This window comes from Peromyscus maniculatus, chromosome 11 (assembly GCF_049852395.1).
Source record: "Peromyscus maniculatus bairdii isolate BWxNUB_F1_BW_parent chromosome 11, HU_Pman_BW_mat_3.1, whole genome shotgun sequence".
Classification (NCBI taxonomy): Eukaryota; Metazoa; Chordata; class Mammalia; order Rodentia; family Cricetidae; genus Peromyscus; species Peromyscus maniculatus.
This window is the reverse complement of record NC_134862.1, coordinates 40,013,371-40,157,549: the sequence shown is the minus strand read 5'-3', so window position 1 is coordinate 40,157,549 and position 144,179 is coordinate 40,013,371. Positions and strand designations below refer to the sequence as shown.

The 144,179-nt window shown below is 41.8% G+C and overlaps 1 protein-coding gene and 1 long non-coding RNA gene across 21 annotated transcripts; one reads left to right on the top strand and one right to left on the bottom strand.

Annotated features, from left to right (window-relative positions):
• Positions 1-33,857: 33,857 nt before the first annotated feature.
• Positions 33,858-91,810, bottom strand: LOC121821232 (uncharacterized). 2 transcript variants are annotated; one of them, XR_006061926.2, is made up of 3 exons: positions 91,696-91,810; positions 90,436-90,561; positions 33,858-33,955 (listed from the first exon to the last, which is right to left on the bottom strand). It is a non-coding gene; the product is annotated as an uncharacterized LOC121821232 (long non-coding RNA). The 2 variants fall into 2 exon arrangements; XR_013043227.1 differs by lacking the exons at positions 33,858-33,955; positions 91,696-91,810 and adding exons at positions 71,089-71,221; positions 72,452-72,517 and having other exon boundaries at positions 90,436-90,536.
• On the top strand, positions 91,547-123,438 carry Cd55 (CD55 molecule (Cromer blood group)). Of its 19 annotated transcripts, none has more exons than XM_076547316.1 (10): positions 91,547-91,821; positions 92,415-92,600; positions 94,565-94,756; positions 98,529-98,628; positions 99,982-100,067; positions 104,010-104,198; positions 107,045-107,098; positions 108,392-108,472; positions 109,162-109,182; positions 120,062-121,430. In XM_076547316.1, the coding sequence occupies exons 1-10, from the start codon at positions 91,704-91,706 to the stop codon at positions 120,127-120,129; spliced, it is 1,095 nt and encodes a 364-aa protein (XP_076403431.1). In that variant the 5' UTR covers positions 91,547-91,703; the 3' UTR covers positions 120,130-121,430. The 19 variants fall into 19 exon arrangements, with proteins under 19 accessions (XP_076403431.1, XP_076403425.1, XP_076403430.1 ...); XM_076547310.1 differs by lacking the exon at positions 120,062-121,430 and adding an exon at positions 122,546-122,746 and having other exon boundaries at positions 91,622-91,821; positions 107,045-107,182; XM_076547315.1 differs by having other exon boundaries at positions 91,622-91,821; positions 107,045-107,131.
• The last annotated feature ends 20,741 nt before the right edge of the window (positions 123,439-144,179 follow it).

Genomic DNA, 144,179 nt, shown 5'->3' with positions numbered 1-144,179 from the left:
ACCACCAGAGATAAATTCATAGTCATATTCAGAAAACTTCCCTACTAGTATAGTAGCTTGTAATATTCCAGATTTCTAGTACGAAGTATAGACCTCCAGTATAAAGGTTAAAAGTCAAAATATAATATAATATACAAAATTATACAAAATATAATTGTAACTACATAAGTTATGATAGAAAGGACAATATTGGACCAGTGACAGGGTTCAACAGATAAAGGCTCTTGCTGCCTACTCTGACATTCTGAGTTTGATCCCTGGGATCTATATGGTGGAAGGAGAGAACCTATTCCTTCAAGTTGTCATTTGACACTACACACACACACACACACACACACACACACACACACACACACACACACCATACCCACCCTTCTACAAGAGTAAAAAACAAAGCCTTTTATTTAAAAAAAGGAATATAAAATATAGACTGATATAAACTGTAGAGACATAAATATAAATTGTGGAGATACGTAAATAGTATAAAATATGTATACACAGTTAGAAGGAGGTACTACATTCACATAATTTATTTTAAGGTGTGCTGAATTTTAAGGCGGCAAGACTATGAAATAGAGATTCAGCTGTATATGGTAAAGCTATACCTAGAAGGATCAAGGAATCCTTCTGGAGGAAAAGTCAAATATCAAGGAATATTTGATGTTATTCAGCTTTTAATATATCAGCTGTTTCCTGCTATCAATTTCTTGTGCACTCATATACTCCTAGGCCATAATGGCAAACAGAATAAGCTTCTCAGACCTACAACTGACCTGAACTAGGCAACACCCCTACAGAGACAACACTGTCTCCTAGGCCTGGGAGACAAGTGGATGTGTAGATGCATAGCTTTGTTTCTTGTGCAAATGAAGGTCCTTCTCCTCACAGGCCAAATGCCATTCCAGAGCAACCAACTCAGAACAAAAGAGTTTTCTGCATACCAGGTGGAGGGTTGAGGCAGAATTCCTAGCTCTGATCAGAGTGGCAGGGCCGCAGAAGAAAGAACAAGGCAGAGTCTTTGCAGATGGGAGGTGGATTGGGTCAGGTCAGGAGAGTAGGAAAGGAAGGAACAAGCATGGATGGAGGAACTGAAGATGAAGATGAGATTGATAGCAGAAGAGTTTAGTTAGGGCTATGAGAGGACAGGAAGAGAAAGGACAGAGAGGAGCTGAATGTAAGAACAGAACTGAAGCAGTCTATAGCGAGAACTCAGGAAGAGAAGGGACAGAGAGGAGCTGAATTTAGGAATAGTATTAAAGCTGTGTAGATAGAATTTTGCTGCGGGCCGCAGGAATATCATAAGAACTCAGCTGGTTATGGCAAAGTCACTACCTGGAGGAATCAGAAAATTCCTCCAGAGGAAGCCAAATCCCAAGGGGTTTTTGGTGTTACTCGGCTTGTTATATATCAGCTGTCTTCTGTTATGAAAATCATGTGTGCCTTCATAGTTTTCCCAATTGACTTTTCCCTAAGAAGGGCTAACAGTGTAGACTGATCACTCTCTGGACATACACATCCCAGGTATTTGGAGAACAGGAAAGGCTTTCTCTGGAATCAGATTATCTCCCTTAGCCACTTTCAAGGACTACAGGAAACACCACCCAGGTGGGCGCCCATTGTTAGTCCCAGTTGGACTAACAATGATAACAGCCCACATGCAAGTCTCCTGACTTATGGTAAATTCCACAAGGAGACACCGCCTAGGAGAGGTGGACATTAAGTAATAGCTTTACACAATTTAGCTTGGACCCTCCCTTTATATACCGAGACTTCCAGGGCACGGGAGGAGAAGAGAGAAGAGAATGGAAGAACTAGATGGGTAAGAACTTGAGAGGAACGAACTGAGATGGGGAAGAACTAGATTGAAGGACTAGAAGAGAGGACAAGAGGAACGAGATGGAAGATGAGGAAGAGCCAGATGGGGAAGAACAAGATGAGGAAGAGCCAGATGAGAGAGAAGGAGACGGGAGAGGAGCTGATAGGAGAAAGAACTAGATAGATGAGAACCTAGAAGGGACAGAACTAGATGAAGGAATCAACATAGAACATAGAGGGAATCGCAGACAAGTGTAGAGAGAAATCAGGCTAAAGATGACCTAAATATGAGAGCAGAATATAAGCTTGTAACTGTCACAGAATAATAAAGTATATGGACTAAGGAGTTTAGTGTACATAGATTCATTTCTTCTCATCAAAGGTTAATTACCAGCTGGTTGTAGATTCTTCCCGGACCCTGGGAGGGGACTATCGAGGGGCTGGACTCCCATAGTCCCCGATACCTGGCGCCCGAACCCCAACCCTGCGTCACGCCCTCCAGCCCATGAGACAGAAAATTCTGCTACACTGCCTGTCTCACAGAGCCTGAGACAGCCTGCGCTTCCTGGGTTTCCACTGCATTCCAGGCCTCGAGACCCCCAGCTTCGCCCCCATATCCGCAGGAAGTAACCATGAGAGATTTCTACAGCCCCCTTTGTCACATACCCTGTTTTCTGAACTGAACTCTCCAGCCGAGGGGCTGGACTGCCCTTAAAAAATGCTCTATTATTAATTGTATAAGTTCTGCCCATGATCCTGAAATGTATGTACTATCAGATATTCTCCTCATGTACTTACGACAATTGTTCTGTATGTAAGTCTTGCCATGTATACCCTGACACAGGTTATTACTGTTTTCTCATAGCTAGTGGTTTAACATTGCATGGATTACAAATTTAAACTAGGTAAGCTTCAGCTGCAGCCTTAGTCCCACAGGTGCCCATGACTCAGGTAACTTGTTAACTATGCCTCCTTAAAATACAGGTTAGCCAAATTAATACCACTAACCAAAGATTAATAGGTAGAGTTAATGTTCCAAACTAACCATTTCTTTTTGATAAGTCACAATCATAGTATTCAGACACTTTAGACCATATTATGCCATACTAGCTAAGGATAGATTTTTATGATTAATCATCTGCTCCCTTTTGGAGACAGAGATATTCTAACTATATACAGCTATACCTATTAGATGGTTACACTAATCCTCAGCCTGCCATCTATATAGAGTATTGATTATAAATATATAATATAGGTACAATATTGATTAAATATCAATGTTAATTAATCATTACTTATCATTTTTTCAGAAATCTCCAAACTTAAGTTTATCTACATATTCACTGTCCTAGAAAAAAATTTTTTTTAACTAAATGAAAAAAGGGGAACTGCTGCGGGCCTCAGGAATATCATAAGAACTCAGCTGGTTATGGCAAAGTCACTACCTGGAGGAATCAGGGAATTCCTCCAGAGGAAGCCAAATGTTTCGTGTACATAGATTCATTTCTTCCCATTAAAGATTAATTATCAGCTGGTTGTAGATTCTTCCCAGACCCTGGGAGAGGACTATCGAGGGGCTGGACCCCCATAGTCCCCGATAGAATTTAACTCAGAAAAATAAAGTAAATAGACGAAAGAACCCGGTGTACTTAGATTCTTTTCCCTCAGGTTACCCTGCCCACCACTCCCTTACCCACATTCTACTTTCTGTGCTATCAATAAAAGACCAAAGCCCTTTACCAGTGACAGATTCACAAAACAGCATTAGGCAGGCAAGATTCAGACTCACACAGCAGACAGACAGGCCTAGAACTGTGAACTACAGACTCAGGGCGAGAAGTAGAGAATTCAGTCTTGGGCAAGGAAGTGCTTGGTTTCCTTCCCACCACATTCTGGCGCCTCCGAGCTTTTCTCTAATATGTTTAACCCACACAGTTGTCAATTTGGAAACTCTTTTGAGGACATTTCGATTTCTATTGTGCTCTTTTGGTGCCTGTCTTACAGGGACGGTAGAAGTCTGTCTGTCTTTGTGCCTTCCCTGAACCAGTAAGGTTCTGTTGAGCATTTAACAGTTGAGATCTCTGCTGTGGATTTGTGTAACCATGGAAAACATTGTATTATCTTGGTGGCCCTAGAGGTAGAATTCCAGCTGATGAGGCTTTTGTGAGCTTATCTAAGTTCATCTAGCAGTTCACCTTGAATTAATGTTATTGTGTTTATGTCTTGTTGTATTTAAGCAGCATGAAGTAAAACTTAGTCTCCACTTAGTGCCCAGAAAATAACTCATTAACTAACCTCTCAACACTCATTTTTGAATTTTAAAAAATTTACTCTGTGATAAAATTACTATTGTTAGCACACAAACTTTGAGTGTGTGTGTGTGTGCATGTTTTGAAGATGGTTTTTGGACTTCATCATTATGTAGGAGCTGTTGCCTCTGTCCACTTTTTCTAAAGAAAAAGAAACACAGGTAACATAAGGCTTTACAGAAGTTAGGCCTAACTACAATGGCAAATAACAGAAATGTTATTTTTTAGCATTTTTTTTCTGGTAGAATGGTTTGGGTTTGGCCCTTTCAAGTGTCAATTTTGGAAACTAATCCCAAGAAATTTTTTTTTTTACAATATTTATAAATGACATATGAGTCCCTAAATCAAGTATTGCAGAGAGATAATGCATACCTGAAATATTTTACTGGAAGTGCAGTTTATTTACTTAAAACAACATACATTTGATTCATAAGATGAAAGGATTTTTTTAAGTTAAAACATTTGTATTGACTTCATAGATTTTGATAAGGAGTTTTTTTCTAAAATAGATCCTAGCAAGAAATTAAATTTATATTTTTAAAAGCTAAAGGCAACAGAAAACAAGGACACAAAAATACTTTTGTTGATCAAAATATCTCTGAACAGTGAGCATTATAATATTTTTTGTTGGAATATTATTATGAGTTTGTTTTTCAGGAATATTCTCAATGTGTATACAAGTGATGAACTAAGAGTTTTTTAAGTTTTGATAAATATGAAATGATGGGTGTATATGCTTATTAAAGGTCATTATGTTAAATTTCTTTCTCATAAGGTGAACAATTTCACAGGTAATGCAATCTCTGTGAAAAGTGTTGTTCAGGATCCGGGTTACCTTAGTCTGTATGAATGAAAATTCCTGGACAGAAGACTCACCTGCTTGAGAATTTTGTACAGGCTAACTAGAGTTTCAATTCACATGGAAAAACTGAAATGTTGCAAGTCTTTGTCCTAATTACAAATTATCTTGGGACATCCTGGACTCTTGAATAGTCACTGTTCTCTGCTAGTGACCTAAGGTTCTTGTGACTGTCACAGGAACACTTGGGGAAGCATTAACAGACCCCTACTGTCCACTACTCCAAAGCCAAGAATGCCCTTGGGTTGCATCTGAGGCCTACAGCATTAGTCTCCCTGCTTTGCCATAACCCACCGATCTGATGCGCCACCAATGAATTTGAAAACTGCATTGAATTATGATTTTTCCTTTCTCTATTACTATAAATACTCCCTGAAATTGGCACTCTTTTGGGACATGGTATTTGGGGAAACCTCTGTATTCCTGGGATGTAGTCACTCATATTTGGCTCTAGAGTAACCCTTCTCTTTTTACCTTTGAGATGGGAGCTGTGTTTTTACATGGATAACTATATATAATGGGGAAAGAACTGTGCTGTTATACCTTACCAAACAAGAAAGATGAAGAATATCTTGTATTTAAAGGGAGATTAAATTGTTAGAGATGCTTTTGTTAAACATCCAGACTTTTCTAAATTGCTTTTCGTTAGCAAAAAGCAGTTTAGAAAAGTCTGTAAATTTTAAATATTTACTGTAGGAATTAGATACTTGTGCATGGTTTAGAAGGTTTTGTTTCAATGTATCTGTATATTATATATACTATATATACTTATATATAGCATATACAATCATTTTATATAATATCTATGTATTATGTATTATACAATATCTGTGTATTATATAGATGTTATATATCAAATATACATACCTAGACATACATGTTTGACAGTTTTGATATGGGGCAGTTTGTCATTTGGATAATAACATTGTCAATCAACAATTCATTATTAGTAGACAACACATTTTGTTATAAAGTTATAAAATTGGATATTTTAATGTGACTGGGCAGGAGAGTGCAGAGGTTCCTCCATTCTTATATTCTTGCTGAGGCCATTTCTGAGCTTGACTAGAATCTGCTCTCCTTGATGGAGAATTCCATGGAAAGTTATCCAACTCCATTCCGGGAACCCAAGGTCAAGATGTCCCAGCTAGCTTATCTTAGCTTTGTTCAACTTCCTGCTTGTGCAGAACTTCCCCCTCCAGCTAACTGCTTATCTTAGCTTCTGTTATACTGCTTGTTTCCAAGAAGACACCCCCCTCCCCATTGACCTGCACCTCCACGCAGCTGTCAAGCAAGGTGCCAGGATGTGTGTTTTTTGCCTTCAAACACCTTGTGCTCTGGACACTTGGGGCTACACTTAGGTCCCCGAATACCTAAGTGTAGTCCCAGCCAGCTGGAATAGAAACTTTTACTTGGCTCTAAACTGTGTTTGAGTGATCTTCTCTGGTGGACTCCCTGTAACATTATTGCATTTATACTTTTTCATGTGTCTATATGTGTGTGGACATGTGCATGCTATGGCCATGCATGTGGAGGTCAGAGGCCAGTTTGCAGGAGTCTGTTTTCTCCTTCCACTATGTAAGTCCCAGGGATCAAACTCAGGTCATCAGACTTGGAAGCAGATACCTTTACCAGTTGAGCTATCTCACTATCCCCAAACTGGGTATTTTAGTATTGAATTTCATATGTATGTGCCTTGTGGAATTACCAAGTTGTTATGTCTTACTGAGACAATCGTTTATATCTTATGCTGAACTTCTCAGGCTTTGGGCTTCTTAGAAACTATCTTACCTAAGTAAAATGAAACTTTATTTAAGTGTCTGTCTATGCTAGAGTCTTTTAGATGACCACTTTATGAGCAATTATTTTAAGGGAAGTTTAATATATTTAATTTCCTGTCTATCTATGTATAGCTACATCTGAAATTTATGTATAAGTTTGCAAAGGTAAATTCACATAAGTTTAATACATGCAAAGTGACCAGTAAGTAATCTCAGTTATATAAAATGTACTATGGCCACTGAAATTCTTTTGACAGTTCTACTATTTTTAATTAGGACTATTCAGATTGAAAGAAAAGATAGCCCTACTATTTGGGAAGTCTTGCTGTTTGAGACACTGGCCCACATGTATTTGCCTCAATTAAATAAATATTACTGTATACAACAAATGCATTTGTACATTACAAAGTAGTCTGCCCATGGTCACTTGCACTATTTTTAAATTTGTAGGAGGTCGACAATGTTAGTTTTTGTCAGTACTATTAATCTATTACCCTACTGGCATCAAGATTCTATATTTCCCTTCAAAAGTCGAAGCTAAATTAATATGTGAAGCATTTCTGTGTCATTCATCTGCATAATGGTGCTAATTAGTGCCAGCTCCTCAATTCACTAAATGCATTTGTGTTTCCTTCATATTGCATAAACCCTGTCAGATGCAAAACTTAGGAGAAAGCTTTACCAAGCTGGTGTCTTCCAAACAAGAACTGCTATAAGCACTAACTGTTCTCTGTGTTCCTAATTGTACGACAGCCAGTCTCATTAGGCAAAGGTAATTAGACCTACCTAACACTGTGAACTCCCAGCAGGGCCTCCTAATAATTAAAAAAAATGCACTAGACATTGTTCACCAAACAAGCATATCTGTAAACAAATACTATTTTTAAACTAATTTTATTTAAATATTTGCTCTTGTTGGCTGTGTTTTTGCCAAGCTTTATAGTTGTTGCCTGTTGAGACTCCTTTATTTCTCTTAGCTACTTAAAATTCATCCCAAAGGATTTCATCAACACCAACTCCTTCACATCTCTGACTTACACATCGCTGTACTGCAGAATCTAGTCAGACCCACAAGGACAGATTGCGTGGTGGTGATGAGGGATAGGCAAGACAGAACAACCAGATGGCTGATCAGTGATGTCTTTGGAGAATGTTATTCAGAGACAAGGAGGGAAATGATCAAAATCAAAAAGCAGTCACACTCGGGATGGTAAGGCTTGCTTATAATGCCATTACTTGGGAGTTCAAAGCAGGAGAATTATGAGTTTGAGGCTAACCTAGGCTTTATAGTGAGACCTCATCTTAACAACAGATTGGAGTCACTTATGCTACTCATTTCAAAAGTAATGAAAGCTAAGGCATTATAGAGACATGGTTCTTATGCACAGTTACCAGACACTCACCTGGCTCTACTTGTATTCTGGTTATAATATTTATTTCAGTCACAAGATTATTTTCAGAAAATTCCACACCAAATTTCTCAAGAATGAGATCTGAAACGGTGTTAATAATTATAACTGTTTGGCTATAATATTCTAAGATATTCTAAACAAAGACACATATGCCCTTCCTCTTGGCTATCAGACTATTGAAACAATGGTCTTTAAGAAATTCAAATGTCATTCTGTAAAACTAAAACTTTATGAAACAGCTTCCACGTTGGAACATGGAGCTGGGGTAACCTAAGTGTGTTTTCCTGTGCTATGGTCACTCAAAATGACTCTAGAATAAACTTTCTCTGTTCCCTTAAAGATGAGGGTTCTAGATTTTGCATGAGCAACTTTGAGGGATTAGACTCCCAGGAGCTGAATAAGTCCACTGTACTTGGGGCCCATTCACCAGTAAGCTATTTGGTTTTTCTTGGGACTGTAACAGAGACTACTTCCTGTTTTCCAGGATTGAGTCCCTCCTGCTTGCTCTTAGGAACTGGGCTTCCCCTTATTCCTTCATGTCAGGAAGAAACATCCTCGGCCCCTTAGCTAGACTGACCCTTCAAATATCTTCCAGTGCGTGCGATTTCAATGCCCCTTTCTGAGAAAGAAATAGCCACTTGCTACTTCCTTTTTGTGTGCCTCCCGAGAGCTAATAAAATGATGACGAGGCTGGTGAACGAGCTTCCACACTGCTGATGAGGGCAGTGCCCTAGGGAATGTTGAAATGTCAGACAGGAAGGGATATGGCCGGGCCCCTGGTTGGCATTATATTCTGAGTCACAGATTGACCTGCATATACTGCTGTCTCTGCATTGTCTGAGAGGGATTAATTTCTTTCTAGTAGGCCATGGTGTTTAGTGTGTGTGGAAGGTTTCAGCAGTCCGCTATACACCCTAAGTGTATACATCCCATTATATACTAAATATCTTTTTATTGGTAGCTCTTGGTTGCTGTCCAGTTTCTTCAGAAGATTCTCCAGTATTCATTATGCTTATTTATTTACTTGAATTTCTATGTCATTTTTAAAAAAGTTTAAATTAATGATTTAATTTAATGTGTAAGGGTGTGTCTTAGTTAGGGTTTCTATTGCTGCAATGAAACACCATGATCAAAAAGCAAGTTGGGGAGGAAAGGGTTTATTTGGCTTACACTTCCACATCATAGTCCATCACTGGAAGAAGTCAGAACAGGAACTCAAGCAGGGCAGGAACCTGGAGGCAGGAGCTGATACAGAAGCCATGGATGTGTGTTGATTACTGGCTTGCCCCTCATGGCTTGCTCAGCCTGCTTTCTTATAGAACCCAGGACCACCAGCCTAGAGATGGCACCACCCACCCACCATGGGCTGGGCCCTCCCTCATTGATCAGTAATTGAGAAAATTGCCTTACAGCTGGATCTCATGGAGGCATTTTCTCAACTGAGGCTCCTTCCTCTCTGATGACTCTAGCTTGTGTCAAGTTGACCCACAAAACCAGCCAGGAAAGGGTCTTTTGCCTCAGTGTATGTCTGTGCACCATGTGTGTGACTAGTGTCTCTGGATGAGGGCTCGAGGCTTCCAGTCTGAGGAAACAGGGTCAGCTGAGGAACTGGCAAGGTGAGGTGGTTGTGGCTTGTTCTGCTTCTCTGATCTTCTAGCATTCACCCCCAATAACTGGCCTCAGGTTTGATTTTATTAATAAGAACTTTTAAGATTCCTGCTACATCTGGTGTCCAACGTTTGTGATACAAATTCACAAAAAGGCTGCTTGCCTGTGGCCTTGCAGGCCCCAGCTCAAACCTGAGCTACCCTCAGCCGACTGTGGTGGCGCACGCCGGTTGGATTTTCTAAAGGAGGCAGAGGCAGGAAGATCCCGAGTTTGAGGCTGGCCTAGGAGTCTTGTTAAGAAGAAGCTTCGGCCGAGGCCCAGGCACAAAGGGTGGCAGTGGGACCATGGAGGCAGCGGCTGCTCCGAGTTGCTGGTTGCTGGCTCCTTCTTATCATGTTGGTGACTTGGGTGATGCTGCTACCTGGGACAAAGGGTTTATCGCTGCTTGTTCAAAGAACAATTGCCAGGACCTTCGTGTTACAAGAAAGCATTGGCAAAGTTCAGTTTGGAAATATTTGGCAAGACATATGGTGGGGAGAAATTGCTGTGAAGATTTTCCTTCTAGGGAAGAATGGTCATGGTTCTGAGAGACAGGCATTTATGAAACTGTGATTGCTCCAAACCACAGAGGAGGCACCCAAAAAAAAAAAAAAAAAAAAAAAAAAAAAAAAAAAAAGTCTTCAGAGGTCTTCAGAAAACCATGACCATACTTAACAGTGACTTTGAAATCTTCAAAAACGGTGACAGGATCCCACAATGATGATTCCACATTGATGATTCCACATGGACTACAGTAAAGCCATTAACACTACAGAAAGATTGACTTTGTACTACAAACTGCTCAGGACAATTTTGAGGTAACTAGCTGAGATGATCCAGCCTGACAGACTACTTGAACAAGGACTTGTGACAAGTTCTACACTTTCTCATTATGCAGAGACTGGACAAATGATAGAGCTAAATCTATCAGGACTTGACAATTAACCAAAAAAATTTTTTTTCAGGATCCCCTAAAGATGTCTTCACCCCCAGAAAGCAGAAAGTAATTTTAAGAAAACGATGCCCACATTTCCAAGAGGTGGGGTGGGAGGTTTTGGTTGCTTAATGAGTTATGGATATTGTCATTGTTTATGATGGTTGGTTATGAGTTGTTAATTGTTAATGGTCAGGAAAAAAGCTGAACAAGGAGATTAACTTCAGAGTTTTTGTTTGAAAAAAAGAAAAAGAAAAAAGAGACAAGAGATATGAGGTAGATCATTGACTCTACTCTGAGAAAAAAGATAAAGAAATAATAAGATAAATGGGTAGATAATTGAATCTACTCTAAAAACAAAAAGGGGAAAATATTAAAATAACAAAAGGTAGATTATTGAATCTATTATGAAGAGAAAAGAGAGAGAATATGAATATGATAAGATAAAAAGGTCAATTTTTGAATCTACTTTTAAAATGGAACTACTTGTTTTACATAGGATAAGTAATGAAAATTTTTTGTCTGAGTTGATCAAATGTTACTGGACTGAACATTGTTATATATTAATGAAGTTTTTCATCTGAACCTGTCAAATGTTAATGGACTAGACATTACTAATGTAATTCTTGACTGTATATATTGTATATAGTTATTGGATATAGTTTTTCTTGTATTAGTTATAAGCTTTTTTAATTTTAGACAAAAAGGGGAAATGTGGTGGTATTGTGTTCCCCGAAATATTGTGCACTCTAATAAACTTATCTGGGGTCAGAGACAGAACAGTCACAATATTAAACATAGAGGATAGGCAGTGGTAGCACACGCCTTTAATCCTAGCATTCCAGAGGCAGAAATCCCTCTGGATCTCTGTGAGTTCAAGGCCACATTGAAAACAGCCAGGCATGGTGACACACGCCTTTAATCCCAAGAAGTGAGCCTTTATTCCCAGGGAGTGATGGCAAAAACAGAAAGATATATAAGGCATGAAGACCAGAAACTAGAAGCATTTGACTGGTTAAGCTTTTAGGCTTTTGAGCAACAGTTCAGCTGAGACCCATTCTGGATGAGGACACAGAGGCTTCCAGTCAGTGGAGGAACTGGCAAGGTGAGGTGGCTGTGGCTTGTTCTGCTTCTCTGGTCTTCCAGCGTTCACCCCAATACCTGGCCTCAGGTTTGATTTTATTAATAAGAACTTTTCAGATTCATACTACAAGTGTCCTCTGACACAGTAAAGGGCATCTGGTCCCTTGGAACTGCAGGTACAGATGGTTGTGGGTGCTAGAAATCAAATCTGGGTCCTCTGGAAGAACAGCCAGTGCTCTTACCTTCTGAGCCATCTCTCCACCCCTGTTTCTGTATTCTTATTTAAACAAAGTGTTGTGGCATATTTGTATAATTCCTGAATTCAGGAGTGTGAGGTTTGGAAGGTCACGAGTTTGAGGCTACATAGCAAATCTATTATATCCATTCTTTTCTACTTAGACTTGCTTTGAGGCCTAGAATGTGGTCTGTTTTAAGGATGAAAATAATGTGAATTCCTTTTGTATTGGATAGAGTGTTCTCTGTACATCTTTTTAAGTTTGATTTTGGGGATAGTTTGTATCTGGGATTTCTTTGTTGTACTTAGATAACCCATTTAGAGTTTGGATAATCCATGTAGTGTTAAGAGGTGGGTACCAAAGTTACCAATTATTATTTTATCAGGATGGATCAATGGGTTGCCCAGTAGGATGTACATTTACTTATGTACTTGGTGGAATATTTTGTATACATCTATTCAATTAATTTGCTTGGTGGCATGTAAAATTTTAGAGTTTTTTGCTAGATAATTTTGAGTTTGAATGACTTGTCTAAAGATGAGAGTGAGGTATTTAAATCTCTTACTTTTGTGTTTGTTTTATGAAATTGGGAGCCACAATATTTGGTAGATGTCTTACTTACTGTTTTACTGCTGTGAAGAGAGACCACAACCAAGGCAACTCTTACAAAAGGAAGCATGAACTGGGGACTTGCCTACAGTTTCAGGGGGTTGGTCCATGATCATCATGGTGGGGAACATGATGATGTGGTGATATTTTATTTGTGCACCCCAATAAAATTTATCTGGGGATCAGAGAACAGAGCCAGCCACCAAATTAGACATAGAAGTAAGGCATCATGGCACACGCCTTTATTCCCATCCCTCTGGGAGGCAGAGATCCATCTGGATCTCTGTGAGTTCAAGGCCACACTGGAAACAGAGCCAGGCATGGTAACACACACCTTTAATCCCAGCACTAGAGGGGAAGAAAGATGGCAGGGCACAGAAAGTTATATAAGGCACAAGTAAACAGGATGTCTTGCTCTGGAGGCTGAGGAGTTGGTAAGGTGAGGTTGGCTGGATTTGTTGTTTCTCTGATCTTCCAGCTTTCACCCTAATATCTGGCTCTGTTTTTTTTTTTTTATAAGACCGTTTAGCAATTCGTATTACATGATGATATGGAGGCAGGTGCTAGAGCAGTAGCTGAGAGCTAATAACTGATCTATAGGCAGAGAGAGAGACTAGACTTGGCATCAGCTTTGTGAAATCTCAGAGGCCACCTCCAGTGGCACACTTTCTCCAACAAGGCCATGCCTTCTAATCCTTCTTCTTCTTCTTTTTTTTTTTTTGTATTGATTCTTTGTGGATTTCACATCATGCATCCTGATCCCATTCATCTCCCCATCCCTTTGCATCTGCCCTCTGCCCTTGCAACCTCCCCCAAAATAAAATAAAATAAAGCTTGAAAGAAAAAAAAAAATCTCACTGTGGAAGCTGTGGTGTGACACAGTGAGTCACACAGTATACATACCCTTTAGTTCATACATCTTTACTTGCAAGTGTTCATTGCAATGAGTTGGTCTGAGGCCTCTGGTTTCTGCTACATTATCGATGCAGGACCCCCATTGGGACTCCTCTTGGATATCCTGTTGTTGCCCTGTGTCATGGAGATCCTGCAGCTTTGGATCTGTAGGATGGGCCCCTTCATAGGCTCCAACAGTTCACAGATGGGGTAGATGTTGGGGTGGGCCAACTCACAGCCCTGGGTCTGGGCCTGGGTGGCAGCTGGGTTGGTCAACCCGCCAGCCCTCCCTCATCCTCACCACCAGGGTGAGCTCTCCAGCACTCCCACCCCCAGCTAACTCAACCAATGCCGCAGGCAGCAAGGGGCAGGGCCAATTATCCTGCTCTCAGGACCTTGGGGTGGCTCACCCACATCCACACTACCAGGTCCAGCTCCACTGTGTTGCTTGGGCGAGGTGCAGGTCCTGCTCTCCCAAGTGCTGCAGCTGGTGAGGGCAGGACCAGCTCTCCTATTCGTATACCCCTGAGACCAGCTCTCCCACCTGCTGCAGATGGCAAGGGGTGAGGGGTAAAGGGCAAGGGGTAAGGGGGGCATCTCTCCCTCATGCACACCAGTGCATGGCAGATGAGGGGAGGGGCCCCATGCCCCATGCTCGCATTCTTGGCCCGGCTCACCAGTGCCCCTATCAACAGGTCAGCTCTACTACTGTGCTGCTCAGGCAAGGTACAGGGTCTGCTCTCCTAAATGCCCTGCACCTTGCCTAGGCAACAGAGTAGAGTTGACCCCACGGGGGCTCAGGCGAGCTGGCCCTGAGGGCATGAGAGCTGGCGAGCTGGCCTTGACCCCCTTCATCTGCCATATGTGAGTCATGGCATGGGTGAGGGACAGATGCCCTTTCCCCTCCACCCCTCCACCTACAGCAGGAAGGAGAGCTGGCCCTGTCCCTCACCAGCTGAAGCACCCTGGAGAGCAGGCCCTTCTAATCCTATCAAAGAGCTCCACCCCTTGGTGACTAAGGACACAAATATATGAGCCTATGGGGGCCATTCTTATTCAGACCACCAAAGCAGACATGTTAGTTGTGTCTCATGCTCTTTTTATGTTCGTGTGTATGTGCACCATCCTATGTGTGTGGGCAAACTTGAGTACATGCATGTGTGTGAATGTGTGTGTGTGTGTGTGTGTGTGTGTGTGTGTATCTGAGAGTGATGATAGGATTGTACCTCAGTTGCTCTTCCATCTTATTCTTTGAGGCTGGATCTCTCAATCAAATCTAGATCACATCAAAACTGGCTATCTCACCAGCCAGCTTACTCTAGGGGTCCCCCATCTCCTCCTTCCCAGACTGGAATTGCAGTCAGCCTTCCAGGCCCATCCAGGATTTCTATAGGAGCTGAGGATCTCTGGTCCTCTTACTGAAGGTGCAAGTCCCTTAACAGGTGAGCCACCCCCCCAGCCCAGGTTCACATAGATTTAAGAGTTTATATTTTTCTTGATTCACATTCAGTGACCTTCATTACCTCTTCTGGATTTATTTTCAAGTCTGCTTTATGAGGTCCCGGACTAGCTATGACAACTTATTTTCATTGTTTATTCACTAGGTGGTTGGACTTCCATCCTTAGACTCTCGGTCTGTATGTGTTCTTGCCAATGACTGGTGGACCTTGGAGACAATAGATGGCCGGATCTTATATCCAGTCTAGGCCCACGTAGTTGCTGAGTTGAGGACATTTTCACTTAAGGTTGTGACTGGGAGAGGTGTGCTGCTCTATGTATGTCATTCTCCACCCTCCTCCCACAAAGACAGGGTCTCTCTGTGTAGCCCTGGCTGTCCTGGAACTCACTCTGTAGACCGGGCTGGCCTCGAACTCAGAGATCCACCTGCCTCTGCCTCCTGAGTGCTGGGATTAATGGCATGGACCACCACAGCCTGGCTCCTTTTTTCTCTTTATCAGCATTAGCCATTTGCTGTTCATTATGGTGGGCATTATGAATTCTTATCAGTCCTCCTATTCTATTCTATTCTATTCTATTCTATTCTATTCTATTCTATTCTATTCTATTCTATTCTATTCTATTCTATTCTATTCTATTCTATTCTATTTCTATTTCTATTCTATTCCTTTAAATGAATGTATTCATTCCTACGAGACTTGTCCTTCCTCTGTGTATAGTGTTCCTTAAAGTATCTTCCAAGTCCTTGACTCGTGGTGATGAGCTACCAGTTCTGCTAAGTTATAAATATCCCAGTGATCTCATTGATTTTCCAAGATAACTTCTCTGAACATAGCAATTGTGGTTGGCTGTTACTTACAAGGCTTTCCATTATTATCCCGAGTTTTCTCGTCAGGGGCCGGAAGTTATTCTGAGGCACAGGTGAGTCAGCAGTTTTCTCTTAGAATTTTCAGAGCTGCCTCTCTTCCAGGTTTCCTGGTATTCTTTCTTCAGCTTGTTCTCGCTGATGCCTTCCACGGTTTGAAATCCGATCCATCCCCTTGCCCAGTGTCCAAGCCTAGCTTCCTGTTTTCCTGCAGCCCTGGCTTCTTCCCTGCATTTCTCCTCTGACTGCATTTCCTCGCTGACTTTGTAAGTCACGCTGCTGGTCTCTTTTCCAACTTCCCTTCTGGGCTGCTGGCTTTCCAGTGAGGTCCTGGGTTGAACTCACAGGCTTGCTTTCCATCGTGGGGGACTCTGAGAATTTATACTGGTGAACCTTTGAAGAACTTGGCATTTTATGTATTTCGATAGCTTTCAACTGAAGTTGTTGAAGAGACGGTTTTGGGGGAGAGTCACATTGCCTTGTGTTTTCATGGTTTTTTTTTTTGTTGTTGTTTAATTTTCTATGGATCCCTTCTGTTTTTTGGGGGGATCTTCTTGTGAGGAGCCTATTTTTTTATTTTTATTTATTCTTAAGCATCTACTATTTATTCTTTGACAATTTCATTCATACATACAATGTACCTTGATCATATCTACCTCCAACTCGCCCTCCCATCCTCCCAGACACCCCCAACACATCCCTCTCCTACCTTCATGTCTTCTCTTCCTTTGGAAATGTTCGTATTTTTGTAACTCACTGATTCCCATTAATATTGTCTGTTGGCACAGCACCTGATCTTTTTGGCTTGATCTTGTGCAGGTCATGAGTAAACCATGTCATATCCAGAAGGAGGCATTCATAGCCTTCTTTCCATCCACTGGCTCTTACATCCTTCCTGCCACCCTCCCATGATATTACCGGAACCATGGTGGGGTAGGTGTAGGTGCCTCAGCGGTATGGATACTCAGCAGTCACTCATTCTCATGGCCAGTTATGAGTCTCTGCACGAACTGCTTCCCAGTGCAGAAAAGAGCATCTCTGATCTCAAGGCTGCAAGCAGAACAAATCGAAAGGTGTTAAGTAAATTCTAGAAGGCAGTTTTACAATGTGTGGCCTCCACATGCACCTGTACCCATTACACACATACCCAGCCACATACACATGATTGAAAATAAATCTAAAAATCTTACTTAGGATAAGTGTGGAAATAGGAACTCAATAAAATGAGGGAAGAGGGAAGGGAAAAGCAAAGAAAAAAAAGAAAGATTAGATGAAACACAAGGAAAAAGAATAATGTTTTAGAAAGAAAGAGAAAGCAGAAAAGTTAAAAATATTTTTAAAGAAAAGAAAGACAAAAGCAATATTTCAATAATGAGATTGTTTTAATGCAAAATTTGATAAGTATAAGAAGGAGAATAAAAAACACAAGCCAAACATCCCCCAAAACAGAAAGGTAGGTTCAAAACTCTACGAAAAGTATAGCAGAAAGAATAAAAATGGGAACAGGGCACAAAATGGTTGCCCAACGATGAAAAGATGCGTAAACAAAATTAAATGGGCGCACAGTTACTTACGTACATTAAAGTCAAATTACTACTTAAAAAGCCGAAACATGGGCGTCTTTAAAAAGAAGAAAAGGGAATAGTCTGAAGTGTCGGAGAGACAGACACTTTGTGGCGTCTGTTGTGCCGTATGGCGGGGGTAGCTTAGTGGAACTCAAGAAATTTCCACGGTTTACGCTGGTGCCAAGTCTGTATCAGACTTGTCCTGTGACTGGAGGGAGCGACGCTACATTGGCCTCCATCCTTTGTGTTCTGGCGTCCTCTGCTGGCCACAATTAGCTTTGCAGTCTGCGGCACAATTTCCTTCCATCCCTTCTGTTCTCAGGCAGAGAGCCGGTCTGTTTCACGTGACCACAGGTGACCACACCAGTTAAACGCGACCCCTTAAACACAGCTTTTTACAAAACCTGGTAGAGCTTTCCGGAAGACCTGCAGAGTGTTCTCCACTATGCTAAAGAGTGAGATGAAGCACTGTCAGCTAGTCCGTGAATGAGGAAGCTCATCACCTCTCTCTTTGTCCTCCTACAGAATGGAGCGCAAGTGAGCCCAAAAGAGTTGTGTTCTGTAGCATGCTGAGCCACATGCCAAGGGTGAGGCAAGCGAGGCACTTACGTGGGCAGCAAACCTAGGAAGGAAAGTAAACATCCCCAATGACCACGAAAAAGAGAATTTTAGTGCACTTTTTCATGTATTGTCTTTTGACAATTTCATAGGTACATGCTCAGTTTCCATCCCTCACCACACCCTTCTCCCCACCACTGAAACCCTTCTTCCTTGGAGCAAGCTCCCTCCTACTTTGATATCTCTTTAAAAACCGCATGCATTCAATTATGTTTATTTGCACAAGCATGGGGCGGGGTGGTGGGGGTGGGGGGTGGAAAGGGGGGTGGGGGGAGGGTTGTTTACTGGAATGTGGGCAGCTTATCAGTGGTTACACACTAAAGAAAGTGACTTCCTTTCCCTGAGCACTCATTAACTGCCCCTCACCCCCGGGTGAGGACTGATCAGCCTTGCCCCATGTGTGATGAAATGGAGACAGTCCCATTCTTGGATGGGCCTTGCGCGGACGTCCATAGTTCAGAGGGTTGGTGAGTACAGGGCTGTGTGTCCAGAAGACACCATTCCTCAGCACTCCTTCCCAGCCTCTGGCCAGTACATTCTTTCTGCCCCTCTTCTATGATGTTCTCTGAGGCTTGAAGGTCATGATATAGATGTCCTTCTGAGGGCCAAGCATGCCACCATGCTTTGCTTGCTTCACTATGACCAGTTGGGTCTCTGCATTAACCTCAACCCATGAAAACCTTTGGTTGTGGATGTTGTGGAATATTATTTTAAGATGTGTTAAATTTGTTTATGCCGTGGAACATTTGTTTAACGATGCAAAGAAGTGTTGCATTCTTTTATGTTGCATTTGTTTAACTCTGTGAAGCTGTGATACTGTGCCTGTTTAAAACACCTGATTGGTCTAATGAACAGCCAGTAGCAAAGCAGGAGAAGGGATAGGCAGGGCTGGCAGACAGAGAGAATAAATAGAAGGAGAAATCCAGGGAGAGGATTGAGAAAAAGAAGGAGAGGATGACATCAGGGGCCAACCACTCAGCTACACAGCAAGCCACAGAGTAAGAAGTAAAGAAAGGTACAGAAATAGAAAGATATAAGCCCAGAGGCAACAGATAGTCAGGATAATTCAAGAAAAGCTGGTTAGAAACAAGCCAAGCTAAGGCTGGGCATTCATAAAAAAGAATAAGCCTCAGTGTGATTTATTTGGGAGCTGGGTGGCGGGCCCCCCAAAGAGTGAAGAGCTAAAACAAATAAACAAACAAACAACAACACATAACAACTATACATGGAGACTGAGAGCAGACTAACCTGTGAGTGTCAATGAGAAGTATTTAGACAGCAGTTTGATCCTACACCCTTGAGCAGAACAATGGCAGGAGGTTCTTCCTTGGGGCCTATGACCACAGCCTGCTCACCAGGTTCAAGGTACAGGCATGGGTTTCCTGCTGTGGAGCAGGCTTCAAATCTAATGAGTGAGTGAATGAATGAATGAATGAATGAATGAATAGTCTTTGTTACTCTGGTGATTCTCATGCCATTTTTGACTGGTGGGCGTATCAGGAGCCAGGTAAGAATGTTGAGGACTTTTCTCCCCCAGCAGCTTCCACAGTACCTTCTAACACCACGAAAGCTAGCCAGCAAAGAGGGAATTTCCACCTCAGATTCAGCTTGATTTCTCTACATCCTACAACTCACACATCCTGCAAGCTCACTGTTTGGGGCAGTAGGTCTTACGATCCGGTTATCCTGGGCAACCAAGGCTACTGGCAGTAGCCTGTAATGTCGGGAGCCTCTGGGGCCTCACTGGCCAACAGTTTGTAGGAAGGTACCTCACACTTGGTACTGGGATTTTCATCTAATAACCCTTGGCTTCTTGGGGGAGCAAAGTCCACCTATGTTGGGTACTTCCACTCCATTTTTTAAAAGTCTAATTTAAATAGACTCACAAAATAGTAGGGCCTTTTCATACATCCCTGGTATTGGTTAATCCCCCCCCCCCATCTTCTTTCTCTCATCCACATCTCACAATACCCAGCTCCTCCTCATCCACCTTCCTATCATATGTCTTCTGCTATGACCTTGTCAGAGTCTCTGTAAACACCCGGCCAGGCAAGTGAATGATCTGCATGGGGCAAGAAGGAAATGTGGTTCAACGTTACTTAGTTAGCTGGTGTGGGTTCAAACTTCTGACACCAGGCAGTCTATTTTAGCCATATTTAAGCACTGCACAACTTGGACAAAAAGTTCCCTCGTGATAATCAGCTCAGTCCTGTGTGTACAACAAAGCTTGAGACACGTTTACAATGAAACTCTTTACAAAGTACAGATGGCCTCTTCCAACAAGATGGGTTCTGTTGACTCAGAAACTGCTCAAGATCTGAGTGTAGAGAGAATGGCTGAGGTAAACATAACAGCCTCGGGAGTCAAGACTGGCCTGGCCTACAGGTAACAGAAGTGACAAGTCTCACGAGAATGGGTTGTGTTGACTTGAGAAGCAGTGCTCAGGTTCTAGGGAGGGAGAGCCTGGGATAAGCAAACACAGTTGTCTGGGGGATTCTGGGGAAGCCTGGCCCTACAGACAGTGAGAACACCCGGTGGTAAACTACATCCATTCCCAGCATTCCAGGTGGAAGACAGGTAAATATCTCCGTCCTTTGAAGAGATAAGCCTATGTATTTAACCTTCCTGGTTTCTCTAGTGCTTCTCTGTGTGCACAAGGACCTCATACCCTCTACTACCCTCCCTTACGGTGGCTTCCTCACCTCATCTAATGGCCCCTTTCTGTCTTCCTGGCCTTGATAGGTACTTTGGTTCAAAAATAAAAAACAAAAAAAAAAAAAGTGGCCTTAGAATTCAAAGCTAAGGTCAGCATATTAAACAGGATGTCTGACATTTGTCTAACTGGGCCCAAGTCACCTCATTCAGAATAACTTCTGCCACTTCCTCCCATTGACCATTGACCTGTATATTTCATAACTTTGTTTTACTCTAGAGCTGAATAAAATTCTATCATGTGGATGTATGGACTTTTCATTATTCATTCATCAGTTAATGACACTGTGGTGATTCCATTTCCTAGCTATTGTGAATAGGGCATCAGTGAGCATGGATGTGTAAGTATCTCTAGAGTAAGACATAGTATGGGGGTATATGCCCAGGAATGGAATACCTGGGTCAGAGAGTAGACCCATTTTTAGCTTTCTGAGTCAGTGAAACAAACACTGACTGGTTTATACCCCTGCCAACAGTGAATAAGGGCTTCACATTGCCAGATCCTTGCTGGCATCTGCTATATTTAATAATAGTCATTCTCTCTAGGGCAGATGTAATCTCAAAGTAGTTTGAATTTTTCCTGATTAAACATTTGCATTTTTTCTTCTAAGAACTCTGTTCAGTCCTGCAGCTCATTTTAGAATTGGGTTGTTTCCATGATTAATTTTTTTAGTTCTTTGCATCTTCTAAATATTAATCTTCTGTCAGATGTAAAGTTAGCCAAGATTTTCTCCCATTCAGTCCAGGAGTAATTGGTATCCTGTCCAGAAATTCCTTATCTATGCCTATGCCTATATATTGAAAGACACTCCATATTTTTTCCCCAAGCAGGTTCAGAGTCTCACATCTTAGGTTGAGGGTTCTCGATCCATTTGGAGTTGGTTCTTGTACAGTCTGAGAGAAAAGAACACACTTTCATTGCTTTACAAGGGGACACCCAGTTTCCCTAGGACTGTTTTTTCACAATGCTACCTTTCCTCCCATGAGTATTTATGGTGTTTTGGACAAAAATAAGGTGGCTGTAGTTGTGTGGACTTATATCTAGATTATATAGTCTATGCATTCATTTATGTTTCCTTTTAGCCAATACCATCCTGTTTTTATTACCATAACTCTGTTGTGTAACTTGAATCAGTTATGGTGGCATTGCCTTTATTCAGGATTGCTTTAGGTATCTGGGTCTTTTTTATTGCCATAAAAATTTTAGGATTCTATTTCTGTGAAGAATAGCACTGGGTTTTTGATTGATGCTGCACTAAATCCATGAATTGTTTTTGGTATGGTGGCCATTTTCATAATAATCCACTAACCCATGAACATGGGAGGTCTTTCCAATTTCTAGTATCTTCTTCAATTCCTCTCTTCAGTGTCTTAAAGCTTTCATTGTCAAGAGTTCCTTCTGTGGAAGATTTACTCCAAGGTATTTTTGTGAGTCTATTGTGAGTGGAGCTGTTTCTCTGATTTCTTCTCCAGCATGTTTGGAATTACTCTGTGGGAAGGCTATTTGTTCTTGGATTTGATATACAGGAGAGCTACCTGCTTCTCTGCATTACTATTGCATGCTGCCACATTGCTAAAAGTCATGATTGGGTCTATAACTTTTCTGGTGGAGTTTGAAGGTCTTTTCTGTGCATTCTGTTGTCTTCAAGTAAGGATTATTGGATTTCTTTCTTTCCTATCTGTATCCTCTTTATCTCCCCCTTTTGTCTTGTGGTTCTAGCTAAGACTTCATGCACTATATTGAATAGTGAGAGTAGGTGTTCTTGTCTTGTTATTGTTCTTGATCTTGGTGACAATAGTAAGAACTTTACTCCATTTAGCATGAGGTCAGCTTCAGATTCATCACATAAAGCCTTGTATTAAAAAAAAAACAGTAAACAGGCATTGCTATTCTGCTATCTGACAAAAATATACTTCAAGCCAAAACTAATCAGAAGAGTTGAAGAAAGACCTTTCATTCTGATGAAGTGAACAATTTGCAAAAAAGAGCATTACAATTCTTAACACATATATATCCAAAACCTTTTGTAAAGTCTAAATTTTGAAAGTGCTAGATGAGAAGTCAGGGAGTGCGCTACAACATACAGGTAGGGCAAGGGCTTTATATAGAGAACTCTGGTTGCTCAGGAACTAAAGCCAACAATTGGCAAGTGGGACCTCATAAAACTAAGAAATCTCCTGTTCAGAAAAGCAAATAGTCGCTTGAGAGAAATAATCTACCTAATCAGAGAAACTCTTTGCCAGATATACATCTGATTGAGGATGAACATCTAGAATACGCAAAGATCTCAAAAAAGTCAAAATGTCAAGAAAACAAAAACAATCCAGGAAAAAAATTGTCTACAGATCTTAACAAAGAATTCCCCAAAGAAGAAATAAAATGGCCAATTAAAAAGTTATAAAGTGTTCAATCTCATTAGTCATCAGGTAAAGACAAATTAAAACTACTTTGAGATGCTATCTCACCCTGGTTGGAGTAGTTACTATCAAGAAATCAGATGACAACAAATTCTGGCAAAGATGTGAGGACGAAGCGTCATTGTTGGTGAGAGTGAAAACTGGTCCAGCCACTGTGAATATCAGTATGGCATCTCCTCAAAAATTTAGAAGTAGATTACTATGAGTCAGCTATTCCATTGTAGAGCATATACCCAAAAGACCCTTTATTCCACTAGACAGATGAGATACATAAATATTGCCCATCCACACTCATTGCTGTTCTCTTCACAGCAAATAGCAAGTGGAATCAGTGCAGATGTCCATCAACAGATAAATGGGTAATGAAAATGTGGTACATACACAGAATAGAATTTTATTCAACAGTAAAAGAATTAAATTAGAGATGTCAGTACAAAAAACATAGCTCTCACCTTAAAGAGAATAAAAGAGAGTTTATTCTGGAGCCATTTTTAAGTGACCATGGCTCAGGAACACAGACTTAGGTTACCCCAAATTCCATGTTCCAATGTGGAAGCAGATTCATGAAGTTTTATAGTTTTACAGAACAAAGAAAGTCATACATCAAGGCAAGTTTAAAATACATCAGTGGGCATATCAGAGAGGTGGTTACAGTAAGATGAGGGAAGCTTTCCTGTGGGGTTCAGATGTCATCTGATGACATTCTTAGATAGGGATGGTAGAAGCTAGTGATCTAAGTTAAAATATTCCAAAGGCTTTTATCTATTAATCATGGAATGGTAGTTCTGATACAGAGGTGGGCAACTAATGGCTTTTCCAAGGGACGAAAACTAGCTGAAAATTAGGTAATTAGCATTTGAGCCTGTAACACTCCAATCTTTCTACAGTTCTGGGATTCTAATAAATCAGTCTAAGCAGACACAGCTTCTTTCCAGGAAGTTTTGTTTGCACAGATGGATTGAATTATAAAAACTTGTATTCAGTGAGATAATGCAGGCACTCAAAATCAATATACAGTGTTCTCTATCAAGAGTGGATCCTAGCTTTGAATCCCTGACTTTGTGTTCAACTTAGAGTACCTACAGAAGCCAGGAAACTAGAAATAAGTCAGTGTGAGGAATGGGGTACAGTGAAACATGGGTAATGTGTAAGTAGAGATGGAGAATATTGTGAGTTAAAGGTTTAAGGAGGCAGGGGATGAGAATAAAGAAGATGGGGTAGGCTGTTCAAAATGAAGGGGACATTATGGAAACCTGATATCTTGTAACCAAAATTAAAACCATAATTTATGTTTTAAAAGTTGGAAGGGAGATACCTGGAACAGATGGGGAAACCTGCCCGCAGAAGACACAGGTTATTAACTAAAAACCCCAGTAGCGAGGATGGGATAGCTGTTTAATTAGTTGTTGATCATGAATGCTACAGAGGTATCTTCTGTATTTTATTTGGTTGCTTCTCAGAACTAGATGGTAAGACTCTATCTCTGAGGACACCACACACATTGGGTGCACGATTTAGGGAACTCAAGCTGGAACTGAGGTTGAAATGTCGTCTCTGACAGCTAGCTTTCAAGGTCAAGGGAGGTCTATGCAGAAGGATGGGTAAGAAAAGGCATCAATTGTCTTAGCCAGCTGTGAATCCCTCAATCTATGAAACTAACCTACCAAGCAAGATACACTTGCTTGTGCGATAGTGACATTTCTTCAAGAGTTTAATCAATTGCATTCTGAATGGATCTAGGACCTGCTTCATAGGAGGGAGTACATTCCTGGTCCAGTAAACGTTGTGAAAAATGAACAGAAAAACACAGACAAAAACCAAAAACCCAAACCATAGTGGGGAAGATCATAGGTTGTAGGGGAGCAACTGAATACTGTTATTTAGCTAAATTGGCATAGCACCATGCCACCTTCTGTGGTGATAATTTATTTGTACTTTAATAAATAAAGCTTGCCTGGAGATCAGAGGAAAAAGCCAGCCACAACACAGAAGTCATGCAATGTTAGCACATGCCTTTAACCCTATTACTTGGCAGGCGGGATCTCTGTGTGATCAAGTCCACACTGGAAACAGAGCCAGGTGGGGTGGCACACACCTTAAATTACAAAACTAGTTAACCATGGAGGTCTGTACAGACAGACAGGAAGTAACAGAGCTGGGCAGGAAGAGGAAGTGATATAGCTGAAGCTGGAGAGAGCAAATCAGATGGCAGAACAGCAAGGCATATAGGCGTGGGTAGACAGGAAGTCGTGGCATTTGGAAGCTGTAGTTGGTGAGGTAAGGTTGGCTGGTGGCTCTCTCTATTTCCCTGATCTCTCTATTTACCCCTATATTTGGCTCCATGTTTTTTATTTAATAAATTTATTTAGAAATCCATCTACAGCCTTCTAAGTATTTATGTTTGTAATCTTAACTAAACGCTACCCTCAGATATAATCAGAGAAACCCCTCTTTTCAGAGAATGCAGAGATTCAAGGCTACACAAGGTACTCAGACTAACAGATGGATAAGTACTCAGCCCTAAACAAGATATTTATATCATTTACTCTAAGGCTCAGGGAACACTGCAAAAAAAAAAAAAAAATAGGGTGGACAGAATGTAAGGTCTAGAAGATAATGAGAAGAGCTGTAGAATGTCATCTCTGGAGCAGAACACAGCCTTTGCAGTCATGGACTCACAATCACTGTGGATGTCTGTACTAGGTCTGCACAAGGATGGGCCCATCAGCAGTCAGGTACGGATAGAACAGGACCTTGGGGGCCCTGCCCCTCACTGCTAAACTATTTGATATTAATAAATTCAGCAAGCAGGGCAATCATTGCCTTCATTTGAATACTCTCTGATGACTCTACCATGCTCCATAAGAGAGTTTGTAATCCAATAGTCACAAAAATGATTAAGGCAAATGGGTCACAGAACAAACCCAATAGCTGTGAATCTGAGAAAGGGAGTGGAAGGGATGGGAGTTTGACAGGAATGGAGGAGGGGAATATGAGAGGCAGAAGAATAATCAGAATACATTATAGGAAACTGTCAAATACAAAGTGAATACAAATGAGAAAATTTCATCATTTATTTATTTGTATGTATGTATGTATGTATGTATGTATGGGGGATTATGTGAGTGCAATGCATATGCATGTATATAGGTGGAGGGTATGGGAGTACGATGTGTGTGTGTGTGTGTGTGTGTGTGTGTGTGTGTGTGTGTGTGTGTGTGTAGGGAGGTATGGGGGGTAAGAAGGTAGTTCAGCTCAACATGACTAAGTACCTGGAGTTTGTTCAAACTTAGGGAGTCTGACCCCGAGTAGTTTATTTTAGGTATATTTAAGTGTAGCACAATTTGGCGAAAGCTCTCCTGGTGATAATTAACTCAATCCTGTGTGCACAATAAAACACAAAATAAGCTAAATAAAGATCTGATGTGACTACATCGAAACTTTATAAAGTACATATGACTCTTTTCATAAAGATGGGTTCTGTAGGTTAACTGAGAAAAACAAACCTTTTGATGAAGGTCTAGGGGAGCATCCTGTATGGTCTCAGCCACACAGTGCAAAGGTCACCAGGCTAGTAACTACATCTGCTCCCAGCCTTCTGGCTGGTTAACAGGTTATACGTCCCTTTCTTTGAAAGGATGATCCTGTGCATTTAACATTCTAGGTTCCCCTAGTGTTTCTCTGTGAGCACAAGGACTTCCATGCCTCCTACACAGATACTGCCTTTGTTATGTTGAAATACATTCATTTAATCCCTAGTCTCTTCAAGGATTTTATCAAGAAGAGATACTGGATTTTGTCAAAAGCCTTTTGTACATCTGTTAAGATTATCACATGGTTTCTAACCTTGAGCCTATCTATGAACTGAACTATATTTATTGAATTCCATGTATTGCACCATATCTACAGCCCTGTAATAAAACCAACTTGATCAGAAAGAATGGTCTCTTTGATGTGTTCTAGAACTCAGTTTACAATTGAGAATTTTCACATCTATGTTCATCAGAAAGACTGACTGATACATTTATTTTATTGTTGTATTTGTATCTGATTTTGGTGTCTTCTGAACTTTAAGATTCCTCTTTAAGTTTCTGCAAAAATTGCACTGGAATTTCAGTGGCGATTGTGTTAAATGACAGATTGTTTTTAATAGGCTACTGCTGTTACATGGGTGTATAACTGTAAACCTCAGAGACTTAGAGAGGATTTGGAAGATTTTGACTGGAGAACTAGATGGATAATGAGATGGAAGATGAGGAAGAGCTAGATGAGGAAGAATGAGATGGGTAAGAACAAGATGAGAAAGACCAAGATGGGGCAGAACTAAGATGAGAGAATTAAGATAGAACTTAGAGGGGACAGCAGATAAAGGTAGCGAGAAATCAGACAAGAAAGGAGCTAGGCTTGAGTACAGAACTGTAGCTGTGTAGATAGAATCTTATCCCAGAGGAATAAAGTAGACGGACTAAGAGCTCGGTGTACTTAGATTCTTTTCTGAAAAATAATTCTCACCATTTGTAGCTTCTCTTCTGGGTCCCTGAGAAGAATATTATTAAGGTAAATCCTTAATAATATTTAAGAATTTGGTAAAAATTATAGGTATTTTTACCTATGATTATAGGTATAATTAAAGAAACAATCCTTTGCATTTAAGTGATATAACACAAGAGAAGTTTCGTGTGTGTGTGTGTGTGTGTGTGTGTGTGTGTGTGTGTGTGTGTGTGTATTCTAAAATGGTTCTTACTGGTCATCTGTCCTTGAAGTTTGAAGACTTAAGGTCCTGTTTTTGTTTTTCCATATTTTCAGCATGTGACTTTCAATGTCTCTATATTTGTCTGCACCAAAATGTTGTGGGGTAGCCACCAAAGAAGACTGTTTGGACATGGGTTTCAGCCAATAGGAAGTCTTTATTAACCAGCTGGTGACTACAATGGATGTTTGGGATCCCAGTGTAGCCCCAAGCCTTTCTCAGGGTGAGCTCTTAAGCATAAAAGCTATGTTCTATGTTGACATACTTCAGTTTAGCAAGGACAGTTAGCCAGAAGTGGAACTACAGAAGTTAAAAGCAAGGTTAGTACATTTGGAGACTTTCCTAGAATTATGGACTTTGATGGACTAGGCCTTTGTTTTAGTTTTGGCCAGTGGTGTTGTTTACGTGTTGAGCTTTACAGCCTGAATGGTACTTTCATCATGGAGTCAGTTGTGCTGAAGTCTCAAAACCAGAAGAGGAAGAGAGTTAGCCCTCTTTCCTTAGAGATGCACCCACCACTCATCTTCATGTTCTCTTGCATCTGAAGCTGCTGATATCTGTTCTAAATGCCTCCTTGGGATGAGGACAGCGGACATTTAGTGGGTGGCTAGCTGTCTCTGTCACATACCAACATGAGTTGGATTTTCATGGCTCTGGTTTTTGTTTTTTGTTTTTTCTTAAAAGTATTGAATCCAAGGATTCATGAAGACCACAGAGATACAATACCACATTAGGCCATGCAGGGCAGAGATGGCAGATGACCAGCAGTACTGCTTGCTTCACATCTCCTCATGGGGAATATCAAAGGCACCCAAATTTAGCATATCCCCTGTTTTACCTCTTCTGTCTGCCATGCCCAGCCCTAAGCTGCCAACTCTCTCTTCTCCCTCCCTCCCACATTAGTCAAGAGCACCATCCATCAATCCTGGGACTTGCTCTTGACTTGTTTTGTCTCTTTTTTTCCCCCTGAATTTAATGCATTTGCAAACATTAGTTTCACTTCCAAAGTATATTTATTTGGAGTGTTCCTACTTGTATCTTTTCTGCCATTTCTCCAGCCTAAGCTCCCATCAATCATGATATCAATTATGATCAATAATACTTAGTATACCCCCCTGCTACCTTCACGTTGGCAGTAGTGGAGGAGACACAACCAGATCCTACCAGATGTTGCCTGAGTAGTTGAGCCTCTCAACAGGTTATAACGGGGAGCTCACCAGAGATGGGCACTCAGACACAGTGTAGAGCTAATTGGAAGCTCTTATTCCAGCTGCAGTCGGGGACCTAGGTGTGGCCCTGAATGTCCAGAACACTGGGTTTTTAAGGGCAGAGACCTAGTCCAGGCATCTTGCTCAGCAGCTGCAAGGGAGAGAGGGAGCTTTGCAGAGTGAGCAGTTTGAAGCAAGCAGTTTTAACAGAAGCTGAGATAAGAGGCGAGCTGAAGGAGGTTCCGCACAAACAGGCAGTTTTGACAAAGGCTAAGATAAGTTAGCTGGGACAGCCTGACCTTTGGCATCTAGGTAGAGTTGGGTAGTTTTCCATGGGATTTTCCATCAAGGAGATCAGATTTTAGTTAAACCTAGGGACAGCCTCAGCAAGAATACAAGATGGAGGAACCTCTGCCTTGTCCCATCCCCCGTCCCCCATCTCCCCCCGACCCTGTCCCCAGCCCATTACCAGGTAAAGATGAGATCTTGGCTTTAACACAGAATAGGATTTCAGGATAAGTCAGTCTGAAATGGGCCTGGGGTTATTAAATATTGATAAGGCAGGGCTTGTCATGCTTTAGATTTCCTGGAGGTGGAGGGTGGAAAGAGCAACATCTTAGCAATAGCTGTTAGTTATACACGTGATTTTGTTGCTTTTGAAGTCATAATGCTCAAATATATTTTGCAACCAGGTTCAAATATTAAACAAAGTTTAAAATTTAAGTAAAAATACACCAGGGGGTGACTTGCTTGATTTTCTTATCTTAAGGAACTTTGTTTTGTAAATGAAACTTTAAGGTACTTTATGAGGTGTGTGGTTCAGATGTAGTCATGAGAGGGTGCCCTGATAAGGTTAAGCTCAAAGGTCACATACCTTCTGGCCCAACACAAGCGCATTTGTTGTTTTTAACCATGTTTGAAATACCTCCGAAAATAGACGTCATCTCTGTGTAGACACGCTTCACTGATTTTGACAGCTGTATTGAGGTCCTTGACTCTCAACCACCAGGAAGTGGAAACCCAATACAGAGGTGAAAAGCCCTTTTGTCTTTCTCTTGCCTACTTAGTTTTCTCTGTCTTTCTATCCCACCACACAGAGCAAGAGAGTTCCCTAAAATTTTATCACATTAATCTGTTGCTTAAAATTCCTAATGAGGTTTTATTGAAACTAGAATGAATTCCGAACACCGCAACATGTGCTGTCAGGATCCGTAGGTTTGCAGTCCTATCTAACCCTTGACCTTTATCCAGGGTCCTTATCCTGCCACCCCGAGTTTTCACGTCCTGGAGTACTTCAAGCACTTTCTTCTTATAGGTCCTACCCACACCCTTTTCTTCGCCTGTTCGGTAGTCATTTTCATTTTTATCAGTCCCTACCCATTCTCTCACACATTAGCTTAATGGCCACATATCTACGGGGTACTTTCCTGACCCTCCCAGGCTAACGTGGGTCCCCCATGACTCTCTCTTAGCGCGTTTCATAGGCCTTCTTCATTTGTAACAATGCATTTTATAATTTTATATTTATTTGTGCAGTACCTATTTATCATTTTCTTCATTAGACTGTAAATTTCACGGAGGCAGAAATCATGCTTTTTCCCTCAAGTCTCGTGCCAGCACTTAGTTTGAAAACTGGTACCTTGTGAGTGCTTAAAACATTACTATTCAAAGGATGAATGGATGTGCAGATTACAAGAATCTACTGGAAAGCCTGGAGCTAGGCTTAAATTCTGAATTGTGTAATGATGGAAAAAGAATTGAGTTTGAAAACTTGTAGTTTTCTCCAGTAGAATGACACTGGGATGTCAGCCACTCCAGGACAGGCCTCATGTTCAGTAGTAGTTGACCAATGTTTAATTGGATTCTATAGTTTTTGTGTACTTTTATCTGTTTGCAGTTTGGTAGGTGTGTGTGTGTGTGTGTGTGTGTGTGTGTGTGTGTGTGTGTGTGTGTGTGTGTGTTTGGAAGGGGTTATTTTTTTCTTGGTTTTGTTATAATATTGGGATTTTGTTTGCTTTTTTGATAAAGAACTTAAAGTTTGGTGGGTAGAAAGGGGGAGACAATCTGGAAAGTCTTGGGTGAGGGGAAGAATATGAACAAAATACATTTAAATTTAAAAATTGTTTTAAATAATAGAAAAAAAAAAAGAAATCTTGATTCCAGTATCAGTGATCCTGCCACTGTCACAAGTAGGTTCAGTGTTTGTGGGGAAATGGTACAGGTGTGGTAAAGGGATTTTACCAGATGGATATGGGAATGGCGTTTCAGGGTTTGGAGAGATTATGGTCATGTGGGCTTGCTGGCTGACAATGCAGATCAGACAACTTCCAGCTAAACTGGAGTAAAAGACATCATTGGAGAGTTCAGTATAGTCAACTAAATTAGTCTTGACACACAGGAGCATTTTAAAGTGTTATTCCATGAAATGAAAGATGGTTTCAGGAAAGAAAAGATCACCCATAAACGTCACAGGATCACGATTTATAGTCCAAAGAAAAAAATGTAGGACCTAAGGTAGGAAGGACAAAGGAGTTTGGTTAAAAGAAATTCTCCAAGTCTCTCTTCTATGTAAAATAGGTAGGAGTGGGTAGAGAGGCGGGGGTCTCTGCAGCTGTCCCACAGGGAAGTGGATTGTGAAGAGGTGAGAAAGAAAACTTGGTTCAGATTGACTTTGTCAACTTGATTCAAGACTTCTAGAGAGTCTTCATGCCAGGTGGTTTATTGTAGGCATAGTTAAACACAGGAGAATTTGGAAAGGGTTTCTAGGCAACAATCATTCCAAATCCAGGTGCACAATAAAGCTTAATGTGTGACTACTTAGACACTCCTTTACGAAGTATATGTAACCATGAAGGTGGCTAAAAGGGCTAGACTCTACTGTGGTCTCTGACTGAGACAGCCTATCAGTCAGCAGACCATAAAATACATGTGACATCTCTCTAAAGGTTGAGTTCTATTAACTGGGGACTAAAGATAATAGTCTAGAGAGGGAACAGTCTGGGATAATCATTCTGGGGAATTAGGGCGAGGTCTGTCCCTAAGCAAAAAGGTCACCAGGTCGTTAACATCCTCCTCCCTCAACTTTCTAGAAGGAATGCAGGAATTTGATTTTATCTCCTCCATTGTGGAGGCAACCCTGTGTGTTTAACATTCCTTGTTTTCTTAGTGATTCTCTGTGAGTACAATGATCTCATGACCCCTACAAGAGAGGACTGTAAAAGGGAAGCCACCTAGACATGAAGCATCAAAATAGCTGGGCTTTTGTCTATGTGTAGGCATAAAGGCTGTTAGAAGAAATGAAGGCTGCTTTTTGACAAGGCTGGTCTGGGTCTAGACACACCAGCAAACCAAGGCAGCCATCCCCTGGTATTATTTTGAAGGGAAATCAGTTTTGGTTCATTGGACTTATTACTGGAGTTTTTAGAGCCCAAGCCTGGGCCCTGACAGTCCTAACAAGATGACCGAGCACTGATTCTGGATATGCCAATTAAACAGTGATAGCAAAATAGAGAAAATGTGGCCACCCTGGGAAGAGGAACAAATGGGAGAGATCCAGTAACTCCCAAGTCCAACCTCAGGACTAAACCTAAGCCATGAGGCTTAGGTTTAAACAGAGGGAACATGCTATGCAAAAGCAGTTCTGGTCCAGGAGTCTCCTGTCCATCCTCCTCCTCCCAGCTTCAGTCTTTTCTGCAGGAAGGTCTGACAAGTGGTCCACACTGGTGAAACCTCCTCTTGGGAGACAAGTTCCTCCTCTGTCTGTCACCACACTCCAGCCTTTCTACTCCCTCAGCATGGGGTTTCTGGGGAGATGTTGATTCTTGTGGTCCCTTGTCTCAGTGGTTTGGTAGGCAAAAGGAGAGACCAAGTTTCTCTCTTCAGAATTTTTGTTGCTACCAGAGTTGTTACGGTTTTATTTGTGTAGTAGGGGTAGACAGCAAAGATGGATGAAACTGGAGTCCCCAGCAGAACCCTGGGCACAGGAGACAGAGAATAGACAGCGAGAACAGATCCTGGAAGTAAAGAGGGTTTCGGGTTGGGGGCAGGAGAGGCACGCTCATAGATTGACTCATGCAGGTAAAGCCAGTCCCAAATGAACACCCCTGCTATTGATAAGATTTGCAAACGCTCAGCAAGATGTGTTTTAAATTTGTTTACTTTTGTTTTTGAGACACTGTTGGCTCATGTTAAATATAACAAGTAGATAACAGCAGCTATCTGTCTACAATGGAAAGCTGACACAACTCCCTTTAATGGAGTTTATTGAAATGAGAGGGCCTCAAGGCCATGATGGGGCCTCAAAGGGGAGAGAGAACATTAGACAGGAATAATTCAATATAAGTATGATGAGGCCTTAAAGGGAAGGAGAGGCTTCCCTTTAAAGACTAGAAAGGCGCTTCCCTAAGGATGTGACTGGGGAGAAAAAATTTGGGGGGGGGGGAGGGAGGGGAGGAACAGTATGGGGAAGGGCTAGAAGAGCCTCTTTTGAGAGCATCCTTCATCTCTGGACCAAATTCCCCAGGAATCTTCCCAAGGAGTCACAAATTAGCCCCCAGAACAAAGGGAAGGTCTGCTTTTTTTTTTTTTAATGAATTTTTAGGGGTGGTGTCTTCATTAGGGTTTCTATTGCTGTGAAGAGACACCATGAACTCTTATACAGGAAAACATTTAATTGGGGTGACTTACAGTTCAGAGGTTTAGTCCATTATCATCACGGCAGAACATGGTGGCATTCAGATAGGCATGGTGCTACAGAAGGAGTTGAGAGTCCTACATCTTGATCTGCAGGCAACAGGAAGTGAACCGAATTAGGCATAGCTTGAGCATAGGAGACCTCAAAGCCCACCCACACAGTGACACACTTCCTCCGACAAGGGCACACCTACTTCAAGAAGGCCCCGTCTCCTAAAAGTGCCACTCACTCCCTGTGAGCTTATGAAGGGCCATTACTGTTAGTTTTCTGTCTGCGTTGTGTTCTTACCCCTACAAGGAAACGTCACGAAACACGACAGAATCCGCTTATAGAGTTTATTAGAAACAAAGGACAGAGAGTGTGCAGGCCTGTGGAAGAGACACGTGCATGGAGAAGAGAGTGGGGAATATCGCGCCGGACTTTTAAAACCCGCTGGGGGCGTGGCCAGGTCACGTCACTACTCTACGCGTGTGCGTAGATCACATGGTCATGTTGTGCGCTTACATAACCATGCAATGCCACGGGCTCTGATCACGGAGACCCCTTGGCCTGGAACTTGCTAGGCGGAGATATCCGGGCCCATCAGGTATCCTAGCTACAGGACGCTCTTGATGCGGAAATGGCTAGGCGGAAGTGTCCGCCTTGTAAATGCAACCGCGTTGTGAACCCTTCAATTACATTCAAACTACCATAGGTGATACAGACTTTTAGGGGTGGTAGGAAGTTTCACACCACATGATTTAGATAAGTATAACATACATGGCAGGGAGCTTGGAGAGCCAGGTACCATAAAAGGAGAGATGTCAAATCACAGCACAGATTGCTTCTTCACTGTCTGTCCCAGAGAGAGCTGCAGGGAGGTGTGGCCTGGTTCAGGCTGTGGGATTAGGCCTGAAGTGTTTTAACAGCCTGTAATTCACTGTGTAGTCCACACTACCCTCAAACTTTCAGCAATCCTCCTGTCTTAGCTTCTCAGTGCTGAAATTTTAGGTGTAAGCTACCCAGCAAAGAGTGTTTTTGTTTGTTTGTTTGGTTGGTTGGTTGTTATTGTTACTATTTTTTGAGGCAGAGTTTCACTAAATAGCCTTGGCTGGCCTGGAGCTTACTACGTAGATCAGACTGATGTTGAATTCACAGAGATCCACTTGCTTTTCTCTCCCTGGTGCTGGGGATTAGAGGCGTGGGCCACCATGCCCAGCCTAAGGATATTTTTTTTTTCTTTTTTTAAGAACTGTTTCTTCAGTGAATAACAATCCTTTGTCTTGTTTGACTTTCCCAGGAGTTCATGTACTCTCTACATAGTCAGCACATCAGAAGACCACATCCTGCCTTTTCTGTAGGTCAACAGAGTGAGGACCATGTTGTGTGTTTTTTCTCAGGATTCAGAAGCCACAGTAGGAAGTAGAGTCTTTCATCTAGCTCATTTAATGCGATTTTTTTCCCTTTAAAAAAATATGTCTCTGAGTAATGTCAGAAGTGACATCCATAAATTCTCACCAACATGACTGCCTAAACAATTGCTGAAAAAGAATGACACTAAGTGACACACCAAAGTGGGGGTGGGAAAAGCCTATGTGGCCTCGATCCTATGCCAAGAACTACAGACAACTAAGAAATGCTGAGTGCAGGAGAAATAGTCTTTTCCAGGGAAGAGCACAATTGGTTATTCAATACCAAATGGTCAACTGTGAAAACATACATACAAGTAACATTGTACAGACTGAGAAGATTATATTTAGGAATATGTATGTATGTACACATACAAATATGCATGTAATAACAACTAATGAAAAAGAGGCCATGCTGTGGGATGTTTTTGTATGCTATGAATCTATGTTGCACTGATTGGTTGATAAATAAAATGCTGATTGGCCAGTAGCCAGGCAGGAAGTATAGGTGGGATAAATAAACAAGGAGAATTCTGAGAAGAAGGCTGAGTCAGGAGACACACCAGCCCACCGTCCAGAGAGCAGCATGCAATGGCACACAGGTAAAGCCACGGAATACGTGGCAACATATAGACGAACAGAAATGGGCTGAGTGTTAAGTGTAAGAGCTAGACAGTGGTAGGCCTGAGCTAATGGCTGAGTAGTTTTAATTAATATAAGCCTCTGTGTGTTTACTTGGGTCTGAGCATCTGTGAACTGGGTGGGACATAGGAAAACTTCAGCTACAAATGGTGCCCAACATGGGGCAAGAGTTTCCACCTAAAACCTGAGAAAGATTTAAAAAAAAAAAAGATTCTAAAACGGAGCTAAAAACAGCTTCCTAGTTGTCTCTCTTAGGCCAGCTGAAGCCTGTGGGCTTGAGGACACAGGAAAACTTCAGCTGCAAGGCCATGGATCTGAAACAGAGCAAGGAGGGGTACATGGGAGAATTTGAGGGGAGAAAGGGAAAGGAGAAATGATGTAATTGTAATCTCAAAAATTAAAGAAAAATGTTTCTAATTGAAATAGAATTATAGCTCTTCCTGGATACCTTCCCTTAAGTTCCTCCCATGCCCCACCCAAAGATGATAGTTTATTTGATTACATGTGTTACATACATAGATGTGTGTGTTTAAACAAAACCTGCTGTGTACATTTTTTGAGTTGTTTGTATGTAGATGGTTTAAAGGCTGACTACTCAGGGAATGTCAAGGAAGAGAAGGCAGAAAGACAGTAAGAATGAGATACGAGAATACCAGGAAGCCACAAGACTCGTGTGAGACAGTCTCTTACCGAAATGGCTGCACAAACAAGACCAAAACAATGGCAATATCAATGGATACCTCAATGTAGAAAAGGGAAATTTCCTCAGGGTCCCACCCCTAGACAAAGAACTACAGGCAACTATTTCATGGGATTTGCAAAGAAGAGCAAGCTCTCTCACATAATTCAACATGTTCCTCTTCCTTCTAGCTAGCTTCTTGACACTTGCTATGAATTAAAATACCAAAAATACCATTCAAGGTGCCCAAATTATCCAGTCCTTTATTTTGGTAACTTCAACTTAGCCAGCTTCTCCTGACTGCTTAGGTCCTTTTGCCAAGGCTCCTGCGACTCTATTAAGCAAATTCAAAGTTCTGTATAGATTTGAGTCATGTGATTTCATGAGGCAGAGAAAAGGGGAAAGCTTGGAGATCATTTGCAAGCAAACCAGCAGGAATCATCGCACACCAAAAGTTATTCTACTCATCTTGGTTTCTGTCCTGTGGTTGTGGCAAGATACTTGGATAAAAGGTACTCGAGGGAAAAAAAGGGTTATTTTAACTCACAGTCCATCATGATGGGAAAGTCAAACATCCAGTCCCATCACATCAACAACTAGGAGATGGGAATGAATGCAGGCTGCAGTTCAGCATGCTGTCTCCACCTTACAGTCTAAGATCCTCTGTTCAAGGGACCGTCCCACTCACAGCTGAGGGTGGTCTTCTCCCATCAGTAATATAATGATGACAATCATACACAGGTGTGTCCAGAGGCCTATTTCCCAGAAAATTACAGATTCAGTCAAGTTGACAACACTAGTCATCTCAAGAGCATGTTTTATTAATTTAATCCCTTTTATGTCTTTAAAAATAATTTTCACCTGTATTTATTTATTGGTGAGGGGCACGTATGTGCCATGGCATATGTGTAGAGGTCAGAGGACAAATCGATTTGTAACAGACATGCAGACCTTAGTAGGCCCCCAGACCTTAGCACAACTGACTCCATGATGGAAGTACTACTCAGGCTGTAAGTTGGCACATGGACAGCACTGTAGGGGTGGTGGTCTGTGCTTTACCCTGAAGCACCACCCCTGGCAGAAAGCAGGTAACTGCTAGGTTCCCTTCCTCCCCCGCTCTGAGGGGGGCATGGCCTAGGTGGACCCCTTAAGACCTGGAATGCGTATGTGCTCGCTCTCTTGGCTACCTTGAGGTCTTGGATGCTGGATGCTGGTGCTGCAGACGAAGGTGGAGTTCTCTGGAGAACCGCATTGGACCACGCCCCACCCCTCCTGGCTCCTGTGACCAACTCCCTTATGCATATTGTGAGTTAACCCGGAATACATCCCTTTTGACTATCAGACAGACTCAGTGGAACTGACACTTTACAGCACCACCTGCCAAAATGAAAACAAAGACCTAATCCATCAAAGTCCAGAGTTCTGGGAAAGTCTCTAAATGGACTAACCTCGGCTCTGGCTAACTGTTCATGTTAACTGAAGCATGTCAACAAAGGATGTGGTTTTTGTGCTTAAAAGGTCACCCTGAGAAAGGCTTGGTGCTACCCTGGGACCCTGAACACCCAGTGTAGTCACTGGCCGGCGAATAAAGACTTTTAGTTGGCTTACCGCATGTCCGAGTCGTCTCTTTCTCTCAGTGTCCAACTGCTGTGACATGGACAGGCTAAGGACTGCGAGCATATTCCTGGGACTGTCTTTTCCTTCACTGTTTTTCATTTTTTTTTGATGCCTTGCTATTCAATCATGTTTCAATTTTTAATGAGCTTTTTCTTCAAAGTATGTGACAAAGCTGAATGTCGTAAACAGTGATCTGTATCCAGGTGTGTTGTGTATGTGTGTGTGTGTGTGTGTGTGTGTGTGTGTCTGTGTGTGTGTGTCTGTGTCTGTGTGTGTGCGCACAGGCAGGGATTTACAGCTGTGTTTTCCTGCAAACATATGTTCTTAGGAAGAACACTCAGCTGTTTGTGCTCACACTGGAGAGTCTCTTGCGGGTGAGGTGGGTAGAGATGGATCATGAGTAATACTTATTTTCTGCTTAAAGTTTTTTAAAATATTAATTCTTTAAGAATTTCTTATAATGTATCTTGATCAAATTCACCCCCCCTTCCCAGATCTAACCTGATTGCCCATCCTCCAGATGGTATCTTTTCTTCTTTCTCCCCGCCCCCTTTTTTTAGAAGAGTTTATCTTGCCTTGGTCCTCCTGCTCTTAAAATCCTTTCCCCCTCTTCCATGATGTTCCTGGGGAGCCTTCCTGGGGGTTGCGTTTTTCCTGTATTTTGTTGTTGCTGTTGTGTTTTTTATGCCCTGTATCTGCAGATTACAGGGATTTAACATCATGTTGCAGGCGATCAGTTACAATGAGCGGCTCCTAATCCAGGCAGCTGACTGACAGCTCTCTTTGGGGGGGATTAGTGGGAGAATTAACTCTGACTGCAGGTGCTTGCTTCCCATCTGGACTGAGGAACATGATGCGGACTGGTGAGTTATGAAGTTGAGGAAACGGGTCCGAGGGGATGTCTAAGGAGGGAACACAGATGCTCCCCGACTCACACAATCACTAGGAAGTGGCTGACATCCCTGACATGGGAGACTCAGTATTTATTCCAGAGTTGGATCCATCACAGGCAGATCAAGACCAGCCAGTCAAAATGCAGGAAGAATCCATCAAGGTCACCAGGTATCCAAGTGACCTCAGTGGGAATGGCTAGTCCAATAGGCTTCCCTTCCTCCTGGTACTCCTGAAGGAGGGCAGGAAAAATGGGGGTCTCTAAAGGGCTGATCTCTCTCCTTGTCGTTGCTCATGAAGCCAGGAAAGAAAAAGGAAAATCTCGAGCGGGTGACTGAGTCTAGAGGGCAACCACTGACGTTTCCAGGTTCATGCTCCTTTCACAATGACTTGCACGAAGGCACACAGATCATGACAAGAACAGAGATCGTTTACTGATGGCCACAGGAACCTGGAGGTGTTCCATGTGTTCCATGCCTCCCCTGTGGCCTGGCTCCAAGAAGGGAAGAGGCAGAGAGAAGGGGGCTGAAGTGAGGTGGCCAGTGACCTTTTACGAGTCATTACAGTCTTTCCCCTTCTGTGACCTTTCATCTTTCATATCAAACTCCAGAATTTCCTGTTTTCCTGCCTCACCAAAGCTTTTTACTTTTTATTTCTTTTTAACTTACAGATGGATAGCTACTTATCTTCAACGAAGGCTTCCCTCCACTGTTTCCTTACTCACTGTGATCACTTTGATGCACAGACCTTAAAAAAAAAAGCCTCATACTTTTCTGGTCTGAAATAACCTTCAGAGGGAGCCCCCACCTCCCCCCTGTCCCCACACACACTTCAAGCAAGAATCCTGGGAAAAAGTTGAGTCTTCAAAGGCTGACTGACTGATTTAAATGTCAGAACTGTGGAGAGGTTGGAATGTTGCAGGTCCAGAGTCTACTTACACTTTATCTTGGGCCATCTGCAGCCCCCTAAATAACCATCCCATGCCTACCTCTGTGACTGACCTAACATCCTGTGACTAACAGATAAGAAACCTTTTGGAATGTATTATTAAGAAAACCATAGTTTCCGCCTACCAAAAGGCTAAGAGGCGTCACATAGCTCCTGAGGCCTACAGCTCAGATTTCCTTGATTCGCTGTAACTACCTTCTTAACGTTTCCACCAATGTATTCTTAAAAACACCTTGATTTATGACTTCTTTTTGTTCTGTTATTATAAAAACAATGAAATTGCTAGTTACTGGAACATGGAATTTGGGGTAAACAGAATTTGAGTTCCCAGGCCATGGTCCCCGGCATTTAGCTCCAGAATAAATTATTTCTTATTCCCTTTGGTGTGCAAGCCATGTTTTTGCACCAAGAATGCCATTTTACAATGAGATTTGTTTCAGAAAAGGGTAAATGCTCGAAGGTGCCTTATGCACAGGCCTTATTTGTTTTAGAGATTACCCAGACTTAAGCAAGGACTGCTTTACCCACCCAGAATTCACACTTCCCTCACACCAGAGGTTCCCAGGTGGCTAAAGACCCAGAAAGCAGGCAAGGGAGTCTCTTCCTCACTCTGAGGGCCCAGGGCTCATCCAGAACCTGTCTTCCCTCCTGAAAATCTCCTCCCCTCCTGCTCTTAATGAGAGACAGGGATTGACCAGACAAAGAAAGACACTTGGATGGACACCCCCCTTTTCCTTTTAAGATCAGAGACATATAAAAGCTGATCTTGGAGAAGTGTTCAGAAGCCACCGTCAAATTCACTGAGGGCTTTGGGGACTCAGTCCTTTTCGATAGCCTTGAGGGATGTAATGTGACCCCTAAACTAGACTCTGACTCCCAGGGGAAAGACTGTGGCTTTACAAGTTGCTGAAAGACAAAAGGACCAGACACACATGAGCAAAACTGAACAACACCACAATGGGTGAGGTAACAAACACAAGCAGAAAACCAGCCCCCTGGGGAGAAAACGTGCTTCTGAGGTGAGCAAGAGTAGGAAATAGTTTAGTGATGTTGATACAGAAACACAGCCCTCAACTCAAAAAGGAGAAGAGATCATTTATTCTGGAGCCAAATATGAGTGACCATGGACCAGGGACATAGGATAAGGTTACCCCAAATGGATCCCATGTTCCAATATGGAAGCATTTTCATGAAGTTTTTTTATCGTAACAGCCAAGGAAGTCATCAGTGAAGACACTTTTCAAATATGCTGGTGGGAACATCAGGGAGGGGTGGAGGAAACAGAAATGTCATCTATGGGTCTCCATGTTTGTGGTGACTCAGCCTTTTGGTGGGTAGAAAGTCTAGTTTTGTTGACACATTCTAAAAGATTTTATCTGTTGGTCACAGGGCATTAGGTCTGACAGAGGTAGGCAAGGAATGGCTACCTATTAGGGGGCTAAAGACGGCCCAAGATCATTGTAATTAGGCTCTGGGCTTTATGAAATATAAAATAATAATAATAAAATAAGTCTCACGATATTTACAATTCTTTCAGGAGTCTGATTTAATTCAACATGTGGATTGTGGTAAGGGTCCTCCTAGAACAAGGGAAAGACAAGAGGCCTAATCCAGCACTAGTGTGTGCATGCTCACCCTCACCACATTCGTGGGTGCTCAATGCCATAGCAACCCGAACCCATTCCTATAGCTTCTTAATATCATAGACCTGTAGCCTGAGACTACACATGGAGATAGATGTTTCCATACGAGGGGGACCAAGGGGCTGCAATGTATATAAGCAGAAGCCCTACTGTGCTTGGGGCTCAGCCTTTGGATGCCAATCTGCTGAGCCAGTTCCAGCACAAATAAAGCTGCTCCCTGGCAGGAAGCCTGGGTGTCCTGTTTCTCTGTTTAAGAGTCCTTTACAGAGGACCTGCTCTTTTCTCCCTCACATGATGCTTGACTCAAAGGTCAACTTTTCTTATTTTAGCAACTCGCTAAGACAGGCTAGAAGGTATCAAGACACAAAATGCAGTTTTGCCCACAGGAAGTTTGTGGGAGCCTGTTCTTGGGTTCCTCGTGGCTTTACCCAGCAGGTCCGAATAGAGGATGATCAGGACCACGGGCCTGAGTGCAGGTGTCTGAGATGGTCTGCACTTGGCTGTGCTGGGGGAGGAGGTCTTTTGCTCCACCCCTTGGCGTCTCTATAAAAACCCTGGGCCAGAGAGAGTCGGGGCCCGTTGGAATAGGTTCCAGGCCCTCTCGAGGCTATCCTTTATTTTCTATCTGTTTATCTCCGCAAGATTCTCCGCTATAAATCCTTCTATCTAATATTTCCTGCTGATTGCACTCAAGAAAACTCTGGGGAACTGTGGGGGTGGTGGGTAAACGCCCCACAGAGGTTAAATACCCATGTTACAGGGTGACTCCTCCAGGATTGCTCATATAGCTTGTGAGACCAAACAGGGGAACTATACCTTGCAGGTTAAGGGTTCAGTTAAGAATATGTTCCTGTTTGTCTTATGTTAAGCCCTTGCAAGTTAAAGTTCCTGTTTGTGATAAAGAAGTTTTTGTTTGTCCTGTGCAGGTAAAGGTTTCTGTTTGTAGTTAAAGAATAAACTCCTGTTTGTCCTGTGTTAAGCCCTTGCAAGTTAGTTTCTATTTGTAAATTAAGATTAAATTCCTGCTCCTTAGATCTGATGTAAACTGCAAACGTGTTTTTCAACCCACACTAAACTTGCGACCCCATTCACATGATGCACAGCCTGACCCTTGTTCCTTCCCTTTCATTGTCTTTTTCCAACAGTGTAGAGCAGCCAACTCTCTCACCCTGGGACACTTGATCTCTCCTACAAAAGGGACTTCAAGAGGCCAGCAGGGGCTGCTCTCTAAAATTTCGACATAGGGAGAGGCAGCCAGACCGGCCAGTCCCAGGTGCACCCCAGAATAAAGCTTGCTTTAGCTGGACAATTGTGGATTTGGCTTTTCTTTCCGCAATTCTCAGGTTTAACAATCTGAATGGTATCTCTGTTATTAGTAAATGCTCTACACCCCAAACAAAAGAACGATTAAAGAGACCCTAGGACCAACTGGTTGTTACTGAAATTATACTCCAAACTATTCATTAATTGTACAGTCACTATATAAGAACTGTAAACAGGGCCAATCTGATACTGTACAACTAGGCCTGGAGGAAGAGGTGGCAATTTAAGCCTTAAAGATATGTTTAAACCAGGCCCCTATATTTAGACCAGGCAGTCTATAATCTTCTCTTTTTTGCCTTTGTTCCTGAGAAGGAAGGGAATGGAAAGGGTATGCTGATTTAGAACCACAGGGGAGGGGGCGGCAGTGGGGGATGTGGAACGCAAGCCCATGGGGTCCTCCAGTCCTCCCTTAGCCAGTGCACAGCCTCCTTGGCTGAGAGCCGTGGCTGCCATGGCTGTGCTACTGAAAAGACCTCAAGAGGCCACTCCAGCCTCTCCTTCCACCACTTAGGGCCGACCGGCTCCATAGAATCCTGCTCCACTCACATCACACCTACACTACTCAGGGAGGTCTAACTTCCCAGGAGACACTTCTGCTTCCTCTTCCCTGGCGCTCTGCAATTCTCTCAATCCTCCTGCCTCACCACACCCTTTATCAGATGGACTAGAAGAGGAGGAACATAGCTGTGCTCAGTACTGGATAATGCTTCTTGCTTCTAGGAGAGACATTTGAAACAGCTCTGAAAAATGCAGAATGATTTCACTTGCTGCTAGTTCTTATCTTTGGGATGGACACGGGCTTTTTTATTTTTTATTTTTTTATTTTATTATTTTATTTATTTATTTATTTATTTTTAGGCAGGACATGCAGTTACTTCCACTCTTGGTGGATTATGGATTATGCTCTTTTGCTGATCAATAAATCTGCTCAAGTGGATGAATTCATAGTCTTCACCGAAGTGCCCCTGGCAGAAAACAGAACAGCTATAATACACGCCCATTGAGCTGCTACATATTTGCTGCATGAGAAAGAATTTCTGAATTCCTCTGGCCAGCCCTTCAGAGGAGTCAGCAAATCTTAGAATCGCTGGATGCTAGCCATTTGCCCACTTAGCCATTATTAAAACCCTAGGACTTTCTAAAACAAATACAGAAAGAAGCAAAGATAACAACATGGGTGATGAAGCAGCAAAAATGGCTACATCGGATGGAATAGTGTGCCCGGAAAGACTCAGTCCTGCTCAGTGTACTCACCTCTGACTTTCTTCATGGTCATAGATGGTGCCCAAAGAAGACAAAGTCATTGGTTATAGAAGGGGAACAATTTCAATCTCCAAAATAAGCTTTGGCTGGAAACTTAGTGGGAATCCCATAATACCCCTAAATGACCATTTTTTCTCTTCTGGAATATATACATAGCTCAACATCCTGGGCATCAGAAAATACAATCTCTTGGGGTAAACAATATTTTTGGAAGCTTTCCTTAGCAATAGTTCCAAAGGAAACTCAGGGTATTCTGTCCCAAACATAAGCCTGCTAAGCTACTTCATGGGACCCAAGAGCGTTTCTGTTAGGTCTCAGGAAGTATGTCCAGAAATGACAGTCTTGGCTCAGCTCAGTCTGGACTATAGGAGGATTTCTGGTGGTTAGATTAAAAACCACTATCCTCAGGAACATGCTCCTGTCTGTCAAAATGAGTCATTTCCCTGGCTTCTGGAGGAAGGGACATATGGCTCTCTATTGATATATACCTGTGGCGCTGACCAGCATAGCAAAGTCCATGCTATCCTTCAGGATCCTACAGTCCCCATTCACAAGGACCTTTATACATTTCAGAGTCTGCACTGGGATCCTGGCCTCTTTCACCTCCCCACAGGCTTCCCTCCTCCCAGATACCCATTACTCTCTGTATAATGACAACACTATTATTCTCTACATGATGGGGGCAACACCTCCCCACTGCTCTCACCTATTCTCTCTCGCTTCTTACTCCTGCTTCCCTAGTCCCGGCCATGTCCAGTCTGTTGGCCATGTCCAGCCTACGTTTTCTCTCTCCTCTGGACTCTTCCAGATGCCCCTGGATGTTCTCTCTCTTATCCACATAAAAAACTTTCTCCCTGTCATGGAGCAGCCATCTCAGTGGTTTATTTACCGTGCCCTTGGACACAATTTTTCTTTATTGAAAGGACCTTTTGAAACTTGGCAGTTAGACTTTGTCCAGATGTCTCTTTACACAAGTATACAAATATGTCTTAGTGTGAATTTGTTTTCCCGTTGGATTGAAGCTTCCCCTAGCTGTCTCAGTGGAGGTGGGGGGGGGGATTGGATTAGGAAGAATTACGTTCACTTGGTACATTCCTGCTGAATTATATAGCAGTCATGGAACTCATTTTACCAGACACGTATTTTTTTTTTGTTAAATTTGTCCTATTACACAACAATTTCACTGTTTTTGTTACCCTCAATTCTCTGGATTGGATGAACAGATTAATGGCACTATAAAAGCTTTATACATTTATCTTCTGGGCATGGCCCAGCCATGGAGATGATGAAAGCACAGCAACTGTGAGCAACCACGGCTATCCAAGACCGGCTCTTCAACAGTCTGGAAAAGGGGAGATGTTCATGAGGTCCTGGCCCTCCACTATGGCCTATAGATAGGCTGTGGGAGAATGGGGGGGGGGAGGTCATTGCCTCGGTTGAGGACCTCCAGGTGAGCTCACTGGACTCCAGTGGACAGTTCCAACCCCATGGTCACTGGGTAAAACATAGTGTATCAGAAAAAAACAAACAAAGAAAAAAAAAAACCCAAAGACATGAACGTGGGAAAGAGATCTGTAGGATGTAGGAGGGTTGACTGGGTGGGAGGAGGGAAAGGGAGAAAAGGGAGAAAAGGGAGAGTGGTGCTCAGAGTAATTAGCAGTATAATATATGTGGAGAAGAAATGTAATTAACAACAACAAAAAGGAATTAGGACTTAAAAACTCAAATTGTAAACTAGCCAACATCAGGAAATTTTTATGGTGATAAAGTTCCTTAGATGGTGAACATAATGTGTGTCTTAAAGACTTTAATACTATTATATCAATTAATTAGCCATGTGTTTGTTATTTGCTCACCCAGACCTTACTCTAGCCAATTCTGTGAGTGTTTGAGCTTGTGTGTGTGTGTGTGTGTGTGTGTGTTGCTTTTGTTGAGGGTATCTTCTCTTATTTATTTTCTTTATTTATTTTTCTCTTATCTATTACATCCTGACCACAGTTTCCCCTCCTTTCTTCCTAGTCCCTCCCCACAACCTCCCCTCTCCTCCAGCTCTATCCTTTTCCATTTCCCTTCAGAAAAGAGCAGACCTCGTAGGGATATCAATGAAACATGGCATAGCAAGTTATAATAAGACTAGGCACACACCCTCATATCAAGGCTGGATGATGCAACCCAGTAGGAGGAAAAGGGTCCTAAAAGCAGGCAGAGGAGTCAGAGACAGCCCCTGCTCTCACTGTTAGGAGTCCCACAAGACCATCAAACTACACCACCATAACATATATTCAGAGGACCTAGGTCAAACCTATACAAGCTCCCTAATTGTCACTTCAATTTCTGTGAGTCTCTATGAGCCCTGCTTAGTTGACTCTTTGGGCCATGTTTTTGTGGTGTCCTTGACCGCCCTGGCTCCTACAATCCTTCCTGCCTCTCTTCCACTGGGTTCCCTGAGTTCCACCCAAAGTTTGGATGTGGGTCTTTGCATCATCAAGCCAATTTTTTATGCTTGGAAACATTCAAATTTCCCATGACCACAAGGAAAAGATTACCTTATTATTTAGAATAATTTGGATAAAGAAAAATTCCAGGTGTTTTAACCAACAGAGTTTGCCTAAAGAAATTTGTCTCCCTAAAGGAATTCCCTTTGGGTGCTATTTTTGACCCACAACCCTTATATCTAAACAACAGACTACTCATAGGTTCTCCTCTAGGGCCTAGGTGCTCCCCAGCCAAGAGATCTTGGCCAGATTTGCAGTACCAGGCACTGTACTGTACAAAGGAGATACTTCCTCTTTCGGAGCATGACATAAATCCAATCAGAAATGAACTGGTTCTTTCCATCATGTTCGTATCACTATTGTGCCCTTGGGCAGTCTTGTCAGGCCCATCATTATTGTATCTCACAGGCTTCAGAGCTGGTAAGATTGTTGAGGACTTTTCTCTCTCAGGACCCTTTATGGCACCATCTGGTACTATGAAAGGTAGCCAGCAAGGAGGAAGCAGCCATATTTGTACCAGCTCATTTTCTCCATGTCTTATGACCAAAGTCTGTGGTGTATTCAGGCAATAGGTTCTTACCATCAAGTTCTGGTGGACAGCCAAGAGCAACGACAGTAGTCTGCATTGCTTCAGGAGTCTCTGGGACACCTCTGAGCAACAACTCAAACAAAGGAACCCCACACCTGCTGTGGGATGTCTTTCTGTATGCTGTAAATCTATGTTGCTCTGATTGGTTGATAAATAAAGCTGTTTGGCCAATGGTGAGGCAGGATAAGGTTAGGCGGGACATTCCAACTGGAGAGGGAGGAAGAAGGAAGGAGAGGCAGGGAGATGCTGCGAACCACTGCCCGGAGAAGCAAGATGTGAAAATACTGGTAAGCCACAGCCACATGGCAACTTATAGATGAATAGAAATGGGTCAAGATATAAGAGCTAGTTAGCAAGAAGCTTGAGCCATAGGGCATCCAGTTCATAACTGATATAAACCTCTATGTGTTTGCTTGGGTCTGAACGGCTGTAGGACCAGGTGGGACACAGGAAAACTTTCGAATTCGCACACCTGGCACAGGCAGGCATTGGGCTCTTTGACAACCTATGGCTTTTAAGAGAAGCATTAACTCCAGAGAACGACATTTAACCTCTCCTCTCTCTCCTTCTCTCCTCTCTTCCTATATATGTGTGTGTACACATACATATACATTATTATACACACACACACACACACATACACACACACACACACACACACATATACTATTTGTATTTTTAACCATGTTTGTAACCATCCTTTGGATTGTCTTCATTATTGTTTATTTTTTGGTACTGCCAGTACTCAGTACTCAGTGATTACAACCTTATCCTGTCTTCCCTTTGAATCTGTTCCACCACTGGATTCATTTTTGTTCTACTTTGCTACACTGTCCACATACAACCGTCAGTACCGTGTCTGTTTGCTTGGTTTGTTTTCTTAAGCAACACAAGGGAACATACCCCTGGACTCTAACTACAGCAGACTGCTGTGCTGGATCAAGCATGGCCGCCACTCTCCTGGCTCTGGCCCTTTCTGGGGCCATCGATGACTATTGCTTAAACCCTGTAGTAAGATATATAACAATTTCAAACTAAACTCCATGATACGGAGATCTCGTCCAACTCCTACGACAAAAAAAAAAAAAATAAAATAAAAAAATAAAAAATAAAAAATAAAAAAATAAAAAAGCCAAATCCTCTTCCTCAAGCAATAGATAAAACAGGGATGGGGTCTTACAGTCACTCCTAGGCAGGAACCGTTCCCTTCATCAGCACGAATTACAGGAAAATGACTGAACATCCTCCTTCTGCTCATCCAAAGAAAATTTTTTTAGGAGCATAGTTCTCAAGGATGAGCAAGGAGTGTAAATAGTGGAGAGAGTCCCATCAAGATTAACACAGGAAAAAGCCAAGAGGTGCTGCGTACGGTGTGCCCCCCCCCCCACCATCGTTATCTCCACTCTCATTTCCCTACAAGATGGTGTGGCAAGTGGAAAATCTATTTTCAGGAGAAAAGCTCACCTCGGGGGTGGCACCAAAGGCCCAGCCTTTCCCTTCTCATAGCAAGAGCTTCCTAGGGAAATACCATTTCCTTATGGTCCACTGTTTTCAAAAGTCGAATAGCCAAAGAGTGGGGCATAATTGTCTCTGGAATGTCTTTATTCTTGCCAGGAAGGCCAGACTTTTCTACTCCCAGAAACTCTTTTGGTTGATTTATTACAGATCCCAACTGCTGAGTCCACCCACTCCCTGAGTTCTAATTCAGAAAACACAGAGCTTCTCTTTTCTCCTTTTTCTATGTTCATTTTTCAAACGCTGGCCCACACTCTGAAGCTGCATGACTGTGCTGTCCTTGGAGCGCATCCTTTTCTTTCCCTGATGCCCTCCACCCTCCAGCTGCCTCCAGCTGCCTCCAGAGCTGAGAGCCTGCTTTCTCGGGCTCTAACTCAATACTTCTGACCTTTTGTTTCTTTTACCTATTTCCCCCTGGCAGCTGCTGAGCTCTCCAGCTGGCTTGATCTTTATTTTATTCCCTCTCTAACGCCTTCTGAGTTTCCTTCTGAGCCCATTTTTAAATGACTATTTTATCTAGAATAATGAGAAGCTACACACCACGTCCTGGGTTCCTCAGAGACGAAGTCAGCAACCCAAAGAGTAATATTTAAAATCAAACACTGTATTACACTATGTATGCTAATTTGATACTAATGCTGAAGAATCAGAGGAGGAAAGCAGTAAGTCTTTGTTTGCCATCATTACACCACTGTTTTATATATCTATATAAATCAAAACCATATGTACAGTGAGAGACCGAAGCTCCGAATGTATAACAGTCTTGAATCTGAGACAAACTGTTTCAGGCACATTCACGGGTGCTGCGTGGTGAAACAGCACACGTGTTACAAAGCTCTATTTAGAGCCAAGTGAAGCTGCATGCCATGTGGATCAGCCATTGTAGATCATTTCCCATTTGATTTTCAATCACTTTTTGTCAATGAGTATTCAGAAACCACCCACTTTTATGCTCGCCACTTTTTTCTTTTCGTTCTTTCCTCTTTCCTTCTTTCATTTCTCTCACACATGTTGCGTGTCAAAACTGTTCCTGGGGAGACTCAGCATGCACAAATCTACCCTCTCCGTGAGGGTAGGGATCTCATGACAGACCAAATATGGATGCCTCCAAGGCTGAGTGAACCCATGGGATTTACTCAGTTACTTAGAGGACTATGGGTGAGGGGTCATTTCCAGAAACAGCACAGAGACAGTTGCATCACCCAAACACACTCAAGCACAGGTGACAGCTCACAGAGCTGGGTATGTGGAGCACGCTGTCCAGCCTGCAGGCATCTTAGCAGGTTGGAGAGTGTCCTTTCCAAGTGACTCTGGTCTGAACCTCTTCCAGGCAGCTCTGCTGGTTTCTGCTTCTTCTCCAGGCCGCTGGTCTGGTGTGAGTCTTCACAGTGCGGCTTGTCTAAGTCCGCTTTGCAGCTTTTACTGCTTATTCTGGCAGGGGCCCAGTGAATCTGGTCAGTTTCAGGGACTTCCTAACGCTATTTTGAGTTGTTTACCTTCCTGCTTAAGGCACTTCTCGGCAGGATGGAACACTTCAATCTCTGAGGACACTGTTAGACAACATCACCCACATTTGCTTGCATGATCCCATACCAGGTCAACACCTATAATTGAAGATACTTTTCTCTGAACTATGATGACCACAAAGTTCCTTTGTAAAGCATCCTCTTTATGGCAGAAAGTGAAGACATTCTTAAGTCACTTAGAACCAACAGTACAGAATGATGGCTGTCACTTGTGTTCGTAAATTACATTAGTGCCTTTGACAAAAAGTGGATTTGGGCAATAAGAGATGGTCTCATCATTCTAGCATATCACCCACAGTCGTAGACAAGCAGTTACGATTTCTTATAGAAAGATCCCTCTCCTTCTAAGAGAGAAAAAGTATTCACCCACTAGCTTTCTCATTTTTCCAGGACTGTTTTAGAGGAAAATTCTAGAAACCAGAGAATAATCTATGGATTTGATATATCTGGAGTAGTGTGTGTGTGTGTGTGTGTGTGTGTGTGTGTGTGTGTGTGTGTAATATATATGAATGTAAGTATGCAGGTGTGCATGCCTATACTTGTTTAAGTAGAAACTAGAGGTCAACATTTGGGTATCTTTCTCTATTGCTCCTAACTTTATTTTTTTAAGTTAAAATTTTATAATAGTCTTGTATATATGTGTATGGATGATGTGTGCATGAACTTGTAGAGTTCAGAAGCCAACTTTGGAGGGTCAGATCTTTCCTTTCACCTTTAGTTAGGTTCCAGAAATTAAACTCAGGTCTCAGGCTTGTGTGGCACATGCCTTTGCCTATTCTAGAACCTTGTCAATTAATCTCCCACTTTCTTTTTGAGACAAGGTCTCTCAGGGAACCTGGATCTCCCTGGCCCAGTGAGCCCTGCTTTCTGCTGCCTCTGTTCCCTCTACTCCCTGCCCACCCAGCTCCGAGGTTACAGGCACATGCTACCATGTCCAGCTTTTACACGGGTTCTTGGAATCTGAACTCAGGTCCCAGGCTTGTGAAATAAACATTTTACCCACTGAGCTTTCATCCAAGGCCCTGGAGACTTAAAGAAACTATTGTTAAATGGTGGTATGATAAATGGCCTTTATTAGAGGTCATCACAGTGGAGAAGATGAGGTCAGCGATTCCAGGAGTAGTCAAATCAGCGATGACTGCAGTTGTACTTCCAACGGATGCCCCAGCCCTTCCTGGACATCCATTCACAAATATGGTGCCTTAGAGTTCAGGGTAAGACTCTGAATCGGCTTTAGACTACCGATGACAAAAAAAGCCATGCTTCTGTCTCCCTTCAATCCTCTGCTCAGGCTGCTGCTGAGCAACCTCCCACGATCTCAAGGGCAGAGGCAGCCAAATGGAGCAGGCATGCCATTTAGCATAGGTACCACAGGGACTCGGCAGGAGCAGTGTAGCCTATAATTCCCAAAGTGAGCGTCCAAGAGGGAAGGGGAAATAAATAGATCTCACCTGAAGAATGTTCTAGCTAGCGCTCTTTGGAAGAGACCAACTTGAAGATGTCCCTAAGAGTTACTGAAGTTACAAGCCCAGCAATTCCTGCTGGTACATCAAACAGAGTTAAGAGGAAATGTGCCTGGAACATTCATAATATAGCCAAGATCACTGCCCAGATACAGCTGTTTAGAGGAAACTTTGACAATGTAGTCTGTGTGTAAATGGGGGGTTGAAAGTTTAACCTTAAAAAAAAATGTTCCCAGTGGTGACCAGCTCCATGAACTAGATTGAGGGTTGCCAAGCGACGAAAGGTAACAAAGGCTAATTCTAAGTTCATTTAAACCTACACCTGTGAGGCATTATTTTACTATTCTCTACTCCTGTGGAAAAGACACCCAGGCAGAAATGACTCCCCCTTTCTACCCTTCACCCTTCTTCCTAAGCACTCCTATGGCACTCTGCTTACACTGTTAATCTTTGTTATAAATACATTTTTAAATTATAGCACAGGCCGGGCGTTGGTGGCGCACGCCTTTAATCCCAGCACTCGGGAGGCAGAGGCAGGCGGATCTCTGTGAGTTCGAGGCCAGCCTGGGCTACCAAGTGAGCTCTAGGAAAGGCGCAAAGCTACACAGAGAAACCCTGTCTCGAAAAACCAAAAAAAAAAAAAAAAAAAAAAAAAAAAAAATTATAGCACAGTTTTTTATTACATGTTTCCCAATTAAATCACTTAGCCTTTTCAAAGCAGGGACCATGGTTTGTTTGTTTGTAACATTTTTATTAGCTGTATTAATTACTTTTCCTCTTCTTATTGCTCTGACCAAATGCCTAATGAAAGCAGCTTACAGGAAGAAGGGCTTCCTTTTGGCTCATGGTTCAGGGGGATGAAGTCCATCAAGGTGAGGGGAGGTGTGGCGTTGGGAGTGGCTTCATCCAACCAGGAAATAGAGGCAGGAGAACATCATTTCTCGGCTGGCTTTCTCCTTTTCCTCTTTGCAGTCAGTCCAGGGCCTCAGCTGATGGAATGGTGCCATCCACATTCAAGGATAAGTTTTCCTTCCTCAGTTAAAGATCTCAAAATCACACTCACAGATATACCCAAAGGTGTGCTCCATGAATTTTTCATGTGTTTGTTAGAATTGACAAAATTGACAATGAAATTCAACTATCATTCTACCTAAGTATCTAAAACAATATCTTCCCATGCATACCAGGTTAACTATAGATTGAACACCCCAGCCTTGCTGTAAGACCTGCCTTCAATGCCCACTTTCTGGTGAGCTGTTGTTTCCTTGTGAATTGCTACAGACTTTTTGTGCCTCTTCCATGAACTCATTTTCCTGGGTAAACACCATTATAGTTGGGTCTTAACCAAATGCCACTTCAGGGTTTTCCTTGGCACTAGATCCTACACAAAGGCTTACATTCAAACTCACACTTTCATTTACCCCACAAATACATCTGAGTGTCAGCTATGTGGATGATCTTCTAGCAGAAGATGTAAAGCAAGTAAAATCGACATCAATTTTAGTCTTCACTTGGCTTAAATTCTCTGGGAGAATTTAGACAATAAATAGAAAAGTCAAGCTGATTGCTTTGATGAGGATATGTACAAATCATGAGGTACTAGACCTGATTCAAAAAAATCAATAGTGACTACCATGTGTAAGTGAAAACCTTGATTTAAACAAATTAAACAAACAAAAAAACAAAAACAAACAACCAAACAAATAAACAAACAAATACCCCAAAACATAACAAAACAGAGACTGGTATATGTAAGGAGCTGAAAGAACTTCAGAAATTCACACTGACTCAAAAAGAATGCTTTGTCTCTCTAGCAAACTGAAATCCACAGGGACAAGACACAAAAAGGAGAAACACCTACTGCTCTCTCACTGGATTTAAGACACATTCCAGGCAATCTGCCTGGTACTGTAAACTTGGCTAAAAACTTAGATCCAGGGAGATCATAGGCCCTAGGGGGAACTTAATGCTGTTGTTTATCTAACGGAACTCTAAGGTACCTTTTAAATATTTGTGTTCATAACTCTAGACAAGTGCATACTCTTAGCTTTAATCAGTTACGGAAGGCCCCGTCAGATGAATGATGGTGAATTCAGAGGTTCCTGGTTGTACAAGATACAGAGAATAAGGGGCAGATGAGTGCTCAGCTTGAACAAGGAATTTATACTGTCATCTCCAAAGCTCAGAGAATTTTGGGAAAGACAGGGTAGGAAGAAAGTTAAGAGCCAGAAGAAAGGGAGAAGATCTGTGACATACCATCTGGGCAAGACACAGGTATTAACATCATGAAGTCACAGCAGCTGTAGACGCCTGAATTGGTTCTGCACAAGAATGGGCCAAGCAACAGTCAGGCATGGATGGAATAAGGGCTCAGGAGGCCTAACCCTCATCTCTGAGCTATTTGCTATTGATAAATTCCGGGAGAAAGGAAACAGTTGCTTTTATTTGTGTACCCACTGGTGACTGCAGCAGGCTCCAGAGGATAGCTTCCAATCCAATGATCACAGAGATGGCCCTGATTATATGTCACAAAATGAGAGAGAAAACATGAATCTTGTGAAAGGATTTGTGGGGACTAGGGGAGATTGATTGGGATAAGAAGGTGATCCCAGAAGTCATAAGATGGGCAGAATCTGAATACATCATCCAAACAAAAGGAAAAATGTAGCCATAAGTTTTCTTAGGTCCTGTCCAGCCCCACAGTCCCTCAGCTGCTTATAAAATAATCATTCAGAGGCTTATATTAATTACCTATTGTATAGCTTATACAGGCTTCTTGCTAGCTAGATTTTATAATTTAACCCATTTCTATTAATCTATAAGTTGCCACATGGCGATGGCATTACTGGTCTGCTGGCATCTTGCTCTCCTCTCCTTTCTTCTCTCCATATATCCGCTTGGATTTCCTGCCTGCCTCTAAGCTGCCTTGCCATAGGCCAATGCAGCTTTATTTATCAACCAATCAGAGGAACACATATTCACAGAATGTAAAAAGACATCTCACAGCAAGAAAATTATCATTGTCGCAAGAAAACACTTACGACATATAATTATATATATCGAATAACCTTAATATAGTTATATATGGCAATATTTAGAGTTTTCATAGTCTTTGTTTTTATTTTAGAACAATTTTGTTTGTTTAGGGACAGGAGTCCCTCTATTATGCACTCCTCCTCTGCCTCCAAAGTGCTGAGGTTACAGGCATATACAACCACACCTAGTTTGTAGACTGCTTTAAAAAACATAGGGTACATTCTAGAAACAATCAATATTCAATGAATATTACAATTTATAACAGAAAATGGAAGAACCACTTCCCTTTACCTTATCCCTAAAAATTATATATTACGTCTATAATTATAAAATTTATAGATTATGGACAGCTTCACACCCCATTTTCAAGAGCCTGTGTAAGAAAACAACAGTGTTCATGAGCCACTTGGCTGCCCAACATTAGATAAATCCTGTCCACTAGACCTTTTTGCAATGATGGACACCCTGTCTATGCTCTTTGCTATGTATTAACCACATGGACTATCCTACAGCTGAAGCATGAGCGATACAATTGAGGAAACGAATTTTAAACTTGAATTCTCAATGATTTTAAGGTGAATTTATATAGCTAGATATTGCCAGCAGTTAACATTCAGTGTCTAGATTGTGACAAACAGATGTCATTAAGATAAAACCGGAACATCCCTTCATTTTTGTTTGTTTGCCCTGTGAATAGACACATATATAGCTTGCATCCTAGTTGGTTGAGGTCTTAGTGGCACCTTATGTTTGGCTACACAGTAAGGATCAGTTTCACCTCATTATGTTTTGGGAAAGGATCGTGTAAGTACAAACAGTATTTGCGAAGCAGAACGCCGATGTTCATCTATTTTAATTGAAACACTATGGAAAGTATTGGTTTCATGGAATGGTGACTAGAATCACGTGACGTCTTCCATTGCACACCTGCTTTCACCACCATTTCTAAAGGAAGCCCTACTATGTCAAGTCCTCCTATAAGGGGATCTTGAGTCTCTAGAGTTTGAGGCTCTACTTGGGTATTTTATTTCTCTTAATGCAAGGTCAAGACTCAAAATAACCGGTAGTAGATATCGCCATTAAATCAAATGTTTTCTTCTATGTAGTCTTCTTATTAACTACATCTCCTTTATTTATCTCATTAGTCTCTGCTCCATATTATTTATGCAATTAATAAGGAAGAGAAGGAAGTGAATACCCCAGAAAACAAATGTACTTACTATACCTCTTCTACTGGTGAGCAGGTATTTTGAAGCAAGGGCTGTATTTTCTACAACATTGGGCATAGTTCTTTGTACACTGTGGTGGCTCAGGGAACACTTGCTAGTTTGTTTAAAAATATCTTATAGTAATTCCTCACATACTTTAAATGTTAAGTTTCTAATAAAAAAAATGGGGTGAGGCAAATTCTTACCCAATAGGCCATTGTCAGAATGTTACGGGGAATTCGGGAGTAAGCCCCAATTATATTAATCATAGATCAGTAAAACAGATATGATGGTTGGATATAAAACTGAGGATATGGTAAACTGACTCTCCATCAGGACTGAGAGCTGGTATAATTGTTTTGGAAAACAATAGGGGTATTTATCAACATACTTGGTTATAATATTTGAGACTCACTCCCAATTAAAGCATTTAAATTATTAAGAGATTGACATACAAAAGTTACCCATATTTAACATATGTAGCATGATGGGTTTGGAGAGTTTGCACCTGTGAAATCATCACCACAGTCAGAATGATAAACGTTTCCATTGCTTCCAAGTGTCTGACCACCTTAACTATTCGTGTGTCATAAGATCATGTGCTGTCAAATCCACCTTCTCAGGAAGACTTTAGGCACACAACATAGCATTGTTACCTACAGGTATTATTTCCTAGAGCAGATCATCATCATCACCATCATCATCATCATATTACCTAGAATACATTTCTAGGTCCTATTCATCTTGTATTGGTATTCCCACTAACTCTGACACCTGAAACTTTGTATTTTTGACTAACACCTCCATGTCTCCTAGCCTGGGTATTTGGACTAAATACATTTAGCATTATGATATGGCTACAAGTCTATGGGAATCAGAGGGTAGAATGTGGCAATTATCAATATTCTAATCTATGTGCCTGAGAATTTTTGTAGATTATTTGTATAAATGCACTATTTGTGTCTATATTTCATAGCATATTCTTCCATAGTCATCCAGTAGTTGCAAATGGTAAGTTCTCCTTCTTTTCAAAAAGCATAATCCTCCACTGTATGTATATACTACATTTTATTTATCCATTCGTCCACCAATGGACATTTTATGTACTTCCATTTCTTGGTTATTGTCAATAATGTTGCAATGACCATGAGAGTATAGAGAGCTCTTAGAGACACTGATTATAATTCCCTTAAAGAAACACCCCTAAGGGACTGTTGGACCACATAGCAATTCTAGTTTTAATTTCTGAAGCATTTTTATTGCTTTCCTAACTAACTGTTATCAATTTATGTTTCCACAAACAATATTCCGGGGCCACTTTTTTCCTACATCCTTAGCAACATTTATCTTTTGTTTTTATTTTTTAAAAACAGCATTTTAATGGAATTGAAATTTTAATCTCATGATAGTTTTGGTTTGTTTTTCCCTTGTGACTCATGTTCTCCAGTTCCTTTCCATATACCTGTGGCTATTTGCATATCTTCTCTGGGGGAAATCTCTGTTCATTTCTGCAATGTTTGAATAAGAATGACACCCCATAGGCTCAGATACTTGAGTGCTTAGTCACCAGAGAGTGGCTATTTGGGAAGGATTAGGAGGTGTGTGTCACTGGGTGTCCCTACATGAAGGCCCAGAGAGGTCACTTTGTGAAGCTGTGAAGGTGAAGCCTGGATTATGTTAGAGACCCAAACATGTGGGAGATGCCAGAGTTATGGGATTCCTGTTAAGGAAAGTTCCAGATTGGGTATGGAACCAGCCCAGGAGACAGAAAGAGAAAAAGAGAGAAAGAGAAGTACGCTGCAGTCCACAAAGCTGAAAGGAGTAGGCGATCTGAAGAGTCAACATTTGACATCAGACGTGGAGATGCAGAATTTGGAGTTTTCCCTGCTGGTTTTTGGTCTTGCTTTGGTCCAGTATTTCCTCACTAACCTCCCTTTCCTTCCTTTTGAAATAGTTATATTCTGTACCACTGTACGTTAGAAACATGTAATCTGATTTTTTGATTTTGCAGTTATACTTGGGAGATTGCCATGAGTCTCAGAAGAGACTTTGACCTTTGAACTTTTACACAGTACTGATACTGTGAAAGACTATGGGGACTTTTGAAGTTGGACTAAATACATTTAGCATTATGATATGGCTACAAGTCTATGGGGGAGTCAGAGGGTAGAATGTGGCAATTTGAATATGAATGACCCCACAGGCTCATCTACGTGAATGCTTATTTACCAGGGAGTGGCACTATTTGAGAAGGATTAGGAGGTGTTGCCTTGTTGGGGTAGGTGTGGTCTTGTTGAAGGAAGAGTGTCATGGGGGTGGGGGTGGGTGGGAGGTAGGAGTGAGCTTTGAGGTTTCAAATGCTCATGTTAAGGCCCAATCCCCCTTGCCCCCCACCCCTCTTTGCCTACAGATCAGGATGTAGCTCCAATGCTATATATGCCACCATGCTCTCACCATGATGATAATGAACTAAACCTCTGAAACTTTAAACAAGCTCCAATTAAATGCTTTCTTTTGTTAGTGTTGCTTCGGTCATGGTGACTCTTTACAGCAGCAGAACAGCGGCTGAGATAATTTCCTTTGCTAATTTTTAACTGGATAATCACTCCAGGGTTTTGTTTTGGTACATGGATCTTGGGAGTTCCTACTAGATTTTGAATATGAACATGTCATTAAATGAATGTTTTGCAAATATTAGTTGTTTTTCCCCCACCTGATAGGCTGTTTTTTACTCTTTCAATATGCAGATTTTAAGTGTTTGAGGTCTCACATGGCCATTTTCTTTTGCTTCTTGTGCTTTTGGAATCATGTGCAAGAAATCGTGGTGAAGACCAATGTTCTCTACCTTTCCTCAGTGCTTTCTTTCAGGAGCTTGACTGTTTCAGCGCTTACGGTCAAGTCTGTAATCCTTTTTGTTGACTTTTTTCATATGTGAGGTAAGACAAGGACTGCACAATTAAATAATTCAGGTATTGGAGAAGTACATGTGACATTTGTCTCTTCCATATTTACAGTGGTGACAAACTAGAAATGACCTAATTGTCCAGCAATAGAAGGATGAATATGATGTTGACCAGTAAGAAATAGACAAATTTATGACTAATTTAAGAGTTCTTATTTATGTTAGAATATTCAGAGTATAATATTGAGTGAAAATAAAAGGGAAAAAAAAACATTGGGAGAAAAGACAGCAGAACACTGAGTATCAATTAGAAGTGTTTTTTTTTTAATTCTCCTATCCTTTATATTTTTCAAATTTATTTAATATCAGTAGTATGATATCCAGATTATATAATATATAATTTTGAGTTTTCTCCTTCATTTAGATGTAATTCTCATGGAGACTTAGGACAAAATTCAAACTTCTGCAGTGCCAAGCAAGTGTAGATTACATTTGGTTTTATTTATTTATTTATTTTTAAATTCAAGCATCTTGGTTTTGATGAATTGGCTGAAACTTCAGTATTTTTGGGACCACACAAGTAAAAACTAGTCAGGGGTGAATTCCAAATAGGAAAGTGCCAAAAAAGATTTCACAAAAATGTATTTTAGCTTTATTAAACATTAAAAAAATGGTTTGTAAGAGAATAATTGCTTTCACTTGGGAAATTATGGGTACTATAAATAATGGGAGTAGGCTATGAATCAGTTTTTCTCATGACGGGAACAGCTGTATGTCATATTTTCGTACTGATACAGACTGTTTCTCTGCCCAGAAGATGTCATTATTTATGTAAGAAAAAAGGCAACATCATACAGCAGAAAATGGGGTTTGGGAAGCCCAGATGCTGTGCTGTATGTGATGTGGGTATCTGGGGAGTCCAGATGCAATGCTGTATGTGATGTGGTAGAGTTTGGGGAAGCCCAGAGGTAGTACTGTATGTGATGTTGCAGAGTTTGGGGGTGTTCAGATGCAATGGTGCATGTAGGGCCCCAGCACTCTGACAGTCCATTTGGAACTGAATGGGAGTAAGTGCAAACTTCATAGCACAAGGCTTTGTGCAGAGCAGACCATCAGCCGGCACTAAACAGCTTAAAGGCTTAGGGGCTCTCTTTCACCGACTCAGAATATCTGTTCTCTAGGATCTCATTTCTGGCTGACTTTGCCTTTCCTAACAAGCTGCAATGTAAAGAAGAGTGGTTCAAAAGGAGTTAAAAATTATAGAAAAATCCGAGAAAGGTATAAACAGTCTTTTCCTAGAGGATTTGACATTTAAAACTGCAACCACTTTTAATGCCAGGTATCCTTGGTGGCCAGTGACTATGAACACTTAGAAGCTGCAGGGAGCTGGGTTCAGGTGCTCCCTGAGGGCATGGCTTGTAGCTTTCCATTCATTAAGGAATCAAGCCTTGGGAACTGGTCCCCTGTCTGCATTGCCCACTAGAGAAAGAGAGAGAGAGAGAGGAGGGAGAGAGAGAGAAAGAGAGAGAGAGAAGAGGGCAGAAGATGGGTTAAGAGGATTAGAAGATATTTGCACAGTTTATTGCATCTAAGGGACCTAACTTAAAAAAAACAAAAAGCCAAAAAAAAAACAAAACTTGCCTCTTTGGGGTATCAGCGAGAAGCCAGAGAACATAAGATCAGTAACTAGGCTTAAGAAAGGAACAGAAGATAAGATGAGATGAAATTTTCTGTGCAGCATCCTTACAGTGTGAAACAGTTTCCAGCTTTGTGGGATTTTTCTGCAATTGCTTCTTTGGCTCTTCTGCAGCTGTCTCTGAGGTCTCTGGGGTGAAATGCAGAGGTTACTCTTATGAATACCTTTCAAAATCACTTAGCACGTTTCCATGGAAAAGCAAGAGTTTGGATTCCAGAGAAATCCAAAAATGGTCTCTATATCATTTATTTCGTGTTAGGAGGGCTGTTTAACCTCTGGTCCTGTGTTTCCCTAGATGGACCAACATGTCTGAGGACTGCCAAACAAGCATAAGAGCTCAGCAGCTGGTATAAAGCAGCCACATAAAGCATTTAAGTTATCAGGCTTTTTATTTGCTGCTTAATATAGATCCTTATCTTCATAATCAAGATAGAGGAATAGAGTGAATCAGGAAAATGCGGGCCATTCAAGAGCAAAGCAAAGATGAACAGAAATACTGATAAACAACATTGTAATCTAGGAAGCAAAGCAGTTACAGAAGGAAGGTGCCCCACGTCATCCCATCCCCACCACAGTTCTGGGATGGTTTCTGTGGTGATGTTATGCAATGATAGGATTAAGAAACTTCTGGTTAGCTCGGTGGTGGTGGTGGTGGTGGCGCATACCTTTAATCCCAGCACTCAGGAGGCAGAAGCAGGCAGATCTCTGTGAGTTCGAGGGCAGAAACCCTGTCTTGAAAAACCTAAATAAATAAAAATAGATAAATAAATAAATAAATAAATAAATAAATAAATAAATAAGAAACTCCTGGTTCTTCCAGGCTGCAATTCTATGTTCTTTGGCTCTCCTAAAGCCAGACTAGTGAAAAAAATATGAAGCCTGATGCTACAACTCTGAGTCCTTGACTCTGCAAGGATTTTGTACTGGGCTATTGCTTGGAATGACGGAACATCTCTCTTCAGAGGAAAACGCACATTTCGGTTGTGCACACCCTCCCTGCTTTCCCATACAGTCTCAGTGCCCCAGCTCTGGCAATGCTTGATAAAGGGTGCTCACGTCTTACCGAATCCCACTGTCACACCTCCGAGTGCCTCCACGCTGTTATTTGTGCACCCAGTTCCTACATCCTTGCTGTTTCATTTTAGTTGTTTACTCTTAAAACAAAATACACCTTTACTTAAGAGATCAGTATTTAAACTTGGCACTCCATCTTATATCAAAGAACAAATTAGACACCCTAGAAGAGCAAACTGATGTGCACAGCAGGGAAGGTGGGTGACAAGTTTCTGTATTTGTGGGTGCAATCAGTGTGAGCTTCATGGTTGAATTCTTTAGGCTCTAGTTTGAGCTGAAGTCCAAAGTGGCCCAGCTCCCCAAAGACCTTAGGGCCTTATTTTGTTCCAGGAGACAATGCCATAGCAGTAACATGTTTGCTTGGTTACAAGGACTTCCACAGAAACCAGCAAGATCTAGCAGGCACTGAATTTGAAATAACCTAGTGTCTCTGTAATTGCACTTTCAGCATTTTATTTTACAAATCAAATGCATGTAGTAAATCTCTATTATGTGGATAAGAAGAAATACCTATTTGACCTCCTTTTCAAAGTCCTGGATAAATTACATTTGGGTCAAAAGTAAAATCATTGCTTTCAGGGTACAAAGTCATGGCTTAAAACTTACCAGTGAGCTGGGCGGTGGTGGCGCACGCCTTTAATCCCAGAACTCGGGAGGCAGGGCAGGCAGATCTCTGTGAGTTTGAGGCTAGCCTGGTCTCCAAAGCAAGTTCCAGGAAAGGCACAAAGCTACAGAGAAACCCTGTTTCAAAAAAACCAAAAAAAAAAAAAAAAAAAAAAACCAAAAAAAAACTTACCAGTGAATTATATTTTATTATAAACATGTGGTGTATACAGCTTATTCATATTGCTCACTTGGCACCCAAAATATCATTTTATAAAGAAGGAATGCTACATGACGTATGATTCTTCTAGATGATAGGAACATTATAAACTATAATAGGTCCAATAAAATGAAAAAAAAAATCAGAAGCTTTGGAGATGTGTTTGGGAGCTGTTTCTTATAATTAAAAACCTTGACACTTGACCAGGGCAACTGTAACGTCATATATCAAGCATGGAAACCATGACACACTGAAAGCATGTTTGTGAATGCTTATTGGAAAGGTCAAGTATAATTGCACACAAATACATCATAAACAGGACTTGCCATGTGCTAGATGCTTGGTGTGTTGAAGACTTACGTTAAAACTGACCTCACACAGTTGATTGGCTTGATCAGTTTGGGAGGCACCTAGGCAGTGGGACCAAGTCCTGTGCTCATTGCATGAGCTGGCTGTTTGAAACCTGGAACTTATGCAGGGACACTTGGCTTAGTCTGGGAGGAAGGGACTGGACCTCCCTGGACTGAGTCTACCAAGTTGATCACAGTCCTCGGGGGAGGACTTGTCCTGGAGGAGGTGGGAATGGAGGGTGGGCTGGGGGTAAGGGGAGGGCGTGGGAGGGGGGAGAATAGGGGAACCCATGGCTGATATGTAGAACTGAATGGTATTGTAAAATAAAAAATATATATCACAAAAAAAAAAAAAACTGACCTCACTGGATTTACAAAAACCAAGGGAGGAATGAGCAGGTGAGATTCTTGGAGAACAAAAGGGTCAAAGAACAAGGAAAAGAAACCAGACAACACCATGCTCTGCAGTGGACGGAAAGGAAGCTACGAACAACTTGTAGAGGTGAAGTGTGGAAGCGCAGGGTAGGCTTGGAGTGATGAAAAGTGGATCCCAAAGAGGTGCTTTAAGGCATCTGCAAGGCCCCAGGCTCGTTGGTACAAATGAATAAACTGGCATTTGTAAAAGGACGTAGGTACTCGTGTGATCCCGAATGGAGATCTCTCTTCATAGAGATCCATGCCTGTCTCTTAAATAGAGATGGGCTTCAGTCATTCCTCCCATCTAGCTGCTCTGTGCTGGTTTATTTCACACAGGTTTTAGAAGGACACATCGGGAGTTTCTGATCTTAAAGTTAGAGCAGGCAGTTGAAGGTCAACAGCTCTGGGGACTACGATCTTGTGTGATGCTACTGCTGATTACTTTCCCTTCTCAGCAGACGTGGAAGAGAATTGTCTCAACAATGGTGAGCCTCTTTTACAGGGTGGGTTTGTGCTGGCAGCACACACACTATGAGGATGCCAATATCAGTTTGGTTCCTGTGATTAAAATGTCTATTAACTTAGTATTAAATGTGAGTGGAGATAAACGTCAAAGAACACAGCACTCGGGCGGAATGACAGACACACGCTAGGGCCCATATTTATTTTGTAAGTTATCAGTGGTCCAAGAACTTCAGGACCAAGAATAAATGGAGACTGTAGGAGTCTTTCCTGAACTCCATAAGGAATAGATAGGAAGCCAAAGAAAAGAGATGAGGTCAAGAATTGTCTGCTTTTGTCAATGGGAAATACAAACACATTTGACACACAACACAGACAAAAGTATTCACATCGAGGCGGTCTCCATTTCATCTCTCTCTATTGTCTCCAGTAACTCTGAAATTTTATGATGTCTCAAATTTTGTATTAGGTCTTGAGGTAGAGACAAGAGCAAGAGAAACAGGTCCTCTTTTCTACTGAACCTCATCCCCACGTTCCTTCTCTCCCGTTTCCTGGCCTCCCTTCTCTATCACTGGCCATCATCCCTTCTTGTCATTTCCATGTGTGTGTGTTATCTGTGAACTGGGCACGGTATCACATGGCCAGACCAACCCACAAAGGTGGATCGGGCTCTGTCAGATTGAAGTGAATATTTTTACCGAATAGGTTTGAAAAAGCAGGGGCTCTGAAAATCAGGACAGATTTACATGATAGCATTCCCCATAAAAAAGTGTGTTCTGCCCTGTATTTACTCATCTGCTAACAGCTTGGTGAGAAGTATCATTGTGAGGAGGAGGTTTCAGCAGAGGTGTGGCCTTGCTGGAGCTAAGGAATGTGATGAGAAAAAGGGGTGCAGGGTGGGGGTGGGGCAATTCCTCCTTCTCTTGAAATAGCGGGAATTGACCTTTCAGTACAATCTCAGTGTGTGTGTGTGTTAGGTGGGGGAACTGATGCTTGCCTTATACCTGATAATTAGAACAGAAAATCCCCCACAGAGGGTCAGGGAAAGTGCTTGGGAGGATGGTGGAGCATCTGTCTATTTAACGCTCCTCTTTTCTCTGAAGATTTTAAAGTGGAATCCACAGGGCTCGGTGTTGTGTGTTGTCAGGAAGGTACAGTGGAAGAGGCAGACAGGGCAGGTAAGGGCATTGAAAATAAGGAAGTCGAAACAGCCCTACAGATGTCAATCAGGGGAGGAAGGAATGAAGGCAGACAGGAAGAGAGGGCGATCTAAAGGAGGCAGCCTTGAACTGCAGGTCTTAGTGACGGTAACCAGTGACAAACTAGAGTAATTAGTTAAAGGTTACCCAGAGTCTGATGTCTACAACAACTGTCTTCATGTCTGAAACAACTTCAGACGATAACAATTCCAGGGTGTGCCACAGGAGTTTGTAGAAGGAATGAGACATGAAACGGCATCCTGGTGGTGACTCAGACAAGGGAAAAAAAAGTCTAAATCGTCAAACATGGATAAGACGTCATTCTGAAAACGGAAATGGACAGTGGATACAAATGAATGTTATGGGAGTGCCACATTCTTCAATGAATAGCAGTGGAACCGAGATCAGTCGTTGACAGCAATCAAAAGTTGTAATAACGTCATTGCTTAATATAACTTTCTAGGAGAGCAAGAAATGCTTTAATGAGAGGAGGAAGGATTTTAAATTTATATGGAACAAGTATTAAGTTTTTATGTACTAATAGAAACCACAGAATTAGTGAAGCTGGGTTGTTATTTGTATTTTTTTAGATAAAATTTTAAATGGAAAATGAGTTTGCATCTTATAGAAATGGTAGGTATATTTTCCTCATACTTCACATGTTTTCTTTAAGCCACACTTGCTGCCTGTGAGTTTCTATGAGTTTTAGGCTTTCAATTGTTCTATGTGTCTGCATAGCTTAGCTATATAATATGTTTACTATTATGATACATCATATACAACACCCAGATCTTGTGACTCATCGTTCCTGGGAATATTTGAGGGTCATTTAATCACTGATTTAATTGTATGACTGATTGATGGTCATGAACACAGATACCCACAGCTGGACAAAGTTCAGGGCGAGTGACCTTGGAGCACTCAGCCCTAACCGGCAGTCTTTATCACACTTTTCCCTCAAGGCTCAAGGGTCTAAGCCGAAGAGGAAGCAGGAAGATTGTAAAAGCCAGGGTGGTGGATGACTCCAAGGAAATAGCACTCTCTAGACACGGCAGGACTGATACACATATGCACTCGTAACTGTGACAGCATGTACAACCGACACAGGCTTAAACCACACAAAATTCCAGCGCTGAGAAGGGGAAGCGGGCATAAAGACCCACCCCTAACCAAGAAGTCAGCTATTTCCAATTAATAGCTGGTAGGAGAGGGAAAATCCGTTTTCTTCAGCGGAGTATATACACTCCAGGGAGGCCCCATGCCCAAGGAGGCCAGCCCCAAAGGGGCTCTGTGTTTGTGGGTACACAGAGTTGGGTGCATAGGGATGGGGGAGGATCTGGGCGGAGTTAAGAGAAAAGAAAGAATATGATAAAAGGGGTGTGTGATTTTTTTTTATCTTATGATTTTATTATTATAGAGCCATGAGTGCATACTCCTGAGGTCAAGACTGGTCACGAAAGAGCATCAGATTAAGCTAAATCTCTATCCATCCAGCTTTTTATCCATTCATTCTTGTGTTTATTGAGCGTATCTTGTATGTCATACAATTGCATTAGCTGCAGAGATTTTTTTTTTTTCTTTTTTTTTTTCTCCGGGCCTCCCGCGTGGTTTGGTGGCTGGAGAGACAGCCGTGGGTGCTGGGAACCGAACTCTTATATTTTTGGTTGTGAGCCTAGCCTTTAACGGCTGAGCCATCTCTCCAGCCCAGCTGCAGAGATTTTAAAAAAGATTAATCTTGAATCTTTGTTCTTGAAAGGCTATGGTCTAATGGCAAAATCAAGTACATACCATTGTTGAATGCTGTAATAGAACACTGCCCATTGTGTGGAAGTCGCAGAAGGCGTCATTGTTGGTTTTAGTCAGTTTGGCATATACCTAGACATGTCTGGGAAGAGAAAATTTCAACTGGGAAATGGCCTCCGTCAGATTGATCTGTGGGGTATCTCATTAATTCTCATTGATGAAGGAGGTCCCAGTCCACTGTGGGTGGTACCAGCCCTGGGAAGGCGGGCTTGGGCTGTAGTAGAACCATACTTAACCATGTGCTTGGAAGCAAGCCAGTAAGCTCTGTTCCGCCATGGTCTTTGCTTCAGTTCCTATCTCTAGGTTCCTTGAGCTCCTGCTGCGGCTTCTCAAATGATGGGATGTAACCTATAAGCTAAAATAAACCCCCTCTGCCCCCCAAGTGGCCTTTGTTCAGTGTCTTATTACAGCAACAGGGCAGCAAAGTAGGACAGAAGACTTCACAGAGATGTCAACGGCTAATTTACTTCCTGAAATGAGAGAAGTCAGGCAGGTATGTGCCAGAAAGCCACTGTAGGTAAAAGGCAAAGTACCTGAGGTGTTGAGAGCACAGAATAAAGAAGAGAAGAAATGCAGGGTATGTGGAAGGAAGAAGCAGGTAACACGGGAGAAAGCAGACAGGAAGTGGATCTGAAGGGCTTTAGATACAATGATTAGGGTTTAGATTCTAACCATAAGAGTTAAGCCTACATAAGATATAAAATAATTTTTTAAACTGTAATGTTAATAACATGGATTGTAATGGACTTGGGTGAAGGCAGGGAGACTTTAAGACAAGCAGTTTACTTCAAAGACTATTACCGAGACTGAGAAAGAAAAGCACTGGTGTTGAGAGAAAAAAAAGAGGAGTTTAGAAGATGAAACACAGGGCTGATGACTGAAAAATAGGCTAAAGAGTCCTCTGCCTACCTGCACCATTCCCACACTCTCCGGCCTAGCTTGGATCATGTGACTTGTGCACCATCCTAGCCTGGTGAGTGCTCAGGTCCCTGCCTGCCTGCATTGTGCACACCAGCCCAGCTTGACCCAGCTAGGAGTCACTTTTGCATGCTTTCTCAGTAACCATTGAATTGGAATCACTTCCATTTCTCCAATTAAAACAAAAACATTGATTATCTGAAGAACTGACATAGGTCACATGCCCAGGTCACATTCCCAAAACACAAACAATATCAACAGTCAAGGCAATATGTCCCCCTCCAAAACCATGGAGATGTTTTCCAATGACAATTGCCTAGATGAACCCAGGACATAGAACTTAAAAGAATAATCACTAAGATGACCAAAGAATTCAAGGGGTTTAAAGAGAACACAGGCAAACACCTTAAAGATGACAGGAATAACTCCTGAGCGCAGTTCAAGAAAACACCAATATATGGCTGGATGAAATGACAAAGACAATTCAAGATTTCCAAAGTAAATTCAATATAGAGATAGAAATACTGAACAAATTCAAACAGAAATGAAGACTGAAGAACTCTAACCCAATTTAAAACCAGAAAGGACAGCCTCACCAATAGAATGGATCAAGGAGAAGATAGAAAATGAGAGAAAAAGTAGATAAATGGAACCACTCAAGCAATTAAAAGAAAAACATAAAAGGAAAATGCAGAACTTTGAGACACCACGAAAAGACCAAATCTATGAAGTATAGGCATAGAAGGGGGAGAATTCCAGGAATAGCATAGACTGTATCTGTTTAACCATCAAAGAGGAAGTCTCCCCCAACTTAGAGAAAGACATACCAATATAAACACAAAGGTGCATAGCACCAAATAGATAAGAACAGAGAACCCCATAATGCATATTATAGTTAAAACACTAAATATACAGAATGAAGATTGTTTGATGAAAGCTATAAGTGAAAAAAAATTACAAGTCTCATATAAAGAAAAGCCTCTAAGAAAAACAATTTACCTCTCAAAGGAAATTTTATAAGCCAGAAGAGCTCAGAGCAATTCCATGTTCAGTGAGTTGTGTGGGTAGTTCTCAACCTTCCCAGTGCTGTGACCCTTTAATACAGTTCCTCATAAAATTATTTTTATTGCTACTTCATAACTATAATTTTGCTGTTATGAATCATAATGTAAATATCTGTGTTTTCTAATGGTCTTAGGTAACCCCTTGTGAAAGGGTTGTTCAACACCCAAAGGGATCATGACCCACAGGTTGGCTTAGAGCAATGTTCTCTATATTCTAACAGACCACGCTACAGTCCGTATGGTCATAACAGTCCATACTACTCCCAGGAAAACTATATGTGACAGCTGAAGGAAAAAGGAGAACTCTCTGTGATATAAACAGCTAAAGGAATTCATGTCTACTAAACCATCTCTACTAAGCATATTGGAAGCAATGCTTCAAACTGAAGAGAGGCATGAACATGGCCAAGAGACAATAGAAAGAAAAGAAAATTATTATTACTAAGACACAAAAGAGAACCAAGAACACAAACAGAAAAGAAAAAGAAAATGACAGCAATTTATACCTGCCTTTCAATAGCAACTTTAAATATGAACGGCCTCAATTCCCCAATCAAATGGCACAGGTTAACTGAATAGATTAAGAAACAAAATCCATCTTTTTGTTATCTACAAGAGGCTCATCTTCCCTTCAAAGATAAGTACTACTTTAAAGCGAAAGGATGGGAAAAGGTTAGAAGCAGATGGGACCAGGAAGCAAGCAGGTATGACTATCCTTACATCTGACAAAATCATCTCAAACTAAAATTAGTCAGAAGAGATAGAGAAGGAAACTTCATTCTAATAAAGGGAATGATTAACCAAGAAGACATTACAGTCCTGAACATATTTACACCTAACTCATGAACATTCAATTTCATAAAAATCATGCTATTGGACTTCAAGACCCATATTAACTCTAACAACTCAGTAATTGTAGGTGATTACAATATTCTACTTTCTTCAATAGACAGGCCATCTAGACAAAAAAAAGTAATAGAGAACCACCACAATTAAATGACATCATACATCAAATGATCCCAACCAGTATCTACATAATATTCCACCCAAACATACATTAAAGAATACATGTTCTTAGACGCCCACGTAAACGCCCAGGCTGTTGCCAAGACAATAGGTTGCTCTCCCCAAACTGACAACAAGGCCCCATTGCTACAGACAACACCCCCACAACTCACTGAACATGGAACCTTCATAGAACCTTCACCCCTACGTTTTAGTGCCTTTGGTATGGGAAGGTACTCTGCAGGCCACCAAAAGAGAAACATAAACACCAACCCAGGCACAAAACCTTTTACAATCTGTCCTGCCTGTAAAATGTGCTAGGGTAACAGTGGCACAAAGCTTGTGGGAGTAACCAACCAATATCTGATTTGATAGAACCCATATCTGATACTGCTTGGGTGACCAAGAACCAGAGACCAGATAGTCCAGAGACCTAGAGTAAAACCAAGCACTACTGATCAAAAAAAAGGGGTGGGGTCAATGAAAGGACTCGTAATGATTTTCTGCTGTACTCATAGATCAGTGTCTTATTCAGTCATCATCAGAGAAGTGTCCTCTGGCAGCAGATGGGAACAAATGCAGAGACTCACAGCCAGACATTATGTGGAGAGAGTCAAAATGGGTTGTCTTCATCCAATCCCTCCCCTCAGAGCTCAGGGAACCCCTTGGAAGAGGATGCAGAAAGAGTGTAAGAGCAGACAGGATGGAGCACACCAAGGAAACAAGGCCCTCGAAATTAACTAGGCAAAGCTCCCAGGGGCTCCCAGAGACTGAAGCAATAAGCACAGGGCCTGTATGGGTCTTCACCAGGTCCTCTGTGTGCATATTGAAACTTTCAGTTTAGTATCTGTATGGGACTCCTGAGTGTGTGAACAAGTCTCTAACTCTTGTGATTTCTTTTGGGGCTTTCTTCCTTCTGTTGGTTTGCCTTGTCTGACTTTGATATTGTTTCATCTTATATTTTATTTTGTCATGTTTGGTTGTTATCTCTTAGAAGCCTGTTCTGTTCTACTGAGAGACAGAAAAGGGAGTGGATCCGGATGGGAGGAGAGGTGGGCAGGAACTGGGAGAAGCAGATGGAGGGGAAACTGTAATCAGGCTATAGTGTATAAGAAAAGAATCTATTTTTAATAAGAGGGAAAAAGAAAATGCAGTCATGTTCAGTCAGTAAGGAAAATAAGTCAAAGAACTAGATTTGATTGTTTCTCATATTATTTCACTAAACCCACACAAACTGTGGTTAACATGTAGTTAACATGTAGTTAGACAACTCACCTTTTATTTTAGTTAGCAAAGATGAGCATAATGGCTGCTTCCTAAGTCACTGTCTTCTTTTATAAATGAGATCAGTTAACTCTTACTAGGAGTGCTGGCCTCCTTAATTTCACCTTTTCAATGGGAGATAATAAAGTACACCTTCAAAAAAATAAAGAAAGAAGAGAAGCCCATGTAAGTTACTGAAAAACAGCATTTACTCGGACACAAAGCAAATCTCAAAGAATGAAATAAACTGAAATAATTCTGTATATCTTATCTGACCACAATGCAATAAAGTCTGAAATAAACAGAAAAGAATCTCTAGGAATTATCCGAACACATGGAGATTAAACAGCAGATTACTACATGGTGAGTTAGTTCAAGAAGAAATCAAGATGGTTGTAAACATTCCCGGAAATAAAGGAAGATGAAAAGAACACATACCCAGACCTCTGGGAGACACTAACAGCAGTCATAAGACAGTCGTTTCCAGCTCTAAGTGCACGCATTAAAACATTAGGAAGAACACAAACAAGCCACTTGATGATGAGCTAAAGCACTCAGAAGAAGAACAGACTGAATCAAAGTCCAGGAGATGGAGGAAATCCTAAAAGTCAGGGTAGAAATGAATGAAACAGAAGCAAACAAACAGTATAGAGAATCAACAAATCCCACAGCTGGTCCTTTGAAAAGATAGCCAAGTTCAACAGACCCTCAGCTGAGTTAACCCAAAGGAAGGAAAGAAGAAAGAGAGAGAAAGAAAGAAAGAAAGGAAGGAAGGAAGGAAGGAAGGAAGGAAGGAAGGAAGGAAAGAAAAAAAGAAAGAAAGAAAGGAGGGAAAAAGATCAAGAGGGAAATACTGCAATAGACACCAAAGAAATTTAGAATGTTCTAATGGAATATTTTTAAAAACCTATGCTCCATTAAGTTAGAATACCTGTCCAAGAAGAGATCAGTGACCTCAACAACAACAGCAACAATGAAGACGGAAACAGCAATAATAAACCTTCTCACTAACAAAGTCTGGCACCAGATGGATTCACAGTAGAATTCTACCAGACTTTCAAAGAAGAACCGCAACCACCACTTCTTAAATTATTCAAAAATAAAGAAAAAGAAACAGAAGGAGCATTTTCAAAGCCATTCTACAAAGCCCCATTGCTCTAATATAAAAGTAGGTAAAAATACAACAGAAGAAAACTATAGACCAACAGCCCCGATGCACTTAGATGCAAAAATTCCCAATAAAATACTTGCTAACTAAATATAGGCACATAGAAAAAAGATCACTCACCATATTCAAATTGGCTTTAGACATAGATGTAGGGATGGTCCACTATATGCTAGTCAATAAATATAATATATAAATGGACTTAAAGACAAACTCACATGATCGTTTCAATAGGTCCATAAAAGGTCTTTGATAAAATCCAACATGCTTTCATGATAAAAGTCCTAGAGAGAGTAGGATTAGAAAAAAACAATTCAACATAATAGAGTATTATATGACAAAGTCACAGCCAACATTATTCTAACGGTCAAAGCAAGCCCTTTAAAATCATGAACGAGACAGTTCAATATCCCCACAACTTTTCAACATAGTGCTTGAAGCCCCAGATAGATGGATAAATATGGCAAGAGAAGGAAATTAAAGGGATCCATGTATGAAAGAAGTAAAATTATCCCTATTTGAAGATGATACGGTATCATATTTAAGAGGTCCCTCCAAAAGCTACTACAAAACTTCTAGAAATGATTAACAGTTTCAGCAAAGAGGCAGGATACAAAATTAACTTACAAAAGTCTTTCTGTAAACCAACACCAAACAGGCTGAGAAAGAGATCAAGGAACCACTCCCTTTCACAATTACAGTCTCAATAAAGGTAAAGTATTCAGAAACACACTTAACCGAGGAAGGGAAAGGCCTCTAGAGTGAAAACTTCAAATCTCTGAAGAAAGAAATCAAGGAAGACACTAGAAGATGGAAAGAACTTTTAAGCTCATGGACAGAGAGAATAATACCTATGACATTCTTCACAGAAATTAAAAAAAAAATCTTAAAAGTCACAGGGAAGCCTCAAAGATCCCAGATAGCCAAAGCGACCCTGAGCAAAAAGAGTGACCCTGAGCAAAAAGAACACTGCTGGAGGAATTTCCATGCCAGAGTTAAAGCTTTATTGCAGCAGTGTAGTAATAAAAACAGCATGGGCCTGGCATAAAAGCAAGCATAAAGTCATTGGAACAAAATAGAAGACCCAGATATTAGTGTACATAGTGACAGCCATGTGGCATTTGGTAAAGATGCTTCAAATTACACCCTTACAGAAAGAAGGCACTCAAACCATACTGGATGCCCATATATGGAAAAATGAAATTAGGTGCATGTCTACCACTCTGCACAAAAATCAACTCCAACTGGATCAATGACTTCAATGTGAAGCCTGGGACTCCAAAACTGCTAGAAGAACATGAAAGGGTGCCCTACAGCATGTAGGCAGAGGAAAGGACTTTCTGAATAGGATTGCATTTGCTCAGGGATCAAGGCCAGGACCTTATAAAACTTAAAATCTCTTTATAGCAAAGGAAAGGAAGCCTCAGAGTGGGAATCTTTGCTAGCTACATCTCCAATAAGGGGTTAATATCTAGACCATAGAAATAACTCAAAAAAAAAAAAAAAACAAAGAATTGGGGAAACAAATGGCCCAGTTTAAAAATGGGCTATGGATTTGAACAGAGCGTTCTCAAAAGAAGAAATAAAAGTGGCTAAGAAATAGCGTTAAAAGGGTTCAGTATCCTTAGCAATCAGGGAAATGCCAATGCAAATTAGGAATTCATCTTACCCCAGTCAGACTGGCTGAGATCAGGAAAGCAACTGACCCCAAGTGCTGGTGAGGATACAGAAGGTGGGACCCTCACTCACTGCTGGTGGGATGACAAACTGGTGCAGCCGCTCTGAGAGTCAGTGTGGCGACATCTCAAAAAGTTAACAATGGATCTGTCAAATGACTCAGCCCTGCATCTCCTGGGCATATACCCAAAGGATTCAATGTCCTACTATAGAGATACTTGATTAACCATGGTCACTGACAGTAGCTAGAACATGGAAACAACCTAGATGTGCTGCAACTGATGATGGACAATCAAACTTATACATAGCAGAATTGAATTCAGCTGTAAAGAAAAGTGAAATTTGCAGTCAGATTGTTGGAACTGGAAAATATTATATGGAGTGAAGCAACCCATATTCAGGGAGCCAAATGCTTGTGCGCTTTGTCTCACTTGCATATCCAAGTCTGAACCTTTAGATCTGAACATATAATCGGAAGTAACCATAGAAGCCAGGAAAGTAGAAAGGGACCATGGGGAGAGGGCCAGAAGGAGCCCTAGAGAGGAGGGTAGTAGAACACAGGTGCTAAAAAGATGGGGAGGAGAAAAATGGGAGCTTTAATTAGGGAGAGGAAGGGTGATACAGACAGAGAGAGGGGGAGGAAAGAGAGATAAATAGCACTAAGGATATTTGAAAAAGCCACAGGGAAACACATTATTTCATAATCTCACTTAAAATACATAATATATTTAAGTGTATACATAAACATATATTTTTAAAATGTAAACATGGTGACATACACGGGGTAATAACACTCCTCCCTCCAAGAGCCATAGACAATCTAGCAAGAGTTCCAGTGCCACGCATGGGAAATCCTCCTTTGAATCGGTCAGGGGGACCCACGAGACTCCCAGAACAATATGGGCTATTGCACTGGCTTTGGTTGCCTCCCAGAATCTGAAGTTAAGTTCCTATTGCTGAAGATACAGCATACTTTGGACACAGGACTTGGAGGAGTTGAGCTGGAGACCTGAAATCCTCCTCCCTAAGGACTAGCTCTTATATAGTGTAAGAAGTAGTAGTCACACCTGGATGGAAAGTCGAAGAACCACACAGCATGTTCCCAGGTGGAGTGACAGTGGCACTTTTATCTTGGGGGTAGCTAACATTATTGGACTTAACTCCTATTCAATAAGAGGGAGTTCAATGCTCGGTTCTGTAAATCTAGCCAACCACCCATGGCTGAAGGGGTCATAGACTCCAGACAACTACTGCTTTTTTCCTAAACCAACATAATTTCTAAATAATTCTACATATGTTTATACCTACAGGCAAGGGTAGCTCTCACCCCTCATGAAAAATAAAGCTTCTTTTTGCAGTAGAGAGAGGCTATTACAAAAATCCACAACTGGTCAAAACAGAGAATAGATGATCCTGGGGTACTTGGCCCCAGTTCATTTATCTTTAATTCACTCTTATACTGAAAGTTCAGGAAACATTATGGAAGAAGGAGCAGAAAGATAGTTAGAGCCAGAGGACAGGGACTCCAGCTGCTAAATAGTGTCTTCAGGATGTGACAGGCATGCTGCACTCATCTGTGGGTATAAGGTATAAAGTTAGAAATTACAGTTGTTTAGGAGAATGGCACTCATAGGTTTTCCACTAGAGCCAGTGACTTCTCCAGTCATGAAATCTCAACAATGTGCTTAGCTAAACAAGACTTGTATAATGACAACCTTGGCTGACCTACCAATGTGGATGGGGAAAATTTCAAAAGTCCCTACCCTAAATGAAGAGTTACAAGCAATTAATATAGGAGAATCAGTTTTCTTCAGGGATGAGCTCCATGATTGGTTATCCAATCTCAAATGTTCATCCCTAAACACGTGCACATGGAAACAATACTAATTTGACTCAGTAAGTTGTGTGTGTGTGTGTGTGTGTGTGTGTGTGTGTGTGTGTGTAACAATAATAAAGAGAAAAGTGCCATAAATTTTAGAGAGGTTGGGGGCACAGGAGGAGTCGAAGAGGGAAGAGTCGGGGACGGGAATGATGTAATTGTAGTACTCATGAATGAAATACTCAAATAAATAAATAAATGAAAAGAAGTATGTTGGGAATGAGGAAAAAGGAGATCCATTTCAAGATGAGTGTGGAGTCTCCATCCCAAATTTACATGTTGTCTTGTGATATTACTAATTTCAAACACAGGAGAGAAAGCAGCAGATGAAGTGAGATTAGCCGTTTAGGAAGTGGGAAGAAAATGCCCCTTTTGCAGGATGGACTTGAGAGGCCTGAGAACTCTCATTGGTGGCCTTTGGTAATTGGCCTCCGAGTTTGAAAGTCAACAGAGTTCAATTAAAGTACAATTTGGGATTAACATCTAGTGGTCTACCAAGGCCACAGGAGTAGCCTACCTAGAGGGAAGGAAAAAGGAGCACAAATGCTCAGCCTGGAAGGACCAAGAAAGATGAACTTCAGAGTATCCACAATGCACATACAAAGGAACTTCATTCTTCAAAAACCTAAAGGTAGAACTGCCATATGACCCAGCTAGCCATTCTGGGGTCTGCATATATCCAGACAGCTCCAAATCCTACCACAGGGATATCTGCACATCCATGTTAACTGCTTCTCTGCTTACATTAGCAAGGAAATGGACCAACCTAGATGCCCATTAACAAATGGATAATGAAAATGTAGTATATATACAAAAACAGAATTATTACCAAGTTGTAAAGTAAAATAGTGAATTTGCAGGAAAAATGGACGGATTTAGGACAATATTAATTAAGGTCGCCCAAACTCAGAAAAAAAGAGAAAGAAACATATAATGTATAGATGTTACATATAAAAACATCTGTATGTGTATATGGTATAATATTTAGGAAAGAGACCAAGAAAAGGTAACACTGGGTGAAAAAGGGGGACAGAATGCAGGCAAAGGGCACAGGAATCACAAAAGAGGATATGAAGTAGTTGTCTTTCTGGTTTCAACTGTGTCATAGTATTTGTCTCTTATTCTGTTTTTGCATTGATAAGTGCATAAGAATGTAACTGATAGTGAAAGTAGAAAACTCAGAGTCGAGCTTCAGAATGGTGAGTCTCACTGTAGAGAAGTTCATGGAAGACAGACAGAGTTTGGGAATGGGCAAGTGTTCCCTTGAGTGGCTTTCTTAATCTAGCTGTGTGAGGATTTTATTTTTGACTTCATTATAATAAAGTGATTTTAAAAAGTAAGAACAGCCGGGCGGTGGTGGCGCACGCCTTTAATCCCAGCACTCGGGAGGCAGAGGCAGGCGGATCTCTGTGAGTTCGAGGCCAGCCTGGGCTACCAAGTGAGCTCCAGGAAAGGCGCAAAGCTACACAGAGAAACCCTGTCTCGAAAAACCAAAAAAAAAAAAAAAAAAAAAAAAAGTAAGAACAATTCCTGTTACTTGAAAATTATCTTTGTGGAAAGAAGTAAATATAGTTTCCTTATCAATGCCATCCAAACCGGACTGGATGCCACCGCAGAGAGCCGGGTTGAGCGCAATCAGCACGGGGGAACAATAGGAAATGAAAGAGGGTGTCAGATGGAAGCAGCCCCTGAGCCCCTCCAGACGGCCGTTAGCCTGGGAAGACACCCCCCACCCCAGGGCTGCCAAATCTCCCAGTATTCTAAAGGGAAATACAAGCATATTGTCTGACAGAAACCTTTCTGGTTATAAAGTCCCTGTGTATGAATTCAGCAAGAGGACAATATTAATTAAGCACAAACTATGTATAAGACACTAATCTAGGGTTGGGGATTTTTGTATTTAATAGAAGAGACCAAAGTCTTTTTGTGGATGAAGTTCACACTCAGTTGTGGGAATGCACACAATTATCAAATGAGCAAAGGTCATGTGTTGAGGGGAGCACTGAAGGACTATAAATGGGTACTTGATCTATAATTTGGGAGTATATTTCTATATCAAACACAATGGCATAAACGTACCCTACCGAAATATTTAGATAAAAGGCCTTGGGGGATGTAAGGAGAGCCACAGAGACATCTGTTTTCAGATTCAAACAAAGAGAAAACAGTAGTTACTAACTCTGAGTAGGACTTTGCTCAGTGTGGGATTTTGTTCAGTGAGCTCAAAGGCCAGGATAGGGAAAAGAGTCAATACTCAGTGGAGAGTATTGGGGAGATGAAGGCAGAGAAAAAAGGGAGAATCGGACCATAAGGATCTGGTCAGTGATTGCGTCTGAGTTTGTGTCCTGAGATTAGGAGCTTCTGAGTAACCTGTCCTCGGGAACTTAAGAGTGGGGGGGGGGGGCAGACACCTCCCAGAAGCTCTCCGCAGTGGCCCAGGCAAGAAAGAAAGACTGCTTGCTTAAGATTGTCATAGCCGAAAGGGCAAGCCTGTCAAGTGAGCTGTAATTTGAAGGCTGAGAGGAGAGTATATTCGTTAGATTTCTAGGTGGAGTATGAGACAGTGAGGCAAGAGAGATGACTCCTGGGAACGTGACCTAAACCGAATGGAGAACGGAATAACATTCGCTCGAGTGGGGAAACAGGTGTGGGAAGAAATGGTAAAGACTGGAAGAATGGTAAAGAAATGGAAAAGAGACCCTTTTTCTCTACTTCTAGCTTTAAAGCATCTTTTAGATCTCCCAGTGGAGTGCCATTTAAGCAGCCAGTCCTATGTACTGATGAAAGTGATCCAGACTAAACACATGACTTGAAAATTCATAGCTGTCAGAATGGGTAAGACTGGAGAGCCTACAGGTTATCATTCTGCAGGACCAGTCCCGTTACAAGCTCCAGCAGGTCATAGATGGGTAGATGCTAGGGTGGCCAACCCAAGGCCCTGGATGTGGACCTGCGTGATAAGTTGAGCTGGTCAGACCTGGCTGCTGGGGCCACCTACCTCAGGCACGGGGCACAGCCAGCTCTCTCATGCTCCATGGTGAGGGATGGGGTCATCTCTCTCAAGTGCAGAGAGCCAGTTCTCAGGGTGGCTGCGGGATATTGGGATTTCTGAGAGGTATCTGAAAGGAGTTTCAGCGAGGGTCCATTGATGATGGAAAGGACTAGTGGCCTTGAACCAGACCAATGACCCACTGCAATGAACCCTGCGAGTAAAGCTGATAGGACACAAGTGTGTGCTGTGTGACGTACCATGGCTCCCAACGCCAGTAAGGAATGAGGAGGTGTTGAAGAGGCAGGGAAGATGGAGGAGAAAAATCGTTTTTTTTTTTTTTTTTTTTTTTAAATTTTCTTTTTTTGGGAGGGTACTGTAAGGGTGAGGGTAGATACAGATGAACTGGGAAATGAGTGGCATTAGGGCACATGATATGAAATTCCCAAAGAAGCAATAAAGAAATTTTTTTTTCCAGCGAGTAATAAATGTTGGGATAAGGGGATCAAAGGACAGAGAACTCAGACATTTCATTTGGAATCTGTGGAGCAGGCAATAAAGGCAAAGTGGAGGCAATAAAACCGGCTGAGAAGGCACAGACAGTGAACTAGGAGACCGAGCCAGGAAAACCTGGTGCTGATGAGAAGGGGGTACATTAAGGTAAAGGAACGAACTGGTCAGTGGGGTCCTATTGACTGCCAGCCCCAAGAAATGAGGTCATTAGTAATACAGCAGCTGTGGACGATGGGACCTGGAATAACTTCAAGATGCAGGGGAACGAGGACATGGCGACACATCCCTGCAACCTCAGCACCTGAGAAGTTGAGGCAGGAAGATTGTGAGTTCAAGGCCAGCCTAGCCTTCATAGTGATACACTGAGTTTCTTTTTCTTTTTTTTTTTTTTTTAAAGCAGGAAAACTTGGCCCAGAAACACAGCCCCCCAAAAAAAGGGTCTTTGCATTTTTTCTAAGGATCAGAGAGTATGAGCTTATGTTTACATGAAATAGCCTTTGGGATAAAATCAAACAACTGGTGATGTAGGTGAGAGAGAAATAATTACTTCAAAAGTGTCCTGGAGTAGAAGTGGGCGGTGTGTGTGTGTGTGTGTTAGAGTTTAGAGAATGACTTCACACTGTCAGAATACATCCCTGTATGTACAGGTCTTCTCCTATAGCCTGCATCAGGCCATGCCTCTCTGCAGCTCTCTCTGGGACCGAGAATTAAGAAGCAATCTGTACTGTGACTTGATAGCTCTCAAATGATGGTACCTGGCTCCTCCACGCTGCCCGTCACAAATGCTGTGCTTAACTAAATCACGTGACATGGAAATTCACATCTCTGAAACATTCTTGTTTTGGGTCCCTTTTGGAAACCGAGGGTCTAGTCTGGATATTTAAATGGTGAAAACTGTCTTCTCATCTAGGACTCCAACTAGAAGTTGATACACTGGTGCTCTGTGCACAGATTGAGCACACAACAGTGGTCCTTGATGATCCTTCTGGACTGCTTTAAAGAGGTGTTAGAAATGTAAGGGGAAGAGCTATTTGTGTGACTTGGAGGAATGTAATGCTTTCAGACTAGCCACAAGGCAAATCCACTAGGAGCCAAGCCCAAGGCAGGCTTTGATATGCTAATGAACCAACCCCAATGTGGCACTGATATGTTATTGAACCAGCCCTAATAGTTGTGAACACTAATGTTACAAAACTTACAGACCCAATAGAATAAAACAACAACTGGACATTTGGAGGGGACCCTAGGAGAGCAAGGCCAGACTCCCCAAGGTGTGGCACCTCACGCCACCTCCGAGATGATACCCATCCACAAGGGGACTTTGAGACTGGCCACCTTGTGTCTCTGGCTTCAGCGACCCTGAGTTTTTGGTATATTGCTTACTTCACACATGCCCACTGTCTGTGCTCGCCTCTGGCTGACACTCTCCAGGACCTTCTGGGACCTCCAACAGTGCCATCCTCCTCGCCTGCCACAGCTGAAGGACCTGGTGGGTGGGTGGTGAATGTGGGTGGAACCCTGTAGCATTGTCTGCCTGAAACCATTCCCTTCTCAGGGAGATGTCTGTTTACCTAAGATTACCTTAGCTTTTATAATAGTGTCGTATTGAAAGGAATGTTTGTGGAACTAAACTGAGTATTTTTGAAAGACAAATCTCAACGTGGACGTCCTAATTGTGGGGGGCCGAGGGTATGGGGGGTAGGGTGGGGAGGGTACTCACAGACCATTGGCCATACTTTCCACAGGAGGAAAGATAGATTTCTTTTCTTTCTTTCTTTTTTCTTTTTTCTTTTTTTTTTTTTTTTTTTGGTTTTTAGAGACAGAGTTTCTCTGTGTAGCTTTGTGCCTTTCCTGGGACTCACTCTGTACCCCAGCCTGGCCTCGAACTCACAGAGATCTGCCTGGCTCTGCCTCCCGAGTGCGGAAGATTAAAGGCGTGCGCCACCACCGCCCGGCTAAAAGAAAGATTTCTTGATTCGACATATCTTGCTACTCTACCCATGAGAAGAGTTAGTCATACAGTCCTTCTTCTGGTACAAAGTACAGATATGATCAATGATAACTAAATTAATGAAAACAATTATTTTTATCAGGACCATTACCATCCCCACCAGGACCTAGACCTTGAGTTAGCATTTTCCAGGTCATTAAGAAACATAGGTAACACCTGTGTATTTTCCTTTACCATTCCCAAGTTAATTGTCTCTCAGAAGACAGGCTCTGACAGCTTTAAGGTGGTGATCTGAGTAAGAATCCTCTCCCCTGGCCTATAAAATGAAGAGCTGAGTCATCACTTACCTTGCATTCTGTGCACTTCCATCATAAGGACAGGAGTTGTTTGTTTTTTTTTTAAGTTATGACTGTTTTTTATTTTTTTTTAAACTCTTTGTTCTTTGCCTCTTTTGGGAGCCCGCCACCCAGCTCCCAAATAAATCACACCTAGAGATTTATTCTTTCTTATGAAGGCCTGGCCTTAGCTTGGCTTATTTCTAGCCAGCTTTTCTTAAATTATCCCATCTATCTTTTGCCTCTGGGGCTTTTACCTTTCTCTAATTCTGTGTATCTTTTCTTTCTTTCTTACCCCATTGCTGGCTGTGTAGCTGGGTGGCTGGCCCCCGATGTCCTCCTCTCCTTATCCTGCTCTTGCTCCTTGCTCTCCTAGGTTTCTCCTTCTATTTATTCTCTCTGCGTGGCAGCCCTGCCTATCCTTTCTCCTGCCTTGTTATCAGCCGTTTAGCTCTTTAATAGTCCAATCAGGTGTTTTAGACAGGCACAGTAACACAGCTTTACAGAGTTAAACAAATGCAACATAAAAGAATTCAACACATCTTTGCATCATTAAAACAAATATTCCACAGCACAAACAAATGTAACACATCTTAAAATAAATATCCCACAACATATGATTTCATTTTTAAAGTTTTCATTGACATAGCCAGTTTAGTCCAAGTTTCTAGCCAGACGCTAAATCAATACTGGCTCATAAAGGAATCTGCACTCAAGGTGACAATCCAGAGTCTTCTATGAAATGATTGGGCAATAAACACATCCACTTCTAGTTTAAAATGGTTAAACGAATATTCATGCATATTTGTGCTCTTCAAAAAGCCTCTCACTAACATGACAGGAAAGGGATGTTTTAAAGGCATGAAAACATGGGAAGGTAAATACAGCAGTGGAGATGCCAGCGAGTAGTTGAATGGAGTATTGAGTTAGGGCAGAATGGGAAGCGGAAATGTTATAGTCTGCAACCAACCATTCTCGGTGCAGGATTTTAAAGTCCCAAGCACCTCTGCAAAGAAGATGAGGGATTAAACTGGAATGGGGATCAACTGAAAGTCCATGCAGAGTGCACAGACCCAAAGGACTTTTGTGAAATGCAGTGTGTGAGTATCCTGAAAGGGGTGGGGAGTATTGGGAGGGGGGGCAGGGAGGAATCGGAACTCCTGACACTGGAAAATAGAGCGTGAAAGAAAAGAAACAGAAGTGGCAGATATTGAATGCTAAGGCCTCGATCCTCTTCGCTTAGGACCCAGAACGGTTGGTATATACTTACTTCTATGTTCACTCAGACAAGATTTTGGAAATTGGTTCTGGAGAAGTGAGTCTTAGTTAAAATGCATTTAGATGATTGTGTACACAGTCAAGTTTCCGGCCCTAATAGCCCTGCACTTTGGCTCATCAGGAAGCCAGTCTGAACCACATAGCCAGGGCCTTCCACCAGCTTTCTGGATATTCTCTCTTTCATAGAAAGCCAAGTCATGGAGTGTAAGACTCCTGGGGAAGGTTTCAACTTGAAAAACAAAGGCCCATGCTAACAAATGCAAACCAAAAGGAACTCAGAAAATAGATGATACAGAAAGGAAGGAAGGAAGGAAGGAAGGAAGGAAGAAAAGAAGAAAGGAAGGAAGGAAGGAAGAAAGGAAGAAAGGAAGGAAGGAAGGAAGGAAGGAAGGAAGGAAGGAAGGAAGAGAGAAAGAAAACAACCCACTACCAAAACAAAACTTGATGTAATTAATCAGATGGAAAACAAGACATTTCATATATTCTCAGGACAAATGTAAAGGATTGTATCTCTAACCAGGAGCCGGGCAGGATCACACTTGTTTCTTTTATAGCAGTCATGTAAGAGAAGGGTAAGGAGTGAGGAGATGAGGTAGCAGTTACAGAAGAGCTACAGCTCCTGGCCTAAGCCCGAAAGGTTCCGAGGCATCTCCCGATACCATCTCCCTGGGAACCAAGCCTAACACACGAAACTTGAGTCCCGGGAGTGCCATGCAAACTACAATAGAGGGTTAACATTACCCAAGCAAGCTGAGGTGCTAAATTAGGAAGGGGGGAAGTGGCTTGGGCTGTGCTATTCCTGACAGAATGGCCAGGGTATGTAAAAACAGCTTACACAGATAGCCGTGCTGTGATGGCTAAGCAAGGCCAGGTCTCAGACTAGAAGGGTGCACGGTGCACGCCCCTTACCAGGGTTTCTCTCTTCTCTCCCACCCCGTGTAAGTCTACTTGAGATGGAATGGAGATCTGCTTCTTGGGGTGCAAGACCATAAAGTGAGGCAAATACATTACAGATGGGATGACTGGAACATCGAGAAAGAGTCCAGCGGCTCAACAATCTTGAACATTTACACAAATGACCTAAATAATCATCTTTGCCAGAGAACAAATTCTGCTGGGGTGGAGAATGAATGAGGACAGCTGGGTGACTTCAGTGGCCTTTGCACCCCTTTTGAGAATCTGACATTTTTCACAGGTTTATTTAGTCTAGGTCTTGACAGATCATGTGACCCTGGGCAGGTCCCCTTGAGTCTCTGAAATGTTTGTTCAGGTCAGACATTGTCATTACTTACTGTCAATGAGTGAGTATTAATGTAAGTTAAACTACCAGATGTTTGACTCATTTCTTTTAACCCTCAACATTATGAGGTCAGTATAATGATCATGTGTGGGGAAGCCAGCTCCCACCTTTTAAAGGGTTCCTATGAGGAGGAGAAAGGAATAAGAAACTCGTTGATAGATAGCAGAGATGAGACAGACAGAAACACAGGATAGCTTTGGGAGGACCTGAATCAAAATCCACCGGCCGCTTCTGTCTCTTCAAAAGGGCTTTTTATAACAATGCCAAGGGCGCAGGGCAAAAGACCTCCCCCTTGCCATCAAAGCACACCACACAGCCAAGTGCAGAAGACCCTTGCAAACACCTGGAAACCACACCCGTGGGCAAATCACTCCCTTATGCAGCCCTGCTGGGTAAAGCAAGCTCAGATTCTCGGACCCTGAGTAAGGTCTCGCTAGGTCTCTGTGGGTCTCTACAATCATACAGGCCTATTTGATACCCCGAGGTTGTTTTACGGAGTGGCTGACAGTGGGCCACACAGAAGGCAAAGGAACAGCAGTGTCAGTGATAGGGACTGTGTGCGTCTGAATCTCAGAACTGCCCACTCTGCCCCTGTGCTACACTGCCTCTTATCATGTGTGTGTGTGTGTGTGTGTCTGTGTGTGTGAGCACACACACACAGACACACAGACACACACACACACACACACACACACACACACACACACACGCAGTCTTTCTCTCTCCCCCTCACACCCACACCCACATGCTCATTCCTTCCCTCCCCCCACAGGCTTGAATTTTCTTGCCCTTTCTCTTTCTCTGCTTGGGCAGCAACAATTCACTGGAGTCTCATAAAACCAGGCCCTGTCAAAGAAACATTTGCTCATGAGGTCAACCTTACACTCCCACTTGGCTGGAGACTTCCCTCCTGCACACCAGGAGCAGGCTGAAGCGGTTCTGCCGGGGGGGAGGGGGGGGGGGGGGCGGGCACACTACATTTTATTGGCTGCACTAAGCAATTAGTGCTGCACCTGAACCTAGTAAGAAATGAACAAATAAGCCCTGACTGCTGTAGCACACTGATACCTCAATTAGTGAATTCTTGGTAAATAAAACTCCTAATTGAAAACAGCCTAGATGTCTATTAGCCGATGAATGGATAATGAAATGGCATATTATTTAAACAAGGACATATTATTCAGCTGTTCAGTAAAACAGAATTATGAAATTTGCAGGAAAATGGATGGAGCTAGAAACAATCACCCTGAGCAAGGTAACCCAGACCCAGAAAGACAAACACTGCGTTTCTCTTAAATGTGGTTGTTAGTTAGCTTTAGTGAAGTGTGTTTCATTCAGAATGTCAACAGGGGTTAGGTTGCTAATAAGGGACCAGGAAGGAAGAAGGGGTTTTCCAAGAAAGGGAAAAGTAGAGTGTTAGAAAGGGATAGACGGAAAATTAGGAGGATGAAATGGGACATGTGTGTGTGTGTGTGTGTGTGTGTGTGTGTGTGTGCGCGCGCGCGCGCGCGTGCGTGCGTGCAAGGGTAAGGAAAGGAGGGAGTATGGGGAGGAACAACTAACACTAAAGGCCTTTTGAAAAGCCAGAGGGAGACCTACTACTGTAGAAGTCCCCTAAAATATATACATATATGAATGGAATTTAAATGACGTTACCATATAATGGAGGAGACGATGCCTCAACCAGATATCATATGCTACCAAATACAACCTGCACTGCAGGAATGGGATGCATCCTTTGAGTTGTTGGGCAGAGTAGTCCCATCGAGTCCTCCAAATACCATAGGCCATTGCTGACGCTATTGGGTTGCCCTCCACAACCTGAGAGTAGGACCCTACTCCTGAGGACGCCACATTCACAGAGACCTTGAGCATCACCTACTGACCAGCATTCATAGTGTTGAAAGGCATTACATGCGCTACTGCAGAAGAAAACCAGTCATCGATCCCATCCAACTCTGAACCCCCTCTGAGCGGCAACAGCAACCTGCCTGGTGGTGCAAATGTTATGGGAGAATGAGGCCAAGAACCGGGGGCTAGACAGGTCATGGGCCAGAGGGGAAACCTACTACAAATATTCTGCTAAATCAGGGGTTCTCAACCTTCCCAATACCGTGACCCCTTAAATACAGTTCCTCATGTTGTGGTGATCCCCGCCCCCCATCATAAAATTATTTTTCATTGCAACTTCATAACTGTAATCTTGCTATTGTTATGAATCATAATGTAAATATCTGATGTGCAGGATGTCTGATATGGAACCCCTATGAATGGGTTCTTTGACCTTGTGCATACACACACACACACACACACACACACACACACACACACACACCAATGTTTGTTTTGTTTTGATTTCATTCTTTTTTAGAAAAGAGAAAGACTATGAAATGAGAGCCTGGGTTGTGGTGGGGGCGGTCTGAGAGGAGTTGGGGAAATGGAAAGAGTATGACCCCAGTATACTGTATGGAAATGTAAAAAGTAATTACAAAAATAAAAACTCCTCTATAAGAAATAGGGTGTGCTAGATGCTATCTGCAATTGGCATCCACTTGCAAAGGAAAAATTAGCTTTCACCTAAGAGTCTCACTGGATATATTAATCACAATTAAGAGTAGGCCTCATGCCCAGCAGTAGATTTCCAACACAAAATGAACTCTATGGTATTTTTGCAGACCTTTTGTCTCATATTGCTTTTGTTTGGGCTTTTTTTTTTCTTTTTGTTTTCTTTTTTTGTCTTATCCTCTTTTGCTTGTATATTATGGTTTCCAACTTTGTGGTTTTGTGTATGTGTGTGTGTCTGTGTCTTGTGCTTTTCCTTTTTTATTTTGGTTATTGCTGTTGTTTTCATTTGCCTGTTTGTTTTCTAAAAAGAGAAAGGGTGTGGAGTTGGGTGGGCAGGGAGGATGGGGAGGAGTTGGAAGGGGAATCCATGATCAGAATATGTATGAACATTTTTGTCTTTGGAGATTTTTTTTTTTTTTTTTGAAAAACACTAGCCATGCCAAGCATGCATCCTGGTTTGCTTTCTTTCTTTTTTTTTTTTATAATTATTATTTTTTATTTTATTTTACATACCAGTTTGACCTCCTCCCTCTCATCCTGTTCCCTCCCCCACCTCCTCTCCACCCACCCCCATCCATTCTTCAGAAACAAGAAGTAGGCTGTGCTCATCTGTTTTCATTAATTTTTAGAAAACATGCCTCACTTAATTTACAGTGCAGAGAAGCCTAGATTTGCAGTTGTGTGACAAAAAAAAAAAGAAAAGAGAAAAGAAAACTCAGCTCAAAGGCTTGTGGTTGTTGTTGGCCATTTTAAGATACACACGAGGAAATACTGTAGGCTGCTGGGAATGCATATAGAAGGTTCCTTGGAGGGAGGAACTTAAAGACCCTGTAGACCAAAAAAACGTACTCTCTTGTGACCTTGTGAGCTGGGAGACTTCCTGGAAGGGAGAGGAGAGGTAGAGCGGCCTGAGACCTTCAGACTCTAAGCTGTTTATGTGGTTTAAGTTTCTTAACTTCCCTGAATCCCAGTGGCCTCCCTCACCTACAAGAAGGAGGACAGTATCTGGCTGATGGTTTGGTAGCCCTGTCTTTCAGGAAATTGTAATATCCTCTTCCACTTTTACGCCTGTTCCTGGTACTGTTGATTCTAAGGCATGGCTTTGAGGCCTCCCTCTGAGTTTCTGTTTGCTCTCTCCTTGGTTACCCACCCCCTTAAGACGGTATCTCTCCCGGTTCACGAGCTGTGCATTTTCACTTAGACATGCGGCTAACACATTTTATACTTAACCAGCAGAAAGCCAAATTAGTTATTTCTTCCCTCAACTGTCTCCAGGTTTTGGGATAACAGTCCTTTTAAAGCTATCCCTTTACCTTACACATGCTCACATTACTGAATCACCTTTAAGATTGTTCAGCTTCTGTTCAGTTGTTAAATTCTGTGGACTCCTCCTTCAAAATGTCTTTGGTCTGAGCAAGGAAGGAAACCCAAGGGTTTAAAATAATTGTGTGAGGCTTTCTTTTTTAAGAGTCACAGGTCTACTTCCCTAATATAGAGTCATTCTTTTAAAAACTGAAATTAAGGCACTTGCGTTCCCCAGTGTTAACGTCCTGGTGTGCCTCTGGAGTCACTCCATTCCCAGACTCGGCACACAACTTCCAAATTAGCTGGTGCTTCCCTGTGAAAACTCAGCAGTCTGCTGATGACACACCGGCGCCTCGGATCTCTTTCTAGCCTGTTTCTCAATCCTAGCGGCACCTGGCCCTTTCTTGACCACTTGCTCAGCCATTCTTCCTTCTTTCTTATCCTTTGCCCATCACACTGACACTCACCAGTCCGGTTTGGTAGGATCAGTGGGTCTTTCCTCTGCTCTATCCGCGTGCCTTCCTGAACTCCAGACCACTTATTTTGCTGTTGCATACTCAGGGCATTTATCACAGGAACACATTATGGATTCTTGGAAGGAAATATTAACGCTTCCGAGTTGGTCTTTTCTACCTGGGCAAGAGCCAGGTTCTCATCCCTACAAGATCATAGACTTATTTTTTACGTATCTTTATGTTTCCTGACCTCATTACATAAATGTGTCATTTGGGAAATGGAGATCTCTATAGGGATTATACATCATTCCCAGACATTTTGAAATCGATGTGGGATGAGATGCTGGAAGACGCGTGGCTACCTTTCAAAGTGCAGAATAAAGACAAGGAAATTGTGTTCACACAAAGCCCTAGGTTCCAAAACTTCTCTTCGAATCCCAAAGTCACTGTGCTCTCTGCAGACCCAATCTTTGATGGTTGTTCATTCCAGGGAATGGGCTGGGGTGATAGCTTAGCTGGCAGAATGCTTGCTGTACAAGCAGGAGGACCCGAGTTCGATCTCCAGGACCCATGTAAACATGCCAGCTGTGCTAGTGTACATCTGTGATCCCAGCACCAGGGAGGCAGAGACAGGTGTGTCCCTGGGGCTCACTGGCCAGCCAGTCTACCCCAGTCAATAAGCCCCAGGTTCTAGTGAGAGCCCCTGCTTCAAAAGAGGTACACAAGTGTACCCCAGGATGACACCTGAGGCTGTCCTCTGTCCCCCACCCCCCACGGGGACATATGCACACACTAACACAAATGTGCATGCACACACACACACACACACACACACACACACAAGTTTTAGAATCAAGTTAGATTTGCATTCTAATCTGGTCACTTCTTAACTGTACAGATTTTGGTAGAAATAACCTTTTTGTTCTCTCATCTTAGAAATATTGACAGCTTTCCCACTTCCTGAAGTTGTGCTGGTAAAATGGTACATGTATAAAGCACCTGGAATCCAGCAAATCTGGGCCAGCAGTTAAAATAAAATACTCTAAGTTACACATTTGAAGGTTTTGTTCTTTTCGTAGTAATGCTTACATTTTTATGCATGTCTTTTTTTAAAAATTAAGTAAGTAAATCATGTGATATTTTTAATTCTTTCCCTCCAGAATGTTGTAATTATTTTGGGTGGTGACAAGCATTACTTAAGGGTCCACCCATTATTCCTTCTACTTGTTTCTTTGGAAAGAACTTATTACCTAGATAAAGTACTTTAGCAAGTGCTTGCTCAAGAGTATTTGGTGTTGCTAAGCTGGGTGGTGAAGATAGTTTTGGACCCTCTGCTGAGCCCATTGTTCTAGATATCAAGCTACAGTGCTCATTTAACACACATTTAGAGAACTCTTCCAAAGTTTTTCTCACAGCTCCCTATCCGTTTTTGACTCAAGCTAACTATGGCATGGCAGAGAAATGTGTCGAATGAAGTCACAGAAGGCTCTCATGGACTAAAAGAAGGTCTGACTGATAGATACACCACTTTTCAGCCTCTGCTGGGCCCTTACATACTTGTCATGTAAGGAATAGTACAGTTTTTAACATTGAGTATGAGAAACACACTTGATTTTAAAACACTCTACCTTTGTGGGACTTTTAAACTCTAGGATTTTTTGTTTTTGAGAAATGGTTCCATTATACAGGCCACGTTAAGTTGGGACTTTGAAGCCCAGGCTAACCTTGAGCCCCAAACCTCTTGCCCAACCTTCCAAGTTTACAGGCATGAGTCACTAGAGTATGACGTAAACTCCAGAACGTTTTAAATACTGTTAGATGTCAATGAGTGCCTATAGGGGACCCTTTCCTATAATTCCTGCATTGGGCAACACAGTGTTTAGCTAACTAACTAAGCATGAATCATAGGAAACATTTGCTGAAAACAAGATTCCTCTTCAAAAGCTCACACTAACCTGTAAGGAACCACGAGTAAACTTTAGGAAAGATTATCGGCGTAGGGTGTAACAAACGCTCTCACAGCTGGTCCACCATCGAAGACAGAATTTCAGGTGAAGGATTTCATCAGGCAGGTCGAGCAGCTATGGGAATAGATAATCCAGCCTAAGACTCTGCTAACCAGACCCAGATACACAATTACAGGGAAACACTTTGGGGCTCTTTACATGAGGACCTGCAAAATCTCTCTCTCTCTCTCTGAGGTATGTGGCTGCTCCGATGGTACCACATGGATCTGGGGCTTCACAAACCGGGTTGCATAGTGATACACCTTAAATAATCCTAATTCCCAGTGCTGTCCTCAAAGATGTGCAGCTTGTCCTGGGCACAGCTTCACTCTCTGGATTTTTTCCCCCCAATGCTCCCATGTGATCCCAATGTGTGGATCGCTTTGTGTATCATTGGCTATTCTTCACAGTACGAAACAAACCTTTGTCTTAGGGTCTACTACTTACTTCTAAACATCATTTTATAGGAGGATTAAATCCTAAAGTAGAATTCAAGGAGGGTCCTTGGTACATAACCAGAACCAGGACTAAGAAAGCAACTCCTTACCCAGACAAGATCTAAAAAAACAAACAAACAAAAAAAAAACGATCAGTCAAGCTCTCTAGACCTCGGTGTGTTGTTTGTTACAGGGCGCTGGCAGGCTGGCCTCCAGCTCCCTATTAGCCTACGCTCGTTTTCTTGGATCACCTCCTATTTTCCGTACTGACACCATGGAGAGACCTAGAAGACAACATACTGGGTCACCGGTTCCCACCCTCCATTTGTCATCTTCCAGCTGAAGCCACAAAGGTCCTGGGGTGTGCCCTGTTTCTCAGCTCCCACTGGCCCAGGAATTCCACCGCGCCTATCCTTCACTCTGCCAGCACTCAGCAGGCGGGAGTTGGGGGGAGTTTGGGAGTCTGGGTGGCTTTTTGATATTCCTGAGTGCTGACTCAGGGGCGAAGCGCCCTTCTTTAGAAGGCATACATTTAGTTCCCCCCGCAGACGTAACTCAACAGCGGGCCCACCCCGGCCGCTGGGTCCCCAGGGTGACATATGCTGGCCTGCCCACGCCACGGAGGGAACGCCCTGTGCATGCGGGCCGCCCCACCCAAAATGACGAGAGCCCCGCCCCGTCCCGCCTCGCCCCGCCCATCCCCGCCGCAGCCGCTCAATTAACCGGGGCGCGAAACCGCTCCAGCGGCAGCCGGACGCGCTCTCTCTTCTACCTGGGGCCATGGGCCGCGCACGCGCGCCGGGGACCCGGTCACCGCCGCCGCCGCCGCGGGTGCCGCCGCTGCCGCTGCTGCTGCTGCTGTCGTCGTCGCTGCTGCTGCTGTCCCCGAGCGTGCAGGGTGAGTGGCTGGAGCTGCTGCGAGGACTGAGCGGCGGCCGGCCAGGCGCGCGCATGCTCATCAGGCATTGTTACCCAAACCCGGGGGGCCTCCTCCCGCGGCCAGGTGCCGGAGGCCACGGGACGGATGGGTGTGGAGTGCTGGGCTGTCTGGGCTGTGATGGATCCCGCGACCGGAGACCGAGGGAAAAGCAAGAGGGAGGGTCGAGGGCGAATCTCCAGCCCTGCTCCTGGTTCTTTTATTCTAAGGCGGAGGAGGCCAGAGGGCTGTCCACCTGCGCCCCTGAGAGTCCAGTTGCCAGCAGCGCCCTGCGCCACTCACTTGGGTGTCGGAACTTGCGCCCAGCCGTGGTGTCGGCGTGGATATCGAGTACCTTCTGAACCTCTTCTAAACGTCTCCTTAGGGGGAGGGAGCGCTTCCACACAACGTTAATTTTGTGTTGTGTCGATAAGAGCCTAGGCGTTTGCAAGTTCCTGTTGGGAAGGGAGGAAGTAAAGAGCCATTGCTGTTCTCCTTAGTCCAGGTCTGGGGAAAGAAAGTCACCCAGCTGCCGGAAGGTGTCTTCTGCTTTACATCTGCTCTTCTCTTCCTAGGCGACTGCGGCCCACCTCCAGAAATGCCTAACGCCACGCCAGAGGTGGATGGGAAAACCAGTTTTCCCGAGTACAGCAATGTGGTATATTCATGTAATAAAGGCTTTAAGAAAATTCCAGACAAGGAACACACAGTGTTGTGTCTTGAAAATGGTCAATGGTCTACCATCGAAACATTCTGTAATAGTAAGTTCTTCATTTCTTTATAGAAGTGTTAGGGGACTGTGTATCTTGTGGTTATTTTTACACCTCTTTGGAGTGACTGGTAATTGATAGTTTTCTAGCATTATTAAACCCCAGAGTATACATGTTGGCAGTTCACACTCCAGCTAATTGAAGGCGGTACTTCCTATAGCAGGCCCTGCTTCTTCATTAAGAGTTTTCCTTTCTGTTGTTCAGGCTAATAGAGAAAATAAATGATAGGTCCTGTTTAGGGAGTAAATTATATGTGAATATATTTGGCAAGTACCTTGAGACACACACCCAGGTGATCTGCCTTCTTCAACTTCACTTTGTTAAGTGACAAATGCAACTCTTGGGAGACATTTTAAGATTTTACTTAAAAAAGAATCTGTTGTTCATATAGCCCTATGTTGGCTTTAAGATACAGTTTTTAGGTTGATTCTGGCATATCTGAACACAATACAGAGATTCTGAGCTCGAGAGTGTGTCTGCCCACCTGGGTTCTCTAGTGTAACCTATTGCCGGTTCTCTTACTATAAACCTGCTGCACAGCATGTTACTCTGCTAAATACTGTTGGCAGTTACAGTGCATTAGTCAGGGAGAGAGGGAGTGGCCCTCAGGCTTAAGGCGTTCCTGTCTGCTGCACGGGCTTTATAGACACTGCACACCGAGGCTATGCTAATTTTCTTTAAAAAATAATAAACTAGCGTTAGTTTACTTTTTGTTTGCCTGTATATTGCTCAGGCTAGCTTCAACTCATGGACTTAGAAAATCCACCTGCCTCAGCTTCTCAAGTATCTGGAATTATAAGCTGGGAGACCTTGCCTTTTTTTTTTTCTTTTCTTAAATTTTTACACTCTAAAATAACAATAAAAATAGAAAGTAGAATATGATAAACACATGGCCTGGCCACCTACACACTTATTGCCAAACATTATCTACTCTCTGTGATTTTCTGTGCTATACCCTCAGGATTTTCATGGACCGAGGTTGCTATCTCCAGCACCAGTACAAGCAAGTTAGTAAGAAATTGCATTAGTATGGCCGCAGTGTTGCTAGGCAACAGGAATAGTTCCGCTCCATTACATACCTGCAGGAACCACGTTTGTATATGTGGCCCATCATGGATCAGACATTTGGTGTGTGACTGACGACAGGAAAGTACAGCTAAGACTTGATTGCTGCCTTTGAGTGACCTGAGTCGGGGGAAACTACAGTGAATCCAGAATCATTCAAAGCTAACTTTTGAAACCACAAGTGAAATGGGCTTTACATTTGTATTTTCAACCCCCATTGAAGGCAGGAAACCCATAAGCCCACACCACACGTTTTAGAGTTTGTAAATCTCCTGCAGTATTGCTTCATCTAACCCTTCAAGCAGCCCCATGAATATGTAAGTGGGGACTCTTCTCAGTTTCAAAGTTGAAGAAATCGTCCACCAGAAGGTAAATAATACGCACAAGACTAGTACTTCTTATACCAAAGAGCCAGGCTTCAAGCGTGGGCCACTCGACTACTGAGTTACGGTTTCATGCTCTATCCTTTGCCTCTCTGGAGTGTATTGTTCCAGCTGTTTACACTTGGTGCATACTTTATGTACACAGTTCCTTCATCTGACTCTCCTTACCAGGGGCTGTTGTAAGATTAAATGAGTAAGTGTGTGTAAAACATTTACAAATATTTAGTAAGTACAAGGTATTATTATTCCTATTATTATTGACATTTATATGTGGAAACTTAGCAGACACCTAGTAACTGAGAAATGCAGGTGAATACACTTGATATACTGCAAATACCACAGTGATACTTATTTAAAAATGAATGTATAAAGATGGAAGGATCCCTACCAAAAAAATAAGTAAATAGTTAAATGAAAAGGAGGTGGTTTAACTACCAGATATTACCAGAGGTCAACTTATTTTATAATCTGTTATTACTTTTTCTGTCTCTTTGTTAATTCTTTTAGAAAGCTGTGATGCTCCAACAAGAGTGTCTTTTGCATCTCTCAAAAAGGAATATAACAACTTGAATTATTTCCCAATTGGTACCACTGTAGAATATGAATGTCGGCCAGGATTTCAAAGACAACCTTTACTATCAGGCATATCAACTTGCCTTGAGAATTTAGAATGGTCCAAAGTTGAAGAAATTTGTAAAAGTGAGTATAATTTGAATAAGTAATTCCAATCATCTGTATTTGTGGAAATCTCTTTTCCATTTGTGCTAGAAATATATGCGTGTATATGTGTATAATATATGTATATATATTATACATACATATATGTTTGTGCTGGAAATATACATATACATCTATTATGTGTATATGTACATATGTATCTATTATGTATACATATACTTACACACACACACACACACACATATATAAAAAGAATGATTCTTCAAAGACTCTTGAGTGTTTTGTTTGTTTGTTTGTTTGTTTCTTTTTTTTTTTTGAGGCAGGGTTTCTCTGTGTAGCTTTGCACCTTTTCTGGAACTCACTCTGTAGACCAGGCTGGCCTTGCACTCAGAGATGCACTTGCCTCTGCCTCCTAAGTGCTAGGGTTAAAGGTGTGCACCACCACGACGCAGGCGAGTGTTATTTTTTAATTAGACAAATGTTTACATAATAGGAATACTTACAGGTTTCGTGTTTACTTAATTTAAGGTTACTTAAACTGATGACATACTCTAAGTATGTTGCTTTTTTGACACAACAAAACATTAATGTAAAATTTTTTAAAAAATGTAAGGGTTAGAAATATCAGTGGCTTAGAGAATGAATTTGTGTATATGTGCCTCATATTTAATGTTTTCTCACTTTCATAAGATATAATTAACAAGTAAAAATCATGTAAATTCAAGGTACACATTATTTCATAGTGAATATGTTTTTGATTCATGCATTTATGTGCTAATGAGTAGGTATGAGTGTACATGTACATGGTGTATGTGTGTGTAGGGGATCAGAGGATAGCCTTGGGTGTCCTTAGGTGCCTTTGGCATGGAACTTCACTTCATAGACCATACTGTCTTCTTCCTACACCCCCCACTCTGCGTCCTCACTCCAACTTCCAGGGTTCTGTTTCCCATATTGCCATTGCTGGAAATATAGGTGTGTGCCACTGTGTCCAGCTGTTCACATGGGTTCTGGTGACCCAAACCTGTGCATGTGGAGGCCAAAGAACAACCTTGGGTGCCATTCTTCAGGTTCTGTTCACCTTATAATTAGACAGGATGTTCCACTGGCCTGGGGCTTCTCAAGGAGGCTAGACTGGCTAGCCAGTGACCCCAAGGGCTTTGCATGTCTCTGCCTGCCTACTTCTGGAATGACAATACCATGCCCAGCTTTTTATATGTGTCCTGGGGATCAAAGTCAGGTCCTCGCCCTTACGTGGAAAACATGTGACCAGCCCAGCTTTTTCTCTACTTCTCTCCCCCATTTACATTTTATTTCTCTCTCTCTCTCTTTTTTTTTTTTTTTGGTTTTTCGAGACAGGGTTTCTTTGTGTAGCTTTGGAGCCTGTCCTGTCCTGGAACTCGCTTTGTAGATCAGGCTGGCCTCCAAAGCTACATTTTATTTCTTTAGTTGAAATAAAACCAAGGTGTTTCAATGTGGCAATTTCACACATCATGTCATTTTGCTTTGCTCTTTTTTTTTTATATATATATATTTTATTTTACAATACCATTCAGTTCTACATATCAGCCATGGGTTCCCCTATTCTCCCCCCTCCTACCCCGTCCCCTTACCCCCAGCCTACCCCCCATTCCCACCTCCTCCAGGACAAGTCCTCCCCCGAGGACTGCAATCAACCTGGTAGACTCAGTCCAGGTAGGTCCAGTCCCCTCCTCCTAGACTGAGCCAAGTGTCCCTGCATAAGCTCCAGGTTTCAAACAGCCAACTCATGCAATGAGCACAGGACTTGGTCCCACTGCCTAGATGCCTCCCAAACTGATCAAGCCAATCAACTGTCTCACCTATTCAGAGGGCCTGATCCAGCTGTGGACCCCTCAGCCGTTGGTTCATAGTTCATGTGTTTCCATTCATTTGGCTATTTTTTTTTTCAATAATTGAGTAAAACTGAAATTTATTATAAGCCACAGTCCTAGGAACCTCCATGCTATATATATAGCCTCTATGGTTCTATGGGTTATGGTCTGATTGTTCTTTATTTTATATCTAGAATCCACCTATGAGTGAATACATACCATGACTGTCTTTCTGGGTTTGGGTTACCTCACTCAGGATGATTTTTTCTAGTTCCATCCATTTGCCTGCAAATTTCATGCTCTCATTGTTTTTCTCTGCTGAGTAGTACTCCATTGTGTGTATATGTACCACATTTTTTTCATCCATTCTTCCGTTGATGGGCATCTAGGTTGTTTCCAGGTTCTGGCTATTACAAATAATGCTGCTATGAACATAGCTGAGCATGTATCTTTATGGTATGAATCAGCATTCCTTGGGTATATGCCCAAGAGTGGGATGGCTGGGTCTTGAGGTAGTTCGATTCCTAATTTTCTGAGAAACCGCCATACTGATTTCCACAGTGGTTGTACAAGTTTACATTCCCACCAACAGTGGAGGAGTGTTCCCTTTGCTCCACATCCTCTCCAACATTGGTTGTCATTGGTGTTTTTGATCGTAGCCATTCTAACAGGTTTAAGGTGGTATCTCAGAGTCCTTTTGATTTGTATTTCTCTGATGACTAAGGATGTTGAGCATTTCTTTAAATGTCTTTCAGCCATTTGTAGTTCTTGTTTTGTGAATTCTCTGTTTAGCTCTTTAGCCCATTTTTTAATTGGACTGTTCAGTATTTGATGTCTAGTTTCTTGAGTTCTTTATATATTGTGGAGATCAATCCTCTGTCAGATGTGGGGTTGGTGAAGATCTTTTCCCATTCTGTTGGCTGTCTTTTTGTCTTATTGACTGTGTCTTTTGCCCTGCAAAAGGTTTTCAGTTTCGAGAGGTCCCATTTATTAATTGTTGTGCTCAGGGTCTGTGCTGTTGGTGTTTTATTTAGGAAATGGTCTCCTAAATAAATGGTGCCAATGCGTTCAAGAGTGCTTCCTATTTTCTTTTCTATTAAGTTTCTTTTCTATTAAGTAACTGGATTTATGTTTAGATCTTTGATCCACTTGGACTTGAGTTTTGTGCATGGTGACAGATATGGATCTATTTGTAATCTTTTACATATTGACATCCAGTTATGCCAGCACCATTTGTTGAAGATACTTTCTTTTTTCCATTGTATAGTTTTGGCTCCTTTGTCAAAAACCAGGTGTTCATATGTGCATGGATTAATGTCAGGGTCTTCAATTCGATTCCATTGGTCTGTATGTCGGTTTTTACACCAGTACCAAGGTGTTTTTATTACTATAGCTCTATAGTAGAGTTTGAGGTCAGGGATGGTGATGCCTCCAAGGGTTGCTTTATCATATAGGATTCTTTTAGCTATCCTGGGTCTTTTGTTTTTACATATAAAGTTGAGTATTTTTCTTTCCAAGTCTGTGAAGAATTGTGTTGGGATTTTGATGGGGATTGCATTGAATCTGTAGATTGCTTTTGGTAAGATTGCCATTTTGCTTTGCTCTTATTCACTCAGGGGAGTGCTCTACTCATCGCCTCCTTGCTGACCCCTGACCCCAGGTCATCTTCGCTTTTTGCTGTCTTGTTAATGTGGCCCATTAATTTTTCTCATTTCCTCTCCCTTAAAAACCTCCTCTTCCCCATGCATTTTCAACATAGTGTATGTATGTGTGCGTGAGCGTGTGTGTGTGTGTGCGCGCGCTCACATTAAATGCACATATGATTACCATTACCACCTTTTAACATATGCAGTACAGTTAGAATTGTGTTCTGTTTATTTTTTTGATTGTGTCTGGAAATTGAATGAAAAAAATTGATATTCCTTTTTTTTATTTTTTAGAAAAAGTATGTCCTAATCCTGGAGAAATAAAAAATGGTCATATCACCATAGTAACCGACATATCATTTGGTTCAGAAATACGCTTCTCATGCGACACAGGGTAAGTTTCATCACACTAAAAGCTCTATATTTAATTAATGACAAAACAAATTAGGAGTTCAGTGAATACTGATAGATTTGTGACCTGTGTTCACTGGTTAGTACCAAAAAATCCCTCATAATGAGAGTGGGCGTGAAGGTGATGCACATGTATGTAAATCTCAGAATGAAAGCTATTTTCTATATGCTATTGAAAAAAGTTAAAAAAACATAATACCTCTTTCCAAAGAATCTTTGTCGTGAGCTTATTGTAGTTAAATTTAGTAATGTGGGCCAGGAAAGGAAGATTTTTATACTTCTAATACCTCTAGATTATTAGGTTCCAATACGTATGTAATTCTAAATATGATTAGTGAAGAAACAATTGAAATATGTTGACAATACCAAAGTAACAACCCTTAAAGTGTTAAAAATCAAACCAGTTTTAAACTTTCAATTCATTTAAATTTAAATTAATTTAAAAAATAATTTGCATCTGAGTTTTTCTGTGTGCAGACAAACTGTTAGGTCATGGGCTAAAATATGCCTAGTGTGAAAGTGTTCTAATAGAAGGTCCTAGGGCATTTTTAGTTTTTCAGGTAGAACAAGGAAATTCTGTAATTAAGTGCCATCAGCCTCTCAGACAGTGGGAAACTTCTGTTCGTTTTCTTTCTACTTCCAAGTTAGGTCACCGCCCTCCATCCCCACTTTATAACGGAGAACTAGGCAGTACTGAGTGGGTTTAGTGGGTTTCCAACAAGAGCAAATGGAACTGGGAAAGAAGGGGGGGGAGGGGAGGGAGAGGGTTAGAGGAGGAGCTGGAAAAGAGGAAGTGGGGGTGGATTTGATCAGAACATCTTATAGGCATGCATAAAGTTCACAGAAAGTTTTCATAAAAACTAAATGAAACCAAATGCATTTCAAACTTTAAAACAGAGAAATAAATAGTAGCACTTTGCCGCCACCTTTATTAAACAGAGATTGAGTTGGGTCAAGAGTTCACATTAGTGTAAACTCTTAGCCATGCTACACTGTGAACCCTTTAAATATAAATGCACTCTGTTGTTCATGAAGCCTGTTCTTTTAGAACCTAGAATAAGAGATTTCATCAAACATGATTTTAAAACGTTTTCTTCATTTATGTATTTTTCTATACAGTCAGCGAATGAAGCATTTTGCGTGTCTGAAAGTCTTGCCATTTCAGTATAATTTCTGTGAACTAAATGATTTTCTTTTAAATTTCAATAGATCTGTTTATCAACTGTCATTTTTGTCTCCATCTTCTGGTAGAGTCAGTGTTTTAAGATGATGTTTTGGAGAATTAAAAAGCCAAGACTTAAGTATCTGAATGCAGTAGCCTTCCCTTGTCCTTTAGGTACAGGCTGGTTGGCTCAACCTCTAGCTTCTGCTCTCTTTCCGGAAAAACCGTCGCGTGGAGTGATGAATTTCCCGAGTGCATAGGTATGTTTCCTGTTTGAAAAATCCCAAGTCCTCACACCGTGGGGCCAAAGGAGCAGTGAACTCTATTATTTCTCATTTAAGAACTATCCACAGTCTATATTTGTGGTGCCCCAACTTTTCACTGTGTCTCTACTAATGACAAACTTCTTAATTTATCAGCTATGGGAGGACTCTTAAAGCTGGCTCTTAGCAGTAATGTCTTTAACTCTAGAATACTTTAATTGAGAATTAAGGACTGACTTTGGTTTACATTATACTTGGTCATTTGCTGTCCAATCATTCCTTCTAATAATCAGAGAAGCAGGAGATCTCCCGGTTTTATGGAAGGCAGTATCCCTCAGAGTCTCCATGGTTGATTCCATTTCCTAAAATAAGTGTCGTTGGAAGGCATTTAATATAGGTCTTTTACTGCAAACATGTTCTTTCTCTAAGATCCAGTGTTGCCTACCTGCCTCTTTTTAGAGTAGGTTATCAGCTGAGAAATTACCCTGAAGGTTTTAAGGTAAGATGTTTTTATCATTTAAGGAATAAGGTTGTGTGATAAACCATTCTTACACTTGAGAATCTCAACTTCTGAAAGAGAAAACACAACGTAGAAATAATATCATAAATGAATATATCCAGTCAAATTTAGGTCCGTTAGAAACATGGCTCCCTTTAAAAATGGAGAGAAGTAAAATGCATGAAGTTTATTTGTTTGTGTGTTAGATACAGATTTTTTTGTCCTAATGTATGCTAAGGTCACTGTGTCTCACTAAATCCTAGTCATGTTAAAATGTAGACTTTATTCCATCTTTCATTCTTTTGATACTTAATTTCCAACTTCCTCAAGTGGCTTCTAAAAACCCTAATGTCAAAAAATTAATGCTAAGTCCGTGTGTGTGTGTGTGTGTGTGTGTGTGTGTGTGTGTTACTAGGAGGAGGAAAGTTGAAAAGTCACTCCTTTGTGGACTGACACTCTGGTAGCCAATGGGTGGAATCAGTTGATGTGAAAAAACTCATAGGAAACCTGCTGTCAAGGAGCCCACACCCATCACACGGGTCCACCCTGCTAAACCCACTATTTCCATTTTCTTCTTAGGCCTATTTAAACATTTGAATCATTTCTACTCACGACCATGATTCTGTTCCCACTCATGGTAAAAGGTCTTGTAATGACACCAAAGATGAGGCTGAAGCAAGAGCTGGGATACACAGTTTGTTGGCTCAGGCAACCTGGCCTAAAGCCTGGGTAGGCGATTGCCCAGTCGGAAGCTAGTATTTTTACCAGGAGATGTTGCCTTTAGGTTCACAGAAAAGTGCCCATCAGGAATGTATCCTAATGCAGTAGTGTTTGCAAAAGACCCGCTTCCTGTTTGTGCTGCACTAAGCAACAGAACGTTTTCTTTTTCCTCTTTGTGGTGAACACCCTTGTTTTCTTGGCTCTCAGTGCCTCTCCATCAGCAGCTGCTGATAGCCACATTCCCCAGGAAAATCCCTTGTACCTGAGCAATCCAGTGTTACGACCTCTTCCTGTAACCCCAAGTGTGAGAATCTAATTTTGACTTCTACATTAACTTTTTGTTGTTGTTGTTGTTTTGACATCGCCAAAACAAAAAGTGGAAAGCAAATTCTTTTTTATCCCCCAACATAATATTTTGGTTAATTATTTGGGAATTTCATGCAATGGGATTCCGATCACACTCACTTCCCATTCTTCCCAGGTCCACCCTCCCACCCCTGCAGTCTCTCCCCCCCCTCCCCCCAAACCGAACACCAAGTCCAATTTGTGTTGCCTGTAGACTTGCTGGAGCCTGGCCCAACTCCCAGTGGCCAGCCCCTTCAAGAATACTGAGTCCTCTGAAGTGTAGCTCTCCACAGTTGATGGAAGGTGAATCATTTGCTGGTGAGCTGGTTCTCTTCAGGTGTGCAGCCTTGCTCGGTACACCGATGAGCGAGGGTGCCCTGGTCTCCAGTGTGGCTCTGATCACAGAGGAAAATGACTGAGGGATGATGGGCACAGTCAAGGATCGACTTCAGTTACTCACCAACGCAGGGAGGTCTTGACTCTGAATTAAGCCTCACTCTCAGGAGCTCCGCTTTTTCCTATCTTACTGTGGTTGCTTCATTTTTTTAAATTAAATTCAGTTGACTAATGGTACCTGCTCACCTTTAATCAATGCTTCTCTCCTATGACTGTCTCCCCAGACCTCTCTCTTTGGTCTAGCGTCTCTGAGTTATTTTTCTTTACCACTCCCACATGCTTTACTCCTGTCTGTGTTACTTCTAGTTTATTTTTCTCCATCTTGACTCTTGCCCTAAGGGCTACTTCTAACATTTCTAACGCCAAAGTTTGACTATAAAAAAATGGCCCTTGGCCCCCAAACCACTGTCCCCTTTCTTACATTACCGTGAGGATCCGTTGGCACACGTAAGAATGTAGCAAATCCTATGTATTCAAGCCATGTCTCCCGTGACACTTAATGCTGACTTCATTGTCCTTGAGATTAGAAGTGAGTATACTACCGGCAGAGACCGCCCTCAAGAACATGGGCTAGCAGAAAGAACCCAGGAGAGGAGCCGGCACAAGGAATTAATTCTTGATGTTTGAGTATGTCCTATAATGGAGGGAGGGGTGGTAGGACAGGTGTTACTGAACACACCCACTGGGCCTCATCGATACCTTCAGCGGATACGAGAAACCCACAGTAGGGCAGTGCATACCCTTTGAATACTGAGTGCATACTGAGGTCTGTGCAGGAACCTCAGTAGGTGGAATTCCAGGGTGATAGAGAATGTTTTTTCTTTGTACTTGGTTACTGTTTCACTCATAGTCTACCCGGGGTGATGCTTCAGAAACACAGACGTGCCATGTCTTTTCCTTCTTGACGCTTGTTAGTATGTCTGAACACTTACAGATCTAAGCTGCTAATGGGTGTTCAAGGCTAACGCTGTCTCTCTGCTTTTCTGCACTCAGGTTTTACCTCCTTATTTACTGCGCTGCCCATGCAAATTGCCTGCATGTTGCTGTATTCTTTATCATGCGTTAATATAAGGTTTTTGGTTCCTATTGAGTCAGGATCTAACTGTAGCACAAGTCGGTCTCAGACTTGTGGCAACAGGCATCGTGTTCCAGCCTAGCTAGCTCGTGATCGTCTCCTCCTCCCCGATGTCTGTTTGTATGTATGTAGTTACAGATGCACATTTAAGATATTCACATGCGCGCACACACGTATGGTGCAGAGGACAACTTCAGGTGTGACTCATCAGGAGCTGTGAATCTTGGGTTTTTGAGACTGTGTCTGACTGACCTGGGGTTGCTTGATTTGAGTAACCTAGCCATCAGTCAGTCCCAGGGACCTGCCTGTCTCTTCTACCTCACAGCCTCCCCGAGTGCACACCGCTAAGCCCAACTTCTTTAATGTGTGTTCAGGAAATTGGTCCAGTGGGTGGTTCTTGCTTAATTTAAAATGTGTCATGAATTTTCTAGTATTCTATCCCTGCTTCTATACCTCTAAATCAGCTTACTTTGATGTGCACACGGAATTCTGTTTTCCTGATTGACTTAATGGTGCTGAGGAACGTGAAACCCATTGATCGTGCTGTTAGGGTAGCTGTCAGCTCTTTTTACAGCATGACATCACAACAGGGCTTGCACTTTATTTATTATGTATTTATTTTTAATTCAGCTGATAGTAATTTCGGTCCTGTATCAGGTCTCAGTGACTCAGTCTCCCTTAAAGCCCCTTACCCTAGAGGTAAGAATAGCCTTTGTGCCTCCGCCCGCAGGTCAAGAACAATTGTAACAGTGTCTGTCAGCATCCCTTGTTTAGTAAAGCCAAGCTCAGAAAAAATGGTTGATTTTAATTGTTTCAAAAAAATTTTTAATGTGTTTTAGTCTTATTTATAAAAATACAGTATCAGTTTTTCTTTATTTAAAAAGATATTTTGAATCTTTTTAAGAAATTTTGTGTCCAGATCCACCACAAATCGAGAATGGACGTATTAAAGAGGAAAGTGATACTTACGCATATAGACACGCTGTCACCTACGTGTGTGACAAAGGCTTCGTCCTGCTTGGAAAGAGTTCCATTTATTGTAACGTGGATAATGGCCAAGGGAAATGGAGTGACCCAGCACCCCAGTGCATAGGTAATCTGTTGTTTTTCTCCTTATGTACACACATTCTCATTTAGTGTATAGTTATGCATACTTACTATTTGGATGGGTTTTTTTTATATTTATTTTATTTTATTTTATTTTATTTTATTTTATTTTATTTTATTTTATTTTATTTTATTTTACAATACCATTCAGTTCTACATATTAGCCATTCCTGATATCCATATCCCCTATTCTTGGATGGTTTTTAAGACAAGTAAAATCATGTGTTATTTAGCTCACTCATCAAATAAAAATATTTCATGGTAAAAGATAGCAATATAAGCCGGGTGGTGGTGGTGGTGGTGGTGGTGGTGGTGGTGGTGGTGGTGGTGGTGGTGGTGGCACACACCTTTAATCCCAGTGTAGAGGCAGGTGGATTGCTGAGTTTTGAGCAGCCTGGTCTATAGAGTGAGTTCCAGGTTAACCAGGGCTACACAGAGACATCCTGTCAAAAAAGAAAAAGAAAAAAAGATAGCAGTGTATCTTTCCCCAAAGTGACTATCAGAATTCAACACCATCTACTCTCTGAGGCAGACTTGTGACTCATTCATATTTATCGGCTACCCTGGGTGGCAGGCTCCTCAGTTGGGCCTTGGTCAATTTTCAGTGTTCTTCCTATCTCTGGTGGAGCTTTGGGGTAAAGGACCACCTAGAGTAGGGGGTCAGTCACTCACCTGGTGTTGCCCTGCCCCCAACAGCTGAGACCAGGAGCCGAGCTGCCTCTCCCCACAGGCCCAGGAAGACGAAGAATGCATGGAAAGCTCTAGCAGAGTAGTAGGGTGGCTTCAGAGAGTCGGAGCGGGGCTCCAGGTTCCTGAGATGTTGGTGACAGTGGCCTGGTGTCTTAGCACCCGTGCTTTGTTGTTCTGGTCACACCATCTAAAATGATGCTGCACCAGAACCTGAGTTCACATACTGGTTGGTCCTCATTCAGAGCTTTGTGTATGGAAAAGAGAGTTCTCTTCAATGTACCCAAGGCCCCCCCCCCCCCACTTTGTTGCATAATCAACACCGAACCCTTAGACATGTTATCATAAAGGGTGTTTGCTTTGGAGGACCACCTGCTTCTGGTCTCTGGTTTAGTAAATTAATATTAGTGCCCCCCAAAAAATGGACAGAAAGAAAAAACAGACCAATCTGTAGTCATTGTTGGAGAATTCCACATGCCTATTCCTATAGCTAACAGAAAGAAAGGAAGGAAGGAAGAAAAAAAGAAAGGAAGGAAGAAAGGAAAAGATCACTAAGAACAGAGGAGAGTGAGCCACAGTGGGTAAGGTCAAGTAAATTTGACCTCGAACCCCATAATGACAGATGATCAGAGCCTTTGAAGCCACACTTACCCAAACTGACCATCTGCTGGCCTTCAACCCCAGTGCTGCTGCTGTCCACAGCATTCTTTCTGACCACAGTGGAATTAAATTAGGCATCAATAACCACACGGTAATTAGGAAATTTAAACGCAGTGGGAGTATATAAATCCTTTGGAATTAAAATAAGAATTTAGTGAAACGAAGAATGATTTGTATGCATGAGGGCCTCTATAGAAACGTCGCTTATTCCAGTCATAGCATCATTGGTTGACTGCCTGGAAGGTGCTGTGTTATGTGACAGGAATTTTGAGTTGTCTTTTATAAGCAGCCTGTGACATAGGTTTTTTTTAAAAAATAAAAGGGAAAATACGTATACCACACGAACACTTAGAACCTTGTGTCTGGTGGACAAGACAGGACATCATGGTGGATATAACCTGTTGCTTCAGGAACAGGCCGTGTGTACAGTAACTTACCTAAATCTTTCTCCACACTGATGGCGTGCAAATCTGCATTGGGATTTTTTTTTATTTATTTATTTTACATTTTTTGTTAGTGTATTAAAATGGGCACATATTTATACAACTTTAGGGAGTATTCTGATGGTTCAGAGAGAACATATGAAATATATTGATCCAATTAGCCGCCCTGTTTGCATCCCCATTTTTTGGATGGGGAAACAAATCTTAGTGGGGTCAGAGAGTTTGCTGAAGTTTAGCCCTACTTAGTGCTGCCTGAAAGGGGGTTTGTAACTCCCCCCCCCCCACCCCTCCCTCCCCCCACACCGGAAACCAGCAAGGAACAAGTCTGCACATTCACTAACACTTTCTGAAGACAATGGACAGAGCAACTGCTGTCAGTGTTGTTATATAAAAACATTCTTTGGTCTTGGTGTGAGGAGAGGAAGATAATTTTGAAGAGAAAATTGAGAGATTTGTCACATAATGAGATGTTACTCCACCTTTTTTTTTAACATACAAAAAAGCTTAAAAACTGCAATACTGTATTGGCGTGAGTCTCTAGTCATATGTTGATGTAATTAATAGCAAGCAAAATGATGTAGCTTCTGCTTTCCTCTCTTATATGATTTTTATGTAGTTTTATAAAATCTAGGGTCCACTAATGAGAGAAAACATGCAATATTCATTTTTCAGAGGTGGACCTATTTTACCTAGTAATGGTTACCTAGTACAATGGTTTTTCAGTTGTCTCATGAAAAGTAAGACTGTCTGTGGGAATGCAGAGGAAGGATGGGAGGGTGAGAGGCAGGTGAGTATTGTCAAAACACATGTCATATTTGTAGGACATATCTTTAGGAAACTCATTGTTATGTACAGTTAATATGCACTAATAAAAATGATGCAGCATTGTGAGGGACATAATAAGGACTGGTTTCCTAAAAGTCCTGTCTAGGGGTTTGTGGGTAGAGAAAGAGAACAGTCATTGAGCAAGACATGAGTAGGAAAACTTTACTTGGTCAGCAAGATTTAGCTACTTTTTAACTTTACATTGTTTTCTTTATAGAGAAATCCAAGATCCCATCAACATCTCCAAAACCGACAACAGTTAATGTTCCAGGTACTTCAAAACCGACAACAGTTAATGTTCCAGGTACAAGAGTGTCACCAACATCTCAGAAACCTACCACAGTTAATGTTCCAGGCACAAGAGTCTCACCAACATCTCAGAAACCCACCACAGTTAATGTTCCAGGTACAAGAGTCCCACCAATGTCTCAGAAACCCACCACAGTTAATGTTCCACGTACAAGAGTCCCACCAATGTCTCAGAAACCCACCACAGTTAATGTTCCACGTACAAGAGTCCCACCAATGTCTCAGAAACCCACCACAGTTAATGTTCCACTTACAAGAGTCCCACTAACATCTCAGAAACTCACCACAGTTAATGTTCCAAGTACCAGAGTCCCACCAACATCTCAGAAACCCACCACAGTTAATGTTCCAGGTACAAGAGTCCCACCTAAACCTCAGAAACCTACCACAGTTGATGTTCTAGGCCCAAGAGCCCCAACAAAACCTCAAAAACCTACCAAAGCAAATATCCCATCTACAGTAGCCCCACCAACTCTTCAGAAACCCAACACAACAAATGTTCTAGCTACAGAAGACCAACTGACACCTCAGAAACCCAACACAACAAATGTTCTAGTTACAGAAATCTCTTCAACCCAACAAAAACCCAATACAGCAAATGTCACAGCTACAGAAGACCCACTGACACCCCAGAGACTCAACACAACAAATGTTCTAGCTACAGAAGACCCACTGACTCCTCAGAAACCCAACACAACAAATGCTCTAGCTACAGAAATCTCTTCAACCCAACAAAAACCCAATACAGCAAATGTCACAGCTGCAGAAGACCCACTGACACCTCAGAAACCCAACACAACAAATGTTCTAGCTACAGAAATCTCTTCAGCCCAACAAAAACCCAATGTAGTAAATGTCCTAGCTACAGAAGACCCACCAACACCTCAGAAAGTGAACACAGCAAATGTCCCAGCTACAGAAATCCCAGCGACACCTCAGAAAACTGATACAGCAGATGTCCCAGTTACAGACATCTCACCAGCCTCACAGAAATCCACCACAGCAAAAAGTTCAACCACAAACCCAGTAACAGCTCAGATATCCCACATATCAAATACTGCATCTGCAAAAAGCCCACTAACTCAGAATCCTACCACAGTTAACTCTTCTGCTGTACAGACTGCACAAACAGCCCAGAGATTTGCCACAGCCAAGTCATCACTTACACAGAGTCTGCCAGCAACACAAAGGCCCACATTTCACACCAAGGGTCTCCAGAGCGTTCCACAAAGACTCACTCCTGTTCATATTACAGTAACGCAGCGTGTACCTGCTACCAAGACAACCACACGTCATCCACCAGGAACATCTAAAGATAAAGAAAGGTCTACCTCAGGTTAGTTCACGTTTCCTGTGTGCGGGTCTGATGTTTTATGAGGGAAAGTGAGGACTGGGGTCCAACAGCCTGCAGCTAGTTAACGGTTACAGTGTTCCATAGTCACGCTATGACTTCACTGCACAGTATAACAAAGACATTGATATGGTAATTTTGAGTTTTGTTAGAGTCCTCGGAAGGGGACTTCAGTTTCTGATAATTTTGCTATATAGTCTTGTTTTTGAGAGAGTCTCATTATGTAGCCCAGGATGATCTTGAACTCCGGATACCCACTGCCTGTGCTTCCCAAATGCTGGACTACAGGCCTGTGCCTCCTCCATACTTGGTTTGGTAGTTTTTGATCATAGATTGTATCATCATCTATTTTATATTTAAGCTTTTCAAACTTGTCTCCTATCATCAATCATATAACAATATATGTAAATATTTGCTTTGGTGTTCTAGAATTGTCATGGCTTACAGCAACATTGGTAGCTGTCCAACAGATTCAAATATTAGTGTTGATGCTGCTGAAGTAAAGAATGTATAATTGTGTTCATGACATATATATATATATATATATATATGATTAGCTTTTTAACTTAAAGTATGTATAGCTAATTAATATATATATTAAGTTGTTAGCAAATTAATGAAAAGTTAAAATGTTTAGTTTTATAATTGTGTTCCTCTCCCCTTTTATCTTTTAGATGGTAACCGTCTTATATATGGTAAGTTTCACTCCCAGGGAGTTAAAAGAAATTGCCATCACTGTGGGAAACATAATCGGTGTTTCTGGAAGAGAATTTTATCTTTTAACTGTCTCAGGAAAACTGTAAAAATTCAGTATGTTTTATGTAAAAATTCAGTCAGGTTTATGGAAACCTGAGGGAAGATCGGTAAATGAATTTTGTCACGTTTTGTGGACACCCTTACACACCCAGTATGTTCCTTTATATTCCCACCAGTGTTCTTGTTCTGAGGTGGTCGTAGGACGGCTTCTGATCAATTGGCCAATCAGTGGGGTAGAACTGAGTGCCCGCTGTGTCAGTATATTCTCTAGGGACAGAAGAAAGAGCTGTTGGGACAGTGTCTGTCCGACACTTTATAATTAACCAACTCTTTAGCTACTTTTAGATCTCTGTCATAGCTCAAATGTGACAGAGTCCCACTCTTGATTATATCATTCCTCCATCTCTAATAATAGTTTTAAGCAAAGTTCTCTTAAAATGTATTCTCTTCCTGGGTGGTGCATGCCCTTAATCCCAGTGCTTAGGAAGCAGAGGCAGGTGGGATCTCTCAGTTCGAGGCCAGCCTGGTCTACAGAGGGAATTCCCGAACAGCCAGGGCTACACAGAGAAACCTTGTCTCGAAAAACCAAAAAAAAAAAAAACAAAAACAAAAACAAAAAAAAACCCCAAATATGTACTCTTAATGCTGATGTAGTCAGTGAGGATAGAAACATTGCTGTCAGGCTTTTTCTTTGTACAGTATTGTTTACTGTTATTCATTAATAAGATCAACAAACCCCTGAACAAAATGGTATTAGAAACTGTTAATTAGCAAAGTAGCAAAGTAGCCTACTGAAGTGATGTGCAATTGAAATCACCTTTTTATGAAAAGTTGTTAATTTTAAAATGATGTACTTACAAGTGATATCCCCATTTCATACATGAATGTATTAGCTAAGGGATGCAAACCTGAAAGTGGAGATTTAGTTTCTATTGTTACTTTTAGTATTTGTTACTATTTTAGCTACTTTTTTTATTTGTTTATTGTTACTTTTTAAGTATTTGTTATACTTAGTTTATGTTTAAGCTAAGTATTTAGAAATATCTCAGCAGATGGAATTACTTTTTTCATTTTATATTTTAAATAGAAATAAATATATTCTAAGCTAACAAAAAAATCTTCTGATTTAATGAATTGTAGAAGTGATGAGTTTTAACGCCTGAGTTTCTGTTACTTAGTGGTATTTAGTGGAGATTTGAAATACTTACTATTTAATACTTTTTAAATAAATTTCATTTCTTATAGTGCAGTTCAGGCCTTGTATATACCATGCACATGCCCTGCTGGTGAATTCTACCCCTCTTTTCTGTTTACATTTGAAATTCTTCAAGTTTGTATACTTTCCCAGGAAACGTTTTTTAGGGTATGTTGTAATTTACCTGTGTTCTGACAGCTCACTCCTGCAGTCAGACAATCGGGAGAAGGGTTGTTCCTTAAGTTCATCCTGTGAATCAGGTTATTATTTCACTTTAAAGATGAGACTCACAACTGGGAGTGTTTTCAACTTAATTTGTTATTGAATGTACAAAGAAGTGAGCGTCCCTGTGAAATGTGTATGTGTATGTATTGTTACACATCGCTCCTAAGTCAGCCTCCCATTGTTCTCCCCTGGGAAAATACTTTCATTGATTATATGGTAATGTCCCAGAAATTTGCAGTTTTTCCCACGTCATTCCTCAGAGTCCATCTAGAAATCACCAGATCTTCTTAGGGCTTCTGACCCTGGCTCTGTCAGGTCAGTCCCCGCCCCCTCTCTCAATTTTGTCTTCCTCTGCTGAGCGTCGGTTCAAGCAGTTTTTCCTGATTTACCCCCCCCCCCCATGAAGTATTCATTCCACCCACACACCGTAAATCACTTTATTCTCTTTCTATACGCCTGCACTTTTTTGGTTTTTCGATACAGGGCTTCTCTGTGTAGCTTTGCACCTTTCCTGGAACTCACTTGGTAGCCCAGGCTGGCCTCGAACTCACAGAGATCCGCCTGGCTTTGCCTCCCAAGTGCTGGGATTAAAGGTGTGCGCCACCACTGCCCGGCTTGCCTGCACTTTTTACATATATAAAATTAATCTTTTTTTTCCTTCCCTATTGGCAATATGAGGCCAACATAGTTTTATTGTCCTTAAAGTCAGTATCATCTAGAAGAAAAAAACAAAAACAAAAAAACTCATGCTTAGGAATTAGTCAAACTGGTTTCAGTCTGGCTTTTTATTTAGTAAATATTCAACCCAACAATTAATTTAGGCCCTCCGAGTCTCAATTTTTTTTGTCTATGATGCAGATTCTGTGTAAGCTTGTATTTGATAGCGGATGTGTTCAATCCTAGCACAGTAGTAAGAGATGAGTACACAGGACATCAGGACGACACAGTGTGGGGTCACCGTTCTTTTTCTGAGGTAGATTTGTGCAAATTTTATCACTCCCTCTGGTGACATGAAAGATAAACAAGCACCATTTTTTTTTTTTTAAATTCAGGTAATGTTTGTGTTTGCTGTGTGGCAAATGCTGCTGTATTTGAAGTTTTCACATGTATACATGTTTAACTTTTCGACAGTGCCGGAATGTAGCATGCATCCTTTTTTTTGTTTGTTTGTTTAAGCTGGGAGAGATGTTTTCACAGTGAGTTTTGATTTCTCCCAGGTTTTCCCCGTCAGTCCCCTCCCCTAGCATATTATCCCTTCCCAACTTGATGCTCTCTCCTTTTTTAAATTTTATTTACTAACTTTCAGAGATCAATTTGCACATGTGTACAGGACCATCTACTGGAGCGTGGTTTACCTCCTAGTGGCCACACCCACACAAAAAGGCTTCCCATTGACAAATATGGATTACAGGATTTGTATCTTGTCCAGGGTTTCAAAGCTACGCAGGAAGGAAGTAGAGGCCAGTGACTAGGCACAGTAGAGTCTCGTCTTACTGATAGGGCAAGAGACTGCACGACTCAACTCAGACGGAGTACACGGATTCTCTCCAACCATTGCGTTATCTTTAGTCTGCAGGGCTAGAATCATGTGTTGTAACACTCGTACATCTTATGAAGGCTGATAGATCACTTGAAGTCATATTAAAGTTAGAAAATAGTCAGTGAGACCCACATGTGTACTTACTCTCTTTACCCTGAATCTGGATTGCTCAACAGTTTGGCCCAAACCTGAGTGTGCCTGCAGTAGTCTTGAATCTCCTGTCAATATCGGAATGAACGGTACTGGTCTGATGACCGTCACTGTCTTTAGTCCTGACATGTTACATGCTCCAGGTCCGTTATAGCGTGACTACAGCTGTCTGCCCGTTACTCAGAGTTAAGAAGTCAGGCAGTCAGCTATGGTTGCTTACAGCTTGCGTTTAGAATTTTGAAATTTTAGCTTTTTTCTATCACATTCTTTTTCTAGCCACGTGTCTCTTTTTTAGTGTAATTTCACATGACTCCCGGGTTTTTGTTCTGTTTTTGTTAAGTATGATTACGAGCAAGAACCAAATCTAGCCTCTGCAATCTCAGTTTTTCATGATGGATTGCATTTCATTTGTGTACTAGATACACAAGTGAGACAGTGTTTGGAAAGATGGGGCAAGTCCACAGAGCATGTGACAAGCACCTTTTAAGGGACATCAGTTGGCAGAAATATGTCTGACTTGATTTTTTTAGCCATAGAAATGATAGTCTATATTTTAATCAGTACCTCATCTGATACACAGTTTTTTGAATAATCACACGTATTTTAAATATTTTAAAAATTACACGTATGTGTATATTATGATGATGATGATGATGATGATGATGATGTATGTGTGGGTTTGTGCACATGAATGCAGAAATTTTGGATTTACTAGAGCTGTAGTGAACCACTTGTGGGTGCTGGGGACTGAACTTAGGTCCTCCACAAGAGGAGGGCATGCTCTCAACTTGGGAGCCATCTCTCCAGCATATCGAATATTTTAATTCAAAATGCTTTGAACCATTAAAACTGTGGCCTGAACCTTGGGTTAAAAGTAAGATTTTTGTTGTTGTGGCAATGCACAACAATAATAAAAAGGACAACAACGTTGGTTGTTTTAGGGGTCTTGATTTTCTCACCTACAAAAAAGGTTTCATCCAGTGAAGTTCAGTAACGGTTTACCAGGTACTTCCTATTTGCCCAGCATTGTGCTTATTTATTGAAGGTGACCAAATGAGACAAAATCTTTGCAGTGATTTCAACATCACAGAGATGCAGTTCTAACAGGATCTCACCGAGATAATCCTTTTATTGAAGAACAGTATTTTCTCAAGTTACATGGTTTTCCTTGGATCTCTTCAATTTTATGAGTAGGAACATTTGAATTATTATTATTATTATTTCATACATGATTATATACTTTCCTTTATCCTAAGTGGTGTAAGTCTTAAATCAGCAGTTATTTACCCGTGAGTTTGTTTTCTATAGATTGCCAAGTGAATTTGAGATCATAAACTGTTGCATTTCTGTCTAGAGGTTTTATTTGTAGCTTGAGAGCTGTACTTTTATTAGTTTACTGGGAGCATGTGCAGGTTTTGGGTTTTATATTTTTGTGCTTTGCTCTGGTTTTCTGTTACAACATCAACCTCCACAAAACTTCCTCAAGAGCTAAATGCACGTGTTGATCTGTGCACTAGAAATAGCTTTTTATTTCTGTCCCCTTGACATTCAGGTTCATGTTCCTGTTTTTTATCTCCATTTTTCCTTTAAATTTTAAATTAGACACTGAAGTGATGAGATTAATGAGAAATTATGAGAGGAAGGGAAACTCGAAACTTTTGGGTAATTCTGATTAGTTGTCTTTCTGAACTAACAGTGCATTGCTGGCGGATCAGTTAAAGAAACTGTAGGTACAATCCTGTAAAAGTCCCCCTGTCGTGGGAACAACTGCTTCTCCAGTTGCGCACACGAGCACAGTTGTACAGCACCTGTCTTTTAGTCAGTAGATGTGGTGGCTTTGCTTGCTCTTCTGCTGTCTGCAGTTCCCTTTGTAGTGCAAACCAGAGGAGTGGAGTCTGGGGACAGGAGAGAGTGGGGGGAGGAAAGGGAGAATCGGGCTGGTGCACGGAGAGAGCAGGTGGGCTATTTGCCCATCACGGGCAAGGCCCTGCGTTCTATCCTCAGCACCAAAGCCAAACCAACAGCAGCAGACTGAGCTGTGAAAGCAGAGGAATGCTCCCGAAATTCTCTGTTCGCTGCTGTTCACCTCCAAAGGTCCCTTGTAGTCTGAAAGTACATCCTGCTTACCTAGATGAAACCTTAGGTGCAGTGGGCAGAACACTGCCAGGCGTACTCTGTAGGCGAAGTCAACATTGTTTACTCTGCGCTTCCACAACGGCGTCTTTCCAATGAAGGGGAACGCCATGCGTGTATTATGAATGCCACAAACAGCCTCTCTTTAAAACATACATAACTTACACTTCGACTCCAGTTATTTACCTACCGGATGTGAGTGAATTCCCTGGCACCTTCTCACTCTAAATTTACATCTCTTGCCACCACCTTTGACTGACTGATGAGCAGAGCACTGAGGTTGGAGCAAGGCTGTGTTGAGACCCTGCACATTTCTCCCAGTGATATGAGGCCTTCCTCCTGAAGCACCAAGATGGTTCAGAGAGTGTACTTGTTTTTCCTTCCATGGAGACAAGTGAGTGGCATGCAGCAGTATTTATGGCCAAGTCTCTGGCATTGGGAAACCACGTCCAAAATGCAATCTTGAACTTGCCTTCTCCCTGTTCTGGTGAAACTACAGGGTATGGAGTGGCTGGTGCTTCTGCATTAGTGGATTTCCCCTCTGCTCTATCTGTTGGTGCTGATACAGTAATTCAGACCCCAATGCTAGTCATTTTTTTTTTTGCACTATGAAAAATCAAGGTGAGCAGAAATTTTGATGATTTAAAAAATTCTTAGTTCTTTTTTTCCACTTAGATTTGAACATTGTGTTAGTAAATCACTGTCTTAGCTTTAGTCCCTTTTTGGAACGCTGTCTCCTTCCCTCTGTAATTACTACCCTGAAGAGACAGACCCCTCCCTCCTCCCCAAGTATATTTAAGGATAGTAATGACATTTCGAAGAAAAATGATTGTAAGGTCAAAGTTCCTCTTCACAGTGTATGAACGATTTACTCTTTTTTAAAAAACTGAATTTAATTTATGGTAATAAATGTATATTATACAGAAGCAAAGAAATCCAGGAAAAGCTGGCTCATTATATCTTTCAATTGCCTGTGATTCAGCAGTTTTCCACATAGTATATAGGCATGAAGCGAAGCCAACCAGACCAGTTCTAAATCCTGGCTGCCTGCTTGAATCCCAAGTGTTGCGTGTATAGGGTGTGGCTTGGAGCAGTTTGATCTTATTATCTTTAAGAGGTAAAAAACCAAAGCTACCTGATGGAGTGAGGCTCAGATAGATTATCTCACCTGCAAAGAGAATAAAACTAAAATAAGCAAACACCCAAATGTTCAACAGCAGCAGGTAAAGCCAGTTTTATTTGAGAGATCTGATATGCTTTGAGTGTACACACCAAGTGTAAATGTCATGGTTGGCTCATCCTGTGCACAAACAGGGTGATTTAAATTGATCCTCTTCTGTTTTGGAGGTTCAGCTACTCAGAAATCAAATAGTTTGTGTACACTTGATTACCTCTAAACTGACTTAATTTCTGCCTTTTTTTTTTAACCAGTTAATCAATTTGAGCAACTACTCTTTAATGCTGTTACCAAATTGCCCATTTTAATGGTTAACTCAGACTATTTTTTTTTTACCTGTATAGCTCTTTTTCTTGCTCATTAAACTAGCAACAGTGTTAAAGTATGCATGCTTTCTTTTTTTCTGCTGTTTTATGTGTCTGGGTGTTTTGCCTGCATGTATGTCTATACATACAATGTCCATTCAGTGCCCACCGAGACCGGAAGGGGACATCAGGTTCTCAGAGACTAGAGTTACAAATGGTTGTGAACTACCTTGCTGGGAATTAAACCCAGGTCCTCTGGAAAAGAAGCTAGTGGTCTTACCTGCTTCATCTCCAGCCTGTGTGCATACTTTTATTGAAGGTTTACAGATTTTAATTTATCTGTAATTACTATAAAGTTTCATAGAAAGAGCTTAGGCATCTGTGGATTTTAGAATCATCAGGGATTTAGAATCATCAGAGATTTAGAATCATAGAATTCCTCCAGCCAGTCTCTCACATTCCCTAGCAGATACCAAGAGATGGCTGCTTTTAAAGAAACAATATTTTCTGTTCCTCCAAAATAATGTATATAAAGTATATGAATATTATTTAAACCACTAAAGAGTCCATCTTTTATTAAAAATATCTGATCATTAGGTCTTGGGACATGGTGGGGTGAGCTGAGCAAGGAAAATAATTTTCACAGGAATTTGTTTTATATCAATTAAATGTTCTAGATTCTACAACAGCAAATACATTAAGACACACCCTTCACAGAGTGTTTGAGAACATGATTGAGAGCTTAGCAAAAATGAATGTAATCGCATAAAAAGTAGAGCTGGTGCAGACACCTCAGCTAAGTACGCTGAAGAGAATCATTCCACCTGCCTCGCGGACTGTCTGCATTTGTCCCACCTTTCTGTTTTCACTGTTGTTGAGTAATCTGATTATAAATTATCCGGCTGTGGATATGTGATGAGTGCCCGGGCACTCCCTCTTGGGTTCCTCTGTTTTATGCACACTTTCATAGTCACTTGCTGTGATGTATTCAAGAGGCTGAATGTGCTGGAATGTTTAGGGAGTGTTGTACCGAATTCTAGTGTCTGAAACAGAGAGAAATTCATGCAACCCCTTAAAATGATGCCTTTTTTTCACACACACTTAAATAATAATACATATGGCCCAGCATGGTGGCATATTCACTGGTAATTTTCATCCTAGCACTTGGGTGGCTGGGTCAAGTGGGTCATGGTTTGGGGCCAGCCTTGGCTACACAGCAAGGGCCTATCACAACAAAACAAAACAACAAAAGTACCTGAAGATCCAAAGCAAAGCAGATCTAACCCATGAATCGACTCTCCTTATTTCAGAAGTATAAGTTGTCGAGGGTGAGCACTGACTGACTTTGAGTGTCTGTTTATTCTCCCCATTTTACAGTTACTTAATTAAAAATGACAAGGGGTACAGTTAACAGATGTGAGGGAGGTGATTATGTACCTTCATCCAGCTATCTTGGATCCATCAGAAGATTTATCTAGTTCCCTAGAAGTGTTGGGTTTATACAGTAGGTTTGTGTTTAGGGATGGCAGTAGAGGAAAATTCTTGGTTATGTTATTTGATTGAAATTTAAGTCACATCCTCCAGTTAGTGATGCCTTCTTTACCCTGCAGTGCTGAGAATACTTACGTGAGCACGTTAATCCACTGTCATGTTTCATAAGTTAAGTGTGACAGGATACCTTTGGGATTCTGATTAATTATGAAAGGTATGGATGGTTTAATAAGACCACATTTCTGCATCTTACAAAATATCAAGACAGTTGGCTTACAGTTTCTGCAGACTTGGGTAATGACATCTTAGGTTTCTGTTATTGCCAGGGTTGTATTCTTTGTGGAATGACTGGCTAACATACTGATCCTCTCATTACTGTGATACACATCATCAGTTATTTTTAAAAACTTTATTGTTTGAGAATTTTATACATGGATGTATTTTTTAATGTTTGTTTATCTTTATTTTATGTGTATGAATGTCTTGCCTGCATGTATGTATGTTCACCATCCACATGCAATGCTTGTGTGGGTCAGAAGAGGGCATCAGCTTCCCTGGAACTGGAGTTACAGAAAGCTGTGAGGTGCTGTGTGGGTGGGTGCTGGGAATTGAACCTCCGTCATCGGGAAGAGCAGGCAGTGCTCTTAATCACTGAACCATCTCTAGCTCATGAGGTCATTTTGATCAGTGCCTCTGCTCCCTCCCCTCCAGCCCCTCTCGTGCCCACACTACCACTTTCCCTCCAGATTTCATCGATTCTTTAAAAACCCACTGAGGCCACTCAGTGCTGGTACTCTGTGCATGGGCACAGGGCTATCCGCTGGAGCATGGGCAGCCTCTTAGGGGCTGCGTCAGAAGAACAGGGACTTACCCTCTCACAGCATCCCTCAGTTGCCAGGAGCTCCTCAGCGAGGCCCTCCCTGGTCTAAACTGAATTTTCACTGGCTTGATTTTGTGCAAGTCTTAGCAGTGGCTGCTGTGAGTCCCTGTGTGTCATAATTAGGAAAGACAGTTTCACAAACATCCTCCATTGCCCCCAGCTCTTACAGTCTTACTGCACCATCTTTTAAGATGTTCTGTGGCCTTCGAGGAAGGACGATTTCTCTCTCATTATCTGTACTTTGACCATCGGTGAGTCACTGTTAATCACCATCTAGTGCAAACAGAATTTTTTCCGAAGAGGGCTGAGAGCTTCTGATCTGTGGGTATGAAGATAAGTATTTGGCAGGGGGTTGGGGCGTGGGGGGTGGGGGGAGCAGTTTAATGCTGTGCTCAGTTAGCAGAATAGTAGAAGTTGGCTTCCCCTTAGGGCCTATGACTTACCCAACCATGGGTACTTGAACTAGTTAACAGTACCAGGCATGGGTTCTATCTTGGGGAACAGGCCGTAAATCCAACAAGTAGTTGGTTGTTCCCACAACACTCAAGCCAGTGTTAGACCAATGGGCCTCTCTTGCCAGGCTCGTGCTTATTACAGCTCACGGGGTTCATAACTAGATAAGATTGTTGATGACTTCTCCACTGATAGCACGCATAGCGCCTTCAGTACTGTGAACGTGAGGCCATAAAGGGAAAGTATTCAGGTCAGCACTAGCTTGATTTCTTAGTGTCTTAGTTACTCAGCTATATGGTGTTTTCAGCAACAGGTTCTTACCACCAAGTTCTGGAAGGTAACCAAGAGTAATGACAATAGCCTATATTGTGTTGGGGACTCTATAGGACCCAAATGACCAACAGATTGAACCCATACCTGGCACTGGGCTTTTTGGTTTGATAGCCTGCAATGCCCCTGCACTTACAGGGTAAGTTAAATGCCCTGTAAGTGGTTAATAGGGCAAATCCATTTAAACTCATTTTATAGATGTATATATTTAGGAAGCCTCTGCAATAGCAGGTTTCCATGTGGGTTGAAGCCCCTCCTCTGCCTTGCCCTCACCCCTCCTGCCCTGCATCAATTCCTGGCCTATCATCTCATCTTGTTTGTACTCATTTATTACAATTATTAGGATGCCACAATGCCACAAATATTTGGGAGAGAGAATGATGATACTTGGGGCTTAGTAAAAATGGGTTTGTTATGCCGATTTTCACCATAAATGGGTTGACTTATCTTGTATGTGTGTTTCTATTTGTCTGGTGATGTTTAGACTTTCCATTGTTCCAGAAACATTCATGTTAAGATACATTTTCACGACTGTATTTATAGATTGTAAAAGACATTTTTTAAATGTTTTAATTTGAAAACAGCTTAATGTAAATGTGTTTGTGAATGTTCTCAGGTGTTTTAATCTCTTGAAACTTTCCTCTACTTTACATGTAGTGTTCAGGGGACTTTCATTGACTCTTCATCTCAAAGTACCTTCTTGACTCTAGTTTGACTGCTAAAAACCTAAAAGCTATGGTACTTCGTTTCCATGATTATTGAAGTATACTGAAGTAAGCTGTAGGCTGTCCATGCTCTTTGACTTAGTAATGTTACGTTTCTTTAGGGTTCTTAATTAGCCAGTTCTTTTAGTGTTTTATCACATAGAACCCTGAAAATTAATGTCTATTGTCTGTAAATAAAATCATTTTGATCTTAATTTTTTTCTTTAACTTACAGGGCATACATGTTTAATAACCTTGACAGTTTTGCATGCGATGCTATTGCTCACTGGCCAGTTGACTTAGCCAAAGAAGAGTTAAGAAGAAAATATATACAACCATACCGCATACTTCTAGTTTGTTAGAATGTCCAGGAAGAATGGATGTAATAAATTGAATAGTGTTCTTGCTTTGGCATACTATCAGTTGTCTTTAAGCTGTGTTAGGAACGTTAACAAAACAAGAAGAAAGGAGTTTGTCTGGAATGGTGTTCTTGATCTACAGAAGTATCTCGAAAATATTTCAAAACTAGAAAATTCATAACAATCGTCACTTTTCCAAAAGTGTGGGAAAATGTAGAGATTTTTTTCTGTGCTTAGAATGGGAGTTTGGAGAAAGGGAAATTGTTATTTCTTTTGCTAGATCTATCATGTTATTCTAGCTTACAATGAAAATAGAAAGCTAAAAATACGAATTAGATTGTAAAAGAAGAACACAGACCCCAAACTAAATCCCCTTTCTTCTAAGCAGAATTGCCACAGAGATGGAACATCTTAATTTAACCTTTGACCTGAAGGTGTTTTCCTTTGGACTTTCCATGAAAATGAGGTGGCAAACTGTTCCAAAGGAAGAGATACTAACAACCCGGCAGGGGGATGGGGAAGGTAGCTCCCTTGGTAGAGAGCTTGCCTAACATTCGTAAATGCCTGGGCTCCTTCCTCAGCACACATTTATAATTCTAGTACTTGGGAGGTGAAGGTCAGAGCATCAGAAATTCAAGGTTGTTCTCGTTTACCTGTTGAGTTTCAGGCCAGTCTGGGATACCTGCGACTCTGTCTTAACAAACAAACATCATCGATAGATAGATAGATAGATAGATAGATAGATAGATAGATAGATAGATAGATAGATAGATGATGGATAGATAGATAAATAGATGATAGGTAGAAAAAAAGAACATTAAGCCTTTTGACTAGATTGATAGCAAAGAAATAGGTGGGTACAAATTAATCTCCCTTCACATGCACAGGTCTGGGTCAGAGATAGTTCACTGCTTTCAAGAAGGATAAGCTACAGTTTTGCTCTCAGGGAAATCCTTTCTTGTTTTGTTTTCTCCAGTGAAAAAGCCTTAGGAAGATGTCCTCACTGACTGGTCATTAATAGTGTCCAGAGCTATCATAACCTCGACATGAAAAGATTCTGTACTTCTGCAGTGCTATGTTCATAGCCAAATTGTAAATCTTATTCTTTTGTAATATTGAGAGAAATCTATTTATATTTATTTATGTCAGTGAACATCTTGGTTTTAAATGTATTTCAAAAAGATATGTAATAAAGAATCATTTCCTTTAAATAGAAATAAATAATCACACTTTTGTCTCATGTAATATTTGAAATTTCTCTTTTTTTTAAATGTGAATTTTTTATTTCTAGGTAAGAGATTCCTTTTCGTCTCCTTAAGTAGTAACGATGTTGTCTTTTGATTTTCCTCATGCAAGTTATTTTCAGTTCCTTTGAAATTGTACTTTCTCGGCATGCCATCTTCTAATATTTTTCTGTTATCGATTCACCTAAAATAACCACATTAATGTGTAGTGTTTTAATTATAGACTGTTCTATAATATACAGGCGGTGAGGCTGGCAACAATTATGAATCCATTGTTTCATCTATTTTCTTGGTCTTGGTGTTGAGATACTTTAAAGCAGATTCCACATGCAAAGACTTTTACATGCAATTGAAGCAAAAGGTGTATGTTTCTAGCAAGCTACCATCATCAGAATTAGTTTCCAGTGGTAGGGCATTCTTTAAGATCTCCCAAAAGTAATGAGAATAAGCTCATGTCCACTTATACTTGCATGTGTTGTTTGCCTGATACTTACTAGAATAGCAGAAAAAGCAGTGATTTGCTTATGCAGAAACTTCTCAGGGTGTCCACATGCATGCACTACCTTACACTAGTGCTGAGGTTGTCAATATAATCACAATGTAATGTCTGTCCTCTTCTGAAACTCATTGATCTTATTTGAGCACTGGGATATTTAAAATATTTTACTGCTGTTTGTTTGTTTCCTCCTCCTCCTCCTCCTCCTCCTCCTCCTCCTCCTCCTCCTCCTCCTCCTCCTCCTCTTCTTCTTCTTCTTCTTCTTCTTCTTTTTTTTTCTGAGACAGGGTTTCTCTGTGTAGCTTTGGAGCCTTTCCTGGTCACTCTATAGACCAGGCTGGCTTCGAACTCACAGGATCTGCCTGCCTCTACCTCCTGAGTGCTGGGATTGAAGGTGTGCACCACCACTGCCCGGCTCAACACTGCTGTTTCTTTGAAGTCTGGAAAACAACATTGTCTTGTTGAATTTAAGGCTCAAGGACACTATAAACAATGCAATCCATTCTCTATTTTTTTCTTTAACTTGCCTTAGAACTACTATATATCACCATTGTGAACAAACTATGTATAAAATTGCTCATATTTCTATTAACTGTGTTACCTGATTTTTTCTCCTCAAGGACTTGTTGCTGGTACTATAGTGATTGATAGCATACTTATACTCAAAACTTCTTGGATCCTTTTCAAACCAGACAGAAGCTCTGACTACCGAGAACAGAAGAGGGATGTCTCAGTGTAAGAAGAGAACACGAATCCACTCTGTCCGTCTGTTCACCCTTTTAGGGGGGTGCTCAAAGGATTAGATGATGGCTGCCAACATTGTGAGGTTTATCTTCTTTATTTATACTACTGACTCAAATGTTTAGAAACATTCCAAGACTCACCCAGAAATAGTTTTACTAGCTATCTGGGAAGCCCTTTTGTGAGTACAAGTTGGCACATGAAGTTAATAATTAACACACACACACACACACACACACACACACACACACACACACACACACCACACACCTGCCTTGAAAACACAAGAGAAATTGAGTACCTTAAGATTCTTCTTTCTTTTTTAAAAGATAATTTATTTTTATTTTATGTGCATTGGTATTTTGCCTACATGTATGAGGTTGCCAGATTCCCCTGGAACTGGAATTATAGACAGTTGTGAGCTGCTATGTGGGTGCTGGGAATTGAACCCAGGTCCTTTGGAAGAGCAGCCAGTGCTCTTAACATCTGAGCCATTTCTCCAGACCCAAGTTTTTTATTTCTAAATGCCTTTCTACAGTGAGTGAAATTAGGATTCCTTGAAGGAAGCTGATTTCAAAAGGGAAGCAGGAAAAATAGATGAGCATGAGAAATGTTCCCAAGTATCAGAAATTAAGGGTTTCAGAAAATAAGTACTTAAAAATGACAGGGACGTACTCAAAAGACTCAGAGCCCAGCATCAATAAGTCCTACCAATCAAACTTGAGATACTTCAAGCCAATACATTGGTAATAAATTACGGAATTACAGTGTAGTTTGAGTCTGTGCTGTGTAAATCAAGAGCTGAATTTTCCTTCCAGTAGATCTAGCTAAAACATGGAGGAGTTACAGATTTAGAAAAATAAGCATGGGCAGATTCACAGCAATAATATTTCAGGCAATTATCATTAATGGATGCTAGAGTTACCCGTGAAAATCTGATGAGACATCAGATCATTATGTAGTTTTTAGTTTTCTATCCCATAGGACACTTTCACACAACACTTAAACTTCCAAGATGTTTCTAATACAAAACTTGATATTTACTATTTTAACAACGTGATCCTTGTGCCACAAGCAGCGGGAAAAAGATAACAGTTCTTTTGAACATGGCAAATAAGAACTTAGCATCTTTTCTATGGTATTGTCAAAAATTCATAAGTGAAAAAATACACAAATAACAGATTCAAGCTATGAGGAAGCTTCAGAAAAAAAAATGACTTGGGGGCGGGCTACACAATATGGACCTGCGTTTTTCCAATGCGATAGGCTCATACTTCATTGAGTAGAAGAGCTAAAATAAGCTAATTATTAAAAAAGAAAGGGAGCCCAGATGGTAGTGACCAAGACCAGCCATATCACTGTGCTGGACAGGTCCCGAAGGGGAGGGCCGGGGATGGAAAAGAAACAGATGATGAAAGGAAGGAAAGCGTCAAAGGCAGCTGACAGGGGGGGGGGGGGGGGCTGCGGAAGCTGATGAGCCAGGCGGACAACTCGGTTAATGGCGTGCCTTTTTATACCCCTCAAATGGGGAAGCAGAACACAAATCCGTAAAGATAAAATCAGATAACAGAAACGCAGGAACTCAAGATATCTCAAGTTCCCCTTTAGTGAGGCACGTTCTGGGTTTGCAGACAAAGCATTTGACACATACATACGGGGACTACACCACCCCGCACCCCCCAGCCCCTGGTGCCCTGGCACCAGTACCCAGCTGGCCTTGTGTGGTATGATCCTGACTAGGAGAGGAGCAAAATGCCTGCATCCCATCACCAGGGCCTCTGGACAGTCTCCAGTCTTGCCCTCCACAGGTAGAGAGTGCTTGTCTAGCATGCAGGCAGCCTTGGTTTAAGCTTTGGTGCCATATGAATTGGGTACAGTGGTACATACGCTCTGGAGGTGGAGGCAGGAGCATGAGAAGTTTGAGGTCATCATTTACATAGAGAGTCTGAGGCACGACTGGGTACATGAGAATGCTTTTCTTCTTTTTATGAAAGTAGTTTCTCACTTGTCCTTCCACTGGTAAGCAGATAATGAAAATATGGTACATCTACACAATAGAATTTTATTATCTGTAACGAAAAGTGAGCCAAGTTCACAGATAAATGGATGAACTAGATAAATTATACTGAGCAGGAAAGCCCAGGCAGAGGAAGAGAAATTCCCCATACTCTCTCTCATAGTGAATCCTAGCTCAGAGATTTGTGTGTTTAACCTGGAGTACAGAAGCTACTCAAGGGCTGTTGGAGTTGGAGATGCCTCAAGGGAGCGGGTTAGCATAACACAGGTGAGATGAAAACAGAGAAGGAGGAAAGGGGGAGGTGGAAAACTTAAGCAGGGATGAGTATGAGGGAAAGGAGAGATGTGGCGTGGGGGGGGGGACCAATCAAAACTAAAGATGTATGAAAAACACAGAAGCTTGCTACTTTATAAGCCAATTAAAAATATAAGTTAAATAAAAGAGATTTACAAGGGGGAGGTTCAGCATGACTGGGTAATTGTGTTCCTGAAAGCCAAAGGTTACCGAACAAATTCCAGGTCTGGATATGAGACACTTCCTTAAGACTTGTAGGTCATACAGGCCCCAGAGCTCCTGCTAGTCTTCTTGGTTGCATGCCAGAAGGAGCTGATAAGATCCTGTCACTGAAGAAATCACACGCTTTGGTTGCAGCTGCAGAGATATCAACCTGGAACTGCGCTGGAAGCGTCCTCCATGCTGGGTAGCTTTCCCAGGGTGGAAGATGCTGTCCAGGCCGCTGTGAAATGTATTAATGGGCTTATTCTGATGTGAATCCTTTAAGCTACAATACCAACCTGCCAGGCAGGATGTACCCATTTGTGCAATAGTAACACACCTGTGTGTGAATAAGCGATTGCTCCATGATTGGATTTGAGGTCACTTTGTACCCTGAACTGGTGAAAGGCTCTTGTCTGTGGAGGTCATAAGCCTGGTGGGGAATTCACTATGCTTGTTCAGCTACATTGACACAGCATCAGACTGCCTTTTGATGTTTGTATTTATACCATGATCACATGATGCTCTCAGCCTTAACCAGAGAAGACTGCAGTGAAAGAAGGTAAATGCAGGGATTCAAGGCTCTTCCAAGGTACCGGGAACATGATGGTTGAGGGCTCACCCCATGCCTATGTGCCTGTGTATGTACAACATGCACACTCAATGTGTGTACGTATGTGTGCCTTGGTAGACTGTGTACTTGTGTGGGCATATGTAAATAGATGGGTGCAGGGTAACATATTTGTGTACTCTGTGCTCAATGCATAGGTGTACTGTTGTGGAATATTTGTTTACACTGTGTGAAGATGTATTGCTGTGGTTGGTATAGTAAAGAGCTGAACGGCCAATAGCTAGGCAGGAAGAGGTTAGGTGGGACTTCCAGGGACTGAGAGGCCTCTTGGAAGAAGAAAAGAGGAGCTGCCAGCCAGATAGGGAGAGAAAATAGGAAGTGCAAGATGGAAGAGAGGTACTCATTATTTTTGAGCTGGCTGCCTAAAGGAAACTCCGATTACAGTGTACTTATAAAGGTATGTGACTGTGTGAACCAATGTGAACATTAATGTATAAATGTGTGTAAATACTCGCGTATGTTTCTATGTAGATGTGTGTGAATGCATGTGTGTCTGTGTGTATGTGTCCCTATGGGTACTGATCTGTACACATGTACATGTGTGCATTTGTGTGTGTTTCTCCCTATGTGTGTGTGCCTCTGTGAACATGTTTTTATGTGTGTGCACGCTTCTGCCGATGTGTAGTTAATTGCCCATGCACATGTGTGTGCACTTGCATAATTATGTAGCTATGTAGTCCTGTATGAACATATTTACATATGTGGGCCTGTGTACATACATGTACACATATGTGTCTAGGCTCTTTTTTCAATCCACAGCTTACTTACATTCTTAGGAGTGCTTTTGCTTTCTGTTTTAAGATTTATTTTTTATTTTGTATGTATGGATGTTTTGTCTGCATGTATGTCTGTGCGCCACCTGTGTGTCTATCATACCAGTGGGAACAGGAAGAGGGTATTGGATCCCCAGGAACAGGAGTCACAGTTGTGAACTGCCATGTGGGTGCTGGGAATTGAACCCGAGTCCTCTGGAAAAGCAGCCAGTGCTCCTAACCACTGAGCCATCTCTCTAGCCCACTTCTTACAGAGTGTCCATGTTTATCCCATTCCTGGTTTTTCCTTCATCTCTCCTCCTGCAGCTGTCAGGGTTTTCAACGCCTGTTCTCATCTCAAGTTCTAATAAAATCATCCTCGAGCTTCTGAGTTTGTTGACAAATTCTTTTGTAATTGAGACTAAGAACCCAAAAGGGAACCTTGGTTTCCCGAGTAGCACCCATGCTTGTGCACCAAGGGCTACACCCAGTGAGGTTCCATGGGGTCTCTCCCACCCCAAATGGGATTTAGAATCACCATGGAAACAAGTCTCCAGGCATGTCTCCAAGGGATTTTCTGGATTAGGTTCATTGAGGTGACAAGACCCACTCTAAATGTGAGCATGGCCTGACGCCATGGCCTGGGGTCTGCAACCACATAAAAAGTAGACAGCAAGCTGAGCATCAGCCCAATGTCCCTGCCGCCATGCCGCCTCCTTCCTGATGGCTGCATCCCTTTGAATTGTAACCAGAAGTAAGCCCCTTCTCCCTAAAGCTGCCTCTTGCCTGGTGCTAGGTCACAGCCACAGGAATTAAGTAATTAAGATTGAAATTTGGTTCTGAGAAATGGGGCTGCTCTCATAAGCCTGACCCCATGGTTTATGGGCCTTTTGTCTGTGAGAGCAATGTGGAAGAATTTGGTCTAGAAAAGCCCTCTCAAATTGTGCAAACAGCTTAACAGCTGGGCATTGGCCACTTGTACCCATAAGCTCAGTTGTGGGGAGTGGAGATGGACAGATCCCTGCGGCTCATTGTCCAGCTAGACCAGCTGAACCAGTGAACTCAGAACTAAGAGAAGAAGCAAGGAAGACATGGTGATGTCTGGCCTTCACACATACCCACATAAGCAAGCACACCAGTGTCTACATGGCCATACAGCACACACACACACACACACACACACACACACACACACACACACACAGTTGACTTTTGAAACTGACCATCACATAGGACTAGCTTTTCTCAGCACTTCAGTTCACACTCCTATTTGTTAAAGACTACCTGGATAAACCACATTAGAAACACAGAAGATAAGTCGTTAACATTCTAAGAGTTAAACAGAGTTTTCAAGAATAACGAAGCCCTGACCTCCCTGCAGCACTGGCTTCATCAAGGTGGGAAAAGGGTTTTGGATCTTGGTGTTACTGTCTCCCATGTGACAGGATCGTCTCATGCATGTGAGGCATTACAGACCCCCTATCACGTGGAACTCTATGTAAGAGCCTGGGAGAGAGTTACCAGGGAGGAAAAGGAATCTGAACCAGGGATTTGGAGGGTCCTCAAGGCAGTTCTTGTTCTGTTGCTCAACTGACTGCCTTGGGCTCTACACTTCCTAAAGAGAGTCAACGGTAAAGAATGCAGGGGTGGAGAAAAGGAATCCTACAGTTTCTTGGGGACTATTACACATAGCTCTGGTGGATCACCTGTATTCTTGCTCAAAGAGGTCAAAGGTGTTCCCGGGAGCTCACCACAGTGTATATAGCCAGTTGAAAGTCTACTCCAGCTGGTTGGAACCACATCCAAATGTTCAGGGATCTAGTAATGGCCCTGAGTGTCTAGAACACGGGGTTTTTAAGGGCAGAGACCTCATCCAGGCATATTGCTCAGTAACTGCGAAGTGGGGGGGGGGGTGCTTTGCAGAGTTCCGCACAAACAGGCAGTTTTGACAAAGGCTAAGATAAGTTAGCTGGGACAGCCTGATCTTTGGTTCCTAGATAGAGGTGGGTAGTTTTCCATGGGATTCTCCATCAAGGAGATCAGGTTCTAGTTAAAAAACCTGGAATGGCCTCAGCAAGAATTACAAACAAGATGGAGGAACCTCTGCCCTGTCTGGCTCTAAGGGCACAGATATTAGACTTGAACCAATGTACTTGCTACAGGGTGACCTAGACTAGCAGTTTCTCTTTCTGTGACAGGATCCTGAGAGGAAGGGCCAGGAATCAGAAAATAAAGAAGATGGGAAAGTTCGGGACCAATAGGTCTTACACAAGCTATGTCTTATGCTGAGCAAGCTTATTAAGAAGTGCAGCACCTTAGATGTAGTTTACAGGGGAAAATGGGACAGAGTCAGCAGAAAGCTATCACACAATGGGAGAAAGTCAGCAAGAGGCAGATTAAGCAATGTTGCACAAAGGGAACACAGGATATCTCAAGTTCATCACAGATTGAACACACACAGATTGATGACTCCAGTCTATTTAGTAGAAATCTAATCCAAGTTCTCTCCCAGGACCCAAACCTAAACTTTAAGATCCTGGCCCCAGACTCAGGCTGGTCCTTGCCAAATTTAACCCCCCCCCTGCAAAGACAGGGAACTAGTGTTCTCTTTGTCCTTTTTTCAGGGCCTCTGAGGAAGCCCTGGATCTGCCTGGCTCCCAACAACACAGAGGAGGAGCGTCAACACAGAAAACAATGTCCTCAGTGATTCTGAGGGAAAGCATGTGGTCGGCCACACCCTGACCCATCCCACCAGACAGCACAAGTGCTAAAGGAGCCTGGGGGCTCCTTCTGAGTCCCCCAGGAGATCCCCTAAACAGCCTCCATGGACCTTAGCATGATCAAGAACTATGATTATTTTTGGCACCCACTTCATCTTAAACGCCCTCAGGAAAAGTATAGCCCCAAAGAAAACGATAAACAAGAAAACAAAATGAAAAAGTGGACTAGGCTTTTCAAAGGGGCAATATGTCATTCAGGCTTGGGCATAGGTTGCTGACAAGCCAGGCAGGTGACTCACACTCATCAGCTACAACACAAAGAATGCAGGGATTTGCCCATGTCTTTGTTTTCCTCATTGTTCCTCTGACACTATTGGTACTTAATGGTTAAAATTCTTACTGTCTTGTTTTTCATTTTTTTTCCACCATTGGATTCCTCCTTACAACTGTTTTTCTGCATTATTAATATAATTAATATAATAATTAATAATAACTAATGTATAACCATCACTATGTTTTGTTTTTTGTTTTGTTTTTGTTTTAACAACCCTAAGGCATGTCCTTGAGAGCAATATACAACAACGGCTTTAGAGTCATTGGTTGGCATAATCATGTTACTTTTGCTTAAACCTTATATTCTAATCTGGTAAAAATTGTGTCTTCTAAGGTATATAATGTTTGCAAACTAAACTCCTAGTAGGGAAGGCATTCCAGCCATCTCCTACTACAGCCAGTCTATCAAGAGTAGAGTGAGTCTGGGGAGAACCTCTTAGGTGGGGTTGTACCCATCATTAGCCCGGGAGAAGTTTCAGAAAATTAATTGCTCATCACATTTCTACTCCCGAAAACTTTCTGGGACCACAGTTGGAAGTGGAGGGTGTGGCAGGAGGAGAGGGATGTGGGGAGGAGGAAGAGGCATCAAGATGAACATGTGAAAGAAGCCAGCTGACAGACTACCTGTAACACGTAGAGTGTTCTCCTGGAAAGCCTGCACAAGAAAAGTGAGGTGCTGTGTAAAGGACAAGCTCGCCAGCTCACCACCTTTCTTAATAAACTGTCATTTGTGTCTGCTACAATTCTTTTTTTCCGTGGACACAGTGACCTGGAAACTTCAGTGGGTGCCCATCCATCCCTGACTTGGATCCCACCCACCAGGTCACAAAGGGATCAGGAAATTGTCGTTCCACCTAACGGCCGGTAGATGGTGCTATGGGCCTGCACAGATATTTTTACTCAGACGTTGGGGAACCTGTGCGGTTATTCCAGCTGAACCCTTTCTGTTAAAAAAGAGATAAGGTATTGCATGAGTTGGCTGTTTGATTGCATGAGTTGGCTGTTTGAAACCTGGGACTTATGCAGGGTCGCTTGGCTCGGCCTGGGAGGAGGGGACTGGACCTGCCTAGACTGAGTCTACCAGGTTGATCTCAGTCCTGGGGGAGGCTTTGCCCTGGAGGAGGTGGGAATGGGGCATGGGCTGGGGGGAAGGAAAGGGGGGCAGGAGGGGGGAGAACAAGGGAATCCATGGCTGATATGTAGAACTGAATTGTATTGTAAAATAAAAATAAAAAAAAATGAGATAAGGTTCCTGCACCTTTCCGAGTTTTCTCTCTTTCTTCTCATACTATCTTTCCCTTTTAAAGGAGGAACAAATTGTAGCTTGGAAACAATAAAAAGGAAAGGCCTTAAAGGGGCTGGAATCTCTTCAAGCAGCCCTGACCACTACTGCAGCTCAAGCTGGGCCATGTGGACCTCCTCCAGAGGCCGAGCATTGGCTATTTCCATTTTATATTCACATTTCCAACACAGACACAACGTATATCATAATTTAGCCTGCATTCTTATCTTTAGTATTGTTTTATGATTTTTGATTTATTACAACATATATTATGTAAGGTAGTCTTATTGCTGTATTTACAGCTTTGAAGACCTTTGAAATGTTTGTCAACTATTGTCTTGAATGAATTATATTCAGAAAATATATTACAGCCACAAAAAGCTTAGTAATGGGGACTGTAGACTAAAGTACATCTAATGGATGCTTTGGGGTTTACCATGATTTGTGAGTCTCTCATTAAAGATGTGGGACAATGAAGAAGCAGAGACTTTATCTCTGAAAGGCTTCCAACTGTGCCTCTAGAGGCAGGAGCTAGGTGTACATAGCAATAAAGAGAAATATTCATGGTAAAAACTATGACCTGGGAACATAAACAAAGATCAAAGAGAACACAATGTGATTAACAGCCAACAAGATGCCAGCAAAGGCTGGGGACCAGTCACACCTGAAAGGTCAGTGAGTCACAATGCAGTCAGGGCTAACAGCCAGCAGACAGCCATGGTCACCACTGACAAATCGGATTTCAAAATGGGCAAGAGGAGCTTCAGTCAGATCCCTAACTGGGTGTGCTGCATGTGAGCCGAGCTGTGTGTCCTTGTCCCCCTGGCTGGGGGTGGGTGGGGGTGGGTAAGATATCCTTAGAGGATTAACCAAACCCAGAGAAATGACATCAGTCTTTGGTCCATGGGAAACACTGTTCTCATGAAGAGCCAGCCACTCGCAGGTGCCCGGAGGAGCCCCCTCCAACCCTGTATGGACTCTGCTTGCTGGATTTCTGCCCCAAATCTGTAAACCTTGGGCACGCCCCTTCTTTTCATTCATTCCTCTTTACCATGACGTTCCCTAATAAAGGCCTCCTTCACTTCAAATTCCTGAGGCGTGTCCCCATATCTTAATGCTCCGACTTTCCTGTCCCAGGTGGATTTTTCCATGACTGTTGAGGCTTCTGGTGCCTGAGTCCTAGAGTCGTGCTATCCGGGGCTGGGAAAAACCCTGATGCACCACAGCCTTGCAGTGAGTATTCTCAGAGGCTGGTTCCAACTCTGGTCCTGTTGCTCCAGTGGGGCATCCAAGTCCTGAGGTGTAGCATTCAGACTGCCTCCAGGGGTTTGTGCTGTTCTCCTGGTAAGATGTGATTCTATGAAACACCAACTACTGGGAAGTAGTGTGTCTTCAGGAACACTCCAGGATGGATTCACTTCTGGTTATGCATTCATTCATGTGTGCACCATAAAAATCATTTCAAGGCCTACTTTTGGCAGCTGGGAAGGCGGTTGGGAGCTGAGAGGCAGGCAGAGCCCAAAGCCTGTGGAATACACTCCCTAAATGGGCTGCTGCCTCCTGCACTCTTCAGGGTGGAACAGGAGTTTGTGTAGTGGGTAGCTGTTCCAGTTTTGACCTGGAAGTACTACCTCCACTGAGGCTTCAGTAACTGTCATACCTATACGGCAGGGCCGAGACAGGAGCCCTTAAGACCTGAGATCCAGATGTGCCAGCTCTCTTGGTTCCTGGATCCTGGACACTGGAGGTAGACCAAGCAGAGTGTTCCGGAGTACACTGCTGGACTGTGTAGCCTATCCCTTTACTTGTTAGTTACCCCACATAATAAACCTCCCTTTTAACTACGTGGAGTTGCCTTAATACTACAACCAATATCTGGAGCCCAACAAAACAGAAAAGGGGAAGTGCTATGGGATGTCCTGTATGCTGTAAATATATGTTTCTATGATTGATTGATAAATAAAAGGCTGATTGGCCAGTAGCTAGGCAGGAAGGATAGTGTAGGCGGGACAAGGAGAGAGGAGAATGCTGGGTAGAAGAAGGCTGGGTCAGATGATGCTGCCAGCCACAGCCATAGGTAGCAAGACATAAGTTACTGGTAAGCCACGAGCTACGTGGCAAGGTATAGATTAATAGAAATGGGCCGAGTTTAAGTGTAAGAGCTAGACAGTGGTAGGCCTGAGCTAATGCCTGAACAGTTTAATTAATATGAGCTTCTGAGTGATTATTTTATCAACAGTTGTGGGGTCTGTCGGTCTGGGCAGGACTGGAGAAAACTCCAGCTACAGGTTTGCATCCAGTCACTTTGCTGTGCAGACCTATCTTCCCCCAAGCCTCCCTGAACATCATTAAAGGTAATGCTAATTCACATTAATGTGATGGGCTGGGATGCATGGTTAGCAGTAGAAATCCTAGGGACTTCCCAATTGATTGGTATCCATATTTATCAGCCAGATATAAAGCATTTGGTCCTTCAGAAGCACGGGGATGTATGGTAGTCAGCCCTTACATAGTCTGCTGTCTTGGCATTCTTGTTGAGTGTAAGTTGGACTTTGTCATACTATAAACAGGATCCCAACACTCTTGGAACTGTCTCCGTTCTCTGTCTCCTACCAGGTCCTCAGTTGAGTCCATCAAGATCTCTGCTATACCACTTCTTCCTGGTGGCACCCTTGCCCGTGAGGCAGTTAGGTACCGTCCAACTCCTCTTCACCTGTGAAGTATAGATAGGGAGCAGTACCCACCAGCCTGCTAAGCACATTCAGGACAGCCTCAATGAAGGCTTCAGCATAACTCTGCCTGCTTTCTCTTGCTCCCTGGCTGCTGGTGAGTGAGCATCTGCTTCTCTTGTTCCTCACCTGTGTTTATGCTGTCTCTGATACCGCCAGGTTCACACACTGAACCTAGCATCTCCCTAGAAAGTGCCCTTCTAGACAGAGAGATACTGCTCACTGCTCAGCAGAGAAGCACCGGGGCATCCACCAGCACAAACCTGCATGCTGTGTGCGGGACCCTGGGCACTCAGGCACTGGGCCCTCCGCGATGGCGAAAACACAGCTAGCGAAGGTGCATCTCAAATGCCCACGAGTCTCTGGAGTCCCAGCTGTGCCGGGCTAGACTTCCTAGCAGCTCCCCAAGAGACCAAAGCAAATTAGAAAAATCAGGCGGCACGTGCTTGCTGGCTCCCCACTTTCCGAGAAGGCGCTACCCACCACTTCCACCTGGCTTTGCACTCTGACTCCTCCAGAGTCTAGGGAGGGCAGAGAGGGGGAGCTGGATAGATGGTTGGGACCGATTGTTTCTCAGGGTGCCTCATAATTTACATTAGCACTCAACTGCACAGTATTCTCTCCGGCATATAATTTTTAAATATTCTCTCTTTTTCAGTTTTGCACCTGTAATTTGTGAACAGTTTGATTGCTGTCTTTCAATAACATTAGAATTCTTTTTTTATTATTTTATTATGATTGTTATGTTTGTCGCGAGTGCAGGCACATGCACATGAGCATGCCACAGACCATGTGTGGAGGTCAGAAGGCAACTTTTAGGAGCGGGTCCTGGGGATCAAAATAAGGTCATGGAATTCTGCATGGCCCTGAACCATCTCACCGGCTGTAGAATTTTTTAAAATTTACTCACATACTGTTATTCATTTGGCAGGGAAGCACTAGTGCAAATTGTAAAAATATGCCTGTGGGTAGCTAATGCTGGATAATTAGTTTATTTCAACTTCTGTCCATAGCATAAGTACATGTACGAAAATGATTATGTCCGGTATGGCTCAAAGCGTTTTTCAGCCCTTCTCTATCCTGGAGATTGCTACATTTCATCCTCTGTTCAGAATTCAGTAATTGCTCTGGGGGAGGAAAAAACCATATGGGCAGTAACTTTGACAAATGCAAAACTTTTAAAACTTTGCAGGTAAAGTTTTTTTTTGCAAAAACATTTTTCAAAATGATTTCCGTCACTACTTTAATTAAAATATAGCCAGAGATTTAATGCCCAATATGAACGTTACTCTCACCAAATCTTTCTCTCCATGGTTGATGCTCATGAACTCACACTCTAATTGAGTTTTATTATCTGTGTTATAAAACATATTGAACGCACGCTGCTTTCTCTACTCCATCATCATATCTAGAATAGCCTGTTCTCAGCTGATGAATACAGAGGTACAGAGCTGGCCCACGGTCCTCCCATCTACACCCCCCCCCCCGCCCCGCCGCCCCATTAACATCAATCAGCATAAGGCAGCGCTCTTCACATTCTTACTTTGGGTGATTCTCCCACCAGTGGGAACCAGTTGCTCACTTGCCCAGCTAGAGGGCAAGAAAACCAGTTAGAATCTAATCCTGTCTGATTTTGATGGCTCTGCCTGCCCTGTTTCAGTGGGGTCACTAGTAATCAACTTTAGTTTTTTGTCTTTCTCACACTTCCCCAGCTCTCCCACTTCCCCCACCACCCCCCCCCCCCATGCAAGGTGGCATAGAATTCACTAGGTCACTACAGTTGGCTGCAACCTCAAGGCCATTTCCTTGTGCTGTGATCTCGTGGTGTGAGTCCATGCCCGACTTGCCACCCAGTCTTTATTGATAAATGTATGTGTTTATTTCTACCTCAAAACCCATGGTAGTAGAAGGCCAGCTACTTTCTTATATTAAGATAGAAACTGAAGTGCTAATTTTGAAGAAAACAGGGAACCTTTGTTAGTAAAGGCAAAACCAGATTATCATAATGAGAAATTTGATTATAAAGAATCAAATGAGTTGCAGAATCCTGACAGTGTTCTGCTGAGGGAGGCAGGTAAGACATACATCTGTTCATTGGAGTGACTGGAAACAGAAATGACAATTTATATTGATGTGGCATAACAAAACAATTTATTCATAGGAGAATATAGACATAATATAAAATATAGAGAAACTCATTTTTTACTCTTCTGTATTAAACTTTATTTATTTTATGTTGTTAGATCTGGAGCCTTAAGAATAATATGCTGTATGTACATGTAACAGACCCTGGGGGAGATTGCCCTGTGTCTGGGAACTCATTCAAATGTCAAGCTTGCTTCCAGATTCCATTTTGTAGCCACTGGGATGGACTTTATTGTCTGCTCAAACTTCAATGCCCCTTTTTAATTTTTTAATTGAACTACAACTCTTTCTTCAAGTAAATATTATTTTTCAATTATTTCAAAACAAATTAAAGGTGCAAACATATTTTTTTTTGTGGTCAGTAAAGAGTGAGATGTGGTTTTGGAACTCAGCATTATGATGAAGTTGTCTCATCCTTGTTGATGGAAGGACCCCAGTTGGTTGGAGGGTTGGTTTTCCTCTGTAAGAGTCGGGGTGGCAGTGACTGACTATTCCCCCCTCTCCTAATTGAGTACATATCCACTCCACAGGGTCCTTCACTTTGAAGTAATTGAAAACTGGAAGTAAACAGGGAGTGGTATTGCATGCTATGGGTGGCACTGCCCATCACAGGTGGCATTGAATGATACAGGTATTGCATGTTACAGGTGGCACTGTACATTACAGATTTCATGTTACAAGTTATTTGTATGTTATAGGTGGCATTGTATGCTACAAATAGCATTGTATATTACAGGTGCATTATACATTACAGGTAGCATTGTGCAAGTTACAGGTGGTATTTCATGTTACAGGTGGCATTACATGTTACAGGTGACATTTTACGTTACATATACCATTGCATGTCACAGGCAGCTTTGCACATTACAGGATGTGGAAGCAAGTCTCATTTCATCACTATTCCATGCCAAGCACTTTCCTTTGGAATCTGGCAGCATTGTATTTCTGTACAAATTCATCACTTTGGTTTTATTTTTGGTCTCTTAATTCTCTGCTGTCCTCTCTGGTTCTTCATTGGGTATAGTGTCTGGGTTGTCTGGTAGGGAATGCTTCTCAGACCCTGCCAGGTGTGGTCACTGGGGGTTCCAGGTAGAATATATTTCTAGGTATTGGGAGCTGACAATTAGAGTGGAGATGGATTAGAAGGGAAGGTGTTGAGGGGGTCCTCAGGAAGGAGGAAAGCAGGGTGTTCCACCAGGATCTGCTTAGTTCCCTGGGAATTGGGGCAGAGAGTGAGGTAAGGCCACAGGAGGTGGTCTGCTACAGAACTGGGGGATTGGATTTGAAGGAGAGGAGGGAGCGTGATCTGCAGTTAGATATATAGATATCTTCAACAGATACAAGGGAATTGAAGTAACACCCTGCATGTTATCTGACCACCATGGTTTGAAACTCGGCTTCAACAACAGCAACGACAGGAAGCTTACAAACTAACAGAAACTGAACAACTCTCTACGGAATGAAAAACAGGCCAAGACAGAAGTTAAGAAAGAAACTATAAACTCTCTAGAAGTGAATGAAAATGAAAACAACATATCCAAACTTATGGGACACAAGGAAGGCGGGTCTAAGAGGCAAGTTCATAGCACTAAGTGCCTACATTAAAAAAAAAATTGGAGAGATCTCATATGAGTCACTTAACAGCACACCTGAAAGTTCTAGAAAAAAAGAATAAATCACACCCAAAAGGAATAGACAACAAGAAATAACCAAGCTCAGGGCTGGAACCAATAAAGTAGAAACAAGCAAACAAACAAAAGAAAAACCAAAGAATCAATGAAACAATGTATTCATTCTTTGAGGAAATCAATAAGATTGACAAACCCTAATCCAATTAACTAAAAGGTAGAGAGAGAAGATCCAAATTAACAAAATTAGAGATGAAAAGGGGAGGCACAATAACAGACACTGAGAAAATCATAAGGACATACTTTTAAAACTGTTATTCCAGGTTTTTAAATCAGAAAATCAAAAATAAATGGATAATTTTCTTGATACATACACTCTACCAAAGTTAAATCAAGATCAGATAAATAATTTAAACATACCTATATCTCCCTGTGAAATAGAAGCAGTAGTTAAAAAACTATTAACTAAAATAACACCAAGGCCACATGGTTTTAGTGCAGAATTCTACCAGACTTTCAAAGTAGAGTTAGTGCCAATACTCCTCAACTTATCCCACAAAATGGAAACAGAAGGAACACTGCCCTATTCATTTTCTGAAGCCACAGTTACCCTGATACCTAAACCACATAAAGACTCAACAAAGAAAGAGAATTATAGACCAACTACTCTTAAGAACATAGATGCAAAAAGTATCAATAAAATACTTACAAACTGAATCCAAGAACACATTAAAAAGATCACCACCATGGTCAACTAGGCTTCATCCTAGAGATGAAGAGATAGTTCAGCATACATAAATTGATGAATGTAATGTGGTTGATATATTGTGCACCCCAGTAAACTTATCTGGGGGTCAAAGAACAGAACAGCCATAATATTAAACATAGAGGTTAGGCAGTAGTAGCACACACCTTTAATCCTAGCATTCCAGAGTTAGAGATCCATCTGGATCTCTGTGAGTTCAAAGCCACACTGGATACAGCCAGGCATGGTGACACATGCCTTTAATCCCAGGAAGTGATGGCAGAAAGGTATATAAGGACTGAGGACCAGGAACTAGAGCTGGTTAAGCTTTTAAGCTTTTGAGCAGCAGTTCGGCTGCGATTCATTTGGATGAGGACTCAGAGGCTTCCACTCTGAGGAAACAGGATCAGCTGAGAAATTGGCGAGGTGAGGTAGCTGTGGCCTGTTCTGCTTCTTCCAGCACTCACCCCAATAACTGGCATCAGGTTTGTTTTTATTGATAAGACCTTTTAAGATTCGTGCTACAATGTAATCCACCATACCAACAAACTGAAAAACAAAAGCTACATGATCATCTCATTAGATGCAGAAAAAGCCTTTGACAAAATCCAGTACCTCTTCATGATAAAAGTCCTATAGAGATTAGAGATACAAGGAACACACCTCAACATAATAAAGACAATTACAGCAATCTCACAGCCAATATAAACCTAAATAGAGATAAACTCAAAGATTTCTGACTAAAACCAGGAACAAGACAATGTTGTCCACTTTCTCTATACCTATTCAATATAGTAATTGAAGTCTTATCCAGAACAATAAGACAGCTGAAGGAGATCAAGGGGATATAAATTGGAAGAGAAGTCAAAATATCTTTATATGCAGATGATATGATAGTATACAAAAATGACCCTTAAAAATTCCACTGGGAAACTCCTACAGCTGATAAACACTTTCAGCAAAGTGTCAGGATACAAAAAAAAACAACAACAACAACAACAACAACAACAACAAAAAACCACACATAAAAATCAGTAGCCTTCCTATATACAAATCACAAATGGACTGAGAAAGAAATCAGGGAAACAACACCTTTTACCCTAGCCATATGTATATCTTGGAATAACCAAGCTATACAAGCTTGTGAAACCAAGCAAGTGAAAGACTCGCATGATAAAACCTTTAAGATATTGAAGAAAGAAATTGAAGAAAATATACCAAAGATGGAAAAAGCTCCTGTTTGTGAATCAGTAGGAGTAATATATTAAAAATGGCCACCCAATCAAAAGCAATCTGCAGATTCAATGTAATCTCCATCAAAATTCTGATTTTTCACAGAAATCAAAAGTACAATTTTCAGCTTCATATTAAAATACAAAAAAAAAACCAGGATAGCTAAAATAACCTGGAATAATGATAATATAAAAAAGCTACTGGCATCATCACTATCTCTGACTTCAAATTGTACTACAGAGTTATAGTAATAATAAAAACAGTATGGTATTGGCATAAAAACAGGTATGTTAATCAATGGAATATAATTGAAGACTCAGACATAAACCTACATGCCTCAGACATCTGATTTTTGATAAAGAAGCCAGAAACACACAGAGGAATAAATAGCATCTTCAACAAATGGTGCTGGGCAAGCTGCATGTAAAAGAATCCAAATAGATTAATAATAATGACCCTGCACAAAACTCAACTCTAAATGTATCAAAGACCTCAACATAATACAAGATACTTCAACATAAATCCAGACACACTGAATGTAACAAAAGAGAAAATGGGGAATAGCCTTGAACTCATTGGCAAAGGAGACAACTTTCTGAACGGAACACAGCACAGGCACGAAGATCAGCAATTAATAAATGGGACCTCATGAAACTGTGATGTTTCCACATAGCAAAGAACACTATTATTCACACAAAGCAGCAGCCTACAGAATGTTAATTTTTTTAAAAACCAATCTCTATTCTATAGAGGACTAATATCTATAATACATAAAGAACTCAAAACCTGGCCATCAAGAAAAAAAACACAATTAAAACTGTGTTAGAGATCTAAACAGAGAATTCCCAAGAGAGGAAACTCAAATGACTGCGAAGCACTTAGAGAAATGTTCAACATCCTTAGTCATCGGGGAAGTGTAAATCTAAACTATTTTGAGGTTTAATTTTGCATAAATCAGAATGGCCAGGACCAACAAAATAAAAGACAGCTTGTGCTGGCATGGACATAGAATAAGGGGAACACACGTCCATTGCTGGTGGGAGTGCAAACTTGTACAGCAACTGTGGAAATTAGTGTGGTAGTTCTTCAGGAAGATGGGAATTGATGTACCTCAAGATCCAGCTATGCCACTTTGGGCATATACACAAAGGACACTACCATAGAAACACTTGCTCAATCATATTCACTGTTGCTCTATTCATAATAGCCAAAATTTGGAAATCTTGTCTGTCAACAAGTGAAAGAAAATGTAGTACATTTATACAGTGTCTATTACTTAGCAGTTACAAAAATGAAATGAAGTTCAAAAGTATATGGATGAAACTGAAAAGCTTCTGCATGGCAAATGCCATTGTCCTTTTGACAAAGTGGCAGTCTACAGAATGGTAAACCCAGTGAGTGAGGTAATTTGCTTATATGTGGATATAGGCTGTTATGCCGATGATGTTATACACTACAGGCAAGCTACAACCCATAGAACCACAGAGGTTAGGTATACAGTAAGGGACTAGGGAGAACAGATGGATCTCCCTAGGAAGGGGAAATAGAACAGATAATTATGGATGGATGGATGGGGGTTGACACTAGAATAGGAAGATCAAGAGAAAAGGGGGAGGGAAGAGGGGATGAGGGAGGGAATAGGGGATAGACAGCTAAAATTAAGGGCCCCTTTGAGTGGTAGTATGGAAACCTAATAGAGTAGAAGCTTCCTAAAACATATACATATATGAAGATGATATAAATGAAATGGCCAATTAATGGGGGAGACAGCCCCAACTGGATATCTCTTGTCATCAAATGAAGCTTCCAGTACAGGGAATGGGCTATATCTTATTGAGCTGTTGGCTAATGAGGTCTCATGTCAACCCCCAAACAATGCAGGCTGTTGCCAAAGCTATAGGTTGCCCTCTACAAACTGACATCAAAGCCCCATTGCTGAAGACAATACCTACACAACTCATTGAATGCAGAGAAGTGGAGCTGGTGCCTTCCTAGTACCTTCACCCTACAGGCTAGTGTTCTTGGTACTGGAAGGTACTCTACAGGCTACCAAACAGGAAATGTAAATAGCAACCCAGACACAAACCCTATGATCTACAATGGTGTCCTTCCTGCAAGATATGCTAATACAACGGGGCGGGGGGGGGGGACCTTGTAGGAATAATCAGCCAGTATCTGATTTTACTTAAGACCAACTCCATGAGATGGAATCCATTTAGTGTCTTAACAGACACTAACTCCCACTGATCAGAAGACTAAGAATGTGACAGAGAGCAGCTGAAACCTAGAACAGATTTCCCCCATGTTTTTGTAACTCACCTACCTGATATTTCTACCAGTGTACTTGGAAAAGGTCTTGATTTATGGCTGTCTTTCTTCTGTTACTATAAAATCTCCATAGAAGTTCAGGCTGATCTCAGACTTATCATATACCCAATGATAGCCTTAAAATTCTGATCCTTCTGCTTCTACAATTTAACTGATGAGATTACAGGTGTGCACCATGCCTACTTCATGTAGTGTTGCAGGTTGAACCCAGAACTTCATGCATTCTAGACAAGTGCTCTACTAGCTGACCTATGTCCCCTGTCCTAAATGAACTTTTCATTAACATTTAATTGTATTTTCTTTGAGAAAGAGCATCGCAACAGATTAGTGATATTAAAAAGTGTTTTAATAATGGCAGGGACATGGCATTATGTGATAGAGCTCTTGCTTAGCATGCACATGGCCCTGGATTCCATCCTTGGTTCCATGAAAACCATGTTTCTGTTATGTTTAAGGGATGGGATGAGATGCAGTAGGTTCAATAGGGGGATAGAAGGGAAGAGAGAGGGGAAAGAGAAGGGGTGCAAGGAGAGAGAGAGGAGAGAGAGAAAGAAGAGAAAGAGAGGTGTGTGTGTGTGTGAGAGAGAGAGAGAGAGAGAGAGAGAGAGAGAGAGAGGAGGGAGGGAGGGAGGGAGGGAGGGAGGGGGAGAGAGAGAGAGAGAGAGAGAGAGAGAGAGAGAGAGAGAGAGAGAGAGAGAGAGAGAGAGGTGTCAAGGTGTCTAGGGGGGTTCTGAAGCAAGAGATACCTCTGTTCTGCCAGATGAAGTAGGAGGTATATGCTTAAAAGTTTCTGATGGGGAAGGGATGTCCCATACCGCCATGCACCACACTTAGTTAATGTGACTTAGGCTTATATATGCTAAGAGTCACAGAGGTGCTGAATAGGGGATGAGGGTTATTCATGTGCCAGTACTATCGAAGATGCCTCAGACCTTGGTGGGCGTGTGGGAGGAGAGTAGGAGTGACCTGTCAGCTCTCTGAAGCTGCTGACTTCTTTCAGAGCTACATGCTCAAAATTAATAACCATTATTCTAGTAGGCAAAGGATAGCTTGGAGTATACATAGAGTTTTCTCAATAAATCTTGACCTGTTTGTTGTGTACAAAAATATATAAATAATGGTTGGCCTTTTGATTATGATGAAATACAGAATTATGATTTATGTATAAATTTTATTTTGTTTATGTAAAATGTGTCATCAATATATCTTTAAACTGAGTTTCATAATCACAATGGTGAGAGCTTTAAAATCTGTATTTATTCTTCAAATAATTTATGTTGCTTATATTATCCTTCCCATGTAGTAGGTAAAAAGCAAGACTCAGAATACTAATTGGCTTGTTGAAAGTCCAATAGTGAACACTTAAAGTTCTAACTCTCTTCTCCTAATTCTGTATCTAGAGTTTTGTGTCATGGATACAAGGTTTTGAGGGTAGGAAAAGATCTTTGCAGATTAGTTGCCAATAGTTACTTCAAAAAGATTCTGTGAGGATGTCCTTTCAACCTCATTGTGTGTGTGTGTGTGTGTGTGTGTGTGTGTGTGTGTGTGTGTGTGTGTGTGTGTGTTTGTGTGTGTGTGTGTACATGCACACACATAGATAGACAGAGAGACAGACAGAGATAGAGGGATACAGAGACAGACAGATAGAGAGAGAGGAGGGAGACAGAGAAAGGAGAGGAAGAGGAGAGAGGGGGAAAGAGGGAGGAAGAGAGGGGAAAAAGAAGGGGTACAAAGAGAGAGTGGAGAGAGAGAGGAGAGAAAGAGAGAGGGAAGATAGATAGAGACAGGAGAGAGAGAGGAGAGAGAGAAGAGAGGAGAGAGAGAGAGAGAGAGAGAGAGAGAGAGAGAGAGAGAGAGAGAGAGAGAGAGAGAGAGAGAGAGAGAGAGAGATCTGCTAGAACCACAGACTCCACTACAGGGATTCTGGGGACAAGGCTTATAGAACTGTTTCTTTCAAATAAGGCAACTGCAAACCTCATTGTCAGGACTGTAAACCTTGCCAGGTATGCAATCTGAAATTAAGAAAATGCTTTAAATCTCACCCATTTCTCCATGGCTGTATCACAACCATAGTCAGTCAGTCAAAACTGTTTTCTATAAAGATACTGGCAATTAATATTGTAACTTTCATGTGTAGTGCTCCCAGCTTCACACATTCATCTGAAAGTGCCTTCTTTAGAACAAACACTGTAGTGGGTAGTCATTCCAGTTTTGGTCTGGAAGTTCCAACCTCCATTGATGCTTCAGTAATTGTCATGCCTACAAGGTGGGGCCAAGAGGGGACCCTGAAGACCTGAGATCTGGATGCACCAGCTCTCTTGGTTCCTGGACTCTGGATACTGGAGGTAGACCGAGCAGAGTTCTCCAGAGAACACTGCCAGACTGCACCATGCCTTTCCCAGACGCTGTAAACTATCCATTCACTTGTAAGTTACCTCACAAAATAAACCTTCCTTTTAACTGCATGGAGTGGCC

What these genes read in the sequence shown, in the direction of transcription:
- Cd55 (XM_076547297.1), top strand. Translation starts at nt 91,875, where the DNA reads ATGCTCATCAGGCATTGTTACCCAAACCCGGGGGGCCTCCTCCCGCGG. An exon ending in GGTGTCGGCGTGGATATCGA is followed by an intron (nt 92,191 to 92,414) that starts GTACCTTCTGAA and finishes TTCTCTTCCTAG; the next exon opens with GCGACTGCGGCCCACCTCCA. An exon ending in CGCTTCTCATGCGACACAGG is followed by an intron (nt 98,629 to 99,981) that starts GTAAGTTTCATC and finishes CTTGTCCTTTAG; the next exon opens with GTACAGGCTGGTTGGCTCAA.